The sequence below is a fragment of the Panicum virgatum genome, chromosome 5K, assembly GCF_016808335.1.
Source record: "Panicum virgatum strain AP13 chromosome 5K, P.virgatum_v5, whole genome shotgun sequence".
NCBI classification, from domain to species: domain Eukaryota; kingdom Viridiplantae; phylum Streptophyta; class Magnoliopsida; order Poales; family Poaceae; genus Panicum; species Panicum virgatum.
The window spans coordinates 5,254,746-5,377,412 of NC_053140.1; the positions used below are offsets into that span (position 1 = coordinate 5,254,746).

At 48.5% G+C, this 122,667-nt stretch overlaps 15 protein-coding genes, 1 long non-coding RNA gene and 1 pseudogene across 33 annotated transcripts; 10 read left to right on the top strand and 7 right to left on the bottom strand.

The window, feature by feature from the left end:
- Window positions 1–4,105: 4,105 nt before the first annotated feature.
- Window positions 4,106–6,534, bottom strand: LOC120709434 (peroxidase 25-like). Its single transcript, XM_039995064.1, has 5 exons — window positions 5,249–6,534; window positions 4,966–5,145; window positions 4,648–4,799; window positions 4,575–4,591; window positions 4,106–4,541 (listed from the first exon to the last, which is right to left on the bottom strand). Exons 1-5 carry the CDS (start codon window positions 5,468–5,470, stop codon window positions 4,234–4,236), a joined length of 879 nt encoding a protein of 292 aa, XP_039850998.1. The 5' UTR covers window positions 5,471–6,534; the 3' UTR covers window positions 4,106–4,233.
- Window positions 6,535–7,949: 1,415 nt separating this feature from the next.
- Window positions 7,950–12,412, top strand: LOC120705843. Of its 3 annotated transcripts, none has more exons than XR_005688080.1 (4): window positions 8,046–8,999; window positions 9,068–9,476; window positions 9,561–11,841; window positions 11,959–12,412. It is a non-coding gene; the product is annotated as an uncharacterized LOC120705843 (long non-coding RNA). The 3 variants fall into 3 exon arrangements; XR_005688081.1 differs by having other exon boundaries at window positions 9,083–9,476; XR_005688079.1 differs by having other exon boundaries at window positions 7,950–9,476.
- A 1,197-nt stretch (window positions 12,413–13,609) lies between these two features.
- On the top strand, window positions 13,610–17,676 carry LOC120705844 (phospholipase D alpha 1-like). Of its 3 annotated transcripts, none has more exons than XM_039990373.1 (4): window positions 13,610–13,875; window positions 14,200–14,347; window positions 14,627–16,523; window positions 16,910–17,676. In XM_039990373.1, exons 2-4 carry the CDS (start codon window positions 14,240–14,242, stop codon window positions 17,341–17,343), a joined length of 2,439 nt encoding a protein of 812 aa, XP_039846307.1. In that variant the 5' UTR covers window positions 13,610–13,875; window positions 14,200–14,239; the 3' UTR covers window positions 17,344–17,676. The 3 variants fall into 3 exon arrangements, with proteins under 3 accessions (XP_039846307.1, XP_039846309.1, XP_039846308.1); XM_039990375.1 differs by having other exon boundaries at window positions 13,744–14,052; XM_039990374.1 differs by having other exon boundaries at window positions 13,862–14,056.
- Window positions 17,677–18,395: 719 nt separating this feature from the next.
- Window positions 18,396–20,647, top strand: LOC120705848 (annotated as a pseudogene).
- A 927-nt stretch (window positions 20,648–21,574) lies between these two features.
- On the top strand, window positions 21,575–25,705 carry LOC120705849. Of its 3 annotated transcripts, none has more exons than XM_039990381.1 (6): window positions 21,575–22,637; window positions 23,336–23,562; window positions 24,206–24,296; window positions 25,139–25,205; window positions 25,286–25,576; window positions 25,608–25,705. In XM_039990381.1, exons 1-5 carry the CDS (start codon window positions 22,507–22,509, stop codon window positions 25,337–25,339), a joined length of 570 nt encoding a protein of 189 aa, XP_039846315.1. In that variant the 5' UTR covers window positions 21,575–22,506; the 3' UTR covers window positions 25,340–25,576; window positions 25,608–25,705. The 3 variants fall into 3 exon arrangements, with proteins under 3 accessions (XP_039846315.1, XP_039846314.1, XP_039846316.1); XM_039990382.1 differs by lacking the exon at window positions 21,575–22,637 and adding an exon at window positions 22,671–23,216 and having other exon boundaries at window positions 23,331–23,562; XM_039990380.1 differs by lacking the exon at window positions 21,575–22,637 and having other exon boundaries at window positions 22,666–23,562.
- A 411-nt stretch (window positions 25,706–26,116) lies between these two features.
- On the top strand, window positions 26,117–30,999 carry LOC120705846 (DEAD-box ATP-dependent RNA helicase 14-like). Of its 2 annotated transcripts, XM_039990376.1 has the most exons (13): window positions 26,117–26,275; window positions 26,422–26,685; window positions 26,804–26,881; window positions 27,357–27,449; window positions 27,534–27,602; window positions 27,983–28,252; window positions 28,460–28,810; window positions 28,894–29,171; window positions 29,355–29,699; window positions 29,769–29,825; window positions 29,897–29,950; window positions 30,036–30,080; window positions 30,367–30,999. In XM_039990376.1, exons 2-13 carry the CDS (start codon window positions 26,446–26,448, stop codon window positions 30,470–30,472), a joined length of 1,986 nt encoding a protein of 661 aa, XP_039846310.1. In that variant the 5' UTR covers window positions 26,117–26,275; window positions 26,422–26,445; the 3' UTR covers window positions 30,473–30,999. The 2 variants fall into 2 exon arrangements, with proteins under 2 accessions (XP_039846310.1, XP_039846311.1); XM_039990377.1 differs by lacking the exon at window positions 26,804–26,881 and having other exon boundaries at window positions 30,367–30,926.
- Window positions 30,997–33,381, bottom strand: LOC120705847 (phosphoenolpyruvate/phosphate translocator 3, chloroplastic-like). The gene is made up of 8 exons (XM_039990378.1): window positions 32,960–33,381; window positions 32,579–32,860; window positions 32,379–32,464; window positions 32,164–32,248; window positions 31,963–32,082; window positions 31,794–31,862; window positions 31,550–31,679; window positions 30,997–31,410 (listed from the first exon to the last, which is right to left on the bottom strand). Exons 1-8 carry the CDS (start codon window positions 33,350–33,352, stop codon window positions 31,337–31,339), a joined length of 1,239 nt encoding a protein of 412 aa, XP_039846312.1. The 5' UTR covers window positions 33,353–33,381; the 3' UTR covers window positions 30,997–31,336.
- A 3,476-nt stretch (window positions 33,382–36,857) lies between these two features.
- On the top strand, window positions 36,858–40,770 carry LOC120705850 (dol-P-Man:Man(5)GlcNAc(2)-PP-Dol alpha-1,3-mannosyltransferase-like). Of its 2 annotated transcripts, XM_039990384.1 has the most exons (13): window positions 36,872–37,144; window positions 37,232–37,266; window positions 37,379–37,516; window positions 37,642–37,710; window positions 38,065–38,222; window positions 38,348–38,414; window positions 38,502–38,555; window positions 39,154–39,242; window positions 39,361–39,477; window positions 39,699–39,805; window positions 39,891–39,969; window positions 40,068–40,124; window positions 40,350–40,770. In XM_039990384.1, the coding sequence occupies exons 1-13, from the start codon at window positions 36,985–36,987 to the stop codon at window positions 40,498–40,500; spliced, it is 1,281 nt and encodes a 426-aa protein (XP_039846318.1). In that variant the 5' UTR covers window positions 36,872–36,984; the 3' UTR covers window positions 40,501–40,770. The 2 variants fall into 2 exon arrangements, with proteins under 2 accessions (XP_039846317.1, XP_039846318.1); XM_039990383.1 differs by having other exon boundaries at window positions 36,858–37,144; window positions 38,348–38,555.
- Window positions 40,771–44,754: 3,984 nt separating this feature from the next.
- LOC120705851 lies at window positions 44,755–49,716 on the top strand. Of its 2 annotated transcripts, none has more exons than XM_039990386.1 (10): window positions 44,755–45,339; window positions 45,459–45,589; window positions 46,038–46,414; window positions 46,534–46,567; window positions 46,853–47,077; window positions 47,220–47,309; window positions 48,138–48,203; window positions 48,282–48,373; window positions 48,452–48,499; window positions 49,302–49,716. In XM_039990386.1, exons 3-10 carry the CDS (start codon window positions 46,071–46,073, stop codon window positions 49,411–49,413), a joined length of 1,011 nt encoding a protein of 336 aa, XP_039846320.1. In that variant the 5' UTR covers window positions 44,755–45,339; window positions 45,459–45,589; window positions 46,038–46,070; the 3' UTR covers window positions 49,414–49,716. The 2 variants fall into 2 exon arrangements, with proteins under 2 accessions (XP_039846320.1, XP_039846319.1); XM_039990385.1 differs by having other exon boundaries at window positions 44,757–45,339; window positions 45,459–45,632.
- A 4,309-nt stretch (window positions 49,717–54,025) lies between these two features.
- On the top strand, window positions 54,026–59,082 carry LOC120705852 (protein NSP-INTERACTING KINASE 3-like). Its single transcript, XM_039990387.1, has 11 exons — window positions 54,026–54,467; window positions 54,832–54,964; window positions 55,064–55,135; window positions 55,256–55,399; window positions 55,509–55,580; window positions 55,665–55,724; window positions 55,852–55,949; window positions 56,053–56,202; window positions 56,858–57,199; window positions 57,915–58,306; window positions 58,461–59,082. The coding sequence occupies exons 1-11, from the start codon at window positions 54,350–54,352 to the stop codon at window positions 58,779–58,781; spliced, it is 1,902 nt and encodes a 633-aa protein (XP_039846321.1). The 5' UTR covers window positions 54,026–54,349; the 3' UTR covers window positions 58,782–59,082.
- Window positions 59,083–60,506: 1,424 nt separating this feature from the next.
- On the top strand, window positions 60,507–61,465 carry LOC120710448. The gene has a single exon (XM_039996133.1). The coding sequence runs from the start codon at window positions 60,822–60,824 to the stop codon at window positions 61,203–61,205; it is 384 nt and encodes a 127-aa protein (XP_039852067.1). The 5' UTR covers window positions 60,507–60,821; the 3' UTR covers window positions 61,206–61,465.
- Window positions 61,466–63,635: 2,170 nt separating this feature from the next.
- LOC120705854 (pentatricopeptide repeat-containing protein At1g66345, mitochondrial-like) lies at window positions 63,636–69,177 on the bottom strand. Of its 2 annotated transcripts, XM_039990388.1 has the most exons (6): window positions 68,361–69,177; window positions 68,013–68,231; window positions 67,801–67,904; window positions 67,558–67,676; window positions 65,193–67,485; window positions 63,636–64,643 (listed from the first exon to the last, which is right to left on the bottom strand). In XM_039990388.1, exon 5 carries the CDS (start codon window positions 67,020–67,022, stop codon window positions 65,268–65,270), a length of 1,755 nt encoding a protein of 584 aa, XP_039846322.1. In that variant the 5' UTR covers window positions 67,023–67,485; window positions 67,558–67,676; window positions 67,801–67,904; window positions 68,013–68,231; window positions 68,361–69,177; the 3' UTR covers window positions 63,636–64,643; window positions 65,193–65,267. The 2 variants fall into 2 exon arrangements, with proteins under 2 accessions (XP_039846322.1, XP_039846323.1); XM_039990389.1 differs by lacking the exon at window positions 68,361–69,177 and having other exon boundaries at window positions 68,013–68,298.
- Window positions 67,407–68,187, bottom strand: LOC120709435 (universal stress protein A-like protein). Its single transcript, XM_039995065.1, has 4 exons — window positions 68,097–68,187; window positions 67,801–67,904; window positions 67,558–67,676; window positions 67,407–67,485 (listed from the first exon to the last, which is right to left on the bottom strand). Exons 1-4 carry the CDS (start codon window positions 68,185–68,187, stop codon window positions 67,407–67,409), a joined length of 393 nt encoding a protein of 130 aa, XP_039850999.1.
- A 17,613-nt stretch (window positions 69,178–86,790) lies between the features above and the next one.
- Window positions 86,791–90,428, bottom strand: LOC120705855 (PRA1 family protein B2-like). 7 transcript variants are annotated; one of them, XR_005688083.1, is made up of 7 exons: window positions 89,763–89,818; window positions 89,315–89,407; window positions 88,721–88,757; window positions 87,883–87,947; window positions 87,517–87,639; window positions 87,333–87,410; window positions 86,791–87,034 (listed from the first exon to the last, which is right to left on the bottom strand). XR_005688083.1 is itself a non-coding variant. In XM_039990390.1 (4 exons), exon 1 carries the CDS (start codon window positions 90,381–90,383, stop codon window positions 89,868–89,870), a length of 516 nt encoding a protein of 171 aa, XP_039846324.1. In that variant the 5' UTR covers window positions 90,384–90,428; the 3' UTR covers window positions 87,977–88,234; window positions 88,721–88,757; window positions 89,315–89,407; window positions 89,763–89,867. The 7 variants fall into 7 exon arrangements, 2 of the variants coding, with proteins under 2 accessions (XP_039846324.1, XP_039846325.1); XR_005688085.1 differs by lacking the exon at window positions 88,721–88,757 and having other exon boundaries at window positions 89,763–89,796; XR_005688082.1 differs by lacking the exon at window positions 89,763–89,818 and having other exon boundaries at window positions 89,315–89,484.
- A 3,709-nt stretch (window positions 90,429–94,137) lies between these two features.
- On the top strand, window positions 94,138–99,423 carry LOC120705856. 2 transcript variants are annotated; one of them, XM_039990392.1, is made up of 7 exons: window positions 94,143–94,904; window positions 95,007–95,093; window positions 95,235–95,474; window positions 95,908–96,072; window positions 98,031–98,084; window positions 98,425–98,571; window positions 98,683–99,423. In XM_039990392.1, exons 1-7 carry the CDS (start codon window positions 94,683–94,685, stop codon window positions 99,058–99,060), a joined length of 1,293 nt encoding a protein of 430 aa, XP_039846326.1. In that variant the 5' UTR covers window positions 94,143–94,682; the 3' UTR covers window positions 99,061–99,423. The 2 variants fall into 2 exon arrangements, with proteins under 2 accessions (XP_039846327.1, XP_039846326.1); XM_039990393.1 differs by lacking the exon at window positions 95,908–96,072 and having other exon boundaries at window positions 94,138–94,904.
- A 3,545-nt stretch (window positions 99,424–102,968) lies between these two features.
- LOC120705857 (leucine-rich repeat receptor-like serine/threonine-protein kinase RGI4) lies at window positions 102,969–107,377 on the bottom strand. The gene is made up of 2 exons (XM_039990394.1): window positions 103,937–107,377; window positions 102,969–103,824 (listed from the first exon to the last, which is right to left on the bottom strand). Exons 1-2 carry the CDS (start codon window positions 106,803–106,805, stop codon window positions 103,343–103,345), a joined length of 3,351 nt encoding a protein of 1,116 aa, XP_039846328.1. The 5' UTR covers window positions 106,806–107,377; the 3' UTR covers window positions 102,969–103,342.
- Window positions 107,378–111,810: 4,433 nt separating this feature from the next.
- Window positions 111,811–118,853, bottom strand: LOC120705858. The gene is made up of 12 exons (XM_039990395.1): window positions 118,686–118,853; window positions 117,713–117,818; window positions 117,564–117,627; window positions 117,221–117,281; window positions 116,589–116,680; window positions 116,359–116,508; window positions 115,849–116,103; window positions 115,357–115,565; window positions 113,872–114,099; window positions 113,305–113,463; window positions 112,999–113,085; window positions 111,811–112,204 (listed from the first exon to the last, which is right to left on the bottom strand). The coding sequence occupies exons 1-10, from the start codon at window positions 118,778–118,780 to the stop codon at window positions 113,365–113,367; spliced, it is 1,359 nt and encodes a 452-aa protein (XP_039846329.1). The 5' UTR covers window positions 118,781–118,853; the 3' UTR covers window positions 111,811–112,204; window positions 112,999–113,085; window positions 113,305–113,364.
- Between the last annotated feature and the right edge of the window lie 3,814 nt (window positions 118,854–122,667).

Consider the following 122,667-nt stretch of genomic DNA (forward strand, 5'->3'; position numbering starts at 1 on the left):
CACCGATAGTCCCACGCGAAGGTGGGCGCAGATGGTACAAATACGACATACATTTGAAAATACAACAATATATACAAGACTCAACCGTAAGTTTAACAAACCAAGTTTAAAACATACCTAATTTACAAACTTTACATTACTGAACTAAGGTTCGAACCGAGGTAAGAGTCTATGACTACCACACTTGTACGCCGAGGCGACCCCTAACTAAGTGTCTGGCTCCACAACCTCTCATCCCTCTGCGTCCCGACGGATGAACTTAACGCAGCAGGGGCAGAAGTCAATGTCCGTGTGCCCTGAAATAATTGTGGCAACAAACCCTGAGTATACTAATACTCAGCAAGGCTTACCCGACGAGTGGGTATAACTTAGCCCACTTATCTAGACATGTAAGGCTTTTGGCTGGTGGTTATTTTGCAGAAAATAGCGACTAAAGTAATTCCTTAATTTCCATATTTTAGCTCCAGATTCTATTTAATTTAACTATAGCCCAATTTTTTGCTTAAAGCCAACTATAGCAAACATAGTGGTGCAATCTATAATAGTTCAATGTGTTCCTTAACTTATATAAATGAATATACTCATCATTCCATCATAACACTACGATGCGATGCAGTGATCAAGGTGCTCATATCCGAGAGCGACTGACGGCGAATCGATTTGATTTAACCTTGCAAGGTGGACCTAACCAACACGGCACGCATTTGCCCCGTCGAACTATACGAGTCAACCATTCCCCTCCCCGCCTCGAACTACAGGACCGCCCCACCAGCGTATAGTCTGCCGAGCTCAACGAGAGACCACCAAAAGTAAATACATGCATCCCGATGTAGCGAAAATAGCCTCTCATGCCATATTTCAATATAATGTTTTGGTGATTGATATAGACAACACAACACTTGGACTAATATAATTGTTAAGATAATCATTCTCAGTTTTTTAGGTTCAAGTGATGACAAAGAGAAGATAGGCGTAACAAGGCCCGAAAGGCCGCCCCTACGGTGGTTCCAAAGGACAAGAATCGAAGAGACCGTGAAGAAATCCAAGTCAAAAAGATCAAAACAGAGACAATTTACTATCACCGATTAAACCGACGATAGGAAAATTGTACTCACCGGTGCAATGGGCTCAGTGGAGACCAAGTCAGCAGAGTGCACCAGTTGAACCGACGACGGAAAAAATGAAGGCGTCGGTGCAATGGACCCAGAGGCTGAGGCTAGGGTTTAGCACCGGTTAAACCGACGATGCTCAAATTTGAGCGTCGGTGCAATTGTCCAGAGACTCCATTTTTCGGGGGTTTCTGAGCTTGCACTCACCGGTTAAACCGACGGTGATTTCAAGAGCGTCGGTCGATTGATCAAGTAACCGTTGAAAGACTGTAACGGCTAGAAGAAGGGAAAGTACACTCACCGGTTGAACCGGTGTTGACAAAACTAGAGCGTCGGTTTAACCGGCGTTAAGAAATTTTGTCAGCCTTTCCCAACGGCTATTTTGGGGTGTGTTGGCTATATATACCCCCAAGGCTAGGTCATTTGAAGTTGCTGGAGACTAAGGAACCATAGGACACTTGAAGAACACCTCCAACCACCATAGAGCTTCATTGTACATCATATAGGCTTAAGCACACTTGTGAGAGTGCTTAGTGCTTGTCTAGGCTTAGTTCTTGAGAGAACTAGCTTGAGTGAAAGTCTTGCTGTGGCAAGCATCTTGTGTACTCGTCGTGTGACCCTCCGACTTGGTGTGGAGTGGCAACGACACTTTGTGCGGGGAAGGAGACCCCTCTTGGTGAGAAGCTCTGATAGTGAAGACGGTGCCGTGGGTGACGCTTCGAGATAGATGGTGGCAGTGGCCTTGTCTTGGTGACTTGGGGTCACTTAGCCTTTGCTTGCCGGGAGCCTTGGTGGCGAACGCAAGACGGTGATCAAGCGGAGAGACTCGGCATCACACTTGTTCGTGTTGGACAAGTGGCCGTGGACGTAGGGAGGGACTTAGTGTCCTAATCGAACCACGTTAAATCGTGTGTCTTGGTGTCGTCACGGGAGTTTGCATATTCTCTCCCTTACCTCTTTACTTACCGTATTACGTTTCCGCATTTACTCTATCTTGCATGTCTTTACTTTCCTAGTTAGTTTGATTAGGATTGGCTATAGGTTGCAAGTCTTTTAGGGGTAAGTAGAGAGTAGCATAGATAAACATTAGTCATAACTAGCATGTGTAGGACGTGTTAGATTTATCTTATGCAAATAGATTGAGCCCTAGGATAGAAAGCGATTAGCGACCCTATTCACCCCCTCCCCCTCTAGGGTCGGACACCCCGGTGATCCTTACACCCGATTCTCCGCGACTACTCGACTCGCCCTAAGGGGTGGAAAGGAGTCATGTACTTTCGAAGTGAGGCAGTACTCGGCTTACCGGTTTCGACTACCTCCTACTCCCGGCATGTGGTTAGTACAGTTCAAACATGATCAGCAGGGCCAACAACGGCTCGGTCCTTAACCGACACAGGCGGAACTACACCTCTCCCGCCCGGTCTCAGATTCTATTCATTCTTTCATTCCAAGACTTTCATCCCAAGATGAATAACTCATATATGAAAACATAAAACTATCATATATCTCGCTAGTAACAAAAAATTACTCGACTTCTACCGAACCTTATCTAGCATAGCATTTCTATCGTCATATACATACTAGTATAACTCAAGTAAACCTAGGGTTCATGCAACTAGGGCTTCAAATAATTCCTAAACGTAATGCACAAGTAATAAATACATAGATAGGTGTCATAATTTAAATTAATAGGATGTGCACCGGGGCTTGCCTTGTAGCTGTTGCTCAGAACTGGGGTCATACGGGCCTTGGGCCGGGTTCTCACGCCTCTTCTCCTGGGCTTGATCCGGCTGCTCCTGCGGTGCCGCTACCACCTCATACACGACGTCCTCAACGGCGGATGCTACACGAATGCATATGAAATAATTGAGGGCAGCTCAACGATGTAACTACTTTACTTCAATTGGAATGCCCTGCGGACTATCCGCACCCAAGTGGCGGACTGTCCGCAGTACAACTCTGCAGACCCGCCAGAACCAACAGCCTCTCTGGATAAATTTCAAATCTATACGGCGGACCGTCCGCTCCAAAATAGCGGATTGTCCGCAGTTTAACTTCCCAAAACCACCAGAGCCAACGACGCCTCTGGACAAATTTTAAACTCTACTGCGGACCGTCCGGCCCTCCTTGGCGGACCATCCGCAGTTTTACTCTGTCAAACCACAAGAGACGACAATGTCTCTGGACAAAACTCTAGACTCTACGGCGGACTGTCCGCTCTCCAGTAGCGGACTGTCCGCTCTCCAGTAGCAGACCGTCCGCAGTTCTACCCTTCTAAACCCCACTAGAGACAACATCGTCTCTGGACAAATTCGAGCTCTATGGCGGACTGTCCGCTCTCCAATAGCGGACCGTCCGCAGTAAAATTCTGCGAAACCACCAGAGACAACATCGTCTCTGGATAACTTCTAACCTTACATGCGGACTGTTCATATCTTTTAACACCGCGCGACAGGCGACAGCAAGCGCGGCGGTGGCGGCGGCCGTTCTCCAGCACCGGCGGCACACAACGGAAGGGGAAAAAGGCCGGGGAGTACAAATAACTCACCACGAATCCATTCCCGGGTTGGGTTCAGGCGGAGGACGACCGGAGAGGCGGATCGACGGTGGAGCAAAGCTCAAGAGGCTCCAATGGTGACCGGTGGTGGTTTGGGCGATTCCGGCTGGGGAGAAGCCGGGCTGGGGGTTGGGAAAGGTGGAGGAGGTGCTGGGGAACAGGCGCGAAGCCAGCCGCAAATGTCACCGGGGGTCTTCATGTTTATGCAACGGGGTCTTCTATTAGTATTCACTGTAGAGTTCTATAGAATTCTAAATTTTTATCGGGGTCTTGTGACCCCAATGCTAATGGGTAGCTTCGCCACTGCTGGGGAAGGTGCTCGCACGAGGAATCGAGGTATGGTGCCCGGAGGAGGGAGATCGAAGAAAGGGGGCGACGGTGAAGCGAGCGGGCGAGCTCCGCTCGTCTCTGGTCAACGTGAGGAGGGAAGAGGAGGATATGACAGGCGGGTCCTATATTCAAATAAATATATCTGGGTATTGGCTGGCGGACCGTCCGTCGCTCCCTAGAGCTCCGCTGGTCTCTGGTCGACGTGAGGAGGGAAGAGGAGGATATGACAGGCGGGTTCTACATCCAGATAAATATATTTGGGTGTTGCCTGACGGACCGTCCGCCGCTCCATAGCGGACTGTCCGCGAGGCTAGATGTTACAGGGCTCCCGTCCCGGACGTTCTTGAAGAAGCTCACGTCGAACACGCCGGGGCTGTCCTTGTCCAGCGCCACCCGCCGCCCCGGGTCGCCGCCGGGCGGGCACAACGCCCGGAGCTGCGGCAGGAACGCCTGGCTGATGGTCGGGTCCGCGTTGCCCGTCGCCGTGAAGTTGAACAGACGGTAGCTGAAGAACTGGCAGTCCGTCTGCCCGATAGTGTGGGCGCCTGATCAGAATAGATTCACGCAGGGTGATCGACGGTGATGGGCATCAGTTCTACACGCATCATCGTTCATTGCTGGATTGCAGCATGTGTCTAGAGTCTAGTAGACACGAGATCATGGTCTGACAGGCCCTGGTCAGCAAACTTCTGTCTCTGAACAGATACAGGATCGGCAGGAGAAGGCAAGGCATTAGCACCAGAAGCTAGTGAAATTCTGCCGTCCCTTCTCCCCAGTGGCACTGACCAGCTTGGTCCACCAGTCTTGCATTTGAGTACCCCAACCCCCAAAAATGGCAGAAGAACAATCCAATCATCAGGCTCTCATTGAAATGTAGAAACTTGGGTCAAGATACTTGACTTTAAAATAGAAAGACTTTTTTGACAAAATTAAAATAGAAGGTTAGTCGGTGTACTAATATGGACTAACCAGATCAACAGTATCACGTGCGGCGAGAGCCAGTATATCAGCGCAGGACACCACCCCAGGGCACACGGCTTCCAGCTGAGATTTAGCGTCATCTATCACCTCAAACCCCCTCAGACCAAAATTCTGCGGCGCACTCCTTTCGGAGGACGCTCCAGAGATCAAGACCGATGCATCGCACCCCTGCAAAAGTAATCACAAGTAACAATTGTCAGACAAGAAGAACCGAAGAATCCCCAAAACCCAGAAGCAGTAGCAGCCTGAGTAACTGTCAGATAGAGCTAACCTGAACGAAGCAGTCGTGGAAATGGAGTCTGAGCAGGGCTGGGGCGATGGTGGCATCCTTGACGTAGTACTGCTCGACAGTCGACCTCACGATATCCTCGGCGTCAGGACAGTAGGAGTCGTAGAATCCGATCTGCAGCCCTTGGCTATGAACAAAGGAACTTCTCAGCAGAATCAGAGCAGTGAACAGAAAGAGAAGAGCCGCCATTTCTGATGCTGCCATGGTCAGCTCTCTGAACCTCTGATCAGTGCGATTTATCGGTCAGGAACAATTCTGATTGTGGCAGTCCTTTGTGATCTGATAGCTCGTTATATAGCGTCATTGAGCTTGTGCTACTCCCTATCATCCATTTACTATAGCCATTTGGTGATCGTAGTGGAGTAGCTAGTGGATCGTGCACTACTGAAAGATGTGGTTTACAGGTAGTATGCAGAGTTGCAGACCTGCATATTTTATGGCCCCCTCTTATCGTCAAATCGTGCAAGAACTAACTGCATTGTCATCTTGTCAGGATCACAAGTTCAGTCGCTGAACCATGCGTGTGTTTAAATTTTCCAATTTAAATTCTGCCGAGTAGGACAGCGGTAGAAAATTCATCCCTGAATTTCCATTTTAGACTTAAATAAACACGTATACAAGGTCATGTGCTCTGTGATAACCTGGCAAAAGAGACCTGCTTGCAGATGCAGAGAGTTGAAACAGACGTAGTCACACAGAGAACTGAGAAAGAAAAGCCTACAACCCGTGAAGAACATGGGGAACTATAGCTGGTGGAAAGGTTTCTCACCAGTGGGCTTGGCATGCGTGTGCTTCCACCACAATTCTCGCTTCGCATTTTCGGCAGATAACAAATCCACAACGATGTTTTAGCACGTGGTTCTTGCAACAGCGGATAAACTACACCATAATTTTTGCTGGGTGTGCTTTGGCACCATTTTTTGGAACATTATTATGAATCTTAAAATAAATTAGATAATTAGTAGGGGAATTTTTTTATAAATCTAACAAGTATATCAGATCAAAGATTTGCACTCAACTATAGTATTAAATCCACAGTATTAGCCATTTGGGCACGGCGTGTATGTAAACCCCTCAAGTGGTTTGCCTTAAAAAAAGTGAACGCAGCATATTCTTGCAGATGCAGACAAGTGAACCCATTTTTTTTTTTAAAGACAAGCGAACCCATTTTTGTTTTCTTGCGTGGTCAGTCAGGGGTGGACCCAGAGGCTGGCGACCCTAGGCACCCGCCCAGGCTTTCAATCAACATCACTGCGAAGAGAGAACTGCGTGCTTGAGTTTTTGCCCGGGCTCAGTCTCATCCCTGGATCGCCACGGTGCTTAGACCGTCCACAGCGATAGGAGGAAATGGAGGAGTAAATCTACTGTTTGACACTGTAGATGTACTATTTGGCACTGTAGACAGAGAGGCCATGTTTGGTTAGCACCCGAAGTTTTTTTTAGAAAAGACAAATATATGTATGAAGTACTAAACGGAATTTATTTGTGAAATTTTTTTACAGATAGGTGTAATTTTTCGAGACGAACCTAATAACCTAAGTGCTATCATAATTAGCTACAGTGATACTACAGTTAACACCCCTAATCATTCTTTTTTTGGCACGCCCCTAATCATCCTCTAATCATGCGGTCAAAGATCTTATTAGCTACATCACATATTATAGTACCATAATTGTGGAGGTTGTTTTGTAATTAGACTTCATTTAATATCTATAATTAGTGGTCAAATGGGCAAAAAGTTTTCATAAAAACTTTTTCACCCCCTAACCAAACAAGACCTTAACTTTGGCACCACAGATAAACTCCAAGACCCTGGAGTGGCATCAAGACTGAGTATACGTAGGGGTGGTAATGGGCCATAATCCTAGTGGTTTTTTCACAGCCCAACAAGACCCTTAAATTATTTAGATCAAAATTATATAAGATTAGAGTTCGGCTCTTAGATTTTTTTAGTTCAAAACCTTGGGCCCTTTACCATCTCTAGTATACGTGCTTCACAGTAAAAAGACAAACAAATCAATTGATCATGATATAAATATTAAATAATGAGGGGGGGAGGTCCTTGTCAGTCCCCTACCTCCATCACTGGACCTACGTTACAGTAGCAATCAAGCATTGAACTCGCTCGTCCAGTAATGGAATACGTTTGGCCCGTATGGACAGGCTAATGAGGACAATGACCCCTTTAGCACAGCTTCACGGAGAGCTTCTAATGAAGCTGCGCCAAAATGGATTTTTTAGACCGGTTTCAGGCGTGAAACTATCCATGAAGTTGGTTTCAGCTTCCACCGGCGGTGCTATAAAACGTAGCTTTGGCTGGCTTCACCTCCACCTCGCTATTAAATATTTTTTAAAATAATTTCAGCTTCATCAGAAAAACTATTTCACAAATCGTTTTAGAAGAAGCCGAAACTATGTCCAAGGGAGCCGAAGTATTTCTATATATGATTCGTGCGGGACTCCGTGAGCTCTCGGGGCGTCCACGACAGTAAAAATTCCACAGTCCATTCGATGTATATCTGACGGTAAATATTGGTTCCCGTGGTAAAAACTGTAGCGCCGTTTACCACGTCGACACATTCACACAGAAGCAGGAGCTGCGCACTGCTTTTTCTCCGCGTTCACACCGTGCTCACGCTTGTTCTGGCATTTACAGCGGTGGCGTGAGTTCCTTCCACGAAGTTTCGTCTGCCAAGGCGGTCTCCAGTTTCCTCCCTCCCATTCTCTCTCTCCCCACCGCTCTTCCCCGCGTCGCCCCCTTCCTCCTCCCTGCCCGCACCGCCCGCCCGCCCCCTTCCTCCTCTCCCGCCGGTGTCCCCAACCTCCTCCCTCTCCGGCGCCGCTACTCGTTCAGCCCCTCCTCCCCGCGCCCCTCCACCGCCCCTCTCCCTCCCTCCTCGCGCCGAGCTGCAGCGACGAGGCCTGGATCCAGGGCCCCTCGCCGGATCCATGGCGGGGCGGTGGAGGCCCGCGCGGTCGCGCGGTGGAGGCACGCCATGGCCGCGGCGCCTTCCTCTCTGCGGAGGAGCAGGGGCCCGCCATGGCCGCAGTGCGCGGCCGTCCTCCCTCTCCCTCCCCCTCCCCTCTCTCTCTCCCTGCTCCCATCCTCGCTCGCTCCGCCGGCCTCCCTTCTCCCCGCGCCGCCGCCGGCCGTGGCTCCCTCCCTCCCCGCGCGGCCGCCGGCCCTAGCTTCGCCCTTCCCGCCACCGACAAGGACAACCGAGGTCGGCGCCGGCGCCGCGCGCGCCGCGCGGGCCCTCATCCTCCTTTCCCCCTCCTCCTCAGCGCTCCTGCGCAGTGCGGCGCTCGCGCGACCTCCTCTCCCCACCGGTTCTCTCCTTCCCGCCGCTGCCCCATCCCCGTGCCACCGCCTCACCACGCGAGACGGTGGCGGGCAGCGACGTCGCCACCGGGCTGCGGTGTGGCGCCAACCGCGTGCCCGGGCAGTGTCCGGCACCGGCCGCTGCGCCACGCGAGCGGGCCCCGCTGGTGGCCGCCGGCGTTGCTGCCCCCCTCCCGGCGCTGCCTGCTCCCGTAGTACTGACGTGGACACCTCCAGAGCTCACGGAGCCGGCAGTCCCGACATTCCACCCCGGCGAAGCGAAGGCGGCTGCGACCAAGGCATTGACGGCGGCGGCAGGTGGGCGGCTCCCGACGGCTCAACAGCCAGGACGCTCATGGCCGTGACGACCATAGTTTGCCCGGCGCACAAGGAGGCGGTCGCTCTGTAGCGGTAAGTATCTTCGCTTCCGCAGCTTCCTTCTTCCCTGACACCTCTCTCTGCCTCATGTTTTTCCTCAGATCTAGCCAGCGCAGGCAGGTCGCGCCCGCCGGTGGCGGCGGCGGAGCACCGGGCCGCGCACATAGGTGGGCGCTGCAGAGCACCGGCCCACGCACACCGCAGGTGGTTGCGGCTTTGGCTACTATTGGCATTCCTTCCGATCCTCCGAGCTCGCCTCCGTCGCCGACTTCTCGTCGCTGACCTCACCTTCACCCGGCCGCCCTCGCCGCCTCCTCGCTGACCCTCTCCGTCGTGTGGTCCACCTCTCTGCAGCTCTCCTCCGGCATCCCGCTCAAGCCGATTTGCCGGATCTCCGGCGGGCGCCGCCCTCCGCACCCTCTGCTCGTTGCTAACCGCTATCTGCTATGCTCCTCGATTAGGAGGGGCCAAACTGATCTATGGATTATTTGCTCCTCTCTCCAGGCCAGGGTGAGTTGATTATGCATATTTAGCATTCTTCTTCTTGCTGGGTGCTAACTCCTTTTCCGTTGCCACTCCTGTTTGATGGTGCAGCATGGTTAGCCTTCTGCGGAAGGAATCTTAAGGCTGCACCACTATATAGGTAATCCTTGAACATTTCTTTCATATTCCCTTTGTCTAACTTCAAAGTTTAGTTCACCTGTGTACTAAGATGTGTTATTGCTGTCAATTTTCAAGATTTGGTATTTGAATTGTAGTAGTTGTTAATTTGCTCCCTTTTGACTTCTTGATCTACCTTGCATATACAAGAAAGTGCTGAGAATGGATATGTGCTTGCCAAGCTACTTACAATTTTCAAAGGTTTTTCCCCCTGCTCTCATTTCTAGAGTGCCTTTACATGCACACAAGCGGCTTCAGGATGCTCTAATAGATTTGCAAGAGCTATTATTGACTGCCTAGTTGCAATTATTACACATATTTGATAAGATGTCAGGGCCAAGCCTCTTCAACTCCTTTACTTCTGAGTTCTATCCTTCACTTGTAAGAGGTTGCTTTCCAATGATTTTGCATTAGCAGCTATTGTTATTGAAAAATTATGTCTAGGGAGATGCCATCTTAGTAACACTGCATATTTACTTCGTCCTGAAATTAGGTTCTTGCTATCCCTGTGTTTCCCGTGTTATGCAAGGTTCAAATTTAATGCTACTTGAGATGATCTGATAGATCTGCATGTTTAGAACTGATTGGTACTCAAAATATTCATGACATCTGAATATTTAAATATCTATCTTATGTCCAAAAGTCTCAACATTAGATAGGGTGCCTCGTGTATGAACCTCCAATTGGATTGGACTGTGGGTAGCCACAGCTGATATATTTGCGGTCTCAACTATGGTCATGTGCTAAGAAAAACAGTGGACACATCATTTGATGTTGGAGATAAATTGATTATGATGAAAGAGAACATAAGCACCTAAGCAAGCAGGTTTTCCTACCTGCTCCATTGGATTCTTATTACTGATACACTGTTGTTGAATATCTCCAAGCTAATAAAGAATTGAACTGAAACTTCAAAATGAAAAAAAAATGGTATTCGTATGTCTAAAAATAATCAAACAATCTGTTGCTATGTCCGCCTTATATCCATTCTGTAATATACTCACATATGCATGTCCTGTTTCCACTTTGTCTTAATGGAACTTTTTCCTGTATCTTATGTTCAACTTAAGTTAAAAGGATTCAGAACCTCAGTGAAAGTCTGGTTAACCTTCCATTATCAATGCAAGTGGGATTGAGTGGAGCTGCTTTGTAGGACCATTATTCCATAGAAATTTTGTTCTAGGCAAAATGATTAACCTTTTTAAGTCAGGGAACATGACATGGACTTTGACTGCTGAGGTTCCTACTGAAATATCACTGAATGAATACCACTTTTTATCAATCCTATTAAATTTACATATCTGATTGGACCTGTTGGCGAAATTGTACTTTCAGTTTAGCTCCAAGCAATTGCTCTGAATGTTGAACAATTTCTGAAAATTGAATGACAGGGAAAAATTTCTTTTGAGAAATGCATCTACATGTTGTCGACTGTTGTTCTACCACAGGCTCTAATTGGCTAAAGCAAATTTCATATACGAAAGAGAAGCCCCAGCTCAGACTTGCACAGTAGTTTCTTATCCAAAGTTTAAAAACAGTAGCTTTTGAGTGCAGACTCATTATTTTTCATTTTGGTGCAGGTTCACAGTATGTAAGGGTTCCTCTAACTTATCTTAAAAAAGTAAACCACCTGCAGATCCTTACTAATTATCTTTATGTTTTGGGTCCATAAGAAGCTCCAGCTTAGGCTTGCACAACAAAGAGAATATATGAAGAGATTAAATACTATGTATACGAGCCAAGGACAATCAGTCCCAAGCAAAAATAAATCACCCACCACAAAAAAACTTTCATTCATGTACCATTTGTGTGATTATCGTGCATCATTCTCTATTGAAATCTATGTACACATATGTATCAATATGTCATTTTTTCCTAGAAGGCTACCCTACTTTCTTGTTTTCTACTATTTATAAATAATGATGTATTGCCAGATGGAATCACAGGAAAAAAAAACATGTACAGAAAGGGAGAGACAAAGTAATTTCTTTCAATTTTGCAATTACTTTTTTTACTGGTTGATACCTGATTTGATTTTCCAATTAGGAAAATGAGTTGCCTCTTCCTCCTCGACTCCAAGCCAACTCGAGATGTCACGACGGTGGCCTGGGCGGTGTGTTAGGGCAACCACGCATCAGTAGCAGACAGTCTTTCATCTAAGCCAAGCTGTCCATCTAAAGCCAAGCTCAAGTTGCTCGTGTACAAACCATGTTTGGTGAGTTGCTTATTGCTTTGCTCGTGTACATAGTCTTTCAAAGAAGGTCCTCTTGCTTTGCTTTAATCCTTCGTGCAAGTGGTAAATTGTTGGTTGATTTGGGTGCTTGCCTTTCAGCAGAGACGAGGAGCGGCATCAACGAGGGGAATTAGCTCTGTACAACCTCATACTAAAAATGAAATCTGGAACAATTGAAATTTTGCCAGCGGCTATCAGGTGAAACAAGTCCCAATCAATCATGTGCTCCCAATCTCATCAGAATAAGGAAGCAACTATGTTGATGCAGCATCAACTTCTATCATCAACCAAAACATAAATATACCACCTCTCGTCTAAACTTTTCCAGCATGTAATGTCTATATTAAGGAGAAACCAAGCCACTCTTTTCGGACCATCCCAAAACAGCTGCAACTACAGCTCGATTTTAGATTATGTACTTGGTAGTCTCTAGCCTTTTACTAGAGCACCAAATGTGTTTTGTTGTAATATAAATGTAATCTACTGTCTATTATAATTCCCTATAAATAATGTAGAATATTAATATTATAGTTACCTACTGTGAGTTTTTGTATCTATAAGCATTTAGTAGCATAAGAATTAATTAATTACATTAACTGTTTATAAATCTAAAAAAAGAAACATATACATGATAAATATAAGGGTACGCGAGCTTATATTTTCTCTAACCATATCGATTACCCATTAATACAAAGAAATTATGAGCGGGCAACGCGCGCGCAATCCACTAGTAGTAGTAGCAGCATCAACCGTGGCGAAAGTGACCGCAGGTAAGGTGGCCCGGGCGCGGCGCGGCCCGGCCGGGAACGTCGCCTGACCTGACGTGGATGCACGATTGGAATGGAGCCGTGGCGCGAGAGAGAACTCCCGCGGGTGAGGCCGCGAGGCGCGTCGCCGACGGCCGATCGAGCAGCTCGCGGGCGCGGCGAGGCCGGCACGTGGTGGACGCCCGGCCCGAGCCGCGAGAGGCGATCGGCTACTGTCTCCGTCAGCGGCGTCGGCACGGCCGCGTGCCTGCCGAGGAATCCACCGTCCAGGACGCCCACGGTTCTCGCGTTCTCGGAGCCGGGACCGAGGCGCCGGATTCAAGGCGTGTTTGGTTTGCCGCCTACGGCGCCGCACCGCGCCACACCTTCCGCGCCGCAGGTGTGGCGGCCGAATCGGCCGCCGCGCCTTAGGCGCGGTGCGGCGCCGTAGGCGGCAAAGCAAACAGACCCTCAGTTCCTCTACAGCGACCGAGGAAGTCAAGAGAGGCTGGGGCGGCGTCGCGAAACGGGAGGAGGCTGCGAGATCCAAGGCTCTCGCATGACGACGCATCTCAACCCGGACGGAAGGACCGGCAGAAAGAGTGCGTGCTGCTACGGGTTCGGAAAAAAAATTAAAGAAAGCTTTCTAGAACAATTACAAGTAAGAAAAGTTGGCTTGATGATTATAGTAAAAAAACCGAGGATTTAGGGGCACGCAAGCAGGGTGGACTTGGATGGACTCCACATGCGGCGCTCGTCGCACCGACTCGCACGTCGGCACGTCGCATCCGGTGACCGGTGACCGGAGGACGGCGACAAGCCGCGGTTTAACTGGGTGGTGGGCCACCGGAGTACCCGATAGTCCGGCGCAGCGATGGGTGATTGGGCCACGCAGAGTATTTTTTACTACTCCGGATCCGTGGCGCAGCGGGGGCGACGCGTCGACGCGTGGGGGCCGACGGGCGGTTTGGGTCGCTGGATTCGTCTCCCCTGCGACGTGCACAGCTTCTCCGCCCACGCCTGGGCCGCGCGCTCCCTCGCCGCGTGCCGCGCTACCCCTCGCTCTCGATCCAGCCGGGATCGGCGCCCGGCCTGCCATTTTTATAACACAATCAATCTTGGCTCGATCGGATCGGATCGGCTCCCCCCACCTCGCCTCGCTTCCTTTTCTACCCCACGTCTGCCTCCCAGAGCGCCCTCCCTTCTGGCCTTCTCGCCATCAACATCACCATCATCGCAGCGGCCGCGCTGCCCGCCCGGAACGGAACCGGTAAGCCCTCCATTAACCCTCTCGCTATCCTCTAAGCAAGTGGTGCTTAGCAGGCAGGAGCTCTGCAACTGCAAGGCTGCAGATCCGGCCCCGTTCCCCCCATTTGCCGGCGCGGTTCCTCCGTGCGTGCTCCGCTTGCTCGCTGCTCTGGTCTCGGCGGGGGCGGCCGTTGCTCGGGTTGGTCGGTGCCGTCCCTCCCTTCGTCTCGCGGGTTGCGAGGGCTCGATCTGCGCGGGGCTCGCTGCGGGCTTCCTCCTTCTTGCTCCAGCAGACTGCTAGTATAGTACCCTCTTGCTTATGCTTTTGCGTGGCGTTGCTGCGCAGGCAGGGGACTGGGTGGTAGGCTGACCGCGAGGAGGGAGCCATGGCTCAGATCTTGCTCCACGGCACGCTCCACGTCACCATCTTCGAGGCGGAGTCGCTCTCCAACCCGCACCGCGCATCCGGCGGCGCCCCCAAGTTCATCCGCAAGGTACGGACCTCCCCTTCCACCACTCGTCTACTCCCTTCTCCAACGATCTCTACGACGCCGGCCATGAGTGCACAGTAATACGTGGTGAGAGTCATGCGATTTGGGAAGAAAGGGACAAAACGGACAGTTCATGGATCGGCGTATTCTGTGGAGTAGTACTAGTTTTAGCGCCAAAAAAAAAATACTGCACTAAATCTCAAGCTAGAGCTCGTTTGGAATTTCGGTGTATGCCTCTTTGTGTCGCCTGATGCATCTAACACGTCATGCTCGTTTCAACAGCTTGTGGAGGGGATCGAGGACACCGTGGGTGTCGGCAAAGGCACCACCAAGATATATGCCACCATTGATCTAGAGAAAGCCCGGGTTGGGCGTACCCGGATGATCTCCAACGAGCCCGTCAATCCTCGCTGGTACGAGTCGTTCCACATCTACTGCGCCCACCTCGCCGCCGATGTCATCTTCACCGTCAAGATCGACAACCCCATTGGGGCGTCGCTCATTGGGAGGGCTTACCTGCCTGTCCGGGACCTCCTGAATGAGGGGGAAATCGATAAATCTCTTGAAATCTGTGATGAGAACCGTGAGCCTATTGGTGACAGCAAGATCCATGTCAAGCTTCAGTACTTTGATGTTGCCAATGACCGCAACTGGGCAAGAGGTGTCCGGAGCACCAAGTATCCTGGTGTTCCTTACACCTTTTTCTCACAGAGACAGGGATGTAAGGTTACTTTATACCAAGATGCTCATGTCCCAGACAACTTTATTCCCAAGATCCCGCTTGCTGATGGCAAGAACTATGAGCCACACAGATGCTGGGAGGATATCTTTGATGCCATAAGCAATGCTCAACACTTGATTTACATCACCGGCTGGTCTGTGTACACCGAGATCACCTTGGTTAGGGACACCAACAGGCCGAAACCTGGAGGCGATGTTACTCTTGGGGAGTTGCTCAAGAGGAAGGCTAGTGAAGGTGTCCGGGTCCTCATGCTAGTGTGGGATGATAGGACTTCAGTTGGCTTGCTGAAGAGAGATGGCTTGATGGCCACCCATGATGAGGAGACTGCAAATTACTTCCAAGGCTCGGATGTCAACTGTGTTCTGTGCCCTCGCAACCCTGATGACTCTGGCAGCTTTGTTCAGGATCTGCAGATATCAACTATGTTCACACACCATCAGAAGATAGTAGTCGTCGACCATGAGATGCCAAACCAGGGCTCCCAGCAAAGGAGGATAGTCAGCTTCGTTGGTGGTATTGACCTCTGTGATGGAAGATATGATACACAGTATCACTCCTTATTTAGGACACTTGATACTGCCCATCATGATGATTTCCACCAGCCTAACTTTGGGACTGCGTCAATCAAGAAAGGTGGTCCAAGAGAGCCATGGCATGATATTCATTCACGGCTGGAAGGGCCAATTGCTTGGGATGTCCTTTACAACTTTGAGCAGAGGTGGAGGAGGCAGGGTGGTAAGGACCTCCTTGTTCGTCTCAGGGATCTTTCTGACATTATTATTCCCCCTTCTCCTGTGATGTTCCCAGAGGACAGAGAAACATGGAATGTCCAGCTCTTCAGATCCATCGATGGTGGTGCGGCTTTTGGCTTCCCCGAGACTCCTGAGGAAGCTGCTAGAGCTGGGCTTGTGAGTGGAAAGGATCAAATCATCGACAGGAGTATCCAGGATGCATACATACATGCCATTCGGAGGGCAAAGAACTTCATCTACATTGAGAACCAGTACTTCCTTGGAAGTTCATATGGCTGGAAGCCTGAGGGCATCAAGCCGGAAGATATTGGTGCTCTTCACTTGATTCCGAAGGAGCTTTCATTGAAGATTGTTAGCAAGATTGAAGCTGGGGAACGATTTATTGTTTATGTTGTGGTGCCAATGTGGCCTGAGGGTGTCCCAGAGAGTGGTTCTGTTCAGGCAATCCTTGACTGGCAAAGGAGAACAATGGAGATGATGTACACTGACATCACACAAGCTCTCCAGGCCAAGGGAATTGTTGCAAACCCCAAGGATTACCTCACCTTCTTCTGCCTAGGTAACCGAGAGGTGAAGCAGGAGGGGGAGTATGAACCTGAGGAACAACCAGAACCTGACACTGATTACAGCCGGGCTCAGGAGGCCAGGAGGTTCATGATCTACGTTCACACCAAAATGATGATAGGTACTGAGTTGATTCTACTTTATCCCTGCTTGACACTACATGTCGGTATCAAGATCATTAACATTTTTTGTTTACCAAGATCCAAGAGCGTTGTTAATGTTATGAATCATACTTTTCTGAGTACATATGTTTGGAGCAGCATATTTTTCTTGTTAAAGTAGAACTATACTTTAGAGCAATTAAAACTAAGAAATATCTTTGAAATGAAATATCTGATGTACCAATAACTCTGTTTTTCAAAGATTTCATACTTTTTCTTGATTGTTCAAAGAAATTCAAGGTATATAGTCAGCTACTCTTTATAGCAAACTACTGAACAGCCAAAGTCTTGCTTAGACCGTTTACAGTTATTGATCAAGCTAATAACCTCTCATCTTTGGTTCCAGTTGACGATGAGTACATCATCATCGGTTCCGCCAACATCAACCAGAGGTCCATGGATGGTGCCAGGGACTCTGAGATTGCCATGGGTGCATACCAGCCGTACCACCTGGCAACCAGGCAGCCTGCCCGTGGCCAGATCCATGGCTTCCGGATGGCGCTGTGGTACGAGCACCTGGGCATGCTGGACGATGTGTTCCAGCGCCCGGAGAGCATGGAGTGCGTGCAGAAGGTGAACAAGATCGCTGAGAAGTACTGGGATATGTACTCGAGCGATGACCTGGAGCAGGACCTCCCGGGCCACCTCCTCAGCTACCCCATTGGCATTGACTCTGAAGGCAACGTCACCCCGATGCCAGGGATGGAGTTCTTCCCCGACACCCGTGCCCGTGTCCTCGGCACCAAGTCGGATTACCTCCCACCCATCCTCACCACATAGAGGGCAGACTGGGAGTGCCATGCCTTCTCTCTTGTCTGGCCTCAGCTTGGTGTCTCTTTGTGTTTCAGACACCGAAGGTTCAGATTGTAGTGTTGTTATAGTTATTGAGTGATAATAAGTGCATTGTGCATGGTTGGGACGATAGGATGAAGAGTTGTTTATTACTAATACTGCATACAGATTGTGTTGTGTCCCTGTCTGGTGTAGCTTGTGTGGCTTGCTGCGTTGCAGTGCCGTTTGTAAGATGAGACTCCAGCAATTTCACACGGTTGCTTGTCCAGCTGTTTGTGCTGCTCAATATTAACAATATTGAATGTTGATGTTATGCTACTATCATCTGGATAATCTTGCTCACTCATGTCATCTGAAGCAGAAGACCTGCTCATCTTCTAGTTCTATTTGATCTCCAGGTTGACAGAGCAAAGATCATGTATGGTGATTATGTAATGTGAAGAAGAACTACTGGTTAGTGCTGGACTCGGCCATCTTCGAGTTGCTACCGCGAGGGGTGATGGAATCTGAATATGGTCTACTCCAATGCTCTGTCCCAGCCTCCCAGGTAATGGTGCAGAGGTCTCGCCGAGCTGTGAAATCTTGGACATCAGTGGGAGCTGGTAGTGTTTGTTTTGTAGTAACCTACTTCCACAGCTTTGTATCTGTACATGGTTTGCTTGATCGCTTGAGCACTGAGGTAGTCATTTTATCTGGATAAAGGAAACATCTCCGGCCTCTGCAGCCGCACACAGCTAATTTTTTACAAAATTCTCAGCATACATGTTGATAAAATAGAGTGAAGAATCTCGTGCTGTTCTTTTTCAATGTCGCGAGGGCAATGGTCGCGAGAAATTCGTGTTGTTGGTACGTGAAAATTAGTTAGGTAGCGGCAGAAGCAGATTGCTGCTGTGTGTGCGAGCAAAGCAAGCCGGCCCAGTTGCTCTCAAGAGGAGGCCCATGTCCATGTCACCATGTGTGAAATGGCGGAACGGAGGCTGGCCGTCGTCACGGCGCGCCGTCAAGATTCAATCACGCCGTCCGTCGTCGTCAAACCCACCGGCCGCCACGTAAAACCCTCTACCTCCTCGCCGCTTCGCTTCTTCCCCCCAACCGCCAGCCCCGCAACGGCGCAGCCATGGCGGACGGAGCCACCGCCGCCTCCAGCTGCGAGGTGGACCTCGGCAACTTCTTGGCGTACGACCCGTCGCACCACGGCGCCGCCGCCGCTGCCTCCAGGTTCAACCCTAACCCTAACCCCCCTCCCACCCCGCCGCCGCCGCTCCGCTCCGCCCGCCTCCTGCCGGCTGCCGCAGCCCCCCTGCACCCCGCCCTCCTGTTGCACTCCGACGGCAACGCTCTGGAGGATAATGCGTTCGTCCGCTGCGATTGGTAGCAGCGAATGCTCGCTATCTAAGAATTTTCAGTTGCTATGCCGTGCTTACCTTTTCTGCTAAGTTGTAAACGTCCTGACGAAATTTGGGGTTGGCGGCCGGACGTAGGGAGGAGCTGAGGCAGGAGTGCCTGCAGAAGGCGACGGAGCTGGCGCAGGCGGTGGCCAACTCCCTCTTCGCACTGCTGCCAAGCGAGGACCGCGACGGCCCCATCGTCCACCTCCCGCCGCCAACCATTCGACTTCCGCGCGAGAAGCATGTGAGAATCTCTCGCATCATCAATTCCTAGTGATCTAATCTGTGTGGCTGTGAACCATCCGCTGACGATGATGTGCTTGCAACTTTCTAAATGTCGTCCCTAAATTATAATCTTTTTTACTGTGAAACATGCACTAGTTGGTTCAACTCTTACTGACTCGAAGAAACTTTTGCCATGAATGCGAGGGAAACCATTCTCAGTCGCCCAGTTCGTTAGCTTGATGTATGCATTAAAGATTGTACTGTCAGGTGTTTTGCATGTTTAATAACCCTGTTTCTGCTGTCACCAGCTACCCAAGCCAAAGCCACCGACCAAGTGGGAGCTCTTTGCAAAGGCGAAAGGTGATACCATTGCCCGTGTTATATTTTCATGACTCTGCTGTGCAAATTGAAAATTACTTACTCTTTCATCCTTGACTGGTCACCATGATGCAGGGATTACCAAGCGCAAGAAGAACAAGCGTGAATGGGACGAGCAAACTCAATCCTGGAAATGGACTTATGGCTATGACCGTGTTAACGGTGACAAAGATGTCCTGATCATTGATGCCAAAGCCACTGATGGTTAGTAATTTGTCTTCATGAACTTTTACCAACAATCCTGTTGACTGTTATGCAACAAGAGTAGAAGACTGTTGTCTCTCCCCAATCCAGTAGCATATTGCGCTTGTCATGGCCATCTGCTTGTGTTAGCTGATTTTGTCCAGCTTTTTATGCAACGTTTTACCCTCATAAGCAGTCATTTTATAGTTTAAGACCTGAATCTGAAATATTTTCTCGTTATCAATGATTCTCGTCTACTCCCTCTGTTTTTACTTACTGTACATATTAGGTTTGTCCTAAGTCAAATCTGGCAAACTTTGATCAAATTTATAGAAAGAAATAATAACATATACAATACCAAATTTGTTTCATTGAATCCCTGTGAAATATATGTTGATAGTGCATATATTTGATAGTATAGTTGTTGCTATATTTTTCTATAGATTTGGTCAAGTTTGACTTGGGACAAACCTAATATGACATGTAAATAAAAACGGAGGGAGTAGAAGAGAATGAGTGCTAAACCTGGTTTGTCAATCTGATATACCCTTTAAATCAACAATTTCCCTTGTTACAGAGCCTGGTGTTGATCCTTTTGCACAAAGAAGGCAAGAGAAGAAGAAGCGGGTAGAAAAGCAAGAAAAAAACAGACTGGAGAACCTAAAGAAAGCTGCAAAAGTTGGCGCTTTGCCAAGGTTGTAATCCTTCACTAGTTACTACTGCTGCCCCCCTATGAATTTTGTTCTTTGTATCAGTAAGGTGCTTTGTAAAATTATCCAGTATAACAATCTAACAGCTCTTCTGTACCTCTTGATTGCAGTCATATACAGCTTGCTGCAAGGGCCTTGCCCATCACGGGAACTAAAGCTGACCTTCCGAAAAAAATCTAGAAAAGAGGACCTTGAGAATGTTGCTGGCATGGCTTCATCAGCAACAGCAAGTGGTGGGAAGTTTGATGAGAAGTTGGCTGGCGAGAAACCTCCAAAGCATCCTGACAAACATAGAAAGTTTTTTATATCCGAGTGGCTTTGATTTCTCTGTCTGCCTTAGCAGGCTGATTTTGTGCACTAGCTGAATCATGTCCTTATATACAAGGTGAGATCCCTTGGTATATGCTCTTTGCTGATAATGTGGTGCTAGTTGACGAGAGTAGGGCAGGGGTTAATAGGAAGTTAGAGCTGTAGAGACGCACGTTAGAGTCGAAAGAGTTCAGACTTAGTAGGACCAAGACCGAGTACATGATGTGCGATTTCAGCGCGACTAGGCATGAGGGGGGAGATGTTAGTCTAGATGGGCAAGTGGTGGTCCAGAAGGATACTTTTCGGTATTTAGGATCGGTGCTACAAAAGGATGGCGACATTGATGAAGATGTTAGGCATAGAATTTCAGCTGGCTAGTTGAAATGGCGGCAAGCTTCTGACATCATTTGTGACAAGAGGGTACCACAAAAGCTAAAAGGCAAATTCTACAGGACAGCAATTCGTCCGGCGATGTTATACGGTGCTGAATGTTGGCCTACAAAAAGGCGACATGTCCAGCAACTGAGTGTAGCAGAGATGCGGATGTTGCGGTGGTTTTGCGGGCACACAAGGAGGGATAAGAGTCCGGAACGGAATTATTCGGGATAGGGTCGGGGTGACACCAATTGAGTAGAAACTTACCCAGCATCGGCTGAGATGGTTTGGACATGTCCAACGAAGGCCTCCTCAGGCGCTGGTGCGTAATGGGGTTCTTGAGCGGGTCGATAATGTAAAGAGGGGTAGAAGTAGAGCTAAACTGACGTGGGATGAGTCGGTTAAGAGATACCTTAAAAATTGGAATATCTCTAAAGAGATAGTTTTGGACAGGAGCGCTTGGAGACTAGCTATCAATGTGCCTGAGCCTTGAACTTATTTCTTTTGGGTTTCATCTCTAGCCTACCCTAACTTGCTTGAGAAAAAAAGCTATGTTGTTGTTGCTGCTGCATCATTATTGGTAGCACTAGATTTGTTTGAGTGAGCTAACAGCATCTGCGAACAATTTTGTAAGTAGGCAATTACAATGTACAAGGTGAAGAAGGAAAAACAAAGAAGGAAAGACAAAGCGATGTTCCCAAAATCTGATAAGCTTAAGCTTCAGAAGAAATCCCTCAAGAAATCATCGAAGAAAAAGGCTTAGGCTCACATCTTTCCTTGTGACTTGCTTTAGGAGGTGACCACAGTTTTGAAGGCTCAAGGAGACCTGCTGCATCCTGCTTATAGTATTTGTCCGGTTGGAATCTATGGAAGAAATATTATTGCTTCGTTTACTGGTTGTGACACAAAGACCTGAAACTGCACTGTTTTTTTTTTGAAGCCTCATCCTAGGTACAATCTGTATGTGTAGTAGCTTTACTCACACCACACACACACTCTATCTAACCAGAAACTGCAATCTATATACATACGCCTACCGAGTGCTAAATTGGTGAACACGTCTTCCTCTTATGATCCACAGGTGTTTGAGGCTCCAGAAGAAAATCTGGGAAAATCGCGGCCATGTGCAGTTAGTTTTGTTTTTTGAGAGGAGAAAGTTAGTCAGGTAGCAGCAGAAGCAGATGCTGCTTGTGCAAGCAAGCAAGCCGGCCCAGTTGCCCTCAAGAGGAGGCCCATGTGTGAAATGGTGGAACGGAGGGGCCCGGCCGTCATCACGGCGCGCTGTCAAGATCAATCCAATCAACCACGCCCGTCCGTCGTCAACCTCACCGGCCACCATCCCCGCTCGCCTCGCCTCGCCTCGCCTCCCCTCCCCTCCTCTTATCCAAAATCACCTGCGATCGTGACGCGACGCGCTCGCCCTCGCCCTTGCGATCCCGCCCGCCCCCCAATCCGATCGGGCCGGTGGCTGCCTCACTGCACCGAACCGCCGAGGCGAGGCGCGAACCACGGAACCAGGCCGACCGACCGAGCCAATCGATCCGGCGAGTGAAGTGGGCTCGTTGCGGCGCGGGGCGGGCGGCATGGCGACCACGCGCGGCGGCGGCGGATCGGCGTCGAGGGTGGGCGACGGGGACGTCGACCTGGGCGAGGGCTGGAACTGGGGCGCCATCCCCCGGCTCATCTCCTCCGCCTGCCTCTTCCTCTTTTCCGGGTGGGTCCCCCCGCCTTCGCTCACGTTCCTCTTCGCTCGTCGTAGCTTTTCCTTTTCGTCTGGTTGCTCTACCGAGTGCGATCCGCGCTGCCTAGGACGAGGCCGTAGGACTGTAGGAGTGAATCGGCTGCTTCTGGCCGGTGCGCGGCTGTGGCCTGTGGATTGTGGTAGATCGACGTGGTCGGCAGAGTGCGTTGCAGGAGGGTACCGAATTGATAGCGACGTGCTCTACATGGATAGTTCTATCGCGAGACGACAGGGCGTTTCAGTGGGCGTCCCCGCATGGTTTGTCTAGGTTGCCGATTGATTTCCCTTGGCTTCTGTTGATGAGCTCTTCATTTCCTCGAGGTTAGATGTGAGAAAGGGAAGGATGTTCGAGATGGGTATGCTGTGCGCGCACTACAGTGGTGTGTCACTGATTAGTGACTACCCGATAGCTGTTTGCATGTTTATCCCTGCAATTTACCATCAAACGCTGACATGTCATCACTCGTTGGTGACCATGCTAGCAGGTTTCTAGGTGGGTATGGATCTTAAAATGTTCTTGTGGTCTCGATGTTTCACCCACTAGTGGAAGTGGTGGGTTACCTTTACCTTGTCTGCCTCTGCTTGCAATCTGTTTCTCTTCCATACTTTAGCACCTTTGTTTTTTTAATTGCTAATTGTCTACCTGTCCAAACTCCTTCCAAACAGAGCAGAGGCTGTTTTGGATGCTGTGATAAGGCTGTAAAGCAACTGGGTGAACTGTCCAGGAACTTGATTACACATGACCAAATTCCCATTGGAGAGACATTTTGGAGTACAACCACCATCGAGGTCGAACCAGCAGATCTCAGGGGTATTTCTCCAGTCAATGCATCCAACTGGGCCTTTGATCAGCATGGAACTGGAAGCAGCCATAACCTTCCTGAACTTGGTAATAATGGTAAGTCTTTCTGAATCATGTTGGTCTTAGCTTGATAAAGTCTTTTAAAACCACCATGGATTGGCATAGTCTCAATATTCATGTCGAACTATGTCATGGTTTCACATAACATTTGTAACTATTTTCTGCAATTAGGTTGATGTGTTTGGTGTACCATTCTACCATGTAATAGTTTTATGTGATTCTAAGCAAAAAAGAAAAATATTTGGAAGTGTTGAATCCACAGTTTCGTACTGCCACCTTTCATAAGATCTGGTACATTTTGCTACTAGATTGGCCTGTTAGAAGTCTGAGCAAGCAGGAAAGGCAGTGTTCTGGTAGTGGAGGGCTGCTTGACCTCTCAACCCAACCGTGATTGACAACTAGGACCAGTCAAGGTGCTCATATCCTTAGTGAATGACAAATTGGATCATTTTTTTTAAAGAAAGATTGAAGAAATTTTGGGTAGGTAGGCATGGTATTGCCTGATTGTCATTCTGATAACAAGTGAAACTGGATGATAGGAAATGTGCATATCGCATCTTTTTTGCATCTGCCTGATTACTATTCTTATGTTCTTGCTGTACCAAGTGAAATTGGAGCACCTATCGTGAAGGACCTTAGTATGGTGACCTGAAATTCAAAATATTATATATTATTGCAGGACTCGTTCTTTGGGAACAGACCAGGCAGGAATGGACTGAAATTAGAAGTCTACGACCGAAGGTGAAGCAGGTTCGCGAACCAGTATTGAGGTATGAGAATTGACAGAATAAGATGATCTATAAGTCCATAGAAGCATCCCGGAAAAAATTGCCATAACACATATTATATAAAATTCGTGTTTCAACTTTCAGAAACAATCTTACAGAAACAGAACCAGTTCATTTTATTCACATTTTTTTGTTCTGAAGTTTGAGAATTTTCCGCTTTATTTTTTTTATCTAGGTGATTTCATTTGTAATGACCATTGATGGTTCCAGTTTATTCTGGCATTGTGCTCTGCTAGTGTAGTTTATTGCTTTCATCCATGTTGCACGCGATATATGATTCTTTTGAATACAAAACTCAATATATTTCTTTGTATACTCCCTCTATTTCACATTGCTTGTGCATCATCCTCTTGGGTGCCATTGCAATATTTCAACTTTCTACTGCTACTTTAGTGATGAGGGAGAGATCAAATGAGTAGAATAATATTTGATAAGGTTGTGGTGATCTACTGATCTTGGACATATACTGAAGCTATGGAGTGTATTATCACTGCATGTCTCATTTATTATACCGTTAGAAAAGAAACATAACATTAGTTTAAGTCGCCAAGAAACTTCCATAAGAAATAAATCGAGTTCTTATCAATCAAATTTGATGGCAGCTGCTCATCTTACAAGAAGGATGCTGAGAACCAGCTAAGAATTAAATTTGAATAAGAAAAAGGATGTCCAGTCTTGTTCTTGTACAGTTTGTTTTGCTCAAATTTATACTAGGTTCTGATTTCATCTTATTTTGTTTATGATGGTATGTATCTTGGGAATGCTATCTTGGTGTATTATGAAGGCTTATGCAATTACGCTCACCAATACTATTTGTTATGCAGTTGGAATGCAGCATATGAGAGTCTGCTTGGATCAAATAAGCCATTTCCGCAACCAATTCCTCTTCACGTAAGATCTAATGCATTTCAGTTTCAGTTGACCATTTTAATGTATTGTGTGTTGCTTCAACCTTGATCATGAAATTGCAGGAGATGGTCGATTTTCTTGTGGACATCTGGGAGCAAGAGGGGCTGTATGACTAGCACAAATGCTTTCATAGGGATAACATGTAGTTGTTCCTCAAGAAAGGATAAAGAATGACATAGGTTTAGGCTTGAGATGAGGTAACAATGGTTTGGCCTGTCATACATGTTTTTTGTTCATGGAGGCCTGTTGTACTTGCTGAACACAGTACTGCTGTGGTAACTGGCCAACTTGTAATGTTAGATAAGTCCTGATAGTCGCTTTGTTGAATTTGTCAAAGAAAGCGAGAAAGAAAGGTGTGTGGTTTTTTTTTTTTTTGAGGGTAAGGTGTGTGGTATTGAGTTGTGGACAAAAAAGTGTGATTTGTATTGATTAAGAAAGCATTAACACCGATGGCTGTCGGTTAGACGGTTGGATTATTCTAAGGGTTATGGAGTCATGTCAGTGTCCATTTCGTGGTGAGGCACACTGACAGCTACCTCGACTAATCCGATTCCGAAATGTTAAATTTTGTTTGGTTCTGTAATGTGGAGAGGCTGTATCTTGTGCGCAGGACCGGAAGTCGACCCCTGAAGTTGTGACCCCTGAAGAATCCCCGATGCGTCACCGTGAGATGGTATCATTTTGCTAAGAAAGGAAAGCACGGTGAATAAGTAATGGTTTGTGCCGAAACTAGCAAAAGGTCACCTGCGTTGGGCCCCCGGCCCCCGGGGCCGTAGCGTGGGCGCGGCCTCCCGCGCGCCCCCGGCGGATCCCACCACCAGCTGTCGTCCCCCACTTCACATCCTCCTCACACATGACTGGCGACTTGTCCTCGCCTCCTCGGCGCCTCCGCTTCCTTGCATTTTTTCCCTCCCCTCCTTTTTAATCGGTGACGCCTACTCAACCCGACCGCAGCCGGTGAGAGAAGGGTTCGGTGCCGAAAACCCCAATCGCCGCCGCCCCCCTCCCCTCCTCCGGCCGCCGCCGCCTCCCGCATTCCGCCGCGCCGATCGGTAGGATTCGCCCGCTTCCCGCCCCTCCGCGGTCCGATCCCCCCGCTCCCTCTCCACGAGCGCGCGCATTGCATCTCGTCCGCGTCTCGCGATGTGGGGTGTGTGTGTTTTTGATCTGATAGATTCGTGGGTGGGCCGTGTGGCAGGGTTGGTGAGAGGGGCCGCGTGGGATGGCGTCGTCGGCGTCTGCGCCGGCGTCCAAGGGTCCGCGCTACGCGCCCCCGGATCCGACGTTGCCCAAGCCGTGGAGGGCGCTTATCGACGGCAACACCGGGTACCTCTACTTCTGGAACCCGGAGACCAAGGTCACCCAGTACGAGCGCCCCGTCGCGGCCGTACCCTCCTCCCCGTCGCAGCCGCCTGGCTACTCCAGGCCCGAGGAGAGGGCGAGGAGCAGCGGGCCTTCCGAGGTAACAATAATTCCCCACTCTCTTTATTCTTCCTGCGTTTTAGGAATGTTGCTTCCTACGAGGCTTGAGGTCGGCAAGATGGTCGGTTGTCATTGTAGTCTGTCGTTTGGTGTTTCAGTCACGTTCGGAAGCTGCGGTGAGCCGCTCGCAGTATGCGCCTTCCTCTGATAACAGAACAAGGAATGATCACTCAGAGGTGCACGATTTCCTCTCTTTGTTTCACTACATCAATCATGCGTTACATGTCCTACTTTGTGCTGCATTTGCTCTGTGGTGTGCACGTCGTGGTTTAGGGCGAGGATTCTAGTAAATACAAATTGGAAAGCTATGTGTTTCCCTGTTTTCTGGTTTTTTTTTAAGGAAGTAAGTAATTGGTTAATGAAATTCAGGAGATTACCTTTTCATGATTGATCTCTATTTATCAAGAGGTGTACTGTTTTTGAGCAGCCCACTGAAGCTGCATATATAATGTGCCTAATTATCAGTACATGCACGAACACATTTTGTGTTTACACTACAATTGCGGCTTCACGACGGCAAGAAGATACAGCAATACTTTAGTAATAATGGTGCAGCAAAGAGCAAAAACTATGGTCTTAAAGGAGCATGATCATAAGCGATGTAGTGAATGTTTCCTGCTCCGCACATAACATGCTATATTCTGTTCACAGAGTGCTCAGTTCACCAATCAATTTTCTCAAGCCGGCAATGGAAGCCAAATGTCGACAGAAGCATATCGTGCTAAGCATGAGATTACTATTGTTGTATGTCCTCAACCAATCCTTACCCTTGATCACACTTGCTTGCATTTTTTATGTTACTTAATTTTTCCATTCTTTTGTTAACAGGGCAACGAGGCACCAGCACCATTCATGACATTTCAGTCAACGGGCTTTCCTTCAGAGATTCTAAGGGAGGTAGGTTCACAAAATGCACACAAATTAATGTTTTTTTGTCGTATCCCATTTTGATGGAACTAGGTGGCTATCACGCATTCATTGTACCTATGCATGATTAAGCTGGATTTTCTTTGCACCAGGCTCTTCAAGTCAACATTCCAAGTCGGGGTTCGACCTGTTTGTTGTCTTGTCCAGCCTCCTGTGGTTTGGAGCAGATCCTTTGTTTTCAGTCCACTGCTGCACGATATTTGGCTTGGCTTTTATATAACTAAAAACACATCATGAGAAGTTTTTCTCTCCTGGCTATAGACTAGACTTAGACTTGAAGTCTTGCATAGTCATAATATTATAGTATTCACATATTACTCATCTCTGACGGTGGGGTCTATTTTTTACAGGTTCTGCAAGCAGGATTCTCTGCACCAACTCCTATACAAGCTCAGTCATGGCCAATTGCTCTAAAAGGGCGTGATATTGTAGCTGTGGCAAAGACAGGTTCTGGAAAAACACTGGGATATCTAATTCCAGGGTTTATACTTCTGAAGCGCCTACAGCATAATTCAAGGGAAGGTCCAACAGTATTAGTTTTGTCTCCAACCAGGGAGTTGGCAACACAAATTCAAGATGAAGCGATCAAGTTTGGCAGATCTTCAAGAATATCTTCCACTGTATGTTGCTTTGTCTTTTCTTAAATCTGTTATCCTCACTGTGCTTTATCAACCTAGATCTAGAACTTGTGCCATATTTTGAAATGACTTGCTATGCTAGCATCTCTAACCATACAATAGAATCATATGCGAGCATGTGGAAGTTCCTTTTACTTTAATATATGGTCTACCATGGGGTGTTATTTAATACTATTTTTAATTTTGAAGTGCTTATATGGAGGTGCCCCGAAAGGCCCTCAGCTAAGAGAGTTGGATCGTGGTGCTGATGTTGTTGTTGCAACTCCTGGGAGATTGAACGACATTTTGGAAATGAATAGAGTGAGCCTGCGTCAAGTATCATATCTTGTCCTTGATGAAGCTGACCGTATGCTTGATATGGGATTTGAGCCACAAATAAGAAAAATTGTTAAACAAATACCTTCTAAACGGCAAACTCTTATGTACACTGCCACATGGCCAAAAGAGGTGAGAAAAATAGCATCGGATTTACTGGTTAATCCAATTCAAGTTAACATTGGGAACACAGATCAGCTGGTCGCAAATAAGTCAATTACCCAGGTAAGAAAATGTTATTTTCATTTTGTCAAACAAGACACTCTGTTTCTGTAGTTTGATTTGATGTGGTTTGTTGCACACTGCAGCATGTGGAAGTTATCTCACATTCGGAGAAATCAAGACGACTTGATCAGATCTTGCGTTCACAAGAGCCTGGGTCCAAGGTCATAATATTTTGCTCTACCAAGAGGATGTGTGATCAGCTGGCTCGGAACCTATCACGGCAGTATGTTGCTTCTGCTATTCATGGTGATAAATCACAGGCTGAGAGGGATTCTGTGTTGAGTGACTTTCGAAGCGGAAGGTGTCCAGTTCTTGTAGCCACTGATGTGGCCGCTCGAGGCTTAGACATAAAGGATATCAGGTTGGACCATTATCTTTGTTGCTTCCAAATTTTTTAGAGCTTAACTTTCTAATCATAATCATTTGGTCAATGGTGTCATAGGCATGCTAATGCTGATTGTAAATGATGAATGAATACACAATTTAATATTCCATAATATCTTGAATATAGCCCACTGACAATCCTTCCAAAATCTTATCACAGAGTCGTGGTTAACTATGATTTCCCAACTGGTGTGGAGGACTATGTCCATAGAATTGGGAGGACAGGCAGGGCTGGTGCGACAGGATCTGCCTACACATTCTTCGGTGACCAGGACTCAAAGTATGCTTCAGACCTTGTGAAGATTTTGGAGGGTGCAGACCAATCTGTGCCACAACAATTAAAAGAAATGGCTCTTCGTGGAGGATATGGTGGAAGATCACGTCGGTGGGCATCTTCTGATAACTCTTATGGTGGTCAGGGATATGGTGCTAAAAGATCCACTGACAGCTTCAATAACAGTAACTTTGGTAATCAGGCGGGGGGCGGTTCAAGCTTTCACTCGAGGTGTGTATCAGTTTCTGTTTGAATGCTGCATTTTAGCCTAGTACAAACCTGATGAATCATTAACTACAGCTTCTATAACAACACTAGTGGCAGTCAGTTTGGTGATACTCCGAGCTTTCGTGGCAGGTATGTTAAAAATTTCTATTCTACATTGTCTCTGGCCCATGTATACATTATAATGAACCATCACTCTACAGCTATGATAACAGCAGCCACAATAATCAGAGTGGTGATGCCAGCTTTCCTCCGAGGTGTGTATACAAATTTTTCCTGTCCAGATGCTTGTTTGTAGCTTATGTATCCCTGCTAAATAATTAATTGCCATCTTCCATACAGCTCCGGCAACAATCAATCTGGGGATGGTCTCAGTTTTCATGAAAGGTACTTTGCATATGCACATCCTTACCACCTTTGGAATTACCCATTACGTCATTTGGAATTCTAAAGTTTATAGACAATCTCTGAACTTATGAGGTTGTAATTTATTGTTTGTCTGTGAGCCTGTTGTGCTAACAGCATCTTGTTCATGTACTTAGCAAATTGGTGAAGCTTTTGTCCTGTATCTTTTTCCCCCAGAAGCTGTTATCACTTTTCCTAAGTTTCTGACATGTGATTGTATCCATGAAGAGCGTATCTTAATCGTCTGTATCCTCCATTCGGTTGGCAGGTTCTATGGACCACTTGGAGGGGATCAGAGCAGAACAAGCAATGATGGATTCCGTGCTAGGAGCAGGAGTCCTCCAGGCAAGGCTGTGGGAGTTTCCAACTGGTAATTGCATCTTCTAGGTGCGACCCAGTCTTTGCGATGGTGACGAAACCAATTAGATGAAGATGGTACCCCTAACAAAATTATATTATTTCTTTTGTTGTCCTGCTTAAACCAAAGGATGTCATGGAACATCACTAACTTAAGATATGGGTGTTGGAACTCATCCCTAATGGTTTCTTGGTATGCTGGTTTGATGACTGGGAGAAGCCTGACACCTTACCATGTGCTGGCGGTCGTAGCTTGTAAAGCGTTAAAGCTCAACTTCTTTCCTAGTATACCTCCTAATGCTAGAACCTAATTATGGTGAAACAAGCCACTTGGGAGTTGGGACTGAGTTTTGGTCGGAATGGCAGTTGACATTTCTGTTTAATGTTATGTAAAATCTTAGTCGATGACTGTTGTAAATGCTTGCGGCATGTTTTATATTGAACTGAATGCCCGTTATTACATGTGCTGAAGAATTATCCTGCCCATGTGTGCCTCTGCTCAGGCGAGATTGTGTAGCATCAGCAGAGGTTGCTTGGACCGGAATCTCAACAAGTTTATTGTTTTATTTGTATGTCACTTCTTCGGCATAAGCGCTTGCATCTGGCTGCAATGGTGGCGCATGAACCACACGAAGGCGTGGTCGGCCGTTTGTTTCCTGTGGTTTGGAGACTTTGGAGCTTAATGGACAGGGCACCATGTCTCGTGAAACTCGGGAATATATTCATTCGTGTATGTTGCAGCTGTGCAAACGAGCTGCCTGTGCCCTCATCTACTGTGGAAACTATGCTTGATTAGCTCCTCAATAATATATCCCGATCTACTCTGTATACCTCGAAGTTGTGTATACAAGATTTTTTCACGTACTACTGTAATCCATCCCTCATGCATTCTTCGGCTTCTTTGTTCTCGTCAGCCTAGAGTACAGGAAAACTCCCCCTAATGCAGCACCAGTTCCTGGAGCAAGAACAGCAAAAATGAGTGCCAAGATAAATAAAAAAAAAGCACAAATGAGTGGCTTGGTTAAAAAAGGAATCAGAGCTTGAAGGGGCGGCAGAAGCAGTTTTGGGGGCATCGGTCAAAGACTCGAAGTTACCTAGTGCATTGACAGGCGAAATGGGGGTGCTGAAGAAGATAACTGAAGAGACGATGACAACCACGCGCTTCACGCAGTTGGCGACGGAGTGGGTCACCGGTGACACCCTCGACAAGATCAAGTAGGAGAGCTGCCGTTGCAAGGGAAGATCATGCATCAAAGTCAAGCTCTCTCTTCTGGAGGCAATAATGATGGTGAAGATCCACGGCCCCCATGGGGATTAAGAACAAGGTTATCTCCTCACCTTCTGATAGCCATGGAAGCAAAACCCTGCAAGTGCTGCCCTGACGCAGAGTTCTTGGAGGTTCAAACCCTACATGATAGCAAAACAAGATTATGGTAAGTTGATAGTTTTGGGAATTGATAGCACAGCTGGTTCAATCATATTTTGCCTGATTTTTGAAAAGGCTTACCGTGCTCTGGAGGTACCCTGGGGTGAACTTGATGCCTTCTGCGAACAGCATCAGAGGACAAGACAGCAGAAATGACAGTATAGTGATCACTGAGAAGAGGTTGATGTCATCCATAGCATCCTGCATCACAATTCACAGGATATTTTCTTTACTGCAACAGTTCACTGATTGACGGCTGTAATCTGATGAAAGAAGGTTCACCTTGTCACCGGCCAGGAGTTTCTTGCTGAGGACATTCCTTGATTGGTTGGTCAGATTGGACGCCATGGCGCTCCAAAACCCAGTCCTGATCCCCAGACAAAATTACAGTGTTAACTGTCAAGATTCCTCCAATCATTGAGTCCCAACAGCAAAAAGGCAAAAGATCGCTCGGTGGGATCCCAAGATTCTCCAATCGGTAGGGGGGCAGCACTGACCAGTTGAAAGAGACTTCCGTGAATGAAGCCAAGGCGACGCCGCCAACAATCGGCACGAGCGAGCCCAGCACCGGCAGGGAAGGAACCTGCAGACGAGACGGCGAGCAAGCGAGCTGAGCAACAATCGACTAAATTCTGCTGACTCCACAGTGGGGATCGACTGAATCGGAAAGAATTTGTTTCGCAGGTGTTCAGGTAACCTCGCCGAGGAAGAGGGCGGAGAGGAGGACGGTGAAGAAGGGCTCGGAGGCCTTGATGGTGTGGGTGAAGGAGACGGCGACCTTGCCCAGGCTCATGTTGGTGAACACCGTGCCCAGCATGTGCCCCAAGGCCAGCGGCGCGATGTTGCCCAGCTGCGCGGCGGAGATCCTGGGCGCCGGGTGGAGCCTGGTCGCCCACATGAGGAAGATGAGCAGGGAGCCGAACGCGAGCTGGAAGGCGGTGATGGTGTACGGCAGCGGCAGCGGCAGCGCGCCGAGAACCTGCGGTGGCGAAAGAACAGCGCTGGTTGATCTTGATCGTATCGAGGAGATGGGAGCAGGGGAGGATTGCTGATCCTCGAGACGAAACGAATGGCCGACCTGCTTGTTGTAGATGTTGAAGTAGATGTTGAGCAGGTACCAAGCGACGATCATGGCGCCCAGCTGCGCCGTGGCCGCAATGCCGCCGGCGCCGGCGTCCTCTCCCCTCGCCCCAGCGCTCGCGTCGTCCGCCGGCACCGATGCCGCCGCCGCTGCCGCAGCAGCAGCAGGCCTGGCGACGATCTCCCCATTCCTATCGCTATCGAACAGCAGCGACAGAGGCCGGAGCCGGCAGCCGCCGCGAACGCGGAGGAGCGGCAGCGTCGGCGCGGCGGCGAGCGCGCCCCGGGTCCCCAAGGAAGAGGAAGAGGAGAAGGCGGCGGCGCGGCCCCGCGCGGCCCCAGACCACGACGCTCCGGAGACAGAGATCGCCGCGGCCGCCGCGCCCTGCATCTTGCGCGCGGCGTTCTCGCGATGGGTCGCCGCCGCCGCCGCCCGCGCTTAAAATAGTGGACCGGCCGCGCTGCGCAAAAGGTGGCGCCGGGTGAATCTTCCCGGGATCCCGTACTCGTTCGTCCCTGTGGCTTTGCGATGCAGGACAAGTATTGACGCCAGGAGACCGCACTGACAGGTTGGCAGGGGCGGCGTACAAATGGGACTTGGATGGCGGCTGCCCTTCTTCTTCCTCTCACCTTCGTCGTGTCCATGTCGTCATCTTGGCCCTGTTGGATTCAGCATCTAATGGCCATCGGCGCCACAAGTTTTTGTTTTCCAACCCAAAAAATGTGGCGTCACCGGTGAGGTGAGGTCGGATGTGCACCGTGCACGACCGATGCACGGAGATAACAGTCGAGATCAGGCACGTTATCACGCTCGGGAATTCAATTCCAAGCGTTGAAAACCCAACGTTTCTAGTAACGCGCAAACGCCATTTTCGTGCACCCGTCTCCATTACGAACTTATGCGACGTACAAGTTCTATTCTTTATGCGAATGTCAGTACAATGGATGCAAAAGTTAACGCTCGTGGTTTGTCGCCTCTTGCTGCAATTACCAACTCCGATTAAAAAAAAAGAGAGAGAAGTGGTAAGACAGGCGTGGTAAGGTCAGGGCACACAAATTTAGAAGAAATAATTTTCGTCTCGTGAGGTCGGAGCTTCAGAATTCAGGTCAGGATCGCCGGCGCGCGAGATGAATCCAGCGAGCCCGCGCGTTGCGACCGTGAACCTTTGCTTTAGCGAACGGGTCCGGCGATAAAGAGGACGGAGCCCCGCTCAGCCATGGGATAAGAATAAGAATACGGTGCTGGCTGCCTAAGCGAGCGCAGTGGAATGGGGATGCCCGTCGGAATCGACCGAGACGCTGTCGTGGAGGGTGACGCGCGCCTCGACGGCGACCGCCCGCCGAAGGAGACGACGACGACTACTCGAGGCCCCCGAATGGGCCCAAAGCATCTGACCGCCGGCCTCCGTAGCCCAGGCCTTTTTTTTCATTTTTATATTAAAAAAACAAAATTTTAAAAATATTTGTCGAATATAGAAATTTTTAAAAATAGATGCTTATCGTCCCCTAATGGGCGACAGGGTGCCTGTGGGCGACAGGACCTAAATGTAAAAAAAATTTACATTTAGGTTCAGACGCCCAGGGCACATTAAATAGTGAACTTTTAAAATCGATATAAAATTGTAGAAACATCGGAAAAATACAAACTCAACTGTTCTGGATTCTATGAAATAATATCTACAACTTTTGTTACATAAAGTTTTTCATTTGATCAATGTATCTAAATCAAGAAAAATAGTTCTTGTATCTAGGAAAATCTGAAATAATTCATTTGGTCTAGTTGTGCTTATCTAAAATTTACCAAATTTTTTTTATAGCTCTTAGGAAATAAAATAATGGTACTGTAAAAGTTATGGCTTCTAATACTCAGTATAGCAGCATGGATAAATAACCCATTTAAACTAGACATATTGCAAGATCTAATTTAAAAACTTATTCTAGAAATGTTTTCTGGCCTACCAATTTTTTTACAAACCTATGCTCACCATATGCAACACTCTGGTCAAAGATTACATGCATCCAAAGATGGATCTTGAGATTTAAACAAAAGTGCATTAAACTGGTATTTAAAATAGAGAAAGATACATTGATCAAATGAAAAACTTTATGTAACAAAAGTTGTAGATCTTGTTTCATAGTATCCATAACAGTTGAGTTTGTATTTTTTTTGATTTTTATATAATTTTATGTTGATTTTACAAGTTCACTATTTAATGCGCCCTGGGCGCCAGGACCTAAATATTTTTTTTACATTTAGGTCCTGTCGCCCACTGGATGGGCGACAGTCACCCTGTCGCCCATTAGGGGGGCGACTGGCACCCATTTTTGAAATTTTCCCCATTTGGCATATATTTTTGAAATTTTATTTTTTAAAATATAAAAATGAAAAAAGCGCGTCGCCCAGATCCCTCGCGGCCCAAAGCAGGAGGTACTGGCCCATTGGGGGCCCAAGAACCCAGAAAGCCCATCGCCGCAGTGAAAGCCCATCTTTGGCCCAGAATTCCTATACATCTTGGTAGATTTTTATTAATATATCTTCCACTGTTTGAGATGCGTGCAATGCTATTGGATGGCTGCGATGATATGTGAGGGCAGGTGCGCGTGGCATGCACGGCACGAATTGCACGCGCGGAAGCAAGCTGGTAGGGCAGCAGGTTGGAGACACGTGTCGCGACCCAATAGGAGGGTGCGTGGGATGGTAGACAAATTCAAGTTTCAAATGACGTTTTTCTCTTAAACCATGCATCCAATTTTAATTCTGTTTAAACCATAGTATTCTTTAGAATTAATGCAACAAAATGAGATCCCATATATTATCTTAAATTTTAATTTTAAATATTTCAACATTTCAATATACTAGTTCAACATTTTTAATATATTACCTCAACATTTATAATAAGTTGTTTCAATATTTTTTTATAAATGTTGAATTAGTTTTTTAAAATGTTGATCTAGTTATGACAATAATGTTGAATCTGTTATTTCAAGCTAAGGAAAAACAAAATGAAATATAAATAGAAAATCAAAGTACATGGCTTGAGCCTCCGCTGCAACAGACGATCGTCAGCGTGACTTGTGCTTGTGCGTGCACGCTGCTATGTCCAGTGGGCCGGTGCTAGGCTGTAGTGGGCTTGTGCGATTCCACGAGTTTCTATCGCACGGAAGATGGATAGGCCCCTACCCCTCTTTGGCCCGCCTAACGGGAGCTCACGCTTCGGCGGCGCGGGGGTGGGTCAGCGGGCAGGATTCCTATACATCTTCCGATAGATTTTTATTAATACATCTTCTATTGTTTGAGATGCGTATAATGTTATTAGATGGCTGGGATGATATGTGAGGGCAGGTGCGCGTGGCATGCACGGCAACGAACTGCACGCGCGGGAGCAGGCTGGTAGGGCAGCAGGTTGGAGACACGTGTCGCAACCCAACAGGAGGGTGTGTGAGATGGTAAACAAATTCAAGTTTCAAATGACGTTTTCTCTTAAACCATGCATCCAATTTTAATTCTGTTTAGACTATAGTATTCTTTAGAATTAATGCAACAAAATGAGATCCAATATATTATCTTAAATTTTAATTTTAAATATTTCAACATTTCAATATACTAGTTTAACATTTTTAATATATTACCTCAACATTTATAATAAGTTGTTTCAATATTTTTTATAAATGTTGAATTAGTTTTTTTAATATTGATCTAGTTATGACAATAATGTTGAATCTGTTATTTCAAGCTAAGGAAAAACAAAACGAAGTATAAATAGAAAATCAAAGTACATGACTTGAGCCTCCGCTACAATAGACGATCGTCAGCGTGACTTGTGCTTGTGCGTGCACGCTGCTGTATCCAGTGGGCCGGTGCTGGGCTGTAGTGGCCTTGCGCGATTCCACGAGTTTCTATCGCACGCAAGATGGATAGGACCCCCCGTGAGTGGGTGGGTCGTCGTCGTCCGGCGGAATTCGGCTCGGCTCGTCTTCCCCCTGGATCTGCCGCCCGGTGGCGCCTCGCCGCCGGTGGTAGGCATGGCGCGGGCGGAGAAGAAGCGCGCCGCAAGAACGGCCACGGCCACGGCGGCGGTGGAGAGGCCGTCCGGGACGTCCGACCGGAGGCCGCTCTACTTCGCCGCCCTCCTGGTGCTCGCCAACGCCGCGCTCGTCGTGCTCATCATCGCCTTCGTCCCGTGTCTGTAACTTCAAACTCGGTGCCTTCTTGCTCAGCTCTCTTTATCTCTTAATTGCCGCTAAGCAGTTCTGTTGCTTCAATGAACAGATACCAAGATCGACTGGGACGCCTACATGTCTCAGGTACTAGCATAGTGAACAGATTGCTGGTTTCCTTCTTTTCTGACTCAATAATTTGGAATTTGGGATGAAAGGTGTGATATTGGCCTCTGTTGGTGTGTGTTGGATATGCTAGGTGGATGCCTTTCTGGAGGGGGGGAGGGACTATACCAAGATCGAGGGAGACACAGGACCATTGGTCTACCCGGCTGGATTCCTCTACGTTTACTCCGCCATTAAGTTCCTTACCGGCGGCCAAGTCTTCCCTGCTCAGGTCACCGCACAGCGAAATCTCTATAACAACACGAACTCGTTTGCTCTGCTGCGTCTTCATCCCCCATTGTTATCAAAGGCTTGGCAGTGCTTAAGAGTGCTGAATTCTTGGGTACTTGCCTGCAGATTTTGTTTGGCGTCCTGTACATTGTCAACCTGTGCCTCGTTCTTCTGCTTTACGTCAAGACTGAAGTGGTACGGATGCAAAACTGATCACTTTTTTCTTCCTTCCAGTCCTAAAGTTCAGACTTCAGTGATTGTGATTCTCATATAGAATAGTCTTCTTTTTAGTTCTTAGTTTATTTAGCAAGGATAATTTGACGACCAGTTTATATTCTATTATTCTGTCATGTGTACTCATATACAGACAATCCTTTGTCTAGCCCAGATAAGATAATCTACGAATGTGGGCAATTCGCATATATAGCAATATTTTCTTTAGTTCTGCAATTATAACTCAATAATTGGTGTGCTGTGAGGATCACAAAGTTTCTTTTGGTTGCTCTTTACCCAATGTGGTTTCTAATTCTCTCTCAATAATGGACGCAGCTTCCATGGTGGGCTTTAGGTTTGCTTTGTTTGTCCAAAAGGGTTCACTCCATTTTTGTGCTCCGCCTTTTCAACGACTGCTTCGCCATGACATTGCTCCATGCTGCTATGGTTTTGATTATTTATCATAAGTGGTACCTTGGCCTAATAGTTTTCAGGTGATCTCAACAGTATGGTAGTAAATTTCATAAGCCCGCTTCTTATTTTTTATAAACTGCCAAACAGAAATACCATTGCTAGAAAATAGCTGCTGACATTTAGTTATTATCAATCTTTTTTGCAGTGGAGCTGTCTCGGTTAAGATGAATGTCCTTCTTTTCGCTCCTTCTTTGCTTCTACTGATGGTGAAGGTACAAATTACAACTGCACCATGGTTTGTCTCTTCATTACATCTTTCTATGCTGCCAACTGTTACCCTTACTAAGTTGTTTGTACAGAGCATGAGCATCAAAGGAGTCTTCTTTGCCTTGTTTGGAGCTGCTGTAGTACAGGTGCATTGTTCTTTCTTTTATTTTCTTTTCTTTCCTTTTTTTTTAAAAAAAAGGCTCTTCCCATTCCACTATTCCCAGTTTGTCAAACTGTCTTCTTAGCACCATGTATCAATATCAGTTTGGCTATGCCTGGCAGTTTCTTCTATCTTGCTAGTAATTTAAAAAAAGGCTCTTCCCATTCCACTATTCCCAGTTTGTCAAACTGTCTTCTTAGCACCATGTATCAATATCAGTTTGGCTATGCCTGGCAGTTTCTTCTATCTTGCTAGTAATTTACTCCTGCTTCATATAATATTACAATGTCAAACTGAATGCTGTCTTTTGCAATTTCTTTATCTGTAAACTTCAAAGCATAGTGATGTTTTCCAGTAGCGTGTCACAAAGGAATTAACTTCACAACTACTTGTGCCTTTCATATTCTGCTAATTGCACTTTACTTTTGGAGCTTTTCTAGCTTATCAGATTGTATACATGATATTATTGATATTGACATGGAAAAGTTAGTGATTATTGATTGTATACTGCTAGACTGTAGCTGGTTAGATGGGACACAAGGTATCACACTGTTGATCCTAATGATTTGATTTCCTGTCTCTAGGTATTGTTGGGTATGCCATTCTTGCTGTCACATCCAGTTGAGTACATCTCAAGGGCATTCAATCTCGGCCGTGTCTTCATCCATTTCTGGTGTGTATATAATATCTCATAAATTTCGAATCATTTCAGCAGCACCATTATGCCATATGTATCACACACTACATGTGACTTCCTAGTTATGGACAGAGTTAATTGTTTTTTTTTTCAGGTCTGTGAACTTTAAATTCGTCCCAGAGAAGTTGTTTGTATCCAAAGAGCTTGCTATTGCGTTGTTGATTCTTCACCTCACGACCCTTATGGTATTTGCACACTACAAGTGGTTAAAGTGAGTACTTACCACTCATATTGAGCGTAATCAGTTAGCAAAAATCTACACTCATCTCAATAGTCCAATGTGCCCTCAATTTTTCTCTCTAATATATCAGTATTTCTAAGAATATTTGCACGTTTCTAACTTATATCTATATCAGTAAATTTGGAGAAAAATGCTAGGATATTTTATAGTGGTTGTGCTGGTGCATAACATTCTTTTACTTTTGTTGACAGGCATGAAGGAGGCCTATTCAGTTTGTTGCATTCCAGATTTAAACACGCCAAATCAATTGTACAGCTTTTTTCCAGCAAACCCAGACCATCCATTCTCAGTAAAGAACGTGCGTTAGACTTCTTAAACTAATCATAGCATTTGGATCTCTTTTTTATTGCTTGACTAACTGGATAGCTACAACACGATTCCAGATATTGTAACTGTTATGTTTGTCGGCAACTTCATTGGCATCGTGTGTGCCCGATCATTACACTACCAATTCTATTCCTGGTAAGTACAGGCTCCCCTCAACATCAAAAGTGTCGAGTATTCATTTGGCTATTGTTTGTGAATGCTAGAATCCAAGTTGGATCCTTTCTGTTGTGCAGGTACTTCTATTCATTGCCTTTTCTGTTGTGGAAAACACATTTTCCGACACCTTTGAGGTAAGGTTCCACGCTCGCGTAGACCTTTTTCTGCCTCAGTTTATAATAGTCTTGCAACTTTATGAACGAACTAAGCATGATCATATTGATAGAAATGTTTGCTTCCTTTTTGTGAAGATTAAATGCATTCTTCTTGTTTTGAAACTAAGGTGTAAACAGTGCATTCGTTCAACTATTCATCCACTTGGTTTGGACTCTTATTTTCATTTCCCCTCATTCTCTCAGGATCATTATATTTCTTGGTGTGGAGCTCTGCTGGAACATTTACCCTTCTACTGCCTATTCATCACTGCTTTTGCTATTTCTACACATCTCCGTTTTGTTGGGTATATGGTTTTCACCGACTGAGTACCCTTATATTGATAAAAGAACATGACAAATATATCAAGAAGTCACAGGTCAATATGAGGCTTCCCTGTAAAATTCTTTAATCTTTTAAGGTAGCAGTAGTTATATCCTTTTTGTGTGGATAGAAACAACGCCAAAGGCTTTTGGAATGTGTGAGATGTATTTCTCCAATACTCTTGGTATTAATTGCCGAAAGATTTCTAGAGTAGCATCTAGACATACAAAATGCGCACCATGATCATCTGTATCTTCTAACATAAATGAAGATTAACCACACTTAACTTTTACAGAGTAACTATTACTACCGAATTGGCCGAGTGTCTTGTTCTATCATCTTGCCAGTCTGCTTTAGCACTATGTTATGCATTCGTATCTCTTGAATTCTTCTGGAAATGTCTCATAAAGAATACATAGAACAACAAATCTGTTCTTGGAATGGATGACAGACAACAAAGAACACATCAAAGTTGTTCCATTAGTTCAGCAATCTTTATAAGGGAAAACAACCAAATGAAGCTGTCAGGGCGACACAAGTTTTTAATATGAAAAATGAAAAAGAAGCAATGAAAGATATTGAAGTTTATCCTGAGCTGCTGTTGCTTATCAATTCCAATTCCTGATAGACGATTAGTTTCTATTGTCCTTCGAGCCAACTTGGCCATCAGTGCCCAGTGCCGAGTCAGGCACTTGCTGACCTGTCACCTAGGGTCACGTCACAGCAAAATACATGTATTTTAGAGTAACAAGTTGATTAAAGGCTCCAAATGTTATGCATAACAAAGAGCTGATGTTTCAAGGGTCATTTTAGCGAAATCAATGTTTGGAGTCCTATAATTGCGAAGCCCATTGTTTGGTGTCCTATAATTGCAATTTTCCTCTGCCCCTTATTCATTCATGGACTCCATCTCGACCATGGCATCCAAGTCCCAGTACGAACACACCTCTTTGCCCTTCTCCTTGTTGATGCCATGCCACCGCCATTTCCCGAGCCAAGGAACAAGTTCGGCGCAGCTGCAGCGCTGGTGCCACGCACTGGGATGTGAGCTGAGGCGGCACAGTCAGGATCATGCTGGGAGCTTCCTGACCTCAATACCCTGTCCGAGATGGCTAGGAATTCTGAGGTCCCCATCGAGTAAAACAGCCTGAGCAGATCGTCGGTCTACAGCCTGTACTGCGGCCCCATGTCATCGGCGTTGGAAGACGACAATGGAGGCGGTTTGGCGGTGGCTGGAAGAAGCTCTGGACCGGGTTGCTCGTGGTCGGGCGCTTGCCGAGAACTGACGAGGACGGTCCTTAGTAGCCATGTTCCCATTTTCGTTCCTGGAATCGGAACGTTCCCGGAACGAGGAACATCGTTTATGAAAGATTTTTACACTAAATTGTTCCCGTTCCTGTTCCCGTTCCAGAACGAGGAACATGGAACGAGGAACGTGGCCACATTCCACGTTCCCGGCTTCTAAGGGGCGGTCTATATACTCGGTCTCCCAACATTACCTTAGTGTCGATCCCGCTGTAAGGATAGGAACAATTAGTGTCACAATTTTTCGCAGTGTTTTATACTGTAAGTTTTTACTTTTATAGTTTTATTGGATGTAAATATATTAACACCTTACATTACATGTAGACAACCATGTCGCACATGAATTTTCACACGTCAAGGATGAGCATAAAAGTTCAAATGTGGCCTTTGATGGAAACCAAAGGATGTCTAACCATTTTCAACTGTCATGTACTGTTTGAATGTGGTGCGCATATTTTTTTTCTTTTGATTTGAATTCGACTTTCTACTTCCAATTTGAAAAACAGATATATAGAAAGCCGCAAATGTAGGGGCCTTGCCCCTCCTGTTTCATCAAAAAAAGAAAGCCGCAAATCTTTTCATATAAAACCTCTGACGACAAGATTATGATCTAAACACTGACCAAGATTATGATCTAAACACTGACGGAGCTCAATGTGAATTGGGTGTATTGAGATGAATATCTACTTTGATCCAGCAAGCACTCAACATCATTAATATTTATTTTTTGTTGTATAATTTGACGGTAACATCTGCGTATTTCATTTTTTACTAGAAAACCTCGCGGCATTGCCGCGAGTGGCCAGTGGATTTACCCATGATATGCTTGATTTTTTTTCCGCGTGCAGTTGTATAGCTATTTTTATAAATGAATTGTAGAAGCACTTTGAATTTCGAGCAACTTTTATATCGAGCACTTTTTTATTTGAAGACGTTTCGGTGTTCCAATTATAGGAAGAATAGCTTTGGTTAATTTGTATGCATTTGGATGAATTTATAGAATGTATTTAGAATTTGTTCTAATTAAGTAATGCATAGAAGGGCAAAAATGGAATATTTAGAATGTAGTCATAGTATTTGTTCATATGAACATCATGGCGGTGGCGGGGCCTGTATTAGGTTGTGGTATTATATTTGATGTAGACTTTATTTCGTGCATAGAGTAAAAATAATTGTATGTAGACAGATGCACTTTTTAAGGTACTTAGATAAGACGTAATATATATTATTTATTTATTTATTGGTTTACTATACAATTAGTTTCTGCAGATTTATTCATAAAAGAAAAAGATTAATAGGTATAGAAAAACCTATTCATATGCTAAGCACTCATGTTCTACTAAATAGTGTTAAGTAAAATTTACTTAAGTAATTCGTAAATTTTGCCTACATTTGAACAAATGTTTATAAGATAAGGCACTTGATGATTACTATGTGAATTTGTGGACCTTATCAAGTGAATTGTTTTTTTGCATACGCAAACAAATTTAAATGTCCAATTTTTTAAAGGTGCATTTGAATTGATTGTGGTATATATTTTAGTAATTTAAATTAGTGTGAGTAAAGTGAACTCAAATATATGGCGTATTGCAAGAATCTAATGAATTTAAATAATTACAACAAAAATAGAAAGGGAGCAAAAACTGTTCGATTTGTCTTTCCACAAATACTCTGAACATTATTTCAATTCCTAACACAATACGCGCGCTGATTTTACATGGAAATTCCAAAGGATTTGTGATTAATTGGCTGCTGTAGTCACAAGTTAGAGTCAAAAGAGAAATGGCCCATGTGTTGCTGACGGTCGTGGCCTCTGAGCCTTTGACTGGCCGGTACTGTTCTGTGGACCCGCTCGTGAACCATTATGTGAACTCGGGTTGCTGAGTGTGGTTCACATGAGGCAAGCCTGAAGAGGGTTCACCTCACCTGCATCCGGGTGGCGTGCTCCCATTGGTCACGTTGACGTGGCCGGCTTACCCTCTGCTCTGCCTCACGTTCACGGGCTTACGGCCCCTCTGTTCTGTCCGTGTGAGAGAGAGAAAAGAGAGAGGGAGAGAACGAGGCGGAGGGAGAGAGCAAAGCGGAGGGGGGATGTGCCGGCAGCGCAGGGCAAGGCGGAGGGAGCAGGGGGCAGCGCGATGGCGTCTGGCAGCGGCCTCAGCTCGGGCGAGGTGGAGCTAGCTCTGGCGATGGAGGGCCAGGCTGTGGCGGCTCGTGGCTCCGGCGGGCAGAGGCGAGCGTGGTGGCACTCGGCCTCGAGCCGAGCTGAAGAGGAGAGCAGCGGTGGCGAGCTCCTCGGCTTCGGCGCCCATTTCTTCCTCTTCCCCGTCATTGCCGAGCAGAGGAGGGCTGTGGCCGGAGCGATTCTATCTGGAGGGGCAGCAGCCGCTAGCGCCTGGCGGCCATGGCGGTCCGCGCGAGGCCATGGCGGCGGTGGCAGCCTCGAGGGCGCCTGGATGCGGCCCTGGAGCTTCCTCACGGCAGGATCCGCGCGGGGCGCGGCGTCTCCTCCCTCCCGGCCGGCGCCTCCCTCCCCGGCCGCGAGCGCCCCGCCGCCCTGGCCCGCCTCGCCCCTCTGTGGTGGCGTGGCCTCGAGCTCGGCCGGCGTGCGGCCTCGAGCTCAGTGGGTCCACGGGCGACGGCGACGAGCTCGCGGCGGCGGCGTACGGGCCTCGGCGTCTGGCCTCCCTTTCTCTCCCTCCTCTCCCTCTCCCTCTATCTCTCTCCTGCGGCTGTCGGATCCGGCTCCGGGGAGCCGTGACCAGGCGGCCAGAGCTCGGGCCGGCGGCGGGCCCGCGTGGCGCGCGGCGGGGCGCGAGGAGCCTCGGGCCTGCGCTGCAAGGAGCCGGCGGGGCGTGGCCTCGGTCAGCTGCGGCGAGGAGCAGGCCGCGGGGAGGATGGGCTCGGCCAGCCGCCGGCCATTGGTCACCGGATGGACGGGCACGATTTTTTTATGATGTGGCCACGCTCTCCTGCCTTTTTTTTTTGTGCGGAAATCGTAGGTAGAGATGAGGGGTGGTTAATGGGGAATGGCGTGGGTAGGCTGCGTGTCTGCGATCGCACAAGTGCCAGAATGTTCGGATGTATACCAGTACGTCCGTTGAACAGCAACGTGATAAAATCCCTTTTGTTTTTATCTTGACTTGAGGTTGCGAAGGCCAATCGATACAAGCACAAATGATTGAGCCATAATCCATCCATCCGTCCGGCCGATTCCAAGCAGGCGGTCCGAGTTGGAGAACAATTTGTTGCCACCTCCATCTCACTCGCCTCGCATCTCCTGATCTCCAGATCAGCTGCCCCGTGGGGCGCCTCCAATCCAATCAAGCACGGCAAACATGTGGCTCCCCAGTCCCCCTCGCCGTGGTTGGTTTCTTGGTTTGTTCACTTCTTCTCTCGCTTGCCCCGCCGACTCGTCTCCTGTGGCCGCGCTGTCTTGTGAGGGTGTCTGACAGGGAGGCTTCCCGAGGGATCCAGATTGGTAGCCAGCGCTAGTCCACCGCCGGCGCCTCCCTTGACTCCGAGATTCTTGCGAGGAACTGGAAGAGATCTGCCCATCCGTATATCGTAATTCATCATCTACACATCCTATATTCTGCCCGACATTTCTGAATTCGTGCCCTTTTTTACTGTGCATATACTGATGCGCACATGTCTCCTCCCCTCGTCTCAATCTCGAGGAGTAGTATAATCGGCGGAGGAAGACGCATCACATAAACGAGGTGGAAGGAAGCTCGGAGAAGGCAAGCGGACAAGGGGGAGTGGAGGTTCTGTCCGGGACCGGGAAGCGCCTCCGCCGGCGCGTCTGAAACTCCGGGTTGGTCTTCCCGTGCGCGATCCTTGCAACGAATCAATCGCCGGTATATTAAGTTCCCTGCCCCGCTTCATCTGCTCGGACGATAGTTTTCTTGATGCCCTCTGCTTCGCTGTTCTTTAGTTTCGTGCGTGCGCGTCGATGGAACAGCAAAAGCTTGCATCTTTACAACCTTTTGCGGGGGGTACCCAGGTTGCAGGATAGATTCTGAAAAACTCTGAATAGTGTATTGGTTTCTTTCGCTTTCTTGCTCCTGTTCTTTTGCCTTTTTCTTTCTCTGATTGGCAATTAGTAGGATATTAGGTATTGATGTCTCTCTTTGCCGGCAAGGAAAGTAGAAAATTACTCCTTTTTGTTCTATATAGAACAGACACGAGCAAGTATGGAATCAAATTTACCTGACAATGACGGGGCTGTGAACTTATATGATGTGTTGTTTATGTGGTGGCAGTGGTCGACCAATTCAGCATTCCAGTTCTCAGCCATGGCCGTGGACACCACCGAACCAGAGTGCTGGCTCAACTGGAGGTTTTTGCTATGCGCGCTCTGGGTGTACTCCTGCATGGCTTTGGCATGCTTCTTGATTTGGAAGTACGAGGGGCCCAGTTCACGGGACAGCAATGGCGATGACGGCGGAGACAGAGAGGAGGCGCCGTCCCGGGCCGGACCTGGAGTTGTGTATCTTGAAGATTGCTGGAAGCCGTGCCTTGAGGAGATCCACCCTGGCTGGTTGCTGGCATTTCGCCTTGTGGCCTTCTTCATTCTGGCTTCGATTCTTTTGGTAGACATCATCACTGATGGATGGAGTATCTTCCTATACTACACACAGTAAGCCAGTCTTTATAATTGACAATAATTCCTGGAAGTAGTTTCACTAGTCACAACTCAAAGAGTACTGAATAAATATACATGATATGGTTTGATTTTTTGTTCTCTACATGGGACAGGTGGACGTTCTTGCTTGTCACCTTATATTTTGGGGTATGTAGTTTTTCCTTTCGCTGTTGGCCGCTTTATCATTTATGATTAGCTGCCTCCGTGACAGATTTCATGTGTTATTGAACGTCTGTCGACATTGAAACAAGGGAAAATTCGATTCATGCCACCACAACTCCGTGAAGCAGATTGTAGTTTATATATGCTTTCACACCCCTATTTCCTTGTAGGATTCATCTGAAGCAGATTGTAGTTTATATATGCTTTCACACCCCTATTTCACAAATACTACTTTCTAGTTCATTTCACTGACACATTCCTTATCTTTAGCTTGGCTCGCTGCTTTCAATTTATGGATGCTATCAATATGCTTACAAGACCAGGGGAGATGGATCTGATCTGATAGGATCTGGTGCAGATCGTGGCTCATATATCATTGCTCCAACAGTGGAAAGTGCATATGACCATGTAATCAAAAGTCCTTGTTACAGTAAAACACATGGAGGACAAGAAATTGCAGGATTTGGGGGTTACCTCTTCCAAATTATGTTTCAGGTAACCCATCATAAGCATGCCTTGTCGCTTTGACATAAACTAGGCATGGTTTAAATCAATCAAAATCATACAGAAATATAAAAACTGACCACAGCATCGCTCTACTCGTTGCTCTACTCAAATCCTGTATTCTTGTTTACAGACAAATGCAGGTGCTGTGTTGATTACGGATCTGGTGTTCTGGCTTATTTTGTACCCTTTCCTTGCCCACAATGAATATGAGATGAATTTTGTGAGTACTCTCTTCTGATATTTCGAGATACTTTATTTCAATCTAAGATCTAAAAGTACTGTATTTAATCAGAAGAGAACAGTAAGGCAGTGTCTTCCTAAACAGAACAAGAGGGGAAGAGAACTACTTTGCGACTTCTCAAAAAAAAAAAAAGTTAAAACAAATTTTCTGTACGTCTTGTTTGGTCATCCATATTGTAACATGTAATGAGTACTTCTAATACTTATTGCCATATTTTTGTACAAAAGTTACTTGATTCACAGGCTGTGTTTAGATCTTTACCCGTAAAATTTTTGAAAGGGAATCTTGCTATTTAGGAGTACTAAATGAAGTCTATTTACAAAACTTTTTGTATAGATGGGTTGTAAATCGCGAGATGAATCTAATGAGCCTACTTAATCCAGTAACCATTCACTAATTATAAATTAATCGTGGATTAATTAGGCTCATTAGATTCGTCTCGCGATTTACAACCCATCCATGTAAAAAGTTTTATAAATAGACTTCATTTAATACTTCATGCATGTGTCTAAATATTCGATGTGATGTTTTTGGGGGTAAAATTTTTGAAACTAAACACGGCCACAGTTTAATGGGTTTTTGCTAGTCCATATCATAGTCACAAAGTTATTTTTGTCCAAGTGGTTCAGTGTTTCTTTTCAGTAGTTACGTCATGGGGTCTGGTTCTAAAGAAGAATGCCCCCAAACACACACACACAAAAAAAAACTTGATTACACATACTATCGACATGGTAAACCCAATTAGAAACATTTGTTTGCATTCTTGGCTTTTTATAATTGTATTCTTATAGCTGTTGCGCATTACAGATTCTGATCGGCACACATTCAATTAATGTTGTCTTCCTAGTTGGTGATGCTGCTCTAAACAAATTGGTAAGCATTTCACGCTGGAATACTGATCCATATCATGATGAACCGATCTCTGTATTGACCATTTAATCTGCAATGCAGCATTTCCCGTGGTTTAGGATAGCATATTTCCTGCTGTGGACAGGCCTTTTTGTTAACGTTCAATGGATCATCCATGCTAACGTGTCAATTTGGTAATGCATGCTAACTGTGTTTTTTCTTGCTAATAAGGTGAAAACTCTTTATGTGTGACACGATTTGTGTTTGTTCAGGTGGCCTTACCCATTTCTAGACCTGACATTCCCCGCAGCACCTGTATGGTAAGCTCTACTTGCTGAAAGAAGTACTTCTTTTCTGCTAAGTGGCATCCTTATGTGCAACTATAGCATCAGTAGTCCATACAGGGCCGTGCCGGCATAAACCGCGGCCCGTGCAAAACTCTAAAGTGAGATCTAATAGACAAATAAAATAGAACAATCAAATATTAATATAATATATTATATAGGAAAGAAACATATCATGAATAGTACATATTTAATTTTAGTTGCATAATCTTTACTTAAACAGTTTTATTCTTATCGTGTTCCTTAAATAAAATCTTTAATATTTGTGTCGGAAACTGACAAGACTCGAGGGCAATGGGAAAGCTAGCAAGCGGTCGGTCTTTTGGTCAGGGGTGTGCGTCCAGCGTACATCAATCACATTTGGGCCTGCTAGTTAGGAACAACATACTCCCTCCATCCCATGAAAAGTGCAATCCTACGTTTGAAAAAAAAAATCCCACAAAGAATGCAATTCTAGAGATTGGACATTAACTACCTACCTAATTAAGTGGCCAGATTTGATTTGCATGCCAAAACTAACCACATGTGGCAAACAAATAGGGGCATAAAAATCATTTCACGATACCACTAATCTATTTGAAAAAACTAAAATTGCACTTATCATAGGAATTTGTTATTGGAAAGGAGTTTTATGCCTAAATAGTCTAGGTTATTGGCTCACTTGTCACTCAGCTCAGCAAGGAATTTGTTATCATGCTGTTTCTATCATATGCCAGTATTGTTGAAGCTGTTAGATTTACACTGCGATTTCGATAAAACGAAAGAACTCTCTTGGCAGGTACCTGGTGGTGGCATTGCTGCACTTCCCGTGCTACGCTCTCTTCACCCTGGTCCTGAGGCTGAAGCATTTTGTATTGGTGAGCTGGTTCCCTCAAACTTATGTTAAGTAATCAAATAGTGGTAGCTGGCTGTTCGTATACAACCTCCTGGCTCCAGCGAAATCAAGCCGGATATTCTGCTTACTCTCCACACCTCGAAATCGCATTGTTTACAAAGTAGATTACACCTGTCGCTCGACAGGTTTCCCTCAAAGTGGACATGTAAATTGGCAAAGCATGTTCCAAAATTTTTGAGATCAACAGCTTATTCAAACCAGCTGTTGCCTCCAGCATCACACCCATTTCCCCAATGGAGATGTGTGTACAGTCCATCATATACATGCATTTTTTCTTCAACAGCTTCCATGACTCGTATACTTCTTGCAGTCTTTTGTTTTTTTTTTCTTCCAGTCTTTTCTGTGGCACCTCAAATTTCTATACTTCAGTCATTTTGGCATGATCAAGAGATAAGAAACTAAGAAAGCATGTGAGCACAGGATGGGCCTCTTTGAGTGTTTGGGCCGCTTGACGCTCTGGAGCCGGCCCGCAGTGAACCTGAGAGGTGGGCCATGGTCCATTCACATGTGGGCCCACCGAAATGATTGTGGGACCCACTGCCCCCCGGCCGCCTCGTCCCCTGCAGAGAGGACCTTGTACGGCGAAAAGGCTGAGCACCTTGTACTGCAGCGTGGCAGGCAGCAGAGTCACGTGCGCACAGTCACAGCGACCCAGCCAGTAGCCACAGCCCACTGGCAGACAGCCGCTGGCTCCCGTTGGCTCCGTCCGTTCACGGTTCACCCCTCCCCCGGCGGCGAACCGCGCGCCGCCCCGGTCTCCCACGCCGGCGAGCAAATCGCTCTCTCCCGCTGCTCGTACGCTAGTGCTGGCGGCGCCTTGCGCCTTGTCGTTGCTCCCTCCTCCTCACCCCCTCTCGGACGCTGATGGCGGGTGTTCGCGAATCTCAAAGCCGGGTTGCGTGCTCCTCGGCGACCGGTCGTCGGAATCCGCCGGGCCCGAGGAGGATCACTGTTGTCCGGCACGGCACATTCCCGCGCCCGGCATCTGCGCCGCCGGCGTAGAATAGTCGCCGGGGCTCTCGGTCCTTTTGGGTTCCGAGCCGAGTGCTGGCTCGTCGGAGTTTGGGCCGGTGACCGTCGTGCCGACGCGGGGTAGATCCAGGACCCTACCTGACACGAACGCCGTGTTCCAGTCCCTACGCCATGGCCCATGGAGACGTGACAGCGGCATGGTGTGCGTGTCTCAGGTGCAGAAGCTGACGGGAAACCCGCTGCTGACCAGCCACGAACACGGATGGGGATGGGTGGATGGATGCCCGCGGGGGTACGGCAGGCGGCGGCGGGCCAGCAGGCCTCGGTGGCTGGCTGGTCCCCCGGCGTCGTCCCCGCCGTTCATGGAGAGAGAGCTCGCTAGCCCAACAGTGCCGCACGGGAGTAGTTATTCCCCGGCGATCTGCCGGCGCGGCGGGGGCTGTCGTCGCACGCGCTGCTGGCCCGGCCGGACGCCGTCGACACCCCAGTCCCCAGCAGCAAGCCACCAACATCGCCGATCCAATCCACCAACCAGCTGATGCTTGCTCAATTTTGGTTGGAAGATTGTTCGGCGACGACAGAGACGGATGGATGATCGGCCATGATTGGGGGCGTCCCTCTCTCGGGTGGCTTCCACTGTCCGAGCCTCCGAGGCCAAGCTATGCTCGTCATAGCGGGCGGCAACGCGAGCCGAGCCAACCACCACGGCGGCGGGCCGTTGACATGGCGAGAGCGGCCTTGTCGTCGTGCCGCTTGGAGTGTAATGTGCCCAGAGGTGGCGCAGCTGCACGGGCGCGGCTGCGACCCGCAGGAATCGTCCAGCCGCCCACCTCGACCAGGCTCAGACTGCGGTGCGTAACTCGGCTGCGCGGCGGTCCGGGGGGCAACGCGGCGCGGCGCACGCACGACGTCAGCGGCGGCCGGCGGCAGCTTGCAGCTAGCTGGGCACTGGGCCGCTGGCTGGCGCCCTGGCGGCTTGCCCTGAGCCGGCGGCCATGGCACCTTCGGCCGGGCCGAAGCAAAGCAGGGCGCAGCTGCTCGCCTGCTCGCCCTGCGCGCAGTCCGTCCACGCCCGCTGTCACGCTGCGTGGTGACTGTTGCGCTGCAGAAAGAGAGAGGCCGTGTACGCCAGCTGCCTGCACTCACTGATGAGCCATCCGTCTACAACTACCGTGATAATTGTCCTGGAGTATCTCGCATCTCTGAAATGAACACACTGGCTGATACTGTCCATTCTGAATTTCTGATGGATGGCTTCTTTTTTTAAAAAAAAAGGAAAAGAAGATGGCGGATTGGTTATGACTGAATGCCATCCTTCAGATACAAGCAATGGCATACTCATTGGCAAAAAAAAAAAAAACTCACTATGAACAGGCTGAATCTTCGGACATCATCCGTTTCCATTCAAAACACACAAGCTAGGGGACCGGATGTCGCCGGATAAATAGATACCAGGTCAATTGCGCGCTACGCCACGCGCGTTTAAATATATGAAGCAAAATAATTGATATGTGTCCTCTATTAATTTTCTATTTTACTCTACAAATTATCAGCAGCGGACCAGTTTTTTTTCTCCTTTCCCCCACTGCCGCCCTCCCTCCCTCCCACCCACTCTCTCTCTCTGCTCTCTCTCTCCCTCCCCACCGAGCGCTGCCTCCGCCTCATTTCCTCCGCCGCCTGCTCACCTCCCCGGCCGGTGCGCCTCGTTTCCTCCGCCGCCGCCTCACCTCCCCGCCCGGCTCGCCCGCCCCGCGCGCGCCATCGAGCAGGCGCGGCCGGCGAGGTGCGGATCGAGGAGGCGAGCTCCGGCGCCGGCCGGATTCGGGTCCTCCGTCGCCTCCTCCCCTCCCCGGCTTGCCCACCCCGCGTGTGCCGGCGAGGCGCAAATCGAGGCGACAAGCTCCAGCGCCGGGCGGATTTGGGCCCTCCGCTGCTGGCCGGATTCAGGCCCTCCGCCGCCTCCTCCCCTCCCCGGCTCGCCCGCCCCGCGCGCACCGGCGAGCAAGCGCAGCCGACGAGGCGCGAATCGAGGTGGCGAACTCCGTCTGCGGCCAGATCCGGGCGCGCCGAGCTCCGAGCCATGGAGGCGGCCGGATCCTCCCTCCCTCTCCTCTCCTCTCCTCTCCTCCCCTCCCCTTCCTCTTCGCCTTCCCTCTCCTTCGACGCCATCTCCTCGCGGCTCCAAGCTGCGGTGCTCGCCCTCCCCCCACCCCCTCCCATGGCGGCGGCGGCGGCGGTGGAGGCCATGCGCGGCAGCCGGATCCACGCAAGGCATGGCGGATTTGCGACGGCCAGCCTTCCACCCCCTCGTCCTCCCTCCTCCGATGGCGAAGGCCTGTGCGGCGGCGGGTACATGCTCCGAGCTCCATGCGTGCGTGCGGCTCAGAGGAGCAAGGCGCGGCAGGTCACTGCGGCGCGGCGTTGCGGGGAAAGGAGCGAACGGTAAATCCACGCCTCGCGTCGGGCTTCTCCAGGACACGTGTCAGCTTGTGGAGCATCCGGGTATAGGAGTAAGAGTATATAAATAAACAAACTCTAGATTCTACCGCTACCACCGTGACACACTGATGGCCGAGAGAGAGAGAGAGGTAGATAGGGGCGAACTGGTGATAGTGACGAGCAGAGCGACAAGAGAGGACGGGACAAAATAAAAGGCGAGCATGTGACTCGGCAGTGCCCCGCAAGCCTTTAGCCTCATCTCCCTTTTTCTATATTCCCCATCATTCCGTTCTTTGTATTACTGTTCCGGTAGCCGGTAAGTGACAGTTTCAGCAGTGCAGTACGCCTTGGCCTTTGTAGACTAGTTCAGGACAAACATGCGCCCTGTCATTGCCGCTGTCGTTAGGCTGGTGGTGACAACCAGAGAGAACACTGGTGAGAGATTGATGAGAGCCTACTAGATGCTAACAGGCAGGCAGATGGGTTGTTTATCTTTGCTAAGCGCGCACAGACGCCGGTAACATGAATTATAAAACTCATCTGTAAATTACGACTAATTAATACATCATTAGAACATATTTATTTTAGCAATTACTGTAGTAAATTAGTGTCTAATCATATTCTAATTAAGCTCATTTGATTCGTTTCATAATTTTCAAGCAAACTATGTAATTATTTTTTTTATTTCGTCTAGATTTAATACTTCAGCACAAAAGATGAGAAAGATTGCAAGTCCAGTGAGAGCATTTCGTCCTTTTTCTGAAGAAAATGCATGCGCCTTTCCCAGCAAATCTAGGGGGGTAAACTGTCCACAACGGTAAGAGCAAATTTGCTCCTCTCCCTCCTCGATTCCCACGCCCCCTCACATATTTACTGTCTACAGTGTGTCTACAGTGTCAAACAGTGCATCTACAGTACAAATGCTCCTCCATTTGCTCCATCCGCCGTGGATAGCCTAATGAAAAAGCTGGCGAGGAAAAAAAGGAAAAGGGTGGAGGGGGTCTGGAGCTAGGCATGCGCGCCCGTGGCAGGTCAGGCCGGGTCGGGGGAAAAGCATTTGGCGGTTTGCAGCGGCGTGGAGCGGGTGGGCATCAGCGGCGTCAGCGGACAGCGGCCGCGGCAGTCAGCAGCGTGGCGGTGGAGTGGATTGATAGGTGGGGAAGGGGAGGGAGGGGGCCTGCCGCTGCCACTGCCGCTGCTCGTTAGCGTTGGCGTTTCCTTTCACCCCCACTGCCCCCACTGCCACTACCCACCCCCACCATCTTCCTCTCGGATGCTCGCGTGAACCCCTCTCCCCTAGTCCCCTCTCGCTTTCGCGCTGCGTCCGCGGTGGCATCATTGGATAACCTGGACTGGTCCGGGCTGGGTGGCTGATTTCGCGAGCTCGGCTTCTTCGTCTCCCTGCTGCTGCGGGCGGAGGGGGAGCGGAATTGTGGTTCAGCCGTGGGCTGCCCTGCTCCTTCCTCTTCGTCAGATCATTGTTTGCCGAATTGAATCTGCGGGGCTAGGCTGTGCAGGCGATGTGGGTGCCGGTGGCGCCGATGTGGATGCGGTGGTGGGTGGTGGCTGCTGGCCTGCTCGCCGTGACCCTGCCGCCGTCCACCGCCACGCTCTCCCCGGCCGGCATCAACTACGAAGGTTCCTAACATTCTCTCTTCCTCATCTTCTCCGAAATCTTAACGAAAGGCCACGACCAACCTTTTCCTATTCTGGAAAAATAAAAGGACGAAAGGCCAACCTTTTCAATCAGGCAACAGAGGATTTTAAGGAATTTGTTGGAAAAAAATCCCTTTGCCCCCTTGCAATCAGTCGCTGGTTTGAAGTTGGTGTAAAAGATCTCATTTTGGGCAATAAACGAAATGCAGCTGCTTGCTTCCTCATCAGTCAACGAAATGCAGCTGCTTGCTTCCTCATCAGTCATCTTACTCGTCGAGTTTTAGCTGTTTATTGGCATTACGAGTTTGGTGAAGCTGAACCTGGCTACTTGTGACTGTACCCGCAGTGGTGGCACTGATGGCCATCAAGACGGAGCTGGAGGACCCCCACAACGTGCTGGACAACTGGGACATCAACTCCGTCGACCCCTGCAGCTGGAGGATGGTCACCTGTTCCTCCGACGGCTACGTCTCCGCCTTGTACGTTACGCTCCCTTTTTCATGCCCATTCCCAATCCCAAGAGCACCAATGGTCGCTGCTTTGGGCTGATCTTCTTACATAAGCCTCTTGGTTTGCAGAGGATTGCCCAGTCAGAGCTTGTCCGGGAAATTGTCACCCGGCATCGGCAACCTCACCAGGCTACAATCTGTGTAAGTTCACTATCCCCTATTGTTTACCTCTGGCACTTCAAAATTCAAATGTGAGGCTTCTTCAGTGGAACAATCTGGTCGAATAAATCATTGAAAGTGCTTGGCTTTGCGGATCAACAGGCTGTTACAGAACAATGCGATTTCTGGCCCCATTCCCAGTACCATAGGAAGGTTGGGGATGCTAAAGACTCTTGACATGTCAGATAACCAGCTCACGGGGAGCATCCCAAGTTCACTTGGAAATCTCAAGAACCTCAACTATCTGTAAGATTTAGCTTACTCCATTCTTGATTTTCAACAGGGCCCTCATTGTCATTGTGCATAGGGATTTTTCATTTTTTTTGCTCATTGTCTAGTTCTCTTTATTCAACAGGAAATTGAACAATAATAGCTTGTCTGGAGTTCTGCCTGATTCACTTGAATCCATTGATGGCCTTGCTCTTGGGTATGCTCTGCAATCCCTGTTTCTGTTTGCTTTTCTTTTTGCCTGTATTAGTACTAATTCTCTTGAATTGGCTTGTTTCAACAGAGATCTTTCATTTAACAATCTTAGCGGTCCATTACCCAAGATTTCTGCAAGAACTTTCATGTTAGTAATTTCAACTTATTCCCTTTCATGCTGTTTATTACTTCGACCTGAGTACTACCGTCTCTACCACATGTCATGGACTAATGTTCATGTAATCACGCTTTCATTTTACTGTTTGGTCATACAGTATTGCTGGAAATCCATTGATTTGCGGTGATAATTCAGGAGATAACTGCTCTTCTGTGTCACTTGACCCACTCTCTTACCCACCAGATGATCTGAAGAGTGAGTGGTTTTCCTCATTCAATTTCAGGAGATATGCATCTTTTACAGAAGAAATTGGTTGTACCTTTTCTTCTATGTGACACATCTGTCTCCTTTTCCTCAGCTCAGCCACAACAAACCACTGGAAAAGGCCGCCATATTGCTACAATATGTGGAGCAACTGTAGGGTCGGTAGCTTTTGTCACTATCATAGTTGGCATGCTTCTTTGGTGGCGTCATAGGAGAAATCAGCAGATCTTCTTTGATGTAAATGGTAATACTCTTTTTGAATCCATTCTTATGTGATCATGATAACAGCCACCTAGATTTGAGTTGCATTAGATCAATGTTTGTATCAACAGCAAGTAGTTTATGATTTTATGATCTTAGAGTGTTTTCCTTCAAACCATTTCCACAGTAAATTTACATGGATATAAAGATACTCATACTGCCCAAATGTATACCAATTTGAGCAACTGAAGTTTTAATAAGCTGGCTTATTAGGTTTTTTACATGTTTCCCCAATAGTAATTGAGCATTGCTCTAATATTCTGCTATGTGATCTTGGTAAGGAGTTTCGAAATCACTCACAATTTGTGAAGATAAAATAGATGAAACTTGCAACATTAGTTCTGTGCTTTACCATCAATATTGTAAGTATACAACATAAACTTTAAGTTGCTTTTTAGTTTTTTACTAGTATGGTCTTCCTGTTTCTTTTGGTGCATGGGCTATTTTTTGCAATCATGATCTCCTTGCTACTTTCTGTACTTTGTTTTAACCTTTCAACAATCATGAGCTGTCTTTTACCCCTCTAGGACATTATTTAGTCCTTTTCCATGCTGTATTTTGTCTTGTCTCTTGCACGCTACTCTGTTTGTCTTTCCAGCAGCATGGTAATTGAACCTGATACATTCTTCAATGTGCAGACCAATATGATCCAGAAGTTTGTTTGGGTCATCTGAAGCGGTATGCCTTCAAGGAGCTTCGTGCAGCTACTAACAACTTTAACTCAAAGAACATCTTAGGTGAAGGTGGATATGGCATAGTCTACAAGGGTTATTTGCGTGATGGCTCTGTCGTTGCTGTTAAAAGGCTGAAGGATTATAATGCTGTTGGTGGGGAGGTTCAATTCCAAACTGAAGTTGAAGTCATAAGCTTGGCTGTTCATCGCAATCTCCTCCGTCTTATTGGATTCTGCACTACAGAAAGCGAGCGATTACTTGTTTATCCTTATATGCCTAATGGAAGTGTTGCTTCTCAACTGCGGGGTTAGTCTCCCTCCCTCCCTCCTTGCTTGAGACTTCCATGTGGATATGTTTGTTGCTAGCCAGCCCAAATTCTTTGAAATCTGCAAGTCCACATAATTGCCCTATTTTTGGATGTATCATAGTCTATGTTTAATATCTGCTTTCCAACATTTGCTTGGTGTTAGTGCATTAAGTTACTATTGTAGTTTTGTGTTGTCTAGGTCGTACCTTAGGCTTTAGGACAAACGGGCAAGCTTGCATGTACCTTACCTTATGTTTACTATTGCAGCTGCTCTGCTTAGTCATTACTCAGTAGATAGTCACCACATGCTCAATTTTTACCATGGAATCATAGTAAGTACATGTGGTTTTGTGCGTTGTCTAGCCTGAAAAATCAGATGTGCCATATGGATATTACAATATAAAAATGTATTAGCCTAATTTATTCAGTGATTTGAATACCTGGCTAGCTTGGCTTCGCCATTCTGGTATGGCGGCATTGACCGTTGAGTTGTGTTGATCAAATCAAATCCTACTCATGTGCCTGTTGGAATTCTGCCTTCAAGTCCAGTTTTAGAATATGAACTGAACCCATTCAAACATCACATGTCTAGCTACATTTAACTCTAGCATGGGGGGTATTAAGCTTAATCAATATGATCAAGCATCATATGAGCAGCACCCGCAAATATCATCCTCTATGCATGCAAATTAACTTTGTTTAATTTTTCTTCAGAGCATGTAAATGGCAAGCCAGCTCTTGATTGGTCAAGGAGAAAGAGGATAGCACTAGGAACAGCACGAGGTCTGCTTTATCTGCATGAGCAGTGCGATCCGAAAATAATCCATCGTGATGTGAAAGCTTCCAACGTGCTTCTTGATGAATATTTCGAAGCAATTGTGGGAGATTTTGGATTGGCAAAACTTTTAGATCATAGGGAATCCCATGTTACCACTGCAGTGCGTGGGACAGTTGGACATATAGCACCAGAGTATCTTTCAACTGGCCAGTCATCTGAAAAGACTGATGTGTTTGGATTCGGAGTTCTTTTAGTTGAGTTGATCACTGGTCAGAAGGCATTAGATTTTGGAAGAGTAGCAAATCAGAAGGGTGGAGTGCTCGATTGGGTAAGTATGCATCTTGTCGTTTACTATTTCAATCTGGGTATTTGCTTTAAAGCTTTAAATAAAAAAAATGGTCTAACAGAGTTTTCTTGTTATTAAAGGCTCATTAGTTTGTATTTCCCTGAACATGTCTCCTCATACTCCTGTCTGGTTTCAGGTTAAGAAACTTCATCAAGAAAAGCAGCTAAGCTTGATGGTGGACAAAGACCTGGGTAGCAACTACGATAGGGTCGAGCTGGAGGAAATGGTTCAGGTGGCTTTGCTATGCACACAATACTACCCATCTCACCGCCCTCGGATGTCCGAGGTAATCAGGATGCTGGAAGGGGACGGGCTCGCAGAGAAATGGGAAGCATCACAGAACGTGGACACACCTAAGTCCGTCTCATCGGAGCTCTTGCCTCCAAAGTACATGGACTTTGCCGCGGACGAATCCTCGCTGGGCCTAGAAGCAATGGAGCTCTCCGGACCAAGGTGACCCGACTGACCGGCCGGATCAAGTCATAGCATAGATGCATAGATGCTTGCCATATGAAGCCTATTGCTGTATTACATTCAATTTGTTTAGGTGTAGAGCCGAGGGAAGGCGAAAAATTTTCCGGTCGATGTAGGGTGTGTGATCTGTTCTGTGGTCTGTCTATAGCTGTGCTGGCATTCATTTGTACATACAGCAGCATTGTGCGAGGTGAGCCCATCCTTGTTGCGCATCTGCTTGGTGGCAAAGAGATGAGATGAATGAGTATATATAGAAATGAAATTTTCCCAGTGCAGTTTGTGCCTGTTTTTGGTTTTGCCTGCTGAAGGCCTGTGCAGTTGATACGCTGATGCTTCGTTTCACGCATCAGTTCATCAGCTTGTATCAGGGATATCTGCTTTTTTTTTTTCTTTGAGAGGGGGAGATTGAGAGCTGTAACAGGGATACTATGTTACGACAGAAGGAACATGCTACAGGCATACGGATTGCATTGCTGCTGGCATGTGGTAGGCTGGTAGCACAGTATTTCTCTGTATACCACTGTGTGCGGTGTGCCCGGCACCTTAGCCAGGCGTCTGCAAGACTGCAAGTGCATGGAGGCATGGAGATGGAGCGAAGTGTGTGTGGCGAGCGCGAAAAGTGCGATGCGATGGAACCGGTCGATGGGAGTGTTTGTTAGCTGGATCCTAGCGGGTAGCCGCAGCCTGACCAGCACCATCGCGTCGCACCAACTGTTTTCTTTTCTGCAGCTACAAAGCTTGATGCATCACCTTACATCCAAACTAGGCAGGGACCTCTCGTCCCTTTCCTCCCCTGTTCTGAAGAATTTGTGGTGCCTTGAGCAATGTATTTTTACGAAACAGTAAGTAAGGTGGGCCCTAATAGAACTAGGTATTTGTTGTTTATCAATCTCACAATGTGCACAGCAAAAAACAGGTAGTAAGATGGACCCGTAGTAGTAAAAAGCGTGAGAGGAGAGGGTAGATAAAGAGCAGAGCTGAGAGAATCAATGTTTTTTTATTTCTTACTACTAGGTAGTAAGCTTACTACCTGCTATTTGTTACTTACGGGTTCCACAATGATTACTACTGGGTAAGAAGACAATATTTACTGCTTACTACCTGCTTTTGTACCCCATTGTGGCTGCCCTCACTGGGCCATGGCGGCGGCCACACAGTGCCGCCTTGCAATCATCGAAGTGGATCGAGCAATGGTTCGTTACCCCCAGTAGAAAATGGTTCAGATCTTCAGCGATCCCGATAACGGCACGCCCTGGACTGGACAGTTGCAGCTCAGTTCGCAGACCAAAAGGTTCAGAGAGTAGCGTTTGAGGCCTTGGCAACTGCCTGACAGGCTTGACAGCAGAGTGGATGGCTGCGCCGGCCCGGCCGAAACGTCCGTCGGATATGACAAGGCCCTCCGCGTCCTGCCTGCGCGTCACATGCCCGTGGCCGTGGAACATGGCCCGGGGTCGATGAGCCCCGCCCCGCCCCGCGGCGCGACGGCTGGCGGCGTGCGTCGCCAGGGGCCGGCCGGCCGGCCGGCCGCTGGAGGCGGTCAAGCGGCGGCATCATGCTGTGCCGTCAATCAAATCGGGGCCGAGCGCGCGCGCGGCGCGGCGCGGTGCGCGCACGGGGGCCTGGCGGCCTGCGGGACTGCGTGAGCACTAGAGTTAGAGCACGGCCACGCCGTGGCCGCGGCCGTTCGTTGGACAGGCTGACAGGCAAGCGGACAGACGCCGCCAGAGCCAGGCCAAGGCGAGCAGTAGATGGAGCGAGCCCATCACTCGCTGCGCCTTTCCCTGCACGCGTCCAATCGAGTCGCCCTCCTCGTCGTCTCCTCCTCCTCCTCCTCCCGTTCCGTCTCGCCCCGTCCGTCGCTCGCGTCGGCCCCCCCGGCATCATTGCCGATCACTGCACGCCCTTCTTCTCCGGACACCGCGCGTCCACTCCTCTCCTACACCCTTCTCTCGCCACCCTCGCTCGCAGCCTAGACCCGTCGTCTCCTCGCCTGCCCCAGTCCTCGTGGTGCGAGCCAGAAGACATGAGCAGCGCCAGGTGCGTCAAGCTTCTGCTGCTGGTCACGCTGATCCCGCTGGCGCTCAGGGCGGCCTCGCTGCTCCTCGGTGGCGCCGCCGTGCCGGCGCCGTCCCACCACCGGCAATCCGCGACCAGGAGGAGCAGAGGCGCCGGCGATGCTACCGCCACCGCCACTGCCACCGCCGCCGTCCGTGCGAGCGTCTCGGCCGGTTTGGTGCCCGGACGACGGTCGTACCGCCAGACGAGGCGCCGGCGGCGGACCGAGGGCGCCCTCGCCGCCTCGGACGGCGCGAGGCGGCTCCGGCAGGCCGGCGGCGGCGGCGGCTGGTTCGAGGACGACAAGAGGCTCGCGCCCACGGGGTCCAACCCGCTGCACAACCTGCGATGACGCCGGCTCGCCGACCTGCTGCCGCGCCCGCCGCTGCTCAGCTCGTGAATCCATCTTGCAGCCTTGCAGGTCAGCGGCAATGGCGATGAGATTTTGGCTCCCGGTGGTAACGCCTACGATCTGAATATTGAATCCGCGATGTCTTCGATACCAGCGTGTGCATACTCCATTCTTGAGGGTCCATGTACATACAGTTTGAACACTTCTGAATTGAATTGGTGTGAAGAAATACTACCTGCGCATGTCATGCTTGCCTGCGATTGCTTCAAACGATCCGTGCGCTTCAGCTTCAACCATTGCGTATCTAATCTTGGTACGCTGTAAAAACTGTCAAATCCTCATGGACAATGGCTGTTGAAAACAGTAGCACTTGCTGAATTTTGCAGTTCCCTCAGTAACTGCGCTTAGGCTATGATTTCAGAAAGCCATAATTTGGCATAACGACGTTGAAACTCTCCACTTTTTGCACGTAGCTTTCGTAAAAATAGGAGGAATTATCAGGCGCTCAGTTCAGGCGCCCTGAGTGCATAGACGCACACGCCATGATCACAGGCTCGGGACGAAGCTTCACAGTACAGCAGTAGACTAGACTGTTCAGTTTTACTCTGGCACAGCCGCACAGACACGTTCGTAAAGAGGCAACTCTCACCGGACGGCCTCCTTTAGTTCTTTGCGCATTCCACAGTTTTCTTTTCTCGAAAAAAAAGGAAGAAATGAAATAGAGAAAAAAATCATACGGTAACAGTGAAGAAATTAAACAGGAAGAGCACATCCCTGGCTGTTAAGTAGCTGAGATTCTCCAAATTTAGCAGCCTCTCCTGCAATCATGGTGTCGCCGAATCATGCTGGTACGGCATGCCGAAAACGGATTGATGTGAAGGGAGGGGGGAACTTAATCGCTGCAACAAGAGACAAGCGCGCGCGGTACAACACTAATCACAGTGCTAATCTATCCAACCTGGACTTCTAGAAGCATTTTCTTTTCTGAATCTCTCCTCTTTGGAGAAAGAGCAGCAGACAGATCGTAAAACCGCCAGCACATGAGACGGGCTCATCATCATGAGTGGTAAAAGTAGCAAGGCGAGTACCAGTGACGTCACATGATCGATCAGAGGTGGTAAGTACTCCCTACATTCCAAATTATAACATTCCAACAATCTAAATTGTAACATTCCAACAATCTAAATTGTAACATTCCAACAATCTTGGAGAGTCAATTTTTTTTATGTTTGATCAAATTTATATAATAGAATAATGATATTTATTATATAAACTAAGTACCATTAGATTCTTTATTAGTTATATTTTTATAGTATATCAATTTGATATCATAAATTTTTATTTTTTTTCAATAATCTTGATCAAACTGATATTGCTTTGACTCTCTAAAATTTTTATAATGTCTTATAATTTGGAACGAAGGGAGCAGTAAACTACTGATGATGAGCATGAGAGTACAGTACTGAACTGAAGTGACATGCATGCCAAGCAGCATGCACGGAGAGCGATCAGCTGGCGCCGGTGATCGAGCTACTGAAGCGTGCGTGTACCGTCAGTCGTCGGCGACGACGCTGACCTTGCCCTGGTCGAGCAGGCTGTAGAACTCGCGGGTGCGGCGCTGGTTGCTCCAGTGGTGCAGCTTCCACAGGTAACCCGCGAAGAGGCCGAGGCTCATACCGTACGCGATATCCCTCAGCACGCTCGGCGGCCGCCTCCCCGCCGTCTTCGCCTTCGCCACCACCTTGTGCGCCGCCGTCGACATGGCCGGCGTGGTGGCCCTCCTCGGCAGCAGCCTGCGCGCACAGGTCGTGTCAGATTGCAAGGTGTGCGTGGTCAAGACGAAGGTCGTGCCGCGCAGTGCCAGAATGCCCATGCGGTGACGGTGATGCAGGTGGGCGCGGATCCGATTACCCGGTACGAGGTTGAGGATGGGATGGGAGAACGGAGAGGAATGTCGGATGGTGCGAGTTGTGATCTGTGTGGGACAGTGCTAGAACTGCTGTTACACTCCGTAGCGCGAAGACGAAGCTGGAGCAAAAAGGCAACGGGAGACGGCATGCGGCGGAGCGCCGTGTCAGCGTCCACGGCGAGCGCGTGGCGGAGTCGCGCCACGCGGGCCCGCGCGGCGGCCAGCCACGGCGGCGGCCCGGCACGCGGCTGGCGGCTGCCACGCACGTGAGTGGCAAACAGTCTGCGTGTCCTGGTGTAGCCACCTTGGATCTTGGTCTTGGACTGCGTTCCAAGCGGCAAGGGTTGGCCCAATGGTTCAATCTATTTCTTTTTCCAAAAAAATCCATGGCTCCTGGTTCAATCTCTGATTGCGCTCTTTGCGAGAATCATTTTTTTAATAATAGAATTATACTTTTTATAGGATGGGGTAAGTATATTGTGGTAGAGTCTGCTCACACAGTCTTGATCGACAGATTTATGTAGGTTACCAAGCATGTCATGCAAAATGATCTTGAATTTTCCCAACTATAGCGGTACGATAGCCATTGATGTTCACTAAAATCGGGATATTAAACGGATGAAAGTTTTACATACAAGATCCGCGAATGCACCGCAGGGCATTTTTTATCTCTCGACTTCTTTCTCGGTTAGCCCAGAGCGGTAGGTCTTCTGCAACCCGGCGAACCACTTATCTGAGCGGAGCGGATGATCGCAGGAGACTTCAGCATTGCAGCCCTTCCAGACGTTGCAGAGCATGGCTGTGATTGATAGCAGGGTCCCAAGCTCGCTTAGTCGCTTTGAGGCGGGTGGGTGACCCCGGCCCGAAGAGTAGCAGGTCCCAAGTGCAGTCAAGCTGGTTGCATAAGCTGACGCCCCCGTTCACCAATCACTAGCCCCCGACCAAACTTGCTGCATGGGGGATTGAGGCCTTGAGGGCAGGAGATGCATGCACCTGGGACTCATGTTGGGTGCAGAACGGGCACAGCCCATTTGAAGCAATGTGCCGGCGATGGAGCAGGCCTCTGGTGGACAGGCTCCCTGTGTAGTAGCCACTAACCAAAGGAAGGAAGTGGCGGCATTTGGGAGGAGCAGCGGATGCCCATGGGTCCCTGGCATGGTCATGCGTCGGGCAGATGATCACAGGAGGTGAGGTTGATGCACCGGGTGTGAAGCTGCAGATGATCAGCATGTGCAGACCTCAGCTGGACCAGTTCCAGGGCACGGAGGAGGAGCTGAAGCTCGCATGCCGCAGTGGAGGTAGTAAGCCTGGTTTGAGTATGAAGGTCCCAAGTGCCTGACTGATAAGCATCCGGCAACACTGATGTTACCCCTCGTTATGTGGGACTCCGGGAGTGCAAGGCCGGCATGAACTGAGCTAGACGAGCCGGCCCCAGCAAGAGATCTGCCCAGAACGCCGTGACAGGCAAGACCTCACCACCATCGGGGCCTCTGGGACGGGTGTCCAGTTTGGGCTTCAGAGGTACAGCACTGTGACAAATGTTGCAAAATGAAGAGATGGTCATAAAAGGTACAAATAAATCATGAACACTGATGCTACCACAATTCAAGAAGCACACCCTCTATCTTACTGGCGCAGACACATGAAGGAACAGAATGCAGATCACAAAACTTGGCATGAAATTATTTATACTGCAGATCATGTCACGTCTTTACTTCTCATTATGTGTAAACAAAACTGCATAACAGAGGTTTGTGACGGTAAAAACCAAAACGCAGATGCTCTGTAGAAAAAGAACAGAATTTCTAGCATGTATGTCTTGGCACATATACTATGCATGAAAGCGCACGCCCAAACAAAAAAGGGTCCTATGCAAATTAAGCTTAAGAAAGGCATCTTCCTATAGCCATAGTTCTTTAGGCATTTTTCTAGGCATAGCCATAACTTCACAATGTAAAATCCAGAGTGGACTGTTCACTTATCTAAACCAATCAAAAGAATGCAATGATGAAGACATGTGCTACCTGACTGCTCCAAACTCATTCCATGGTAGAAGAGAAACGTTATTGGATAGTTACCTTTTCTTGTATCTTTTTTAGCTTTCCCGCCGGTCAATTCCCACCCACCAATGATCTAATGACATGGTCACTTGGTCAGCTATTAGGGGGACAAGAATTCTTTACTTTGATGACTCTCCTCACCAACATCATGAAAGAGTCAGCAGAGGGGACAAGCTTCTCATTCTCTGAGATCATCATATCGTACAACCAAAGTGCCCTTTTAGTGTTACCCTTCTCGCAGTAGCTGCTGATCAACAAGTCGTATAAGTCATTAGTTGGAGCCACTGCTTTTTTCTTCATCACCGCCAAAAACTTCTCAGCTTCCTTCAGATTTCCACACTGGCAAAGGCCCCTGATCAAGGTGGTAAAAACATCAACACCAGGATTAAGCACTCTGTGCTCCATCTCGTGGTAAATCTTGACGATGCCTTCTGCATCACCAGCCTTGCCATATCCATCAATAAGTCTCTGGTAGGTGACCTTGTCAGGAACAAGTCCTTTGTCCATCAGTGCCGTCAGCAGGTCATTTGCCTTGCGAACCTCTCCTGCATTGCTGAGACCCCCTAACATATCGTTACAATAGCTGATTTCTGGCACAAAACCTTCATGAAGCATTGTATTGAAGTAGGCCAACCCTTCCTCTACCATCCCTTCTCTGAAACACCCTGCAATGAGATGGCTGTACGTAGCATCATACGGCTTCAATCCCATGGATACCATTTCTTGGAGAAACTGTACTGCCTTGTCCATACTGCCTTCGCAACAATGTGCTCCGATGAGGCAAGTGTACACGAATGCATTCAGGCGACAACCTCGACGAATCATGTCATCGCGTTGCTCAACTGCCGATTTCAGATCACCAGCTTGGCAGTAAGCATGCACGATTAGTGAGTAAGCAATGTCGTCAAGCAGAATGTTCCTCTGAAGCATCCTCTTCAGTAGCAAGATGACCTGCTCCACCCTCACTTCCTCGATCATCCTAAGTGCAAGTGCCACGTGTGCCACTATGCCGGGCGCACACTTTGTGCCGTGGATCCTCTCCACAAGCGCCGCGGTCCTGGCAAGCTTGCCTTCCTGGCTCAGGACGCCGACGACGAGCTCAACGGTGCTCTGATTCGCATACACCCGCTTCTGCGTCATTAGCTCGAACACCTGCCATGCGACACCGAACACCCCGCTACGCTGCGCCGACTGCAGCGCGGAGTTGAAGGCGGATTGGGAGGGGAGGATGCCGCGCTGCGCGAGGTAGCGGCAGGCCTCGAGGGCCTCCACCGGGTGGCGCAGCCGCGCGTAGGCGTGCACCAGGAGATGGAGGCCGCGGGTCGTCGCCGCCGTGCCGCTGTCCTCGTAGGCGGCGAAGAAAGCGTCGCGGAAGGACGAATCGGAAGACGAAGCCGGGGAGTACTTGGCGATGGCGGACTCGAGGAGCACGAACGCATCGCGGAAGAGCGCGGCGCGGGAGAGGAGGTGAACGAGGAGGCAGTAGGAGCGGAGGGAGTGGGAGGACTGCGAGGAGGAAGCGGCTGCGGCTGCGGCTGCGGACCAGTGGAAGAAGGTGAGGGCGTTCTTGGCGACGGGCTCGGGGGAGGCATGCGGGTGCCTGGCGAGGGAGAGGAGCACGGCGTCGGCATGGCCGTGGGGTGCCGGGGCGCCGGCGCCGGCGGCGGGGAAAGTGGCGGAGAGCGCCTCCCAGGTCGCCCGCGGCTGGTGCGCGAGGTAGTGGGCGATTTGCTGCGGCGTCGTGGCGGCCGTGCTCAGCAGCGCGGAAGCAAGAGCGCGGCCGAGGAGACCGCCGCCACTGCGCCTCGTGACCACGCGGCTGCCGCAGTTGGCGGCGCTCAAGGCCATGGCAAGACATCCCGTCAGCTACGAAGAGCCCTCCCTCTATTTGACCCAAGGTTCATTTCCAGCCGTCCAATCCGGGACGGGAACAGACGGCTGAGGAACGGCAAATTCAGCATCTCAGTGCCTGAACTTTTAACTTGTGAAGTAGGATTTTTTAACTGATTTACAAGTAATTATTTCTTTACTATTACTTCATATAACAGTGCCAAGACCTCTTCCATCCGGTCCTGGTTAAGCTCTAAACAAGGAGTAAAAGCAGCAAACATCCACCGGATCAGTGCATGCCAAGCACACTCATTTTATTCTGACTACCATACATAGACGTTGCTGTTGCAGTGACTGAACATGTAAACAACAGTGTTCAACGGGCTGACTGCCGCTACATGTCTACATGTTCTCCTTCACAACCGTGACGGGGCAGGCCGCGTGGTTAACAATATAGGTGCTCACGCTGCCCATCAGAGCCCTGAGTGAAGCAGCAACAATGGTGGAAGTAAGGATTCAGTCAGATTCTGAAAATAGAAGCCTGCGAGTTTACCTTTTGAGCGTGCTTAACCCTCTACTCCCTATAACCATGCAGCTGAGGGGAACCAGGTCAACTGCTTCGTACAGCTTCTTTGCAGGGTCTCCGTAGAGTATCTTTGCAAAGACTTCAATCTGTGGCCATGCAGATCCAACAGCTCAGCAATCAGCTAATGAGAATAGCAACTTCCAGGGAGGGAGAAAAGAACCAAGAATTGAGTACTGGAAATGTGCAAATGAAATGAGAAATGATCCGTACCCCTCTCTGATTTGCCACTTGAGTGAGGATCTCGATTGTCTCCTTGTCTGGAGACACACTGTATGTCTTGGTGACATCTGAGAACTCAGCTAGAGGGATGAGTGCTGAAAATACACCAGAATACACAAGCATGATAAGCAGGCACGACCACATGAGGCACATCGAATCGAATTCAAAGCAAACAAGAATGGAGAAGAGACATGATCACTCACGCGAACCGCTCTGTTCTCAGAGGTGAACTGCGCCCTGTTCGTTCTGATAGGAGCTCTTCACATGGATAAGTATGAGCTTATCACCGCTCCTGGTAAGGTTCGTCGATGCCCATCTCAGAGCTGCTTTGCTGCATGATGAGAAGTCCACTGCAACTCCAATGTTCCTCCCAGCCATGTCCCTCCCAGGTTGATCTCTACAGGTTACAGTTTTCCAAACTACTGTGGCAAATAAAAAGGCAATGAAGTTTTAGCTATGGTATTCCTTACTGCTCGGAAGGTCGTTAAATAGATCATTGCAAGTTGGGAATATCACATAAAAGGAGGGAGAGAGAGAAATACCGACGTTACCTCTTTTTTTTTTTCCAAAATTCCTTTCCCACCTCGAACAAATGATCTTTATGCCCCAGTTTCCTTTATCCGATTCCTTATCATCATTTAGCTTCGTAGAAAACATGTTAGAATGGTTGCTCTGTGAATGAATGAATCTGATAAGGGACGTGCAAAGTAAAGATTCATGATGCAAAGCAAAAGATGGCAAAGAGCACATTGTTCCAATTTTTCCATCCAAGTGTCACTGAAATCCCAGATTCCTTTATATCAGCACGCTGAAGAAATATCATCTGCAAGGGGGAAGTAGTGACCAAGAGCATAATTCTGATGTATATTGATTTTGACCGGAAGCTGGGGCATCTCAAAAGCCAGTTTAACCAGGAATAAACTAAGATGAAATGCTTAAGAACTTCAATTGATTTTCCTATGCAATAATTCTATTTCAGTCAGATTACAGTAATATGCTTGTTCATCGAAACAGAACTTAGAGAAGCAAATATGTGGGGGGAAATATGGAGCAGCTGATGATCTTGACCATCAACAATTGTACTGCAAACACATGCAGGTCAAAAATATGCTACATGACAAGAAGAAACAGAGATCTTCCAAGTGGACTTGCATTGTGGAAGTACATTCTATGAGAAATAGCACTGGATAGCATTATATTCATACTTTTTTACAGCATTGGATATCAGTGCTTATAGAAAAAATTGCATTTATATTTCACCTATCAGAATATGCCAATTTTCTAGATAACTACTGTCAGTTAGAATTGACTCAAAATATCCACTGTTCAGCACCAGCTGGTTAACTCGCTGTTCAGAACTAAAATATATTCTACACCCACTCTTTTCACTTGACAAATGACACGCGGTAGATCCACCAGCTCCCCAGCATTCCAATGAGATGCAGCACCCTTCCATCTAGTAATTCAACTGTTCCAATAGAGAAGAACTTGTAATCTTGAACATCAACATTTCTTGTACGCACAGACTGCAGACAAATACACAAGTTTAGTATCAAAAGGTAGGCACGTAAGGAAAATACTGAAAGAGTAAAGAGAATAGAAAGTTGAATATTGATAATAGGCTAATAGGCATTACTTTATAAATTAAATCCATTTTCAAAATTCAAGTCTGCAGTTAGTAAGCCGCAATTCAAACATACATTCTAGAAAATAGACTTACTAAAATGCGGTAGGGCTTAACTGAACCGAATTTCTACTGGGAACTTGATGAAAACTATTTGAAAGGCACAATTGTTGATTTAATAAGAAAATGAAAGTGAAGCATTGGGAAGCATGGAAAAGACCTGCAAGTTCCAACGTAGCACGCAAGCCAGTCTAAGGGTATTGTCTATTGGGTCTGTACTTGTTGGTATACCATTTATGATGGTGTAGTTGCACTAAAACAGAATGCCAGCTATCCAATCACTCCAAATATAGGAAATAATGGAATCAAAAACACCCAAAGAAAGGGAACGATTACCGTTCGCCATCTCTAACCCTCAAGCAAAGAAAACAGCTTATGTTTCGGACTTCCAAAGCAAATAAAAACTACACAAAGGTAACAAAATGCATAACCCAGAGAGAAGAACCCTGTGATTCTCCATCAGAGCAGAAAAGGATCTTGAAACTTTCCATACTTCTGTGGTTGTGCCTAAATTATAGTAATGACACCAACTCAAAGATTAACTTACAGAAGTTGGGCCCCAAAAAACAAAACTTATGAGAATGAATCATTAAATCCCTGAACTACCTTTACGCAAGGTCAATACACTGTTGATTGGGATTCTGGTTGCCTAAAAATCCAACACTGTCAGGATTGTGATCCTTTGTAGAACATTTTTTGTGTGGACAGAATATTAGGGGTGTGTAGGATTCTTTATTCCAAGATTATAGGAACAGGAAAATTTTATAGCCATGATCCTAACAGGATTAGTAACATAATAGTGCAGCAAGGTCGTGACACATCAATACTGATTATGATATTGAGTCATTGACAAACTTGATGGGGTGATCTTACTAATTTGGTAATGAGAAAGCTATCACAAAGTAAAATGAGTTTGTTAAACTTTCATAATTCTGAGAGATCATGGGATGTTTCAGGGTCATGTAAACTGTGCACAAAGGCTATGCGTGTGAATTACAATATGGAAAGCAAAATCTGAATGAGATGAGACCAATGTTTACTGTGCACACAATATAAATTTGCAGGCATTCACTAGATCACTACACCCCACCAAGGCCTAAGCGGAAAAATGAATAAGCATGACTCACCTCCTCCTTCCACATAGCACGACTTTGGCCCATCTCCCTATGACGAAGCTGAAATAATTAATTGCATATTAGTTCAACAGAAAAACAGGGTAACCTTGTTAGTCAACTGTGTCGCACAGCATAATGAAAATCTAAAATATCATTCCATGCTGAGTATCGCATATGTGTAGTTGTAAACTGTTGGGGGTACGCCTAGACTGCCACGTAAACATTTGACTAACCCCTGAAGAAAAGAGTCTATTAGTAGGGCTAGGTCTAGCAGTAGATAAGAAGCAAGATATTGCAGACCTAACGGGACCGTAACCAGACAAGAATCAGTAAACATCAATCCGATTGGCAGCTGAAATAAGTATAAACAACCACCTCCTCCTCCCTATAAATAGCCCCCATGGGGAGGAGGTGGGAGACTCTTTGCCCCTTATTTGCTCACTTGGCTTGCTCTATCCTCACTCTATCTCATCTCTCGTCTGTTCGGGGGCAAAACCCCAACAGCATATTAGTTCAACAGAAAAACAGGGTAACCTTGTTAGTCAACTGTGTCGCACAGCATAATGAAAATCTAAAATATCATTCCATGCTGAGTATCGCATATGTGTAGTTGCAAACATATTTGCTCATAAAATAACATAAACATTTGACTAACCTCCTGAAGAAACAGGTATATTGAGTAGCGGCTAGGTCTCGAGCAGTAGATAAGAAGCAAGATATTGATGACGAGACCTAACGGGTACCGCCAACCAGACAAAATCAGAAACATCAATCCAATTGGCAGCTGAAGTTTCCTGACCAAAGGCCAGAAGGAACCAAGCTCATTTGTCAAAGATCTCGGGGGTGGCGTAGTAATGGCTTTTGATGCTTGCTCTGTGAGGACAAAATTAGAAAAATAAACACCATTCATTAGGGAAATATCAAGAGCACTAAAATTTGGGTTTTCTATCAATGCTTAACAGAAAAGACTTCACAGATCTGAATGAAAACTATTTTTGAGCAGCTAGCTAGGAATAAGTCTGTACAATAGAAATAAACCAGCCAATAGGGCCAGACAACATAAACAAACTGATCCAAGTTTTTATTTGATCCAGGTTTTATCTATGGCAGCTGGTGCACTTCGAACTACATTTAACAAATCAATTGTTTTGTCCAATGTTGCAATTTGGATGCTGCAACATTCAGGCACTAGCGCTTCGATCATGTGATTCGGAAAAATCCTGCTCTTCTTAGTCCATGAGCCTTTGTATGTCATTAACTTCTCATTGAGCTATATTCTGTGGGGCGCTGAAAAGAAAGCCATATTTCATTTTCCAGAGGCAGAAGTTTCACCTGTTGTGGCAGCAGTAACCTTTCCCTGATGAAGTGACATCCCTAGTACGGTGCTGATCCCAAATCCTTTGAGCAGGTTGAGGCCTGAAAGCGAATACACGAAATCAGTGAGATTGAGCCCGTGTAATTGCTACGCTAAAACCTGGCTCTTGTCATAATACTTGAGAGCAACGAGGAATTTAAATCGAATCGGTAAACAAATTTAATCAAAGGGCAAGTAAGAAACCACAAAATTTCAATTCTGATTCCTGATCGACTCTAAACAGAACTGCAGAAGGGCAGAAAAGCATAGGGCGCGACATATAGAGCTACCTGACAGCTGCGGCCGGAGTCCAAGGGCCACTCTAGCGGCGAGCGAAGGCCCGAGCTCGGCGGCGCGAGGTCGGGAAGCGGGGCTCGAATATCGCGCGAGGAAATGGCGAACGGGGCCGGCGGCGACCGGAGCGCGGGAGGAGCAGGAGGCAGCGGAGGAGGATGGGGAGGAGGAGGCGCGCGCGAGGGGGATGGGCGCGGGGCCAGCGACCCGCCGGACCGAGGCCGCGACCGCCTCCCTCGCCAGCCGCCGGCACGCCATCATCGTCGCCTGGCGCCTGGTCAAGGCAGTGGGGACTGGAATCAGATCCCCTGCAGTCGGGGTCACTGACCTTTCTCTGCAGTCACGCAGATCCGCCGTCCAGCAGCAATCTACGGCACCTCGTGGATGGCTCGCGCGCGGCTCCCTGCGCGACGCTGGCTCGGCTCACTTGTGTTTTTTGACAGAACTCGCTCGCGGGTAGTGGGTGACGGCTCGCTTCGCTTCCCCTTCCCCTGTCCTCTTCTGCTTATTGCTCTACTAGAACATGAGGCGCGCAACTCTATCATGAAGTCAATTTCAATCTTCCCAGATCATGATCTAACTCAGCGTCAAATCATAACTCAAGTGCTTGGAGCAAGTCTGGCTGGAACACTGATAGGCTGTGAATCCACCTTTGGTTGTAAAGTCAAGCCTACACTAAACAGATTTACAAATGCAGAAGGAAACAAATTAGCGACAAGCTATCTTGGTAGATAGAATATGCATTACAATCTCAGAACTGCCTTACACATGAATGTGCTCAACCTGATAATTGTTATTTAGGAAAAATATACAACACTTTGCTCTATGGTACAATTGGTGTTTCAGGTAAGGTTCATCTATGCAGACACATAAATGGATGGGAGTGTACAACTGCAGCCAAGATGTGTAGCTCTATTTAGGATACCAAGCTAAAAGTAAACAGAAGAATTTTACATGCGGCGTAGCTTCCTCTATGCAAAGATGTTTGTTATGACAGTCAGCAGAACTATAATTTTATCTAGGATGACCATGCCATGAGCAGTTTCTTGGATCAAGCATAAAGGCATCTGCAAAAGAAATGAGTGTGCAGGTTCATTAGTGCCCTTTGTAGATTGTTGGTCTCCCTTCTGAATAAGGGCATATTTGTATCTTACATAGAAAGCAGTGACATCGAGTGAGGTATTGAAACAACAGCAAGATGGCAATAGCACAAACTCCACAATAAGAAGAATCATGCGTACCAATGAAGTGGCAGTGTGTCCATTAGGAGTGGAGTTGATAACAATGGTTATCTCATAAGTTCATGCAATTTTTAACTGATGGAAGAGTTATATCAAGTTTCTACTTGTAGAGGCCTAGCTAGTGGTCAACTATATATGTATTTTTTAGATTACCAAACGCATAGAGATGATTGCGGTAGAAACCAAATACGAAATCAGGAAGATAAATTATTTGAACCCAACCATCAAAAGTCATTTATACGGAGAAGCCTGGCAATCATATATCTGTATCTATATGTAGCCACACAAGGAGAGTGAGTATTTTTTTAGAGTCATGACATATATCTTAATTGACATATATAGATATATGAAGAGCCAACTGTTTCACAATCATGAATGCCACGAAACAGCCCTGGTGTGTTTCAACTTAATCAATAGAGCAGATTAAAACCTCACTGTCTTCCAACACATACTCTTGATAAAATGTGGGATGAGCTAATAAAGGCAACAATATGAAAATACATATGTCTGGAACCAATTCCAATTCGACCATAGGTATGAAAGACGAAAATATTGGAGGTAACATGTATCAACACTTTACATCTTTGGACTAAGCAAGCATGTTAAAAACAACATGCAGGAATTTGTAAACAAATTTTATGACAAAAGTTACCAACCTGTCCCCTCTCTGAAAAAAAAGCACCCTTCAAATCCCACTCACGCATTGCACTGGCAGACATGAAAAATGATTGCAAAATTGACAATAATTATTTCTAAACCAATGGAATGCCAAATCACAAATTCCAAGCAACTGAATATGAATGAGAATGGTGACAAGGTTCAAATACAATGAAAAACATTGATGATTAAACTCTATAGATGTATGTCGTGGCTCTAGGAGGAGGGCCACAGCCGGGTGGCGTAGTGCACCCGCCTAATCCCAGAGGGTGGTTACTCGGGGAAGTGCAAGCGATACCTCAGATCTACTCATGAAGCAAGCACACAAGAACACTCGAAGATTTAGAGTGGTTCGGGCCGCCGGAGCGTAATACCCTACGCCCACTGAGAGTTGTATAGCTCTTGGCTTGTGGATGAGTCTACCCTCTGCCTTTGAGTCCCCTTTTTGGGACTTGAGTTCTTCTCTAGCGGGCGTCTTCCTTTTATAGTGCAAGGGAGACGCGTACACAGGCGTTGGACCCCGACAGGTGGGCCCAACGAGAATGTATAGTATACCATAAAAAAGCCATTAATGGTGCTACAGTGGTTGAGAATCTCTTTCTTGGTACGCTTCATCGCACTATCGATTTCTCTGACCGAGGGGGGTGGTCTTCACCTGTCCCATCGGCGAGGCGCCCGTTGAGGCGGTGTAGGTTGCGGCGTAGATTGTTGGGACTACCGCGTAGGCGTTATGATACTCTGTCGCCGAGCTGTCGCGTCTAACTGGCGTTGCAGACTGACGCGCGTGGCGTGGGCGGCGCCAGAGGCTGCACTGTACGCCTTGGTAACACGCGGTCAATAATGCAGCCTGGCAAAAGTCACCTCGGGCTCTACTGTGGCAGAGCCCACTTACGTCTACCGCATTGAATGCGGTAAATGGGCGAGTCTTCCCGGGGAAGCTTCGCGGCCGCATGCGCGCCCTCGCCTGCGGACACGTGGCGACTCCGGACCTCCTCCAGTCGGGGTGTCTGTTCCCTCCCCGCTGAGGGGTCCGGATAGTATATATGGGGGTTCGGGACCCCGTGGGGGGTCCGGGGCCCCCGGCTGTTTTGGCTGAGCACTCCCTTCTCCAGAATACGTGGCGTCACCGGACCTTTCCCTAGCAAGGGACAGGTCCGGGGCCGCTGACCGGGTGAGAAAAGCCTTGGACCGCGAGGGCCTGTCTGCTCAGGCCGTCAGCGTGTAGTCAAGGATAACTACGAGGCTCTCGCCTAGAGATAGCAACACTTCTAGGACACGTGGTGACACCGGACCCGTCCCCGAGCGGGAGGCGGGTCCGGGACCGTTGGTCTGGTGAGATGGGGCCGGACCCCAGGGGTCCGGCTGCTCAGCTCCTTAGGGCGTAGTTACGGATAACTACACGAGTCTTGACACAGCAAGAGGGGGTACCCTAGTCCAGAGGTACCGACAATGTCCAAATCCTCAACTTAAATTAAAATGCTTGACTACTTTAAAGTTGAACGTGTACAGGATTGTAAAGATAGACAAAAATAAGGACTAAGGCTAGGGAACAAATAAGCGAACAAACAAACCATGTAGGCATCAAAATACTTAGGTCATGCATCATTCCAAGTGCTTGGATAACCTTTATGAAATTCACCAAAACACGAACTGTATGCTTCCACATGGTTTATCAGCAATGAGGCGCCAATTGGATGTAGGAACTCTAATAAAGAACAGGAATAATAAAATAAGCTCTCAGCTTGTCATGATGCTAACATGGTAGCAAGAATGGTTTGCTTAAATTTAGGAGAAAAATTACATCAGTGATAACCTAAACCTAATAAAAAATGTTGTATATGCTAGCTAAACATTTCATCGAACATTTGGGAGGCACCAAAGCAAATAGAGAAGAACATTACCAATTACCATGCGGATCTTCCAACTAATTTCAGCCCAGTATGTAAAACATATGAATCGAGATTCAATGTATTGAGTAAGGTAGGATTCAAAGAGATAGAGAAAAAAAGAATTGGGAAGGAGACATGTCCCTGCTGAGCAAACCTTCGTACTAATCGCTGGAAACTTCATTGCGCTGGAAACTTCATGCCTTGAAATCAAGAAAATAGGAGGAAACAAAGATAAGCTTTCATCACTTAGCCCAAGTAGAAACGAAGAAATCATGAAACCTGCAGCGCTCACCTTGGTGTAGACATCCAGACCGGTGAACTTCTTGCTCTTGAGGGTGAGGAGCTGAAGCACCAGATCTGTGATCTGTACCACTTTTTTTTTGAGCAAATGATCTATACCACTTGAGCAAGAGCTCCCTCCGGTTGGGGTAGACACAACCGAACCAAATGTCAGTGTCGGGCTTTCAGCAGGAGACTGAGAGAGTTTGGAGGTGACAACACATCCACGACACCTCCGCCACGGCAAGCCTCCTGGAGAGCGACGGCGTCGGCGGCGTCTGTGCCTTAGCCATGGTTCAGATCCGTTAGCCGGCGGGTGAGACAAGACCAATCAGGAGGAGGTGACACTGAACTATTCATTCCATCGGGAGAGCTCTCACCTTGGTCAGCTTCTGAGGGAAGAACAGACGAAGAGGATGGCGATTGGACGGGCCCTTCCTCCTCCGTGGACCATAGCCGCCGCGTTGGTCGGCAAGGTCCGTCCAATCTGCACGCCGCTGGCGAGACGCCCCCCTGTGCTGCCGAGACCGCGCGGCTTCGGTTGCTCGAGCGACAGTAGAGCTTGTGCAAATATCCAGCGGTGAGCCGGGAGGGGTGCGTGTGTGCGCGGGCAAGAAGGGAGGGGCCGGTGGCGGCAGGAAGGAGAGAGAGAAGAGGCAGGGTGAGGGATTTTTCGGAGAAGACGAGTTGGATTGCTGGTTAATTCTGATAAAATTAGAATTGCAAAAATGTCCGAGGACACTTGGCAGCGAGCGGAAGCTAGCGGAGCCGAAAACGCGAACGGGCGAGCAAGACCAACCTGTCTTTAAGAAACCCGATGCGGCTGCCACGGTGGAGGTGGTGTCGGGCGCGCGGCTCCATCGGCAGCGGTCGAGCAGGGCTCGGGCGACGGCTGGAGCGAGGGAGGGCGGAACGCACAGCAGGTTGGGGGCACAAGGCGAGGTCGGGTGAGCTTTGCTTGCTCACTGCAGCCGCGATGATCGCGACGGCGGATCAGGCGCCTTGTGGCCGCGGTGGTCGACGCGCTCACCAAGCTCGGGACCTTGAGTGCTTCACCATGGGCACGCCCCCGGATGATGCACTCGCCGACGTGGTGCACGACGGCGGAGTTGGACTCGGCGAGCATCGGCGCCCAGTAGAACTCGATGGTGGCGTCGTAGTCCCTGGCCCTGGAGATGCTGAGTGAGTAGTAGGTGGTCTCGAACGACTTGGCGCTGTTGCAGATGGCGTGGTGTAGCAGGCACAGCAGAGATCAAAATCAAAATACGACACAGTGATTTTCCTTGAATTTACAGTTACCTAGTTACCTGAAACGGATTCAGAATCATATGAGCCGAACCGGCTTCCTTCCTCAAGCTCAATCCGGTGTGGGCGAAGCAGAAGGCACACGTAGGACGCCGCAGCAGGCCGCACGCGGAGAAAGACTTGGTCGCTACAGCAGGGTGCGTGAATGAGCGGAGGAGAGGAGAGGCCGTCAGGCGCAAGGAGAAGGAGCGCGGCCTCGCGGCCAAACTCCGCCGCAGCCAAGCCCAGGCTGGGAGTGAGGGCAGACGCAGCAGCCTGCCCTCGGGACGACGACGCCCGAGGAGGCGAGGAAGACGATGGTCAATGGCGAAGGGGAATAGGCGAGCTCGTACTATGGGCTCACGGGCCGCTCTGACTTTTTTTTCGAGGGGTCAACGGAGGGGGAGAGGATCCCCCACCTGAATTTTGTATTACGAGGTGGCCCTGAATGACCAGATAGAGTGGAGTTTTACATTTGTTTTACATTGCCAAAGAAAAAAGGGAGCACCAATGATCTCCTAGACTTCGCTCAGAAGGAGGGAGGCGACAGCTCCAAGTCTGCGCCTCGCGTTTGCACGCCTGTAGTGTTTGCCGCAACGTCATCGTCTCTTGCCGGAACGTGATGCCGTTCCTGCGCTTCCACAGTCCCCAACAGCATACGAGGAGGAGAGTGTTGTAGTGGCCCGATTCCACGTGCGCCGGCCGAGGTAGCTGACGGATATCCTTGGCCTCAAGGGCAGCAGGGATAACAAACCTGAGTGCCCTCCAGAAGGACGCAGCAAAGTCGCAGTGGAAGAGTAGGTGCACCGCCGTCTCGGGGCACCGGCCACACAGCTCGCAGGTGTCGTCCGGCAGGATCTTCCGGCGAGCCAGGTTCACTTTGCACTGAATCCGCTCGTGAACAAGAAGCCACGCAAAGAACTGAACCCGGGGAGGGGCACAGCTGCGCCAAAATGTGCTGACGGGCGAGCTTGCAGTGGCGCCCATGCATTTGAGCAGAGAATATAGGTCCCTCGTGTGGAGCTTTCCCTCCTTATCAGCAAACGGCGAGTGTCGCTTATCCCTGTCATCAGTGAGCAGCACCTGGGACAGCTTGCCGTCCAGCACGGCAAGTTCAACAGCAGCTTCAGTAGTTAAACGTGAGACAAGATGTTCGCGGAGGCCGCCATTGATAATCGCAGCCACAGACTGGTCATCCCGCTTGCATGGCTGTGCAGTGCCGGAAAACGATCAGAGAAACATTCATCCTCTAGCCAGACATCTTGCCAAAAAGAAGTTGATTGCCCATCGCCCCCAGTAACTGTTGTAATGTCCTGATAGAGAGGCGGGAGGCCGCGGATGGAATCCTAGTGTGCTCCTTGCAGGTCGCCGGTTAGTGAAGCTAGACATATATGCCGACGGACCCAAGCACCCCAGGAGGTCTGAATCTCAGAGTGCAACTTATGCAGGAGCTTCAAAAGCAAGCATATGTTCTGGACTGCCAGATCCTTGATCCCCAGCCCACCCTGATCACGGCATTTGCGCACCTGGTCCCAAGCAACCAGACAGCTGGCCCCATTGGCATCTCCCTCACCAGTCCAGAGGAAGCTGCGTCGCCGCTTATCAATCTTGGTGATTACACCAGGGGGTAAAGGTACAGACATCATGATGTAGGAGAGCTACCCATCATGCACAGCATTAATAAGCACCACCCGACCCATCGGGTTCAGAAAGGAAGCCTGCCATCCTGTAAGGTAGCGATCCGTTTTGCTGATGTATGGATCGAAAGCTGAAAGTTTCAGTTTGTCACACGAGAGTGGCAAGCCGAGATTTGTCTGTGGGAAGCCCTCTTGGTGGCATCCAAGCATCTCTATGCATTGCGGGATAGATTGCTCGTCCATATGCATGGGGACGGCAGTGCTCTTGTGGTAGTTGATAAAAAGGCCGGTCGCAGCCGAGAACTGGTCCAGAATTCGCTTCAAGTGTTGCACATCAATCAAATCCCCCCTAAGCAAAATGAGGGTATCATCAGCATACTGCAGTACGGAGCAAGATTCAGAGTGATCCAGCGGGTTGTGCACAGAGCGCTCATGCTTGATGAGAGCCTGTAGAACATCAGCCACGAGCAGGAATAAGTAGGGCGACATCGGGTCTCCTTGGCGCATGCCTCTTTTGCAGGTGAACCACGGCCCGGGGCATCCATTGACCAACACCGCAGTGTGTGAGGTTTCCAGCAGCATACGTACCCAGGAGCACCATTGAGTGGAGAATCCCCTTGCCGCCATGACACGCATGAGACAATCCCAGTTCACTGTGTCGAAGGCTTTAGCAAAGTTGAGCTTGAGAACCAGTGTGGGCACCTTCCTTTTGTGGCATAGTTGGAGCATCTCTGCAGCGTACACAAAAATTCTCAGCAATGGTCCGCCCTTTCAGAAACCCAGTCTGGTTTAAATTAATCAACCCGGCAACCTCCTTTTGCATGCGTGTGGTGAGAAGCTTTGCAGCAATTTTGACACTACAGTTCTGTAGACAGATCGGCCGGAAAGCATCAACTGTGACCGCCCTAGGTTTCTTGGGCAGCAGCACCATGTACGAACGGTTGATCCCGTTAAGCTAAACAGAACCATCATAGAACGCCTGCAGGAGCTTCATGACATCCCCCTTGACAGTATCCCAAGCAGCAGCATAGAAGCTCGGGCCAAATCCATCTGGTCCTGGCGCGCTACAGCCATTCATGGAGCGAACAGCGCGCAACGCCTCCGTGTCGGCGAAGTCCGCAGCCAGGCCAATGCTAGCCAGCGTCCTGCCCAAGTAAATTTCCTCAAGATCAAAAGGAGGAGCTTGACTCGGGCTCACCCATGATTCCCTTGTAGTACGACGTGAGCGCGGCCACTTTCCCTTCATGCGCAGTGACCCGCAAATCATCCACCTCAACCACTTTGATCGCATTCCGGCGCATACGCTGAGTGGCATGAGCATGGAAGAACTGGGTGTTGGAGTCGCCCTCCCTGACCGCGCGCTGCTTGCTTCTCTGTTTCCAGTACGCCGCGCGCTCCTTGATAGCCTGTGCGAGGCGAACTTGGCATTGGTTTCGCACATCCAGTTCCTGAGGAGACAAGTCACGGGATTCCTCCAGGTAATCGAACAGCATAATCAAGAATTTGCAGTTGGGGATAAGTGTAGGAGGCGCCCTTGTACGCCGAGCCCAAACCTTTGCTGCTGCTCGAGTCAACTTGAGGCAACCAGACAGGCGTCCAGCTACGTCCGCATGAGGCGGCGCGTCATGCCAAGCAGGGAGAACCGAAGGGAGAAAGAATGGGTTGCGTAGCCAAGCATTTTCAAAGCGGAAGATGTTTGTTTTAGGGATGTTCGTGGCGACCGTGAGGAGGAGTGGCGTGTGATCGGAGGTAGGACGGATCAGAGTGGTGAGCGTGGTGTTTGGGAAGGAGCGGCACTGCTCGGGGTTAACGAAGACACGGTCAAGACGAGCAATTGTGGGTTGCTGACGTTTGTTACACCAGGTGTACAGCCGGTCAAGTAGAGGAAACACCACCACGGCCAGCTGTTCAAGTGTGTCATTAAAGAGAGAGCAGAGGTTGTGATTAACGTAGCCGGAGTTCTTGTCAGAAGCATCCTGGATCAAGTTGAAATCCCCAACGAGGATCCAGGGCCCTTTGATGTGCGGTCGCAACTCCAGTAAATCCTCCAAGAAGACTTTGGAGTCACGGTGGTCAGCAGGGGCGTAAACATTGGTGATGGTGAGCTGGTGTTCGGAGTTCGGACACAGTGGAAGAAAAAGTGGTTGTGAGAGTGTGGCGTCTACTGATGTAGCCATCGAGCTCAAAAGTGTTAGCATTCCAAGCAGTTATGATCCCACCGCGAGTGCCAGCGGCGCTAACAAATTGTAAGGTGTTGGCGAAATGTGGGGGGAGGAAGCTATGTGCTTGAAATTGGTTGATATGGTGCAGCTTGGTTTCTTGGAGACAGATAACGGAGGGGTTAGCCGAAACAAGAGCATCCTTAACAATAGCACACTTGTCCGGGTCGCCTAGCCCACACACATTCCACGACACAAAACAGAAGTTCTTGACCGAGTTACACATGACCCACAAAGTTGACACCAAGACACACGAGGATCTCTAGGAGATCAGCACTAGTGAACAACAACCCTGACATGAACACATTACATACCAGAGCACACATAGGAGAACCTAAAACACACACCGCTTTCACAAGCGAAGGATACAGAGAGCGCCACAGCAGCCCCCGGGCCGACGAACAGACGCCGGCAGACACACACATGCAGACGCAGATCATGGGTGCGGCGGCGGCACCACAGGCATGTTGCCAATCCCAGCGGCCGCAACCATGCGGCGAAGATCAGCGGGCGCGATGGGCAACTTGGAGCGTGCAAGGAGGCTCTTCTTAGCAACGGCTTGCTTCAACTGGGAGGAGCAAGGAACCAGGGCGTTCTTGAGTGCCTTGAGCTGCACGGCCTTGTCCGTTGAGTCCACAAATTTTCCTTTGGCCTTCTCAGCGAGGCGGCTGCTCTGCCACTGAACCAGCGGTGCGCCGAGCTGCAGGCCAACCCGCGGGCGATGGCCACGCCAGGCGGTCTGCCTGCTGCGCACTGGGGACTTGGCAGGGGAAGGGGGAGGTGCAACAGGGGCGTCCTCATCAGAGCCAGCCATAGGCAAAGCATCAACCGGAGCAGCGTGGGCAGTGGGCGGGGTTTGCATGGCGCGTTTGGTGGCAGAAAGGATTGCAACAAGCTGCAGCAAGTTCGCAGCTTGGGCAGCTGGTGGAGTGGAGAAGGGCGAGGCAGCATGGTGGGCATCGACCGGCCCAGCAGCCTGATGCGGGGATGGAGGTGGTGGTGGCAGGCGCTGGGGTGGAGCCAGGAACATGGGCTCATTTTGTGGCTGCTGCTGGGGGTGGAAGGGGTTTGGTGGTGGAGGCCCAAAGAAAGGAGCCAGGCCTCCATTGGCGTTCAGTTGCAGGTGTCGGGGCCAAACTCTGATGGGTAGGATTTGTGCAACGCTCCCCCCCCCCAAAGTGCCCCTGCTCAGCGTCAACCCACAGCTCGCTAGGAATATCAGGATGGTTATTGACAGCAATGACAAGGCGGAGTGGGGAGTAATCATACCCAGTGAGGCAAGCCGGGTCAATCTCCACAACTGTGTCAAACCCGCTCATGCTCCGTCTGATGTGGTCCAACTCCCGGTGCTCAGGAGGATAGTCGACCACAGCGACATAGGCCAGCCACTTTGTTCCCTGAAGAAGTGGTTGGAGGTTTCTTGGGGGCGCTCGAGCTCAAGTGTAGCACCGTTGTGGTTGATGGGGCTCAGCTCGCACACCATGTCTCTGTCTACCTCGGACGCAAAGCGCAGCAGCATCGCGCCCCGCGAGGAAGGGAGCGGCTCCATTCTGACCATGGGCGCCACAGAAGCCACAGCAGCACGGAGGAAAGGGGCAACGTTGGAGCCAATCTCACCCGGAGCGACATAGGCGAAGGCGAGGCGAGCAGCAATGTCTTCGCGCCCTTGGGGGAGCCAGACCTCCAGGGACTGCACGCGGCCGTCCCAGTCGTTGACAACCTCCGGATCGGTGCCGATGTCCCCGCTCTCCACCGTCTCCTCATCATCATCCGACCCATCCAGCTCCCCCGCCGCGGAGCCCTCCACGGGAGAAGCATCCCCCCCCCCCCCCCCCCCGCGAAGGGGAGCTCCGCAAAAGCAGCAGTACCCTCGGACCCGGATGCAGCGTCGCTGACGTTGTTGTGACTGGCTGCTCTGACTGGCTGCTATGCGGCTCGCGAGAGGAGTTTAATCAGCTCGCTGTTGGATCCCAGCGGAACGGCGCAGATGAAGCGACTGCAGAAAGCAGTCGACATGCGCGACTGCAGAGGATCTGAATCCGGACGTGGGGACTGGGGGGAGGGTGTCGGAGTCGAAGACGAAGGTGTAGAAGAGGTTGGGTCGCCCGGGCCTGGGCTCAGAACGTGGGCCGGTTTTTCCTTCTTATCGGGATTTGCTAGGCCCATCTGGTCGGGGTTGGCCTGGCCTTAGATAGTTAGATATGGATTGGGCCCATTTGCAAGTTTCATCCAAAAGAAGGGGAAAAAAATTCAGGAGCGCAACCCATCCGCTCGTCCGGTACTCCGGCTCGCCGTCGCTGCACTCGGCGCTCGGCTCGATGTCTCCACGGTGGCCGTCTTCCTCCTCGCGGCCAGGAACGGCGTGCGCGGCTCCCAGCCGGCTTCACTTTTCCCGGGTAAAGTCCAGCTCTCGCTAAGACGCTAACCCCCTTTTTGTCGATTCTGAAACCGCATGAATCGCTTGCTTAATCGACCCCGGCTCAGAGAATCCTTCCGAACTGGCAAAAAGAAATACACCATCATGTATGTGCTCGCAGCATGATCTATCTGCTGCAAGTTTTTAGCGCGCCCCTTCATTCGATATCCAGTGACCGCGTATGTTACATGGATACTGGTACGGGTATCGAATACGATATGTATCGGATACGCGAATATGCATTTTTTTTAAAAAACACTGATACGGGAATACGGCTAGGATAATTAATAATTACACATAAATATTACATAGATATTCAGCGAGTGAGATTTTACTTTTGAGTATATTCCTCTATACCCAGATGTGCAATACTTGCATGTTCATATAACATTACCTCTATAACTAGTCTTTTCTAAAAGCACAACTGATTCCACAAGGGGTTTTTCAGTTGCTGTTCATCTAATTCTACAGTTCTATTACGGCAAGTTTATCATTTTATATCATCTGGCCGCAATAGAACTGTAGAACTATATCCCACAAATATCGGATACGCGTATCAAGCAAATACGTATCCGTTTTTTCAAAATACGGCTAGAAGCATACACAATGCATATCCGGAGCGTATCCGTATCCGATACGTATCGGATACGGATACGGATACGCCACCTCCTAGGCGTATCCGCGGAACAGAGGTGACCACGATCCCGCGCCCATAAGAAGTTCAGAACGCGAGAGGCCCAAGGCAGAGCGCTGTGTGCATGACCTGCTCCATGATCAGAGGATAAGAAAAGAGAGAGATACTGTTAGGCCGTATTTAGTTTGTGAAAAGTAGGGTGAAAAGTTATTGTACCACGTTTCGTTGTTACTTGACAAATAATGTCCAATCATGAACTAATTAGGCTTAAAAAATTCATCTCATGCTAATCAGTTAGACTATGTAATTAGTTATTTTTTTTAACTACATTTAATATTTCATGCATGTGTCGAAAGATTTGATGTGACGGGTACTGTAGGAAAAATTTTGGGAACTAAACGGGGCCTTACGCCGTGTTTAGTTGCAAAAATTTTAGGGTGTAAAACACTGTAGTACTTTCGTTTGTATTTGGTAATTATTATCCCGTCATAGATTAATTAGGCTCATTAGATTCGTCTCGTGATTTACAAGTAAACTATGCAATTATTTTTTTATTTCGTGTAGATTTAATACTTCATGCATGCGTTGAAAAATTCGATATGATAGGGAATTTTGTAAAGTTTTGAAATTTTGAATGCAACTAAACAGGCCTTATTGATCTGGTCTGCGTCGCCGCAGGAGAAGGGAAAAAAAATTCGACTTGACTGACGATCACTTTTTACAGGCGCGACATGTTCTGAAGATCTGGGTGGGGAGCTGCAGCGGGCGGGCGATGAATGATGACCGCGGGACGCGGCCCAACGAATGTTTACCGCCGACGGCGATGATGATGTCCCCGTTGAGGGTCTTGACCCACCTCGTCGGCACCTCTCGTACGTATACGGCCCAGCCCCATCATGGCGTGTATACGTACGTACGTACAGTCCCTTCTTACAATGAAAATACAGTACTGTACATCGGGTGGTAACAACTGGGAACGTACGTCACCTGTACCGTACCAGGTACAGCCGTACGGCGAGCGCAGCAGTACGGCCGGTACGCGTAGGCGTGTACACGGTGGCAATGGGTGGTTGCCATCGTGGCTGCCACCGGAGCAGTTCCGCCGACGTGGCACGCGGGACACTGCCAACTCAGCTCCCCCGCAGTGCCGGTGATCTGGTCCTCGTCCTCCCAGGAGCAGCTCCACCAGACCTGACTGCTGCTAGCCTGGCCTGTCATGGCTTCCAATCGCCATGCGGGCATCCTGACCTGCCCCCGCACCCGCACGGTCCGCTCCAAGCCCTCCAACCAACGGCACGGCAGTCGGGCAGGACAGCGGGCGCCATGGATGGCCGTGGCCCTGCGAGTTGCTGAGCTCCTGATGCGGATGGTTTCGAGCCCTTTCCTTTCCTGATGGGTTGAGACCGCCGCGCCGGTTGCTCACCGTCGTGGGCGGCCCCCGTGTCTCCCGATCGGCTACCATGTCAAATTGGCAATCTTTCTAGCGACGAGATTGTGGGCTCAGATTTGAGAGGCAAAGAGCAGAGCTGAGCAGGTTAGTTGCCACCGACAGGAGCCCCCATCTCCAGCAGGCCCATGCCTATTCAAGTCGCCATACTAGGGAGGAGCGAGTAGTATGCAGAGATGGAGACTGGTCAGTACTAGGATCCCGGCTTGCAGAAGGAAAATGTGCGCGCTTGAGTCTTGAGTCTCTCTCCACTGTTCATCTTGCAAGCACTGTGTTCTTCACTGTGACACTGTGGCTGTGCAACTCGATCACTAAAAATGCATCTGTTGTCTCATGTCCCCGGCATGGCACGAAGGAAGAAGAGCAGAAGAACCTGCGTTGGATGGAAGAGGAAGACTGCCCGCGCCGCATTCACCTTTCCTGGTAAACTAGTGCATGAGGCGCGCCATTGGCGCGCGTGTTCATCAAGTGCAAAAGAGGTGTGATTTGTTTGAGCACGAAGGAGGTTGCATAGTACATGAGGAAATAAATTTAAAGCTGAGGATCGTATTCTAGTGGCATGCGCTATTCGTGCAGGTTCAAGTTACTAAGGTACTGGTACGCAGCGACCAGGATATATTGAAGAACCCACCATGCAGCTTCGAGCATGTGGACGACAGTGATGAGTAAATGGGCCATCGGGCAGATGTATTCGTGGCAGGAGTGCAGCGCAAAAAAGTAAGACAATGGGAAAAGTACTGAGTATGGAACAAAAATAGATTCCATCTTGCACTATTCATTTGCATTGTTACACGTAGAAGAAGTAACGCTAATTTCTAAATGGTAGAGATGTTGAGAGGCAAAGCATCATGGGCAACCAGATAAGGATTTCTTCAGTAAGTAATACACATTAGTCAGCACTCAGTAGGAAAACATAAAGGTAGAGACAGATCATAAGCAATGAAAATCGTTCATAAAACTTAGTAGGGAAGAACCTAACATGTACATACAGTTCTGCATATCCCTTGAGGCCAATTGCAAGGGCTCTGTCATAACATCGCTGCACAAGCTTGCGTGAAATAAATCTGTTGGTCACCTGCATAATTGGAGTGCTATTGCCATATTAAAAAATATACATGTACATTTTCAGTGGAGATCAAAGTGTAGTGTTGGTAAGCTGAAGTACTACAAGAGCATCATTTGCAGCTTGTTAACTAAGACAATTAGGGAAGGTAATGCGTAAGTGAATGGGCATAGAAGTAACAGTATTTGGAAACTACATGCTTAGTACAGTTGAGATGCAAACCAAAATGCGAATGCACAAAAGAACTATGGTAAAACGAGGGAAAAATAAGGATGCAGCTCTGCTAGATTAATTGACTATCGTCACTTACCAGCAGATCCCAGGGTGAGCAAGTAGATGCACCACCAGCTACAGGGGTGCTCTAACCTTCTTGTCCGAGGTACTTGACCTAAATGGGCAACATACATGACAAAATCGAAATAAGCTTAAGCTATTACATACAGCTGCAGCAAATTTTCCACAGGAAGGGGAAGGGAGGCAGAAACTCAACCCACTACAATATTGGCACCTATGCTTGTCCCAACAGTGAATAGTGGAGCCTCTGGATACTCCTGATGAAGAAAATTAACAACTTCGCGCATATCTTCGGTCCATCCAGCATTATAGAAGCAATCAGACTGCCAACAGAAAAATTAATCCATCCAGCATTATAGAAGCAATCAGGCTGACAACAGAAAAATTAAGTGCAAAACTGGTGTAGCAGTAGGCAGCTAAACTTTAATAGCCACTGATGCTGGTGCTGATTTTTCTGGTGTTAGAACATATATTCAAGGTTTAACTAACTCACAAAAAATCCTTGCTTGGACAGAATCATGCATTATCAAATTAGCATAGTTTTTTCTTTTAGTTAGAGAACTTACTGTTATGGAGATGCCACCCAGAGACCCCTATGATTGCTTACAACCTGTTCAAAGCACCCCTTATCCTGACAAAGAAAAATGGACCAAAAAATTAGAGAGTAAGGGAAGAAATAGAGAAGACATGTAAAACCTCACAGAGGTCTAGCCAACTAAATGAAATAATCATGTAGTTGTCTGTGTGTGACATTTAAGTCAAAGAAAGTAAATCTGACTCATTTGGCCACTGATAGACATAGCTTTGAAACCAAGATTCCTTAACATGAGAGCAAGGAGCCTAGTAGATTCACAGGTGCACACAAAGATCATGATCATGCTCTCGCCTCTCATTCAGAACATGAAGAAGATAACGGTCCTAAAATTCACGTAACAAAAGGTGGATCAGAGACGAATGATGGAAATAGGTACTCTGCTGTGAAGGTGAACAACATAGAGCAACATAATAGGTTTTGGAAAAGGTATACTGAAAATGATACAACAATGGAGAAGAAAAGAAACAAAAAAGACACTACTTTTTTAAGGACTCAAGCACTGCAAATTGATATAATTGCAGCATAAGTAAACATATTATTTACAGTAGTACGTGGCAACACAAAATATTGAGGTCAAGGATTTAAATGGCATGAACTCAACAAAATCATTTATACAGGAAGGCATCAGCAGTAGCAGGAACACATAGCTCTGCAGGGCTCCAAAAGAAGTAAGGTGCAATATTAACAGAGGGAAAAATGGAAGGGACCTGCCAAATATGATTATGTGTTACGTACACAGACTCATAATACCACTAAAACTGAGTGAAACCTTGTTTCCAGTTCAAATATTTGATCTAACTTAAGCTTACCTAGCAGGCAACGAACTTATTCCCAAGGATGGTAGAACTGCAAAGCACCAATAACACAGCATTAAGAGTATCCATTTTTAATAAACCAATTAGAAAATAATATATATATATGTGAGGCCTGGCAGTTGTACTATTTTTTTCTGCCATTCTCAAAGTCAGTTTCATGCCTATTATCAGCTATCAGGCATTTTTTTGTTCAAGGAAAGCCATGACCAGCAGCTAAGCAATAGAGAATGACAATTAATGTGTCAACACTTGTAAAGAAAGCTGGAATAAATTTGTTTCCTTTCCACCCATCAAATAAACAATTTCGTTTATCAAAAAACCTGACTACCCGCACACAACATGATGGTCAGAATAAATTGGTCTATTGAAACAGATAACACCAACATAATAAGATGATGATAAACTTCTGCAAGAAACTTATACTTTAATCACAGTCAAATAGCTTTTTTTGTAAGAAAATGTGTACCGAACTGGTGACGTAGATGAAATGCTAGTGCAGCTGTTAGACACAAACACTGTATCGCCTGAAAACAAATAGTGGTACAAAAAGGAGAAACACAAAAGGTCACATTCTAAAGATGACAGTACCTTCATAGTAGGACCAAATGCTGAATCAGCAACCCTGTTGTTCTCAGATATTATTGGGATGCTCTCCAGAAGTTGCTCCCAATTGTCACGGCACTAAAAAACTCAAAAAGAAGAGGTGAGCATTTGTGAGTTAATATGATGTGATGTGAAACCATGACCAAATCAACTAGGAAATGGTGAGTGAGATACCAGGAAAAGCTAATTAAACAAGCTTTTATGATGTGCAGATTAGTTCAAGGTGTATACCTGCAGTGGTTCTTTAATTTCGTAGTTAACATAATCCCTAAAATGAAGAACTTCTAAAATGAAGATTCAAATAGGAGTGTTATGTAGATCCACAGTATAGCTTCTGGTGAAATGTAAGAGAAGTACAGCTCTAGCAGATCTTTGCACATTTGGAGACACAAAATAGAACTAAAATCAGATCCGCATATCCATAGCTACTCACAGTTAAGTACCATAGGAACCACAAGCTCTCTGCTGCAGCTACGGGGCCAGAGCTCTCCCGATTTTAAGACTTTGATTTGACTGGATATTACCAGTCGTGGAGGCGTCAAACCCCAGATCTGGGCGACGCAAGGAAGGATAGCAGCCTGGTGGTGGTGTTGCCACTGGACGCAGCGCTGGGATCATCAAGGAAGAGGTCCTCTGGCATGCGGCAGGCTCGGTGCGCGGGGATGATGGCGCCCCCGACGAGCAGCCCGGAGATGATGAGCGAAGCGACGGTGCTGAGGAAGAAGGCTAGCACGGACGCAACGACGAGGCGGAGCAGCGTCTCGCGGTCGGTGAAGGTGCGGCCGAAGAGCACGACGGGCTGGTCGGAGGGGTGGAAGGCGTAGAGGAAGCACCAAGCGGCGAGGATGTCGAGGAGGGCGAGGAGGGAGAAGGGGTGCGCCAGGAGCGAGGCCGTGAGCAAGAAGGCGACGATGGCGGCGTAGTTGACGCGGAAGTAGCCGAGGTTGCGGCGCAGCCGCGAGGTGGCCTCGGAGAGCGAGTCCGGGCGGGAGAAGGCCGAGCGGTCTAGCAGCTCCGTCCACGGCCGCCGGTCCGAGAGCGAGCGCCGCGCCATGTCGGCCAGCCGGCCCACAAAGAGACGGAAGACCGCCGCGGCGAGCGGCGCGTCGGAGAGGGCCCAGGACTCGAGCAGGGGCGCCGCCGCAGGAGGACCAAGCTGGAGGCGTGCCGGTGAGGCGAGCTCGGGAGGACGCGGTGGAGGAGCCCGTGCGCGCCTAGGTCGACGAGGCGGACAAGGACGCGGCCGCCGCGCGCGAGGCCCGCCACGGGGGCGAAGCCCTGCTCTGCCGCCCCGCGCGCAGGCCCGCCGTCGGAGGCGGGGCCCTGCTCCGTCGTGGGGTGGGGGTGGGGAGCTGCTACTGCACGCGCCCGCAGGCGACGCTCCGGCCGCGCGCCCGCCGCTCGCCGTAGCCGCATGGAGCTCGAGGCCGCCAGATCTGGCTGGCGCCGCCATGGCCCGAGCAAGAGGCCGCCGGATCTGGCCGGCCCCGCCTATCTCGCTGGCTCGTCGGAGGAGGCCACCGGCGCCTGGGAGGTGAGGAGGAAGCTAGAGAGCGGAGGGCGACGCCGTCGGTGGGGAAGCGAAGATATTTACTGGCACAGTAGTATGCGTGTGGGATGACTACAGGCCATCGATTCACCATCCGGCAACGTAAATTTTTTTGACAGACGTGGACAGCCTCCCCGTGCGCGGTGGGAACCAACTTTCATCTATAGAAAAATCTCAGGACGCGTCAGATTAACAGCGGCTGTACTGAACTGATTAGATACTCGGATTTAACTCCCGGATCCTGCGCAGGCGCCGTGGATCCTGCGCTCCCGGATCCTACGATCAGGTCACCACGGCAACGTCGACAAGTCCCATCGTCTGGCAACCGGATCTCTACGTAAACTCAAGGCCGGTTTAGTTCCCAAAAATTTTCAAGATATTGAATTTTTAAACACATGCATGAAGTATTAAATATAATTTAAAAAATAACTAATTGCATAGTTTAGCTGAAAATGATTAGATAAATTTTTTAAGCTTAATTAGTACATAATTGGACACTAATTACCAAATAAAAACGAAAATGCTAAAGTAGCCAAATCCAAAAACTTTCGCGAACTAAACACGCCCTCATGCCGTTTTGTTTTGAATTTTGCCGCCATCCAAGTAATAAGTAACCCGGACAGTCCGTTGGCAACCAATTTTTCAGACGATCAGGCCGGTTCAGACTTCAGAGTTCAGATTCAGATCAACTGTTTACCAGCGTCATTGTTATATTTATATCTTTTCCCCCATGTTTGCACAAAGGGAGAGAATGTGACTGCATGTGCTGCCGAATTTCTTCTCCAGTTATGCATTATATTGTTTGCACTTATACAGTAACTCGGTCAGCATACTCCACAGGGAAGAAAAATAAAGGTGAAGCTATAAAGAGGAACAAAATGATCAGTTTGCAGCCCTAGTCACAACTAAAAAAAGTGATTACTTGTTTACTAGTACTAGTAATCAGACAGGCTAATCTTGGTCAGTGGCGTCATGGTGGTGTGCATGAAAATTGTAGGCAAGGGAGCACGCATGCCATCCTCCATGAGCAAAAAAGGTGAGGGCAAGCTGCAAGCGCCATGAGAGTGCTCTGGGCTCTGGCACATCCATTTGAGAGGCCATGGAAAGGAGTGTAGTCATTCTAAAAGAACATGGATTAGACAGTAGGATGGCACTGGAACCCAAGTCACTGATCTCCCCAGATCTCACCACAGCTGGCAGCCGGCAGCCACCATGGCTTTGCTGCTTGCTCCTCCCACACTGAGGCTCTGTTTAGATCTTTACATGTAAACGCAAAAAAGTCGTAAACACATTAAGGTGAAATAAATCTTGCTAATTTGAAGTACTAAATGAAGTCTATTTACAAAACTTTTTGCATGGTTGGGCTGTAAATCGCGAGACGAATCTAATGAGCCTACTTAATCCATGATTTGCAACGGTGATGCTACAGTAACCATCCGATAATTATTGATTAAACATGGATTAATTAGCATCATTAGATTCGTCTCACGATTTACAACCCATCTATGCAAAAAGTTTTACAAATAGACTTTATTTAGTACTTCAAATGTTCTCTTTACATCTTTACACAATTTTGCAAAATGAACTAAACACCCCATGAGATATCCTACTCTTTCCCCCACACCCAGCGTGGCCTGCGCGCAGTGCAAAAGGCAGCAGCCAGCCAGCCAACCAACAGGCAGTGGCCCTCATCAGTCATCACACTCTTGCGGGCTGCAGTGGCCCTCAACGAGAACAAGCAACCTTTATGAACGAACGCGATTCACTGCGGTGTTAGGTGCGAGAGAGATGCCAAAAGATTAGGATGCATCCTGTTGGTGTTGCCATGAATGGGGAGAGTACTGAAGAATTGAAGGCAAGATCGGCTGCCCTGTCCATGGCGCTTGCGCTCTCTTCACCGGTTGCAGATTTTGCAGTGGACCTGGCCTGCCTGCTTGGATCATAACACCTACACCCTCCTGCTGCAGCGAGTGAGATCCATTCATGGTACTGCAGGTATGCGTGCCATGGATCATGGTGGATGATCGGTCGAACCTTTGGTTGCGAGAGCGAGACATGGGTGTTATGATCCTTGTAGTGGTACAGTGCAGGGACTTTGAGCAGGCCAGACAGCCAGCCAATGAAGCAACAGATTTCCCAGGGGAGCGAAGGACTGTCTGTGGAGGTTGCTATGATGCCATTGCATGGCATAATGCCTTTTGTTAAGGAAAAGGAGGGGAAAGTGAGACCAAAAAATGCCGAAAGAGAAGCTGGGCTGCATGTGCAGACTTGTACTAGGTTGTGGCTTACACTTACTGGGAGTAGGAGTATATATGTACAGACTGCAGCTTCTGGAGGCCAGTAGTGTGCGCCAGATCATCAGCACACTGCTACTACAGTAATAGACAGTAAGTTGGCTACCAACCAATACTGGTGAACAGCTGAACACCCCCGAGTGTGATGTATGGACATATAATGCAACACCCATGTGCCCTGAAATTGGTAAAAGACTAGTATCAACAGGGGCACACGGCATGATGTATATTCGGGCTAAATATTTTTTTGCATAGGCAATCAGATTCTTCGTCATCGTCAGAGTAATTCATAGCTAGTTTTTGTTTGAGAAATGTTCAGAGATATGTAGTTGGTCTAATTCTTGTGAGTAGCACTGTTGATTTGAGCAGAATTTTAGCTGCAGGAAAAGCTGAATCAGCAAAACGAAAGAAAAGGAACCAGCCCCTTTGATTTTGGCAAGAAAGCAAGGGTGATGTATGACAAACAAAGTGTGCATCTCATTCTCTCGTCCGGAAGCTCGATCAGATTCAGATGTGTCTGAACTCAACTGTCAAAGAAACGGAGCGGCCCAAATCGCAGGCACTACTCAAGGCAGGAAGGGCAGCTACGAGCGAGGAAGCGATTTTGAGCATGATTGCACGCACCGGGGCCGATCGATCGAAACGAACTCCACTGCCGTGCCTTTAAAATTCCTCCTCCTGCCACATGCCCGCCACCCCGCCCTGCCTCCTCTCCTCTCTCTCTCCTCTTCTCTGCAGCAAAAGCAAAGCAAAAGAAAGGCAGGCAGGCAGCCCTCTCTCTCTCTCTCTCATCTCATCTGGCTCCTTTCTTTATTTATTCGCTCGTGCCCAGATCAAGCAAAGTTGTGCTACTGCAACCTCCACACTCCACAGCGTGCGGCCACTCTATTCAGCCCCACTACCTCTACCGGCAGGCCCAGCACGACCCTCTTGATGACGATGCCCACCAGAGAGAGAGGTCTAGAGAGAGAAAGAGATGACGGGAGAGCCGAGAGGAGGGGGAATGTGGAGAGGGAGACAGCGGCAGGATATAAAAACGAAACAGAAATGATCCATCCATCCATCCATGGAGCTGCAAACCTCAACTGTGTGGGGGCTCCTCGGAAAAAGCGGGAGGCGAGCGAGCCCGGCCGAACAGCAACAGGCAGCTGAATGAATTCCGCGTTCGAATTCATCATCAATTCGGCATTGCCTCCTCTGCTCCCCCGGCCTACCAACCAACTCGCACGGAGAGCTTTGATCTCCGCTCCGAGAGCTCAGCCAGCAGCTCGCCTCCTCGGCCACGCCACGCGGATGTATTTATAGCGCCCCTCCTCCGCTTCCTCGAGAGGGTGGAGAGGGCGAGAGGGGAAGAGGACAAGCAGGTCAATGTGCGAGCATACCGACAGCTCCGGAGGAGGAAGGAGCTGAGTGGTAACAGGATACAGACAACAACAAGGAGGAGGAGGAGGAGGAGGACGACGACACCTTCCCCTCGTGCTGCTACCAAGGAATAATCCGAGGTCGGTCCATGGCTTCTAGCAGCGGCAGGAAGGATCCCAGGGTCCCAATCATTGCCTCCCTTGTCCCCTTCCTCCTCCTGCTCATCGTCTCGTGCTCCGCCGCCTTGGCCTCCGCGAACAAGGACGGCGGCAAGGGCGCGCGCTTCCGTGCCGGGGATGAGCGGGCAGCGTACAGGAGGATCGTGTCCCGGATGGCCAGGATGGAGAAGGACTCGAACAAGACAATCCAGGCAATCTTTCTTGTTACCTACCTGCCCCTTTGTCTCGGCGCTGGCTCTGCTCGTCGTCGTCTTCCTGGAGTAATCTTGGGTCTTGGCTCGTTGTGCATGCAGAGCCCCGACGGTGACATCATCCACTGCGTGCCGTCGCACCGGCAGCCGGCGTTCGACCACCCCAAGCTCCGAGGCCAGAAGCCCGAGGTGAAACCATCCTCCTCGTACCTCCACCTCAGCCTGCGCCCATCTCATTCGCATTGCTGTTTCTGTTCCTGCCGTGTATGTGCTGCTCATCAGATGTCTCGTTGTAACGTGCACACGTCGTCGTCGTCTTTGCGGTCGCAGGATGAGCCCGCGGTGAGGCCCGTGCCCAAGGGCGCCGCCGCCGCCGAGGAGGAGGAGGCCTCCTCGGCGGCGCTCTTCCCGCAGGCGTGGAGCGACGGCGGCGAGCGGTGCCCCGAGGGGACGGTGCCGATACGGCGGACGACGGCGCGGGACGTGCTGCGGGTCGGCTCCGCCCGCCGGTTCGGGATGAAGCCCCGCGCCAGCAACGCCCGCCGCGACTCCACCAGCAGCGGCCACGAGGTCAGTTGAGTCGTCGGCTTGCTTTCACAGTTTCACTCACCTCGCCCCATGGCTCCACCTCCACTTCGCCATTCGCGTCGTTAGCACTGCAAAACGCATCAGGATTCAGGACACACTGTTGCTCGAAAGAGCTGTGTCCCATCAGTACTGCTGCTGCGTTAAATCTGATTAGTTGGGGAGTTAACGCAGGTATCAGTACCACTAACTGCGTGATTTATTACCCAACCAGAATCGTGTCTCACGGTTAAGTTTGTCGTCCGTCCAAGCTCCTAGTGGAGTACCACACCACACGCAGCTCAGCTAGCTGGTGCAGTAGCCGCACAGTACATTGATTGCCATGGCAGTGTGGAGGAGCAATGTCTATCTAGCTCGATCAGCAGCAGCTATCTGATGGACGATGTCTACTGCTTGTATTGGGGCGGCGCGGCGGCAGCACGCGGTGGGGTACGTGACGGGGGACCAGTTCTACGGCGCCAAGGCGAGCCTGAACGTGTGGTCGGCCAAGGTGGCGTCGGCGGCCGAGTTCAGCCTCTCCCAGATCTGGGTCATCTCGGGCTCCTTCGGCAACGACCTCAACACCATCGAGGCCGGATGGCAGGTACGTTAAGTTAACCACCACTAAGCTCCTCCACCCACAGTCACCAACGCCCATAATCTTCAAGTACAAATGCACCCTAACTACACATCTGTGTACTCCTTGCATACACAATAATGATCATGCCGTACGTGTTTGTTCCTAGCATCTCGGCGTGTGCAAGAACATTGTTGACGTATCATCAGCGACACCGTTTCTTCAGATTTATCTCTGCTCTGAAAATGTTCAGAAGACATGCATGTCTTCAACTCATCACTTCATCAGGCAGTAGCTAGGGGTGTGGTTGAGGAAATTGAAGAGGAGATCAAGGAGCTGGAGCTGCTGCCGTTGCCGCTACAGAAGTTGCGCCCTTTAGACGGGTGAATCAGTGTGTTCGGCAGTCCAGAGCTGTGAGTCTGGAATTGGAATGGTACGAGAGAAAAATATTATTGGGCTGGCTGCCGAAGCAGTGATTGGCGCGTCCATTAAAGGACTTGCTTGTTCCCGCAGTGCTTTCGCGTCAGTCCTGAAACCTGAAAAAGGCCATTCATGCGCCCAGTTCTTCAGGCTGCCCGGTTGGTGACACCAGTAAATGTGGGCTGGCTACCTTCAGCCAGGCAGATGTGAATGAACTTTGCATGTCTCTTTGCTTGCGTTGCATGCGTATAGTATCGCTGAGCAAAAGCATTTGAACTGGAAGACAGTGCAGAGCAACCTTTTTTTTTGGTAAACCTGAAACTGGAAACTACTCACTCCAAACCAGCACATGGTAACTCTTCTTGTGCTAGAATCGCAGAGTGATTTTTTTTTGTAGGATAAGTTTCAGTGCTTTTTGGACATTGGTGGTCAAAGTTTTCAAAATTCGGCCGCATGTGTTGCAAGCGTGCTGAAATCCATTTGAGATTTGAGGATCCTAGAGCAAGATATTGGCTAGTTTTACTGCAAACTCTCTAGAACAGCGTGGATAGATGACGACTTCTCTAAATCTATGCCCATGAGACTAATATTCACAAGCTCAGAATCTTCTGACTTTGAAGCATGCTTGGTAACTAGCACCGTAGTGGGTTTCTTCTCTGAAAACTTTATGGAATGATAGCATATTTCCCATTTTTGAAATTTTGAGAGGGAATCTTTTCATATTTGAAATACTAAATATAGACTAATCACAAAACTAATTACAGAACTCGTCTGTAAACTACGAGACAAATATAATGAGTCTAATTAATCCATCATTATAGCGTGTTTACTGTAGCTTTACTGTGGCAATTTAGTGTCTAATCAAGGCATAATTAGGTTCATTAGATTCGTCTCGCGATTTACAGTCCATTTGTTTAATGCGATATTTTTCCAACTACATTTAATACATCATGCAAATGATTTACAAATTTTTTGGAATTTTGAAATTTGAAACTAAACACGGCCTTGGATCCTACCTGTGCAGGATGCATGCATGTGGTTGTATGTTGACTTGTAGTATATTAAGGAGAGGCAGAGCTGGTGCTCATTAATTAGATTCCATCACTGTGATCTCGTTTGGCAATGTGTGCACATTGACCCGTACAGTTCCCAACTTATAAACCTTGTAAATAAAAAAAAACATCACATCGAATATTTCGACACATGCATGGACTATTAAATGAAATCTATTTACAAATTTTTTTTGCATGGATGGGCTGTAAATTGCGAGACGAATCTAATCAACCTATTTAATCTATGATTTGGAACAGTGATGCTACAGTAACTATCCGCTAATTATGGATTAATCAGTATCATTAGATTCGTCTCGCGATTTACAATCCATCTGTGCAAAAAATTTTATAAATAGACTTCATTTAGTACTTTAAATTAGCAAGATTTTTTCAAAAAAAAATTTGCGTTTCAACTAAACAGAGCCTAATTCTAGTGGTTGCATTGCATGAGAGTCGGTCAAACTGATTCTGCTGGAGACGGTGCTCACTTCCTGCTTGCTTTGTTTTACTCAGGTGAGCCCTGAGCTGTATGGAGATAGCAACCCGAGGTTCTTCACGTACTGGACGGTAAGTCGTCGTCGTTCCTGAAATCTACTATGAAGTCTAAGCCAACATTGTGTGTTACCATGCACTGCAACTACGAAAAACATTGTGTAACACCAAAAATTAAAAGGCGATGGCACATGATCTAGATTTGAAAATAAACTAACTTGCAAAAGAGTTCAGTACTATGTAACATTTTCAGCTGAGCAAATGATAGCAGCTGGCTCGCATTGTTCCTTTTACTGAACTGATGTAAACGTTAGTTTCAGACCTCAGCAGTTTAATTGTAAGTTTCACAGAGTGTATGTAACTAGTCCTAGAGTATACTGACCACCGTTGCAACTGCTGCAACGTTGCCTGGCAGACCGATGCGTACCAGGAGACTGGGTGCTACAACCTGCACTGCTCCGGCTTCGTCCAGACCAACAGCCGGATCGCCATTGGAGCCGCCATCTCGCCGACCTCCGTCTACAACGGCCGCCAGTTCGACATCAGCCTGCTCATATGGAAGGTGTGTGTGTGTGTAAATGTTCGCAGCTACTTCAAATTCAATTTTTTTTTGAAAATTCTTCAAATTCAAATTTGAACGCAAACTAAACTCATCACCCGCCCACGCGCGCAGGACCCACACCGCGGCAACTGGTGGCTGCAGCTGGGGTCGGGCCCGCTGGTGGGGTACTGGCCGTCGTTCCTGTTCACGCACTTGGGCGGGCACGCCAACATGGTGCAGTTCGGCGGCGAGGTGGTGAACTCGCGCCCGTCGGGGTCGCACACGCCCACCGAGATGGGGAGCGGCCACTTCCCGCGGGAGGGCTTCAACCGCGCCGCCTACTTCCGCAACGTCCAGGTCGTCGACGGCGACAACAGCCTCGTCCCCGCCACCGCGCTCCGGCTCGTCGCCGACCACCCCGGCTGCTACGACATCCGCGGCGGCTACAACCGCGCGTGGGGGAACTACTTCTACTACGGCGGGCCCGGCAGGAACGTCCACTGCCCGTAGTAGCACGCCACCATGACGATGGAGCAAATTAAAGCAGATACTACATAGAAGATACAGAGGAAGAAGAAGGAGTCGCCGTGGATGCCGCCGGAGTTCGACCACCGCCGATCGACCAGATACTACTGTAGCATCGGTGGTAGCTAGCTAGTAAGTTGATTAATTATTACTGCTGATGGTTTTGAGCCCAGCCACGTGCGGGCGAGCAAAGGTTTCTAGTAATGACGAATGCGAGGCTTGTTGGTTTCTTCTGATCTTTTTTTTTTTGTTTTCTTGAGTAATGTATACATGACGGAATCCACAGAGAGTGTTTTGATCCCCATATGTATAGCGCGGCCCGTATCCATATGTCCATTTACAGTGTGTTTCGGTGGTGTGCCCTAATTAGTTTTGGCGAAATAGACAAAATCATCCCTCAATTATCGCTCAAGGTTCAATTTCGTCCCTGGACTTTAAAAACGTCCATTTTAGTCCCTGAACTATATTAAATGGATCGATTTCATCCTCTGACGACGTGGTGTGCCACCGTGGATCGCCAAGTCAGCGCCCAGTCATCATATAATGGGAAATACCGTTTCTACCTCGAGCCAGCTAAACTCAGATTCGCTCACAGCCCCAGGCCCGGAAATCTCCATTGCAATACTGCATCTGTTACCCGTCAAGAACAAATTCCCCATTGAAATAAAATCTAACGGTCAATACCTCATCATCTCCCATGTTAATTCCGCCCTACATATTCAATTTCGTGGTCAAATTCCATCATATGCTGACTTGGCGGTCCACGATGGCACGCCACATCATTACGAGGACGACATTGACCTGTTTAGCATAGTTCAAGGACTAAAGTGGACGTTTTCAAAGTTCAGAGACGAAATTGAGCCTTGAGCGATAGTTGAGGGATGATTTTGGCTATTTCGCCATTAGTTTTTGGAAATTTACTTGTACCCATCTACATCTTATTGAAACAGCTCAATCTTTGTGATCGTGGAGCGTGGTGCTGTTGAATAACTTAACAAATTCCCAGCAAAAATAAAAGGTTGTTCGGCTTGTATTCTTGTCTTGTTTTAGCTTATTTTCTCTCACAAAATAATATATATTCTACCAGTTATATACTATTCATGCGGTCAGCCGAACAGGCTCTTAGTGGGCCGCGTTCCTTTGCCTCCCATTATTTTCACGATGATGAAAACATTGCCGTTGCCGTGTATTAATAATTAAAAGTATAAAAAATGAATAATTCTGCACCGTGGGCCGATCAGGAAACTGGGGCACGAAGGAGGCCGGGCCGGCCCAATATGGCGGGCTTTTAACGCGACGGAGCCGCAGCACAGCTGCAGACACCCGAAATCGAAACCGAGTTTTCCCTCAGCAAAACAAAATCGAAAACGAGTTACGACCCTCGACTTCCTCCCGGATTATTAGTACCACACGGCTCGCCGAGCCCGGCAACGTCCAGCTTAACTACTCCCCCCTCCGCGTCCGCGTCAGCCAGGCACGGTCGCGCGTTGCCTGTCACTCCAGCTTCAGGAGGGCTGAAGAGTGGGTCGGAGGAATTCTGCTCGAGCCCGTGTCAGCCAGCCTCGCCGAAACGCAAGCGTGTGCGGGCGGCGCGCGGGAAAGAAAGCCGCGGCGCAAGGAAAGAAAGAAAAAACCCCAGCGCTGGGTTTGGTTTTGTGGCCGGGTGTCCTCTGTGGCCCCGGCCCAAAGTTTGCGCGGTGCATGCAGAGACCCTGAGCCGTGTGTGCGGCCAGGTTTGTTGATGACCGTGGAAAGAAGAGAGGGCCCGTTAATAAGAGATGTTTTGACGGTGCTAAAGATTCGGGGGGTTGGTTTGGCCCGGGAGGCCGGCCCGACCGTGCCGGGCGGGTAAAATAGGTTGGGGTTCGGCCCCAGCCGGAGCCCGTTGCGCGCCGTCAGGGTTACCTAGGGCGTTCGTGCGCTGGTCGCTGTCGCCGGGCTGTGCGCGCAGCCCGCTTCGTGGTGCATGAGCTCGCAGAGCAGACTATGGGGCTGTTCGGATGATTTAAAAGTCGGCTGATTTCAGCTGATTTAATAGTACCATATGAGAAGAAATAAGCCGAAACACAAGCCGGGAAAAGAGAAGCGAACAGGACCTACCCACTCTTTTGTCCCTCCCATCTTTTTTCTTTTCAGAGATTTTTCTCTTTCTCTCGCTGCGTTAAATGGACCCACGCATCACAGGTACTAGCTAATGCGTGGTGATACAAATACATTGGACGTGAGAATAATGCGTAATTAGTTCTCAGAAATAGTTTTATGCTATATTGTTATCAAAAGTATGTGCTGGTACTATTTCTGTAGTCTCGGAAGTACAGCTAACGTTCGTTTCAAAAAAAAAGATGAAAAACAAACTCGTTCTATAAACGCTTGTTTTAATTTCCATGGCAGAGAACAACATCAGCTTGCTGGCTTTATCATAACCCTATTCCTAGCAATAGCACTAGTAAATTCATCAATCCAGATCGTTATCCAGCCTAGCTAAGCTCTCGGCTGCTAGTCTGCTGCTTCTCTCCACTGTTCGCAAGCACGGCGTGGTTCGTGCATCTAATAAGGATCAAGGATCATGCCCACACGGCGGGGGTCGGGCCGGTGATCGATGCGCCCCAAGGCCAGACATTCTCTGGCCCAGACAACCCCTCCTCGCACTGTGCCCTGCCCTGGCATCCCCGCTGCCGCCTCTCGCCCGCACGCGCCAGTGGAGGAGACGCCAAGCTCACCAGTCCGCCCTGTGCCAGCTGCTGGCCCTGCGCAGGACGCAGCGCAGCGGCACTGCGCTGTCGTGGCACTCGGCAATCAGAACGTAGCCGTGTCGATCGTGGCCCCCCATGGCATGGCGATGCCGCTCTTGGCCGGCCTCGATCTGGGACCGGGGATTTGCTGTGCGCCGGATGGGTACTCCTTTTTGGTTGCGCACGTACGCGCCAGGCCAGTGGTCAGCTAGTAGACGATCATTGATCTGGACGGGTCGTTGCGAGCGATCAATAGTGACGGCTGCTCCCCTGCTCCTGCATTACTCGACAGGAGCAGAGCTATCAAGCTAGCTGGATAAGTAGAGAATACTAGAGATAGCTCGTGTGCAAGGCCGGGAGAGAAGGAAAGGGCACGATCGAGCACGCGACAAACCGCTGCAATGTGCCCGTCACTGGCATGTTCCCTCCCCCTTTCGGTGTGGCCGGGCCAGTGGATTTCGACGCACGACGCGGGCGCCTTTTCTCCCCCACCTGAATACCTGATGATGAAACGGTGAACACAACACTAGAACAGAATTTGCAGGCCTATCATTCTTCAATCGCAGAGGAGGACCGGACGTAGCTCATCATGGGCGCAGCTACCTGCATTGCATGCAGTCGGCAAGATTTTATGCTACCATCGATCATTCGATCGAGCCCTACTGGCTACTGTTCTCTCTCTGGCCCATACAGCTGTCGTGGCGCTCGGCAATCAGCACACCGTTCATCAGTAGGCTCGTCGGCTGCTCGAAAAGTAGTGGCGGGTTTTCAGGCGGCCGCATTGAAAAAGAATCGAGGACGACAGCAATATGCTTCGCTATTCATTCAGATCGGCAGTCGCTGCCGCGTCCCTTTCCGTCCAGGCGGCTTCGAACACGCACGACCCGCCGTGCAGGAGCCACATCAGCTGCAGCCTGGTGCCTGGTCATGGTCTACAATTTCAAATGCAAGCAGCATGGCTACCATGTGGGTGTGGACTAGGGTTCAGGAAGGAAGAAGACCAGGGCCATCCTCTTCTACGTCGTACCACCTGTTTCTGTCCTCTCATGGCGACCTCACCACCCGAACGATCGAGCCGCCGATCCCGCCATCGCACGGCTGGGATCGTCGCCGGCAGTGACGGCAGATAGATGCGGTATGATTCGGGACAGTACACAATCATGCCATGCCTCATCGCTCATCGGATTACCAATTCAATTGACTGGGTAACTAACTTCAGTACAAGATGCATTGCGCTACAGCTATGTGTATGGTACAGTGGGACAAGGAATTATTGCTTGCATTGCTTGCTCGATTCATGGCGGCGTGGCGTCGTCTTCTTCTTCCCCACACCACCTTCACCGGCCGGTCCACTTGATCATGACGCCGGTGACCCTGCTTCTACCCTCGCCTTGCCGGCGACCACCGGCTGTTCACAGGCTCGACGGCGTCCAGTTCCAGTTAACGCTACCATGTCATGTCAGTCCTCGCACACCTCGGATCGGAGCCATGGGTTCCTCCTCTTTGGTGCAAGGGCTAGGCTAGGCCACGCGACCTCACATTGAGTAGGCCATCGAGCTGGACTGGGACTGGGACTGCGACTGGGCTTGGGCCGGGCGGGGGAGGGCCGCCGTTTGGTCGGCGGCGGCCCACTTGGCCGAGTCCAGCCTCGCCCCGGCGGACCCGCCGCCGGCCTTGCGCGCCTCGGCGGCGTCGTCGTTCCGGAGGCCGCGCAGCAGCGCCGCCACGTCCTTCATGGTGGGCCGGTCCTCGGGCCGCGCGCTGGCGCAGAGCAGCGCGATCCCGAGCGCCTGCAGCATCTCCTGCACCTGCGCGTCCGGCCGGCCCTGCAGCCGCGGGTCCACCACGCCGGCGGGGTCGCGCTTCTGGTGGAGGTGCTCGCGCACCCACTGCACCACGCTCCGGCCCTCCCCAAACGCCGGCTCCACCGGCCGCCGCCCCGTGATCATCTCGAGCAGCACCACCCCGAAGCTGTACACGTCGCTCTTCGTCGTGATCTTGGTCATGCACCCGTACTCTGCGCGCGCGGATTGGTCAGGATCAAATGGAATTCATCGCAACCGTCAGTTTAGTTTCTTTTGCTGCTGGACCTGTAACGAACGATCGGCTGGGATTCGGCGGCGGCTTACCGGGAGCGATGTACCCGTAGGACCCGGCGAACGGCGGGGGCGACGAGCTGGCGCCGTCATCGGCGACGACCCTGGCGAGGCCGAAGTCGGCGAGGCAGGCCTCGTATCGCTCGCCGAGGAGGATGTTGTCGGCCTTGACGTCGCGGTGGAGGATCGCCGGCGCGCAGTCGTGGTGGAGGTACGCGAGGCCCTCGGCCACGCCCACGGCGATCGCGAGGCGCACCTCCCACTCCACCACGGCGCCGCCGCCGCCGTGCAGCAGGCCGCCGAGGGTGCCGTTCGGGAGGTAGTCGTAGAAGAGGAGGCGCGTCCGGCGGTTGGCCGCCCAGCCCAGGAGCCGCACGATGTTGCGGTGGCGCACCCGCGGCAGCACGCCGACCTCGCAAGCGAACGCCTCCGCCGCCGCCCCGTCGCACGACCGGAACTTCTTCACGGCGATGGTCACGCCGGCCGCGGGCGACGGCACGCTCGCGCGGTACACCGACCCTGACCATCCCTGCCCGATGACGTTCGCCGGCGTCAGGCTGCGCGCCACGTCGCCCACGCTGATCTCCAGCTTCTGGTACAGCGTCACGTCCCACGGCGGCAGCATCTCGGCGTCCTTGTCGTCGCCGGGGCTCGCGCCGCCGAGCGCGGCTCCTCTGCGCCGGCCGACGAGGAGGAACGCCGCGGCGGCGAGGAGGGCCGCGAGGGCGGACAGCAGCACCGCGGTGGCGACCTTGGCGGCGCGCCGCGCCGCGCGCTCGCGGCTGCTGGCGGCGTCGCCAGGGCAGCGCGAGAGGCACAGCCCTGGGTTGCCCTCCACGTCGCTCGTCGGCAGCTTCGCGAAAAACGCCGTCTCCGGCGCGCGGCCGGCGAAGCTGTTGAAGGAGATGTTGAGCGCGACCAGGTTCTGAAGTGCGGACAGCGGCTGGAGATCGCCGGAGAGCTGGTTGTGCGACACGTCGAGCACGCCGAGCCGCACCAGCCCGGCGAACTCCTTGGGTATTGCACCGGACAGGCCGTTGCAGCTCAGGTTGAGGGTAATCTCCAAGCCTGGAATCTTGCCAATGCTCGCCGGTATCGCACCGGACAGCGTGTTGCCGCCGAGGTCCAGGAGCTGGAGCCGCGAGCACGAGCCGAGTTCTTGAGGTATCTGACCCGTGAATCTATTCCCGCCAAGAACGAGCTTCGTGAGCGAGCCGAGCTTGCCGATGTCCGACGGGATCGCGCCGCCGATGGAGTTGTGCGAGAGGTCCAGGTACTGGAGCGAGAGCATGTCGTGGAAGAGCCCCGGCGGCAGAACACCGGTGATGGCATTGCCGTGGAGGTCGACAAAGGTGAGGTTCCGGCAGCCAGCGATCTCGGCAGGGATGGCGCCGGACAACCTGTTCGAGCTGAGGTCCAAGAAGCTGAGGTTGCAGAGCTTACCGACCTCCGGAGGAATCGCGCCGGCGAGGTGGTTGCCGCTGGCCCGGAACCGGACGAGCGACGTGCAGTTGCCGATCTCCGGCGGTATCTCGCCGGACAAGGTGTTGTCGATGAGCAGCAGCTTGGACAGCCGCGGGAGCCGGAACAGGGCGCGCGGGATGGGCCCGGTGAGCGCGTTCTGCGACAGGTCGAGCGACTCGAGGCTCGCGCAGCCGCCGATCTCCGGCGGGATGCTCCCCGTGAGCTGGTTGGCCCAGAGGTAGAGCATGCGCAGCGCCGTGAGCTTGCCGATCTCGGCGGGGATGGCGCCGGACATCTGGTTGTTGTCGAGCTCGAGGTCGGTGAGGTTGGCGCAGCGTGCGAGCTCGGCGGGGATGGGGCCGGACACCTTATTGCCGCTGAGCTGCAGCTCCTGCAGCGACGTCAGGTTCCCCAGCGACGCCGGGATGTGGCCGGTGAGGCCGTTCATGGAGAGGTCCAGCACAGTGAGCCCCGTGCACGCCCCCAGCTCCGGCGGGATGACGCCGACGAGATTGTTTTGCCACAGCAGCAGGTTCCTGAGGTTGCCGAGCTTGCCGAGCTGCGGCGGGATGGAGCCCGAGAGCGCGTTCTCGTAGAGGTAGATGTTGGCCAAGCTGCTGCATTGGCCGAGCTCCGGCGGGATCGGGCCGGAGAGGAGGGCGGTGTAGATGGCGATCGTGTCGAGGTTCTTGAGCCGGCCGAGGCTCGCCGGGAGCGGGCCGGAAATGCTGGTCTCGGCGAGGCCGAGCATGGTGAGGTTGGAGCAGTTGCCGATCTCCGGCGGGAGCGCGCCCTGGAGGTTCTTGTTGCCGCCGCCGCGGATCACCTCGAGGCTGGCCATCTGGCCGATGGACGCCGGGATGGTGCCCTCGAGCTGGTTGTCGTAGAAGATGAGCTCCCGCAGCGCCGTGAGGTTGCCGATGGCGTCCGGGATGGCGCCCTCGAGGCGGTTGGAGTTCACGTACAGGCTCTCCAGCTTGCTCCCCGGCCGGCACAGGCTCGCCGGGATGGAGCCCGTGAGCGCATTGTTGCTGAGGTCGAGGTGCGTGAGCGCCGGCAGGTCCCCGAGCTGAGGCGGGATGGGCCCCGTCAGGTTGGTGCCCGTGAGCACCAGCCGCGCCAGCGTGGCGCCCACCGCGGACAGGTCGGCCGGCACGCCGCCGTGCAGGTCGACGAACTGCAGGCTGAGCTCCGTGACGAGGCCCGAGGCGTCGCACGACACGCCCGTCCACCGGCACGGCGACGCGTCGGAGTCCCTCCAGTCCCCGAGCGCCTCCGCGCCGCCCCGCAGCGTGCGCTTCCACGCCAGCAGCGCCGCGCCCTGCGCGTCCGCGGCGAGCGCGCAGCCCACGCACGCCATGGCGAGCACGCACCGCAGCAGCCACGCGCTGCTCCTCCACCTGCTCCGGCTCCTGCTGCCCATCGCACCAGGAGGCATTCCTCTCCCCTCCCCAGCTAGCTCAGCTCAGCAATCCAATTGCCAGGACCGCACTTGAGAGCAACACTTCTTCTAAAACATGTCCAGAAACAAATTACGCCGTGAAATCGACGAGGAGATGAGGTGAGCTGATGCTGTAGGATCAGCTGCAGCTGGTGTCACTTGCAAATCCGTGTTCTTGCTTGTGCCGGAAGCACCACGGGAAAGTGGCGTGGCCTGCAACTTTGCAAAGCCAGCAGTAGTAGGTGGATTGGTGGCGAGGTTTAAGCCTCCCTGACAGGTTTAGTACCAGAGGGAGAAGAAAGGGAGAGGCACGCCATGGCCAAACCTGCGATTGTTATATGCCAATTGCCAATGGAGGAAGAAAAAAAGAGAGAGAAAGAGGTCAGCTGTGGTAAAGAGAGGGCCAGAGGGGGAGGGAGGGATGGAGCAGGAAACCAGGGAGAAATGGCGGATTAGGTGGCGGCAAGCCGAGCTGGGGTTCAGTTCAGGCTCAACTGATAGCTGCTGGCAATGTAAAGTGCAGGGAGTGGGACTCTGAGAGGGTGTGGCAGGCACTCTCATGTGTGTCTGCAGAATCTCCGGATCCGAGGCCACCGGTTGGGTCAGGCCGTCACCCATGTCCCTCCCCTGTACTTGTTTATTCCGCCGGTTTCGCAAAGCATCATCCAGGACCCTAACCATCAAGTGCACCGTCAGTTAACCACGCTGTTATTTAACTACGTTGATCGCAGGATTAGGGGCTTTGATTTGGTTTCAAATTTTAGAGAGGAGTCACCAACGACCAAATGGTTGTGTGTGTGCCTTTTGCTTTGGCGAATTTGAGTTCATACTCGAAACGAGAGATTCTGAGAAAAAGAGGTGAGACTGGGAGGTGTTTGGCCAATGAGCTCTATTTTAGCAGCAGCAACAAACAGGTTCTCCCTCCAAGGGAAGAGGGTGAGTCACTGTCTCGAGCTGTTGCATCGTATCGCATCAGGCAGTCAGGTCTCAGGTCAGGTAAAAACTCGGCCGTCATGGAAAGGCTGTGATCCTGCGACGTATGGTTGGTACGGTTAGAACTTGCAAGCAGAGCACATCAACAGGTTTCACCAATTGTGCCAGCAACAACAGGTTTTGTTACCATTTCCGCGAAAGAGGCGGTTGGCAATTGCAGAGCCCTTTCATCATGCACGCCGCGGCATAAAGCGGTGGCAGTGGGCAAAGAATATCTCGGGAACGCAACAGCTCGCCTAGAATAACATGGGCGTCGACACATGGCAAGTAGCTACACTCTCCCTCCCGTTGCCTGCAATTTCAAAGCCTCCCCCAGCCACTTCTCTTCAATTTTTCTAGCCCAGTTTGTCGAACTCCTCTCCATCTCTTGATGCTCTTGTTATCACTCAAGAATAAATAGGCCATTTTTTTCAGGCCAATTAGTTTTATAAAAAATAAATCACTAGTTAAGAGAATTGTTTTTTTGCGAGTTATTTAAGTGAATTGTTGAACACCCTCAAAAAAAAAGAGAGAGAATTGCTGAGCAAATGGGTCGTTTCATCTGCCTCCTTTGATTGGTATGCACAAGCACAATTCCTAAAACGACTTACATTTCCGTGATTCTTGACCAATTCTCACTGTCTAACTGTAAAAGGGAGATCGGCAAGGCCTGCGCAGTGATTATCGGCAGTGGAGGATGGCAAGCAGCCGAAGCAAGAATCTCCCAAGAGTTGAAACAAGAAAGGTGAAAAGGGGTAAAATAAAACAAAGTAAAAGGAGACACCACAGCTGGCCTCTTAGTGGGGTGAAGTGGCCGGTAGCAACACAAGACACGCACAACAGCGTCATGCAGTAACAAATAAACAAACCCTAGCTCTTTCTTACAGCGGCTGTCTGCTCTGCGGTGCAGCCTGCAGGTTAAACAAAAGGGTTAGATCTGCACTATTACTCCCCTTGATGGAGGGCAGCACATGTCCTTGGTTAGATGAGATCTACTGCTGTTACCACCACCAGCTAGCGGTGATAAACTAATGGTGTCACCCTGTCTTTCTCGTAATTCGTGTTAATCGCGAGGAAGCCGCCATCAGCCGCGGTTAAAAAAACTCGCTGCCAACGTACTGAAAGTTTTGCAGGCTCAGAGATCTAGATCTACCCTCCGCTCCAAATTCCCATTGGTAAAAGAGCAGTCCTAATTAACCGGGACACAGCGCCTCTAATCCCGTGGAAGATAGTAATTCCAATGAGTAGAACTTGCAGAGTATTTACATGGGAACTAGGGCTTCTATTTGGGACAGGCAACCATGGCATTGCATTGTAAGTTGTTTCACCCCATAAAAAAACAGCAGGCTTTTCCTGTTCTTCTGTTACAGTGAACAACAGGTCTAGTTACCACTGCTGTGGAGTACATACAGGTTCAGATAACTTTACTGATAAAGTTGTAAAAACGTCTGGTTACCGCAGTTAATCTAAGTTATCTAGCAGCACAAAAAGAATATTAACACAAGTAAGCTTAGTTCACAAGTATGTTGGCAGGCAGATCAAATATGGTGTGTTGCGCAATGATACACCAGCATGCAGATGCAGGGAGGCTCTCAAAGCGGGCATCAGGGAAAAGCTGTTCAGTTTTTACATGGATGATGAAAAGTAATGGAGAAAGAAAGCAAAGATTAGCAGTAGAGTAGCATGGTTAAGTGCTGTCATAGCAAATTAGTTAAGGGACTAATGATTTACCCATGCACAGTACTAGCTGTCAAAGTTTTCACTGCATTATGATCTAGATCTAGCATCAGACTATCAGGCTCTGCCTACCACCCACTAGTTAGTCTACTTCTGCTTTTCTGAATACTAGCATATAGTACATGCATATTTTTGACCAAATGCCAGGATTTGAAGTTTTGGCATGCAACTGGCAGCTGTAATTAAGAACCACAATTTATACTGGTTTAAAACAAGTTGATCTGCAGACACTGATATTATCTTTATGAAAGGAATCATAATATGATCTTTGCTCATAGAAAAATGGATAACACATAGCAGAGGAGAGCAAAAGTGATCGGCAGATCACGTGAGGCAGTCGACTCTTGAGTCTTGACTTGAGGGTGCTTGCCGCGTGAAGAATCAACTCGATCAACAGTTTTCCATTCTAGCATGGTATGGCCAATCCATATGTTTGTAAAAAAACTTGTGTGGAGTAGGTATGATACTTGGGCATCCTTTTCAGGATTAGTCCAACCGGAGCAGAAAAAAAGTGAAGATAGGGATTGACATGTACTTGTATTAAAAGGGTCAATCACATGCAGCCCTACAAAATCTGGACTCCGAATAAGACGCGCATTGGGTTATAGTATTATGATGAAGCACCTTTAGCAAATGCAGATAATAATCCCAGGAAATTGTGGCACTAATTATATTCTCAAAGGTATCAATGCGATTTTAAACATAAAAGTGTGATCTATTTACATTTAAAAAATCAGTAGTTTTTTGGAGATGATTAGTAGAACAGTAGTCCTACGGATAAACAAAATTATTCACGAAACTCTAAATAACAGTGATCTATCTACAAGACATAAGCAGGGTTCAAGTTAGGAGACAATATGTGAGACCGTTGAGCTACAAGAATAATAAAAAATATGACTATAAATCAAAGGCAATGTTGGAGAAAACCTAGCAAAAAAGCAATTATATATAGGAGCAAAGATTGCTTTGTTAAATTAGTGTCGGCAGGAGATTGAAATTGAAGCAGTGAGAGTGAGAGAGATGTGGGGGGGGGGGGGGGGGGGAGGGAATCTAGGCTTGAGCGGTGGGGGGTGGTAGGGGCACGTGCATGGGCTAAAGACAAGAAGAATACAAGTCTCACAAGGACAGGGAAAGGCCCCATGTGAGTGAGGGGGGTGATGAGATGGTGCTGCTAAAGTGCTAATCCTATCACTACCTCACTACTTATCCTAGGTGTCCATTTGTTTTAACCACCAGGCAATTAAGTTCAGGGCTGAGCATGCATTAGCCTCAAGCAAGCATGATCAGTGCCTTAATCCATTATGAGCAAGCAACAAAAGGAGCATAGAGTGGGGCAGCTACTACCTGGTGTGTTGTGCACATCCTTGGTTGCTCACTGTTGATGATGGTGAGGTCAAGGCACCCATGGAGACCAAAAAACCACACATCAAAAGGGGAGAAGCCACCACAATTCCAGAGGCTCCCAAAGAGTTTTCACTTGCACACAGCAGCAACGGCCAGTGGCTTGCATCAAGATGGGGTTTGGATTGGGAGTTCCGGCCCTCGATCACAGGTTCTTTACTGGTTTCTCCCTTGCAGGGCACAGACAACTCCACGTCCATTAATTTCTGTTCATTGGTACTTGAGCCACCTCGACCGCAGCGATCGCGAAGGCTTTCAACTTTCTTCCCTGCAAGGAGGACGCCAACATGGCAACAAGCTGTCGTCGTTTCACCGCCAAGAAGGATTGATAAAAAAAAAAGAAAAATGGCGACGTGTCCTTTCATGTCCAAACAGTGCCAGTGATTTGACACGGCCGCATGGCAAGTTTGAACAGAGGTGGTCTAGGCCGTGTTGCAGTGTTTCTCGATCAACACTGATTGGCCATCAAAATTACCCAAAAAGATCATTATACCCTCATTGAGAAATTGTAGAGAAGAGATGAAGTGCTAGCAAAGGAAAGAATAAAAAATGATATAATCTTTGACCTACCGGTGTTCATTAGGCACATTCACTTTGGACTCTCGTGTATGTTGCAAATACTCGGCAAAACCGATATGTTTCTCAAAACGCATGTGATCTGAAACCTCTCAAAGCACCAGCCACCAGGCAGGTCTTTTGCAAGTACACAGAACCACATTTCTGAAATGTACGTTGCAAAACGTTTGAATCGTCATTCTTTGTACGATATCCGTTCATTTTTTAATAGTTTAAGTTGAGAAATCTAAAGCTCGATCTTGTTCAAGCAGTAATTCATCTATGCTAATTTCTCCTTCATTTCTTACTTTCAAAGTCTATAGGGGCATAGCACGGCTTTGGAGGTAAAATTGACATGTAAAAATTGACAGATTGTGGATTGAAAAAACAGAGTGCAATTTTGGATGGCAAAGGAGAACTCAGAATTGAAACAATGGCAAAAGAAAATTTTGCCTAAACAAAATTGCATGAGGCAGTGAAGTTGAGGTACATTGGATGGGCCCCGCGATCGCTGGGCGGCTGCCCGAGCCCCGGCGAGAGGGCCGCAAGAGTTAGCCGTTTGATCACAACCGTGTTCTACCGCAGATGGAAGAGGGGCTGGCGGGCTGCCTTGGGCGTCACCCGGGCTCCGTCCAATTCCTAGGTCTGAACAGAGATAACCAGTTGGTGCGCTTCCATCAACCCATAATCCGGCTCCTTGGGCTTTCCACTATATAGCTTTACGCTGGACCCTGCAAACACAAGAGCCGCAAAGACTTCTGTCAATCTTCAGAGCAAAAGTTACTCAGAGCAAAATGCCACCAGGTTGCAGATACTCAAATTAGGAGCACGAGCATATGACAATTCAGGCCACAAAAGCAGTTTCGTTGTAAATTAAAATGTCGAATATAAAGTTGGTAGAGGGTCAATTTTGAGCAGATGAACCCACATATCCAGTGGTTACCAGTAGATAAAGACATTGTTATCTAGGGAAGCGCATTGGGATTTGAGAGGAGTTCCGGGTTTTGAGGGTGCTGGAATTGAGCCCTTCGATTTCTTTCCGCCCTAAAAAGCAATTAGGCCAAAAGAACTAATACAATAATACTCCTAACCACTTCCCTCCCTCCCTTTTCGCTGTGATCTCATCACCTTTTACATATGGAGTAGTATATATACCTTGCTTACAGTATGCAGTTCCATCCCCCACCCCCCTTTGCTCCTCATTGTTAATCACTCCCGAGAAAGGCTTGTTTTACTTTTCATTATACTTCTATTGTGCTGAAATAATGTGCTTGGCAAAAACACTAATTCACACAGCAGGAAGTGCAGAATAGATGAATCTTAGTAAATCTTAATGAAGGGATAAGGGCACGTCAAAAGGTTCCCTTCCAGCATTATTATGAAGCTCAGTTCATTTTAAGACAGTCATCATGCTTATCAAGCGTGCAGGTTCCCCACAGATTTTAACTCAGCCAACTTCAGCCACACAATAAATTTCTTAGATGCAGTATGGCACATATCAAATATAGGTGTGTAGTAGGAAAACCTTGCTGTAAAAACACTGTCGTCCAAGAAAAGCTGGAGTTAGAACAGCAAACACATGTCAGCTACATCAATTCTTTCGTAGTTGCACCTGGATCAAAGAACACCAAATTCAGCACGTTATTACATATACATTTAAAATTGTGCATGTTAGATGATAGTTCAGCGCATTTCTGCCAGGAAACAGATAACAAATTCTTTTTCCAAGTACAACGTGCAAGTTTTCAAAACTATGTGAGACAAGTAGCATAATTGAATTCAAGTTTCATGCAGTTCCCGCACCATTTTATCCTATGCAATTAAAACTTACCCCAGAGGACAGGAATCTCCAATTCTCCATAGGCCATAGCAGTACAGAAAAAGGAATGTCTTAGCGGGCTTGGTTCCATCCCAAACCAGTACCATGTTTGTTGATGAGAGGCTGTATAGGTTCTATAATACCCTTTCTGCTTTTTCCAAGGCCCTCTCCCTAAGAAAATTGAGAAAATAAAATAAATCAATTGGCACTCATGCACTTTTCCTGAAACTTTCATACCTTATAAAAGATCATGCATTTATGAAAAAAGGTGATCAATTAGAAACATTCTTCACCAAAATTTAATCCTTAACTTCTTACTGGGTTGGTTCATTAAAAATATATTAGCAGCACGAAAATGCCCAGTTAGAAAGTTACAAAAACCAACTGCAGGTAATACTCAATATATCTACCAAGCAAAAAAAGTTATATGCATAGAATAAAAATTAACAACATAATTATCTTCCTTATTATCCTATAGATATGCCTTGCACATTGTTCCCGAGCATTCTATAATGCAAACACTTTTAGCAAGTCAGACAAAAGCATAAACAATAGGCAAACAGAGTGGTAAACACATGCCTCCTTCCAGCCCATGTTCTCCATTATTCTCTTGGCTGAATGCAAACCACTGGAACGAAAATTCATATCTACTGATGCAGTTCCCATTGAATCAATGTCGTCAATTGATTCCTCGTATTCATCCAAACTGATAATGTTACTTTGCTTCTGTCCAGGCCCTATCCCTAAGCCACGATGCAGGTTCCTTCTCTCAGCAGCTCTGTCCCTGTAAACTTTAGTCTTTTTCTCCTGAAAATATTACATAAATCACAAAATTGCATCTCACATATAGAGCACTAATGCTGATGTTTATGTTTTACCATTTATGGTAAAAATAGCCATACAGTGGAACACTTCAGCAAATGCTACATTACTTTTTCTGTGAAAAGGACATGTCATAATCTAAAATAACATCTTTCATGTGCAATCTGATAAAATATTGAGAAGTCTACTGACTTGCTGAACTTCTGATACCAAATAGTAAGGAAGTAAAAATAATGTAGCAATTCGAAGCACTTTTCAGGTAACTTATAACCCCACTGTGTTCATATGTCCAACGAAAAAAAAAGACAATTTGGGTTTTATAGCCATAAGCACCAATAAGACACAAATGCAGTCCCCCCAAGGGAATGACTTAAGATGTTAGCATTGTGTCATTTCAAACTAATATTGCCTACACATTGATTGCAAAACTGAATCAGGCTGCATGCTGTATGTTAGCCAATCCACAGGGAAATTTCTCGTGAAGGAATAATTCTGTTTATCCAACCCACCTTGAGGCCTTAGCTTTCGAATTTTAGATCATATTCAATTCATCATGGGATACCGTAGGTAATAGATTGCATTCAATTTTCTAACTCGACCAGATGGGGTATGACGGCCCCAACCGTATTTCATTAAGAGGAAGCAACAGGCTTCCCCATCGAGAAAACCCCCCGAACCCTGGCCGCGCCAGCGAGGGGGATCAATTTTCAAACAGAGATGCGACATATAGTCTACATGCAGGTTTACAGCAAGGGTTCAACACCTTGGTTGTGCTTGGAAAATGGAGTATTTGGAAGACTAGGAATGATGTGATGTTCAATGGGGCTGCTCCTAGAATTAATAGAGCTCTCCTCCTTGCACGAGAGGAAGCTGAATTTTGGATGCTAGCAGGTGCTAAAGATCTTAGTGCCATGGTCGCTACTAGGCTCCCCAACTAGCTGTTGGTTATGAGCTTGTTCTGGTCTCGTTGTTGCTGTTTTTTGGAGCGTGTGTAAGTGAGCCTGTGTCAGTGTGTGTGTGTGTGTGTGTGTGTGTGTGTGTGTGTGTGTGTGTGTGTTGTGTGAGTGAGTGTGGTGTAAGGCTATTTTGGCCAAAACTCTCCTTCTATTAATACAATGATATGCAGCTCTCCTGCATATTCGAGAAAAAACATAGAGGTTATTATCAGGAAAGTTACATCTGCTAACAGTCTAAAAAATAATTTAGCAAATGGTAATGCAAAATCATATAAACTTAACTTGCCTTGTCATTAGCTGCTGAGATACCTCCCTCAATAGAATACTCATCAGCAACTTCAGATTGGTACTGTGCAGTTGATTGCTTATTCAAATTAATATCAGGATTTGCATAAATATCAGGAAACCCCCAATCTTTTGTCGGGTTAGAGGAGTCATATGCAGACAAAGAGGCCAAGTATTTTCTGCTAGGGTTCCTTAGCCTGTACAGCTTTCCTGATAATAAGAGAAGTGAGTACTTGTAGGCAATATATTGGATCATCAGGCACCAGAATTGTAAACAAAAGCAATTGGAACTCCTCTTAAAAATATTGTTTTCCAATATTCAGAGGAATGGGGGATTTTCCACTGGTTTATTCTAAGTGATGATATATGGTAGCAAATGTTCAGTTGATATTATATTAAAAAAAGTTTTTGTATTAGGAAGTAAAACTACTATTTCTTCCTACATGTATAATGGCACATGCGGGCTGTCATTGTGGAACCTATACAGTCATACCTGTTGATACACGCACAAGGTCAAGATGAACTTCACTCACAGAAGCAGTTCTTAGACGGCCACCACGAGTAGGCAGCGAAGGATGAAGCTTACTAGAACCCCTAGATAAGCATCCCACAAGCCTAGCCACAGGCTGACCTTTGCTAACATGATCTTGGACCACATACCAATCCCATATATCAATGGTTGGCAGTAATGGTATATCATTATTTACTCTCTCTACCTGACCATACTGAGCAAGCCATTTCTCTTCCTCTGGAAAAAAACATTAAACATAACCAAATATTACTCAGACTTGACTTGACTAAAAATGGAACAATAAATAACCATAACATCAATATGCTGGTACCGACATACCGTGTTAGTGCTTTGCATTTGCTAGGGGCTTCACGGTATTCAATTTTCAGACGATAGACCAAAAAAAATAAACATACTCCAACTTGCTTGGGACTAAAAGGCTTTGTTGTTGTAAACTGAGAAAATGAAGGCCGTAAAAGAATGATTCCTCACCTTCCCCCAGAGATTCCTCCACGGCAGTGGAATTCTTTGTTTCCGTTTCATCTTCAACTTGCTGTGATGTAGCATCATTCAGAGAAGCTGATGCACTGTCTGAGGTCAAGCTACTCAGTTTGTCTCCAGTTGTCTCATTTCTGTCTTCCTCTGGTGATTGTAAAATCATTAGGACTGACTGTAAATTTGGCACCTCTACATAAGAAAGCAAAGCAAAAATCCATACTAACCATTTGTATGTGTGTTTCCTAGTGACCTTTCAGCAATGACTTCTCTATTTGAGTAGCCTGACAAGTACAAGTTTATCAGTGTTTCCTCCATCCTGTGGGGAAAGAGAAGGGTTAAACACAAAAAGATTATAACGAACATAAAAAAAATAATTATTAAATAAAGGCGAGGTGATTGAGAATGCAATAACCATTCTGAGGGTGGTCCCACTGTTTCATTCTCGTCGTCAGGTATAGGTGGTTCCAAACCTGCTAAAAAACGTAAATCAAATCACTTTATTGTTACAAAACCATGCCAGTTGTCTTTCCCAAAGTTTGTTCCCCAAACTGATATCCTTAAACCTGTTCCATACTTCCATCAGTGGAACCAAAAATCATACACATTACAGTACCCTTTTAGCAAAGTCTCGTGGTCCGAATTTAATTTAAAGATTAAATGTTCCTATTCCTTGTATGTGTGTTTCCTAGTGACCTTTCAGCAATGACTTCTCTATTTGAGTAGCCTGACAAGTACAAGTTTATCAGTGTTTCCTCCATCCTGTGGGGAAAGAGAAGGGTTAAACACAAAAAAGATTATAACGAACATAAAAAAAATAATTATTAAATAAAGGCGAGGTGATTGAGAATGCAATAACCATTCTGAGGGTGGTCCCACTGTTTCATTCTCGTCGTCAGGTATAGGTGGTTCCAAACCTGCTAATAAAAACGTAAATCAAATCACTTTATTGTTACAAAACCATGCCAGTTGTCTTTCCCAAAGTTTGTTCCCCAAACTGATATCCTTAAACCTGTTCCATACTTCCATCAGTGGAACCCAAAAATCATACACATTACAGTACCCTTTATAGCAAAGTCTCGTGGTCCGAATTTAATTTAAAGATTAAATGTTCCTATTCCAAGAAATAGACACTAAAACCAAATCTTAAACAAAATATACTGCTTGAATATGGTCTCAAAATTTGCAGTTAAGACACGTACAAGAGTTTTCCAAGACATCTTGGTTGGCCTCATCATATGGATATTTTGATGTGGGTTCATTGCCCTGTTTCAATATGGATGTAAGATTGCATAAGTAACATGAGACAACATCAGGGTGAGGAATTTGGAGGAGCTAGCTCAAGTCCTACCAGATCTGTCGTCAATGGCATGTAATTTCCATTCTCATAGATGTAGTATTGGCCATCTCTGCTGCTGTAGTACCATCCAGCAACAGGATCATGGTAAAAACCAGTACTGAAAACGATGCATTCAAGAAAATATCAAAAATATACTTAAAACATAGCAGTGCTACTGTGCAAAATTGAAATGAAAGAAAAATCCTACTTAGAAAAAGATACTGCGCCAAGGATGACACATAAGAGGCTTAGAGAGGAATGCCTACTACTAGTTTGGTTGACACAAGCACGAGAGAAAATAAAGGCTTAGCTTAGGGACAAACTGCTCATAAACTGTATCCTGCATGAACGGACATTACATCAATTGTCCCCAAACCTCTGAGTACCACGATGAACAGGTAGAAGGTTGAACACATTTTCAGAGGCAAAAAGGACACACATGAGGTTATGATGACACCTTGAAGCATGCTCCCATATGATTACCAAATTACTCCACACACAGAACCAACATCCTCTAGACCTCAAGGATTTCTCCAGAAAACATGTTCTTCCCAGACAAAACTCTTCTGACATAGCAGCCCTATTTTCTTCGACTACAGCATATGCTGGTATCCATCTGCAGAAGAGACTCCCCAAATCGCATTGCAGAAAGGCATATATTGAAGCGGAAATCGCAACCATCCGAGGTAATTAACCATCAATTGCACAAAAGACATGGCAGGTAAATCAGAAATTTGTTACTTCCTTTCACGTGTTAATCACGAGTTTCTACCTAATTTCTACCGAAATGATCATGAACACGAATTACTACATCAGCTCGCTCCGTGAGCACAACCAACAACGCCCACGACCCCCGGACGTTTGAAATCACAGGCATGGAAACACGGCCCCCAAAGCACCGACCGTTCGCGACTTCGCGACGCCCAATCTACGAAACACTGGAGCATGCGGCGAGAAACGAAACGGTAAGGCGCAGGCCGTGAACCTGGCGTGGTAGTAGAGCCGCGAGTCGGCGTCCCACTCGAACCCGGCTCCTGCCCCCTCCGCCGCCGCGTCGCCGCCGCCGCCGCTCCCCTCCATCGCCGCCGTTCGCCGGAAACGATACGTCCCGTCCAGCGCGCCGCTTCAGGGCCGTCCCTCCTCCGTCGGAGCGGTTTGATGGGCCGGAAACTGCCGGGGACTGGTTTTCTTTTTGGGCCTTCCAGGGTCTTCGTAGTTGTGGGTCTCCACTTGAGTTTGTTATGTGTAGCCTTTTTTCTATTTTTATATTTTTTAAAAATGTTTTTTACAGAAATATATTTTTAGTTTCACAATTTAAAATTTTATATCGGGCGGAGGGGGCCTACCGCGCCGTCTGCGGGGCGGGCGGCCCCTGCCGTCCCCCTGTTGGGCGGTGGGGACCTATATATAATTAAAATTTAAGTTCTATCGCATGGAGGCCCCTACCGTCCGGTGGAGGTGTGGCAGGCAGGCCGACCGCAAGGCAGGGGCGGCAGGCTCCCCCAATATAAAAGCCGAGGTCCCCCCACATCTGCATTTGCAGCAAACAACATCCATAGAGGGAAAAAGGAGAGACGTGGGGTGAGGGAGGGAGTTGCAACATCATGTGTTGGAGGCCATGGTTTTGGGGGCACGAAGTCATCCATATCGTCATCCCAGTTAACACAAGTTGGTGCTTGAGGTGGTGCAGCATTATTTGACAAATCTGTTGCCTTTCTCTCTTTTCTGGTTCTAGGTTCGTGTACAGGGGGAGGAATATCATGTGTTGAAGGCCATGATTTGGGGGGCATGAAGTTATCCATATTGTCATCCCAGTTACACAAGTTGGTGCAGCATGACTTGACAAACCTCCGGTCATCTGTTCTTGCGGAGGCCAAGAACTATCACCCGAAGATCTTCTCCACCTCCTTCATCTAGTTTGCGGCATAAGTCCACCGAAGATACATACCAATTTACGAAAATTTGGTATCAGTTTGTTAATCAACTCCGTGTCCTCGGGATAATCCTAACATATAATTACATAATAATTTTACTATTTCGTAAATATGGATTACAAATGACGGACGGGATTAGAACTAAATAAGAGTTACCTTAATGTGCATCTCATACAACTCTGACCGCATCCATATCTTACAAGTATTTTGTAAGAATCCAATAACATTAGGATGATTCGCTAGTCCACATACCCTCATATATATCTTCCGACGTTCTAGCAGGTATTCCTTTACATCTTGCGTTGTAATATCTCGAAATAATGTGAAATCTTTAAACTCAACTAATTTTGACAACACCATCTCTATCGTACCATCCGCTAATACATTCAACTTCTTACTGATTACAAGATGTGTCATGATCTCAAGTATTATACTATATTTTTCTTCGGTCCATGAAAATCCTCCAAAATTGGAGGCAGCCATTGCCTTATGCTGCAATATTTAGAAACAAGTTTAATACTATATTTCACTATCCAAAACTTAATTCTATTTTAATTTATAATTAATTTAGAAACAAGTATGTAATAAACTAAAATTTTAATGCTGAAATAAAATTTTAATACTATAGCATTAATTAAATTAAATTATTTTATAATATTAATGAATTCATACGTAACTTACATGTAGATCACAAGTGCGGAATCCGGCAGGACTTCACTGTTGCAACTCTCTCCCTCACACCACGTCTCTCCTTTTTCCCTCTATGAATGTTGTTTACTGCAAATGCAGGTGTGTGTGTGGGGGGGGCTCAACTTTTATATTGGGGGAGCCTGCCGCCCCCCTGCCAGGCGGTCGGCCTGCTTGCCGCCCCTCCACCGGGCGGTAGGGCATCCATGCAATAGAACTTAAATTTTAATTACATATAGGTCCCTACTGTCCGGTAAGAGGGCGGCAGGGGTATAAAACTGTAAATTGTGAAACCAAAAATATATTTTTATAAAAAATATTTTTAAAATATAAAAATAGAAAAAACGCGTTATGTGTAGGCCCTTTTCTGACACCTGAGAGAGCCCTAGAATGAGGAGGCGGCCTGGAAGTGGAGACAAAAAAAATTTTTGGCAGTGTTGCTGTTGGGCTACGAGCAGCGCGGAGGTGGGCTTTAATCTGGGCTTCATTCCTAACCGGGCCGTTGGTAAGGTTCCTAGAAAAAGTTGCCCGCGCTGGGGTGAGCTTTGCTGTGTGCAGGATTCCTATATTTTTTCCGGAAGGTGGTAAGTCTATCCATCTTTCGCTTTGAGATTGATGCTAATCTATATACGGACGGAAGTGCATGTGCGTGCCAATGCTTTTCGCATGAGGTACTTTGATTGAATGACAGGTGGCACTTACATATTGGATATAGAGATGGGTGGGTGGCGAGTTTCATATTGACTTCCACCTTAAAATATGTTTCCTCACAAATCTTTGTGCGTTTGAGAAGCCGATTGCTCCATGATGTTCATTACAATTAATGCAATGAAATAAGATCCAATATGAATATTTTTATTTAATTTTAAAACTCAATAATTCAAATATACCATTTCAACATTCTTAATAATCCATTTCAACACTTTTTAGTAAAATGTTGAATTAATATCTATAAAATGTTGTAGTAGATTTCTGAAAATGTTGAAAGTGTTTTAAAGTTTTGAGTGCAGAATAAAGATAACAAATGAACCTCAATGGTTAAGGGGGAAAGGAGGAAATAAAATTAGAAAGGAATATGTTTTTTAGTCGTTGGAAACGAAACTACCTGCAAACTCTCCATGTGGGCGCGTAGGTGTCCTCCAGTCTGATGGGCCTGACCTTGGCTGGCTTTGTGGGTCGTACTTGGGCTGTGCGATACTATGAGTTTTTATCTTCCTAGATAGATAGAAGGCCCTGCAGTGTGCGGGCATGCAGGTTCCCTTCGCTGAGTTCAAGTTTTCAACAAGACAACGCGACGCCCGCTGGGCACGAGGTCAGTGGGGACGCTGCCCTGTGTGCACCTTGCAAAGTTTTTCATTTTTTTTTGGTAAGGTCAAAATGAAGGAGCAGAGCTGTGTGGTTGTCTTTGTCCAGAAACGCCCGTCTCGGAGGTTCTTTTTTTGTTTTGAAGGACCTGTCTCGGACGTTCTGGATACTTGGAGATTGAGGGCTTCATACCAGTACTATGAATGCTAGCGTCCGGGCGCGCCCGGCGGGGCCGGGTCTGTGGCTGACCTGCTGCCTCTCCACGAGGGAGTCTCGATCTCGAGAGTTCTAGAGACTTGCGGTAGGAGAGCCCAGCGAGCGAGGCAATGCAACGCAGCAACCACCACCAGGCCTCGAGCTTTTCCACCAGACCACTTCCGGTCCGGGTTGCACTACTAGCACATCGTCGACGCTGGTCCAGTCGATCCGGTCCCGGTGGTCCTGCCGGCCGGCGTGTTCGGTGATGCCCCAACACCGGCGGTCCGGCGCCACCACTGCTCTCGCCGGGCGGGCGTTGGTCCCGGCCCGGCCGCGCGCCTGCTGCCGAATTTGCTTGCTCTTCGCGTCGCCTTTTCCATTCTCATTTCACAATTTTTGATCTACAAACTAGTCAATTTTTTTAACGCACTAGTCAAAAATTTTAGAATATATCTGGGTCATAACAATAGCTACGTTCTTAGAAAAGTTAAAAATGATTATTTGTATTTAGTACGGAGGGAATAGTTGAGAGAGGCATGCATGACCAGTGCATGCACAGTTTCGAAATGCACAGCACAGTCCCAGGCTCCCTCGGGGTCTCAGCCCATATCAGGCATGGGCACGGGCACGAGCAGGCAGCGTTGGCGTGGCGGTAGGCCTGACGGTTCAAGCTTGAATCTGTTCTCTCCGTTCTAAACTATACAGGTCGTTTATTTTTTTAATATTAAGTTTGACTATTTATTTTTTTTTAATAAAGCAAACTACAACAAAAAATATTTTATATAAATTTTTGAATAATTTTTTTTAATCTTATCGGGGGAATCCCCACCTACTATTCAATTG

What these genes read in the sequence shown, in the direction of transcription:
- LOC120709434 (XM_039995064.1), bottom strand. Translation starts at nt 5,470, where the DNA reads ATGGCAGCATCAGAAATGGCGGCTCTTCTCTTTCTGTTCACTGCTCTG. An exon ending in TCCACGACTGCTTCGTTCAG is followed by an intron (nt 5,146 to 5,248) that starts GTTAGCTCTATC and finishes TTACTTTTGCAG; the next exon opens with GGGTGCGATGCATCGGTCTT. An exon ending in CACGTGATACTGTTGATCTG is followed by an intron (nt 4,800 to 4,965) that starts GTTAGTCCATAT and finishes CTCAAATGCAAG; the next exon opens with ACTGGTGGACCAAGCTGGTC.
- LOC120705844 (XM_039990373.1), top strand. Translation starts at nt 14,240, where the DNA reads ATGGCTCAGATCTTGCTCCACGGCACGCTCCACGTCACCATCTTCGAG. An exon ending in CCCCCAAGTTCATCCGCAAG is followed by an intron (nt 14,348 to 14,626) that starts GTACGGACCTCC and finishes TCGTTTCAACAG; the next exon opens with CTTGTGGAGGGGATCGAGGA. An exon ending in TCACACCAAAATGATGATAG is followed by an intron (nt 16,524 to 16,909) that starts GTACTGAGTTGA and finishes CTTTGGTTCCAG; the next exon opens with TTGACGATGAGTACATCATC.
- LOC120705849 (XM_039990380.1), top strand. Translation starts at nt 23,193, where the DNA reads ATGTTTCACCCACTAGTGGAAGTGGTGGGTTACCTTTACCTTGTCTGC. An exon ending in TCCTGAACTTGGTAATAATG is followed by an intron (nt 23,563 to 24,205) that starts GTAAGTCTTTCT and finishes ATATTATTGCAG; the next exon opens with GACTCGTTCTTTGGGAACAG. An exon ending in CGCAACCAATTCCTCTTCAC is followed by an intron (nt 25,206 to 25,285) that starts GTAAGATCTAAT and finishes ATGAAATTGCAG; the next exon opens with GAGATGGTCGATTTTCTTGT.
- LOC120705846 (XM_039990376.1), top strand. Translation starts at nt 26,446, where the DNA reads ATGGCGTCGTCGGCGTCTGCGCCGGCGTCCAAGGGTCCGCGCTACGCG. An exon ending in CAAGGAATGATCACTCAGAG is followed by an intron (nt 26,882 to 27,356) that starts GTGCACGATTTC and finishes TTCTGTTCACAG; the next exon opens with AGTGCTCAGTTCACCAATCA. An exon ending in CTTCAGAGATTCTAAGGGAG is followed by an intron (nt 27,603 to 27,982) that starts GTAGGTTCACAA and finishes TATTTTTTACAG; the next exon opens with GTTCTGCAAGCAGGATTCTC.
- LOC120705847 (XM_039990378.1), bottom strand. Translation starts at nt 33,352, where the DNA reads ATGCAGGGCGCGGCGGCCGCGGCGATCTCTGTCTCCGGAGCGTCGTGG. An exon ending in AACTCCTGGCCGGTGACAAG is followed by an intron (nt 32,083 to 32,163) that starts GTGAACCTTCTT and finishes ATTGTGATGCAG; the next exon opens with GATGCTATGGATGACATCAA. An exon ending in TTCGCCTGTCAATGCACTAG is followed by an intron (nt 31,411 to 31,549) that starts GTAACTTCGAGT and finishes TTCTTGCTCCAG; the next exon opens with GAACTGGTGCTGCATTAGGG.
- LOC120705850 (XM_039990383.1), top strand. Translation starts at nt 36,985, where the DNA reads ATGGCGCGGGCGGAGAAGAAGCGCGCCGCAAGAACGGCCACGGCCACG. An exon ending in GCACACTACAAGTGGTTAAA is followed by an intron (nt 39,478 to 39,698) that starts GTGAGTACTTAC and finishes TTTTGTTGACAG; the next exon opens with GCATGAAGGAGGCCTATTCA. An exon ending in CATTTTCCGACACCTTTGAG is followed by an intron (nt 40,125 to 40,349) that starts GTAAGGTTCCAC and finishes TCATTCTCTCAG; the next exon opens with GATCATTATATTTCTTGGTG.
- LOC120705851 (XM_039990386.1), top strand. Translation starts at nt 46,071, where the DNA reads ATGGCCGTGGACACCACCGAACCAGAGTGCTGGCTCAACTGGAGGTTT. An exon ending in ATCTTCCTATACTACACACA is followed by an intron (nt 46,415 to 46,533) that starts GTAAGCCAGTCT and finishes TACATGGGACAG; the next exon opens with GTGGACGTTCTTGCTTGTCA. An exon ending in CATGCTAACGTGTCAATTTG is followed by an intron (nt 48,374 to 48,451) that starts GTAATGCATGCT and finishes GTGTTTGTTCAG; the next exon opens with GTGGCCTTACCCATTTCTAG.
- LOC120705852 (XM_039990387.1), top strand. Translation starts at nt 54,350, where the DNA reads ATGTGGGTGCCGGTGGCGCCGATGTGGATGCGGTGGTGGGTGGTGGCT. An exon ending in CCCACCAGATGATCTGAAGA is followed by an intron (nt 55,950 to 56,052) that starts GTGAGTGGTTTT and finishes CCTTTTCCTCAG; the next exon opens with CTCAGCCACAACAAACCACT. An exon ending in TGTTGCTTCTCAACTGCGGG is followed by an intron (nt 57,200 to 57,914) that starts GTTAGTCTCCCT and finishes ATTTTTCTTCAG; the next exon opens with AGCATGTAAATGGCAAGCCA.
- LOC120710448 (XM_039996133.1), top strand. Translation starts at nt 60,822, where the DNA reads ATGAGCAGCGCCAGGTGCGTCAAGCTTCTGCTGCTGGTCACGCTGATC.
- LOC120705854 (XM_039990388.1), bottom strand. Translation starts at nt 67,022, where the DNA reads ATGGCCTTGAGCGCCGCCAACTGCGGCAGCCGCGTGGTCACGAGGCGC.
- LOC120709435 (XM_039995065.1), bottom strand. Translation starts at nt 68,187, where the DNA reads ATGGCTGGGAGGAACATTGGAGTTGCAGTGGACTTCTCATCATGCAGC. An exon ending in GACGAACCTTACCAGGAGCG is followed by an intron (nt 67,905 to 68,096) that starts GTGATAAGCTCA and finishes GTGTATTTTCAG; the next exon opens with CACTCATCCCTCTAGCTGAG. An exon ending in AAGTGGCAAATCAGAGAGGG is followed by an intron (nt 67,677 to 67,800) that starts GTACGGATCATT and finishes GCATGGCCACAG; the next exon opens with ATTGAAGTCTTTGCAAAGAT.
- LOC120705855 (XM_039990391.1), bottom strand. Translation starts at nt 90,383, where the DNA reads ATGGCGCGGCGCTCGCTCTCGGACCGGCGGCCGTGGACGGAGCTGCTA.
- LOC120705856 (XM_039990392.1), top strand. Translation starts at nt 94,683, where the DNA reads ATGGCTTCTAGCAGCGGCAGGAAGGATCCCAGGGTCCCAATCATTGCC. An exon ending in CCACCAGCAGCGGCCACGAG is followed by an intron (nt 95,475 to 95,907) that starts GTCAGTTGAGTC and finishes GCGCGGCGGCAG; the next exon opens with CACGCGGTGGGGTACGTGAC. An exon ending in CCATCGAGGCCGGATGGCAG is followed by an intron (nt 96,073 to 98,030) that starts GTACGTTAAGTT and finishes TGTTTTACTCAG; the next exon opens with GTGAGCCCTGAGCTGTATGG.
- LOC120705857 (XM_039990394.1), bottom strand. Translation starts at nt 106,805, where the DNA reads ATGCCTCCTGGTGCGATGGGCAGCAGGAGCCGGAGCAGGTGGAGGAGC. An exon ending in CTACGGGTACATCGCTCCCG is followed by an intron (nt 103,825 to 103,936) that starts GTAAGCCGCCGC and finishes CCGCGCGCGCAG; the next exon opens with AGTACGGGTGCATGACCAAG.
- LOC120705858 (XM_039990395.1), bottom strand. Translation starts at nt 118,780, where the DNA reads ATGGAGGGGAGCGGCGGCGGCGGCGACGCGGCGGCGGAGGGGGCAGGA. An exon ending in CGGCTCTACTACCACGCCAG is followed by an intron (nt 117,819 to 118,685) that starts GTTCACGGCCTG and finishes CATCGTTTTCAG; the next exon opens with TACTGGTTTTTACCATGATC. An exon ending in AGATGTCTTGGAAAACTCTT is followed by an intron (nt 117,282 to 117,563) that starts GTACGTGTCTTA and finishes CGTTTTTATTAG; the next exon opens with CAGGTTTGGAACCACCTATA.